At 40.1% G+C, this 143664-nt stretch overlaps 7 protein-coding genes and 2 long non-coding RNA genes across 21 annotated transcripts in view; 4 read left to right on the top strand and 5 right to left on the bottom strand.

Annotated features, from left to right (window-relative positions):
• The window catches only part of WWC2 (WW and C2 domain containing 2), a 90116-nt gene extending 83322 nt beyond the window's left edge, over positions 1-6794 (top strand). For 4 of the 5 annotated variants that reach the window (XM_021397426.1, XM_021397425.1, XM_021397427.1 and 1 more), the window contains 2 exons: positions 2668-2795; positions 4180-6794. In XM_021397426.1, the coding sequence (XP_021253101.1) occupies positions 2668-2795; positions 4180-4246 (195 nt within the window). In that variant the 3' untranslated portion in view covers positions 4247-6794. Of the gene's footprint in view, positions 1-2656; positions 2796-4179 lie in introns of all 5 variants that reach the window. The other variant, XR_002438942.1, reaches the window with a different exon arrangement.
• On the bottom strand, positions 6939-8309 carry LOC110399171 (claudin-22-like). The gene has a single exon (XM_021397429.1). The coding sequence runs from the start codon at positions 8290-8292 to the stop codon at positions 7639-7641; it is 654 nt and encodes a 217-aa protein (XP_021253104.1). The 5' UTR covers positions 8293-8309; the 3' UTR covers positions 6939-7638.
• Positions 9445-11818, bottom strand: LOC110399172 (claudin-22-like). Its single transcript, XM_021397431.1, has one exon. It carries the CDS (start codon positions 10099-10101, stop codon positions 9448-9450), a length of 654 nt encoding a protein of 217 aa, XP_021253106.1. The 5' UTR covers positions 10102-11818; the 3' UTR covers positions 9445-9447.
• Positions 14235-52906, bottom strand: LOC110398413. Its single transcript, XR_002438370.1, has 3 exons — positions 52523-52906; positions 49741-49840; positions 14235-15578 (listed from the first exon to the last, which is right to left on the bottom strand). It is a non-coding gene; the product is annotated as an uncharacterized LOC110398413 (long non-coding RNA).
• CDKN2AIP (CDKN2A interacting protein) lies at positions 52946-56696 on the top strand. The gene is made up of 3 exons (XM_021396040.1): positions 52946-53282; positions 53391-53521; positions 54316-56696. The coding sequence occupies exons 1-3, from the start codon at positions 53062-53064 to the stop codon at positions 55911-55913; spliced, it is 1950 nt and encodes a 649-aa protein (XP_021251715.1). The 5' UTR covers positions 52946-53061; the 3' UTR covers positions 55914-56696.
• On the top strand, positions 64105-68675 carry ING2 (inhibitor of growth family member 2). Of its 2 annotated transcripts, none has more exons than XM_021393833.1 (2): positions 64105-64418; positions 67399-68675. In XM_021393833.1, the coding sequence occupies exons 1-2, from the start codon at positions 64229-64231 to the stop codon at positions 68067-68069; spliced, it is 861 nt and encodes a 286-aa protein (XP_021249508.1). In that variant the 5' UTR covers positions 64105-64228; the 3' UTR covers positions 68070-68675. The 2 variants fall into 2 exon arrangements, with proteins under 2 accessions (XP_021249508.1, XP_021249509.1); XM_021393834.1 differs by lacking the exon at positions 64105-64418 and adding an exon at positions 64883-65102.
• On the bottom strand, positions 67833-81237 carry LOC110397501. The gene is made up of 4 exons (XR_002437816.1): positions 80679-81237; positions 73985-80348; positions 71151-71226; positions 67833-67963 (listed from the first exon to the last, which is right to left on the bottom strand). It is a non-coding gene; the product is annotated as an uncharacterized LOC110397501 (long non-coding RNA).
• Positions 100126-108253, bottom strand: RWDD4 (RWD domain containing 4). Of its 7 annotated transcripts, none has more exons than XR_002437814.1 (9): positions 108094-108253; positions 107856-107936; positions 106473-106582; positions 106218-106362; positions 105314-105428; positions 104323-104372; positions 104168-104170; positions 100904-101399; positions 100126-100575 (listed from the first exon to the last, which is right to left on the bottom strand). XR_002437814.1 is itself a non-coding variant. In XM_021393836.1 (9 exons), exons 1-8 carry the CDS (start codon positions 108217-108219, stop codon positions 101217-101219), a joined length of 813 nt encoding a protein of 270 aa, XP_021249511.1. In that variant the 5' UTR covers positions 108220-108253; the 3' UTR covers positions 100126-100575; positions 101188-101216. The 7 variants fall into 7 exon arrangements, 6 of the variants coding, with proteins under 6 accessions (XP_021249511.1, XP_021249510.1, XP_021249514.1 ...); XM_021393836.1 differs by having other exon boundaries at positions 101188-101399; XM_021393835.1 differs by having other exon boundaries at positions 100126-101399.
• Positions 108346-133226, top strand: TRAPPC11 (trafficking protein particle complex 11). 2 transcript variants are annotated; one of them, XM_021393832.1, is made up of 29 exons: positions 108347-108680; positions 109329-109498; positions 109919-109989; positions 111172-111286; positions 112975-113074; positions 113810-113883; positions 114101-114197; positions 114993-115126; positions 115469-115616; positions 116091-116184; positions 117472-117551; positions 117639-117717; positions 117817-117871; positions 119247-119392; positions 121147-121208; positions 121310-121442; positions 122091-122221; positions 122731-122886; positions 123409-123596; positions 124245-124393; positions 125864-125985; positions 126623-126742; positions 127146-127211; positions 127312-127468; positions 128793-128901; positions 129570-129661; positions 130529-130662; positions 131071-131238; positions 132265-133226. In XM_021393832.1, the coding sequence occupies exons 1-29, from the start codon at positions 108477-108479 to the stop codon at positions 132307-132309; spliced, it is 3399 nt and encodes a 1132-aa protein (XP_021249507.1). In that variant the 5' UTR covers positions 108347-108476; the 3' UTR covers positions 132310-133226. The 2 variants fall into 2 exon arrangements, 1 of the variants encoding a protein (XP_021249507.1); XR_002437813.1 differs by lacking the exons at positions 129570-129661; positions 130529-130662; positions 131071-131238; positions 132265-133226 and having other exon boundaries at positions 108346-108680; positions 127289-127468.

The following is a 143664-nucleotide window of genomic DNA, read 5'->3' as shown; positions in this document are numbered from 1 at the left end:
TACTACATAAGATATCGGAATGCAAAACAACACACTATAATACAATATAATTACAATTTAAGCTGATAAATCCAATACAGAGAGAGAGAATGTCCCAAAATCAAGGTAGGCCTTACTCTACTACCGACGATAAGACGGCTGGAGAGCGAGGTGCTGCCAAGACAAGAGACGGGCGGAAAAAGGGACGAGGTCTCGTGATCTGCAAGTTTTTGTACTGCGAGCTTTTATCTTTTTCCCTCCGGCTGGAAAATGGTAACAGAGGAGCAAAGTACCGTGGGGAATGTAGTAGTCCTTCTCTTCTGAGAACCAGGTATATCCACTACATGATGTTATGATGTGGAATACCAATAACCGAAAATCACAAAACCGTGACAATAGGTTAATTCCATTTTAAAATCTTGGCTATTTTGGAGTTGGGGACTGAAGTTAACAGCAGTATAAGCTGGCTGGAGGTGTTTTAAAATGGCACTCTTTCATACAAACACGAGTTCATTTCAGCAGACGCAGGGTACCGCTATTTGCTGGAAGTGGGTTTCCTTAAATACCGTGAAGCTGATAGCGTGGTGTAACGTTTTTGTATTAGTTGATTGTTGTTTGGGAATCTCCTGGGCTGAATTCAGATCTGGAGACATGAATTCCTAAGTTTCAAACCAAGTTAGAAGATGGCTGTTTCTGGCTTGGGCATGTGTTTTCATTTGAGGTAACAGACTAGCATTTGAGTCTGTGTGCTTAAAGTTAAGCATCAAAAATTAGCCTCCAAGCAACTTTAAGAAATGTTTAAGAACATGAAGTGCTTCTGTTAAATTTTGATGGTTGACAAAACTGAAGATGCAGTAAATGACCTCTGTGTGACAGTCACTACAGACTAGGAGTGAAGGTGAGTGCACACACAAGATGGCATTGCCCAGCCTTGCATCCCACGCAGAATGAGGGTGATAAGGCATGTGTTAAGAAACTTGTCTGCATCTGAACAGTAGCCACTTGCCTAAGTGACCCAGATGGCTACCCACTGAAAAGGAGCTGCTCTTCAAATTGTTGGGTGTTCAGATACCCTTGGAACGTTTAAAAAGCAAAACAAACAAACAAAAAGCAGCACTCAATAGCAATTTGCCACCATAATGGTGGATGGTTCAGCCGTGATGGTGCTATGATGATGTGGCAGAGCTCGCTAAGTAAGTCTGTAATAGAGGCAGCAGTACTGAGGTACGGAAACACTGTAACTTACTGGTGGGCATTCATGTCAAGAAAGATCCTTGATCTCTTGTACCAGACCGTGTTCCTGCCTTAGCTTTCACACTGCTACAGTGCAAAGGAGTTGTAATCCACATGCAAAATCTGTGTATTTTAAGCAGCTTAAATGAACCTCTCTGCTAGGACTATGACTTCACTACCATTAGGACTGAGAGAGCACTGATGGCTATCGCCAGCTCAAGGGAGAAGCAAGTCAGCAAGGACCTCGGAGATGAAAATCAGTGTCCATGCAGCCAAGACACCCCTCGGGAGCTCTCATCTTTCACCCGTTGTTTATTCCAAAGCTCCTGCTCCCTTCAGCTCTTATTGCAGTGTTTACTAAGGGATTCATAGGATAAGAAAAAGGCTATTCCTAATCTGATTTTACAGAAGATACTAAAACGTATCCTTTGTATTTAAAATGCTGTTATCTTGCATCTACCTTTCTACTAGTTTGTTTTTAATCCCTTATTAACATCAGAAAGGAAGATAAGTGACTGTATTTCCCATTCATGCTTGGTTGTATGGTGCTGGAAGTTTGATTTCAGAGGATTTAGCATCAGCTTAACTTGATTTGGGATTATGCCCTCAGTGCCTACAAAGCATTTTAATAGTAGAAGACACTGATGTGAAAAATGCATTTCAGAGACAAACAGTTATTTTATAGCTTTGTTTTCCCCCCAATCCAACATACAGTAAAAATTGTAGCATTTAAAATATTTTCTTGCATATATTTACAAAACACCTCTAAGCTGAAGTGCGTACTAACATTAAACTTTCAGCTGGGTGAAAACAATTGGAAAGGATGCATCTTCAGTCCCTCATGTTTCTTTCAGACTAGTGCATCCTGGCTGGGTTTTTGGTTTTTTTGCATACATTTGAGTAATAGGCTAATATGGTTTCTCTTTAAAAACAGATGCTTAGTCACAATTTGCAAAGAAGGTTATCAAAACTTGAATGTGTATTTTGAGAGAAGTTGTTTTGTTTTGTTTTGTTTTTTAATTTGTCATTTCATATTAGGTATAGACAACTTTCCGAAGAGCTTGCTTTAGGAAGTAAAACTATTTTATGTGGAAATTACTGTCTCCCAGTATTTAAAAGGCACTTTGTTTGTACAAATTTCGGTATAGTCTAACTTTAGTCACAAGAAATACCTCATCAACCTGTACAGCACCTAGTAACCACCTGTGATTGGCATGGTTTGGTTTGGTTTGGTTTGGTTTGGTTTATTTTATTTTATTTTATTTTATTTTATTTTATTTTATTTTATTTTTTAGAAAATGCTGTTATCTTATTTAGTGCCCACTGCTTAGGTTTGTGATATCAGTGTTCTCTCCTTGCGTAGAGAGCTTGCTTGACACAAGAATGTGTCGTTTCTGTGAAATAAGCAGTTGCTAATTACTAGCAAAATATAGTTATTTTACAGTTATTTTACAGGCTGAACAGTCAAAAGAAGAGCAGAAGAGAGGTTTAAGTGCTGAGAAACTGATGAGGAAAGCTTCGAAGGATGTATGCCGGCTACGGGAGCAGAGTCAGAAAGTGCCGCTACAGGTGCAGTCATTCAGGTAGGGCCTGTTAACGCTTTTCAGGCTCTTTTTAGCATAGTTAGGTAACGTGATTTTTTCTAAATGTAATCAAACGTGTCCTGTAATAGTAGTTTAAAAAAAAAAATCCACACACCTTTGAATTTCAAGAAACATCACGCATCTCAGAGGACTGTGTAACTTGCTGACATGACAGGGGGAGCAGTGAGTCACTGAGCAGTGGTGACGGTGAGGACGCAGGGTGAAGAGTTTCAGACCACTGTGGGCTGCACAGGTGTGCTTGTTGCCACGGCTCTGCTGACCCACAGGTCGACAGTGGGCTTTCAGGTTTGAGAGGTGCACACTGGCTTATGCTAAGTGAGAACACCACATGAATTGCCTCATGTACCTGCTGCTGTTTGTATAACCAAAAGGAGGAGGGAAATGCAGATCTCCCATAAATAAAAGAAGTCTTAAGCAAGGCAAAAGTACCGATTAATCAGTTTCCAGAGCAGTTGTATACTGTTCTACTTTTTTTTTTTTTTTTAGAGGAGATTTGTTTCAGGCAACAAGCATCACCAAAAAAGATCCTATCCTTCCCCTGCAAGAAGGATGTAGTAAACCTCCATTCTCCTCTTTCTTCTGATCACCACACCATCAGCCCAGGAATCCAGTTTATGAAGTTGATTTTTACTCTGTGCTACTGTTTGCAAACAGAACTGAAGCTCAGCCAGGGAAAAACATGGTTTAGTCTGTTGGACAAATAGGCATCTCCTGTGGCCAAATTGTACTCAACCTGTTAGCTGGGCTTGGTATAATGATGCGGCCTCAAAGACGCATCACACACAGAAGCATTTTGAAGCTCTCAAGAAGAATGTCTCTTGTGAGTTTTGATCTGTAAGCCCCCAGTATTTATCATCTGCTTCTGGCAGACAGGCACATATGAACTTGTTATGCTTCAGTAATGTCTCAGTTCATAGGAGACAAATGGTAACAGCGCAGTGGAAGCAACTGCAGAATGGGATGACAATCTTGCCTGCTTCTTGCCCAGACCTAATTTTTAAGTTTTCTTTTTCCAAAGTCAGGATCAAATGTTTTGTTTTTGTCTTCTCTCCTCTCCCCCCGCCCCCCCCCACCCCTCCCAAAAGAAATCATGACAGAAAATGCAGCCGTTAGAGCAATATCTCAGTCATGTCATTGCAGTTATTACAGAAACATTCACTTCTGGAGCTGCTTTTTACATGAATGTGCTTAAGAAGGAAATTATATCAGAATGCTCTGGCAACCACAGTTGTAAATAAATTCAGTGTATTTTCCAAGCCTGTATCTTAAAAAACTATGCTGTAACATTAGCAGCTCTACAGTACATGACAGTACTCATGCCATAAATGGTAAAATACTAACTTGTTTTATTTGGTAATTTCAGGGAGAAGATAGCATATTTCACAAGAGCGAAGATCAGTATACCAGCCCTTCCAGCTGATGATGTATAATTATGCATTTTCATTGAAGTGTTTTTTTCCATTGCTCATCTTTTTTTTTTTTAATGAACTTTGTAGTTCTAGTGACCTGCTTTTACAGCTCTTCTATTTTACATTCAATATTGATACGTTTATTTGTAAAATACAGTGAATTGAAATGTTGTATGTCTAAAAAAAAAAAAAAGACAAAAAAAAAAGGAAAACCAAAGTAGATCAATTTTGGTATACTGATGCTGATTTTGTACAGTTTGTATGTATTGCATGTGTTTTTATTTTGTAAAGATGGAACAAAGGAACAAAGGCAGTACTAAGTGTGTATCCTGTTGAACCGCACTGTATTGAGAAATATTACGTTCAACAGAAGATTGTTTATCTTTTCACTATTTTCATGTGAGCAGACTGTGAAGATGGCTGTTTTGCCACGCAATATTTTTGTATAAGAGTGTGACTTTTGTAGTTTGAAGTTAACTACAAGTGTAAGCTTTTTTCCAAAACATCAAGGCTGCCTCACAACAGCTGCTAATTAGATTCATCACCCACATTGGAGTTCTATTTCTGAAAATAAATTTCTTCTGTTCTTTGTAATATTGTGTAGGGAGAGACAAAATTCAGAGTTAAGTTTTGTGAATGTACAGTACTTAAACCTGCACTAAAAGGTTTCTTGCATCTGTGGGAGAGTGGGGAAAGACAAGGCAGACAAGCAACCCTAAAAACCTCCTCTGAGACTACCAAAAGGGCAGCTGCTTTCTGAACTGGAAGCTGAATCAAATTTGTAATACCAACAGTGAAATCAGAATAGTTATATCTACTACTCTTAGAAATGAGGTTCTCTATATTAGTCTTTTGTCCTCAAGGCTGCCTTATTGCCATCTAGGAGAATATAAACGTGTTCATTAGGTTTACAACTATGAAGCGGATTTTATGAACGTATTTGTACCAGGAGAAAAGTTTGACCTACAGTAACTCAGATATCAGAAGTTTGTTGGTGAAGTAAACTCTCCCTGAAAAAGTAAAGATCCTGACCAGAAGGCTTCATCTATTTCAGTGCAATCACATTTTTGAAAATACACAGGTGACTGTGTGCAGATGAGGGTGCACAGGATTAAGAAATAAATGTGGACAGCACACATCAGATAAGTTTTACTAGAGCCAGCCTCCTAGGAAGAAGCATCAACTGGAATTATTCTAAGTCCAGAATGTTAGATGTGTGTGTTTACACAGCCCTGTCTTGGTAAAGCAGTTGGGTTTCTTCTTCTGTGTGGACTCTGCAAGTAGGCAGACAGTGTAGAGAGCAACATTATTTCATTTTCTTCATCGTATGTTGCACTCAGATGCATTTAATTCAGTGTCTAAAGTTTTCTTCCCCAAGCAGCAACCCATACATGCATGGTCATATCTCTCAAAGGGGTTATAATTGGTGAGAAAATGGAAGTGAATATAACTAACATTATGGTAGCAGCTGTCTGAAATTCACAGTGACAATTCTGTGATGAGAGGTCGGTGTAAGCCTTACCCAAGGGCTTTCTTATGCACAAACACGTCAGTTCACTTAAATGTATAGCCAGACGTGCTATTTTGGGCAAGACGACTGGTTAAACATCATTTATGAATGCCCCATTTATTTTTTCTTGGTTGAGTTTGAGATAACATGTTTGAAAGGTCAATTAAAAAAAAAAATCTGGAATTATTTAATATAGAGGTGAAATGAAGGTTGACAGTTTCAACTTCTCAATTTGATTATATGTTTGTAGAATGATGTTTAGAGGTGTACTTTGTGATTTTTCTTTTATTTATTTACAGTCTTATTTATGTTGTGTTTAATATAGTTCAGTTCTGGCCATAAAAATATTTGACATACAATGCTATTGTGAAAAGTATTTGGAGCTGTCTGAATTCTTGCCAGATTAGCTGGTTTTCTTCACATGTTGAATAATTTTCAAAAAAGTATTATATATTTGTAAGCATAGAGTAAGGCCAAAATTTAAGGATTGCTAGCCTTAGCTCACAAAACTCATTGCAAAATGCACCTCATTTTGCAAATTGGTAAAGTTGAACATATTTATAGGCAGCTTTTAACAATTCTGCTTTTTTTAAAATTAAATTTAAATTATCCGACCTCAAAACACTCAATAGAATAAGCTAACACAAATAATCCTGTCGGTTTACAATTACAGATATTACTCAAAGCAGAATTTACTCTGCACAGCAGGGTATAACAAATGCAGTTAGCTCTGTTTCCAGGTACCACTATCACTGCAGTTGCAGATATCAAAAATCTAAATATTACTGGTACAAGAATATTTAACCAAATGAACAAAGGTAGGAAAAAAATTGTAATAGAACACAAATCAAATACAGTTTTTTAAAAAATATTGCTATGTTTATACTGTATTAAATATCAAATGCTCAGGACTGAACTAAATATTTAATCAGGTTATATTCTGAATGTGGTTCTGTTCTAATTTTGTCTGTAAAAGTATGCAAATACATCACATAGATTAACTTGTCTCTGCACTTTCCATGTGTTTCAGTGATTGGAAAATACATTTTTTTTAACAAAGTTCTTTTCCAGACCAGTGTTTTATTCAATTTTTTATTGCTGTTCTATGTCCTTGTAGCAGCCATCTGTTTCTACAAAGAGCATATATATTTGTCAATGTAAAATCCTTGCGTTTTATAGAAAGTTCACATGAATCACTGACAAGTCTTAGGATAAGTTATAAAGAAAATGATGCATACACTTGAAGTTAGTTCTTTACATTCATTAAATAAAAGCTGCAGTAGCAATGAGCACTCTCCACCAGACAGCATCTTGTTACTGCTAAAAATGCTGGCTTTCCAGAGAGTGTGTATGGTTGTGCTGGGATATATTCAGTTGTATATTCACACACACATACACACCCTGGATGGAGAATATTGCATTACATGACATTGAGGGAACAGTTAGTTTAGACTAGTGTAAGTGAATAAAGGTCTGTGGAATTTCATTTAAGGTTATATCTTGTATTAGACTTTTGTAATGTACGTTGAACTGGCACAGCAAACTGTTTCAGAACTGTAAGGCTTCTGTTATTTAAAAGTGTTAAGTCTCCCTGCATGCCTAGAGATCCAAAGTTTTTTACTCATTTCACATGAAAAAACAACAATCAAGCAAACAAACATAAAAAGCACCACACAAAGAACACTGCAATTGATCAGATTTTGGACAAAAACAGTGGTGACTTACATTAATTGATGAGCTATGACAATCTCTAATTAAAATTGAAAGTAAGTAGAAATTAAAGGAACCATATTCTAAGTAATAATCCCTCCCCCAATCTTGTAAACAGTAGCCAGTCTGTTCAGCAGCCTTTTCTTACTGTAACGCAAGAGTAAGAAATCCAAAAACTTAGTATGTACCCTTCTTAAAGTCTATTTCCAATTTCCACCTGTTGACGGTTGTCTTGCATATCTGCCATTGTATACCGTTCTGGTAATTGATGGTCAGATGATAAGAAGATTGTCGAGAGGAGCAGAGAGCCTCCTAGAATTATAAAAAACCCACCAAACCAACCACTGAACAGTGCATCCCCTATTTCCCATTTGGGTACAATCTCTGGGATAACTTCATCCCAGAATTCCTGGATTATCGTATGGGCAACCCAGGAAACAGGAACTAAAACCAGAACTCCAGATATCCACATGAGTATTCCTCCAAGTAGTAACAGCTGTTTCTTTAGCTTCTGCTCTGTATCCTCTATCTTTAGGCAGTCCAAACCAAGGCTAGAGATGACGAGGCTCAGAAGTCCTAGTCCATTTGATGTAGATACTAAAATCCTGGAAATCCTGAATTCTATGGGTAAAGCTAGGAAAGAATCAAAGTCTTTACACTGCGTTCCTCCTACGTCTTGGACTACACAGGTTTGCCAGAGTCCCATAGTCCAAAGCTCCAGTTCATTTAAGTCTAATCCGAGGTTTTTCCAGTCTGGTAAATAGTTACAGGTACCAGTTAAAATCAATCCTATTACAGACAACAGCAATCCAAATAACTGTAGCCTGTTCCTGTGGATTAAGTCCATTTTTAGCAGTCAAAGCAGCACTGATTGCTTTTGAAGACAATATTCTGCACATACTGAACACTGGCAAACATTAAAACAAAGCTTTATAAAGCATGAAATACTCCTCCCCCTCCAGCTTTATGTTACGTGGTTCCATGTGCAGCATTGAGGGGATAAGGAAATAATGTGGTAAACCACTAATTGAAGGGTGTGCCCACAGCTAGGCTCACCTTTCATTAGTCTGAGAGTCTGAGTTTTCTGCAAATTTTGGCATTTCTTAGTTTCTTATTAAAATAAGAACCACAAATACAGAGTACTTTAATATCACATCGATATATTCCTACTTAAATAAGGCTGTCCTCATTGTGGCCAGTTAAATATCATCTGCCTAAAGGTTCTATGTTGAGAATGTGTTTCTATAGGTGAATGGAGCCTAAGAAGCCTTTGATAGGATGCATAAAACCTCAGTATCTGCGTCAGAACAAAACAGCATAAGTATTTTTTTTTTGTCTCTGAGCGTACTTTTGGTGCAAGTATGCAGACGCCAAAATGCTCAGAATAACTTCCGTGAACAGTTTTATGTGCTAGGCTGGGATCACAAACACAACTTCTTGGGTACAAAGCACCACACTGTAATATCCCATGCACAAAAAGACATCTGCAAATCATGGTAGTATTTCAGAAATCTGCAGTTTGCTTAGCACAATTTGCTGGTCCACAAAAAACAATTTCAGGCAATGCATGCATGTGGAGCATTAAGGATGTGGAAAAAAGTTCCAATGTCACTGCATTAGGCAAGTGGAAAATTGCGACAAGGAATCAAGCCTTGAGGCTCAGTTAATTGGTTTTATAGGAAAAGGAAGCTTATTTTGGTTAAAAGTCAAAATGCCATGGAAGATGCATATTCATTTTCAGAATTTTACTGCGCAGTTGAGAAAACAAAAACACCTTTTCTACATAGTCTGTGAAAAATACAATTCTCTTGTGAAACATATTAAATAGTTCTGCAGGTGAGAAAATACACCATTTTCAGGTACCAGTTATGGAGAAGATAACTTTAAGAAATCAGCTAAGTAACAAAGAGTCCTCTGAATCACTACTGGAACAAGTTTCTGGCTTGCACTAGAGTTTGGAAAAGATAGGGCAGTCTTTCTGTCCTACTTAAAACCTTTGGTTTTAAGGCCTTGATTCAGTTTCCAAGCATTGACACTGATCTTGCTGTTCTGTTACTGCGTAATGGACCGAAGATGGATGGAGTTCAGTTGAACAGATTGTGCAATTAAGTAGAGATCCTCCTAGTATAAGACAAAATCCAGCAAGCCAGCCAACAAATAACGCTTCCCCAAAATCCCACCTGGGAACAATATCTGGTATATTCTCATCCCAAAATTCCTGGACTGTGGAGTGGGCAACCCAAGAAACCGGGACAATAGCTGTAATCCCCGAGATCCAGAAGAGCATTCCTCCAAACAGCAACAGCCGTTTCTTGTGATCCTGTTGTCTTTCACCAATTTTCAAACAGTCCAACCCAAATCCTGAGAACAAGAGGCCCAAAAGCCCCAATCCATTGGAAAAAAACATCAAAATTCTAGAAATCCTGAGTTCTGGAGGCAAAGCTAAGAAAGAATCAAAGTCCTTGCATTGCATTCCCCCTTCTTCCTGGACAACACAAGCTTGCCAGAGTCCCATGGTCCAGATCTCCAGTTCGTTCAGTTCCAAGTTAAGATTTTTCCACTGAGGTAAATAGGTAGTGAGACAGGATAGGACCCATCCCAACAGAGATAATAATATGCCACTTAATTGCACCACTGGTCGATAAACCAAGGCCATTGTAAGAATAGTCCTAAAAGCTTGAGGAAGAAGGTCGCCCCAGCGGTTCTGTAACAACTACTGTCTTGAGTGGTGGTGGAAGCTATGATGATTTTAGTTGTCTGCTGCCCCAAATATAAGCCCTTGCTATTAACCCTTTGTAAGCTCTCAAACACTTGTTTGTTCTTCACGAATATAATGTTTCACATAAGGGACGAAGGACTTCACTAAACCATGAGTTAGGCTTTCCGATAAGGATTTGATCTGTTACCTTCCAATTTGCTTGGTAAAATTATATCCCAATGCCTGATGATTACAAGCCTGAGGATGAACAAAGAAGGCTCTATGACCCCTCACCCTAAAATACAACAGAAATCTTTGTGCTTCGATACAGATTAATTAGATTTTAAGTGGTGATAAAAAGTCAGCTCTGTGTGCAACAGGACTTCATTGTAATAGCTAAATTTGAGATTTCAGGGATGTAAATCAAGGCCTTGTAAAGAAAGGTAGACTGTTTGCCTATAATCTTTATTCTTAGACTTCCTCAACATACATAACGGCTTATCTTCCACTGCCCCGTTTTATGTCCCCAGCACTGTAAAAGACACTCTGTAAAAGATCCTTACGTTTCACATTTTCTACATTCATTTCTTTTAAAATGGGCTTTGTTTTGACTGACTCTTAAGGGGAAAAGGAGACGGGTATGGTCAAAGCACCGTAGAGAATGAAATCCTAGACATCCCTCTACCATAATGAACTCCGGCAGATCACCAGATGGTGTAAGCTGTACCTGCATCAGGACTTCAGCAACACCACAGTAGCAGCTTACACCAGCCCAGTGTCTCCTTTCCTAGAACCCATGTCCCAGATGGCACAGAGCGTACACTCCGTGCCTGACAGCTTTTGGCACTCAGTGCTCCTAGGGCCAGGGGATGTCTAGTGCCTTTCTGATCAAAGCAAGATATCACTATGCCATTACCCCGCCAGCAAACCCTGCTTCTTCCTGTGGTCATGTTAGCTATACTTGTGCTTGTCTACTTGGTCAGCAGCGATAATATCTGTCCGCCATTCCCCCTGCACATGTCACGGCACAGCCTGTGTGAGGGAAAGCTGAGCAGTGTAAACACATGCACATGTGTACGACCCAGAGATTCTATCCAGTCTGTCACATCCAGCAACTGAAGGCAAATGTACCAAATCAGACAAATTTGTGTATTTTAATTTGCAGTTCTTCAAAATAGGTTTGATGATGGAAGAGCATAACACTGCTTTTGAAGGTTTCCAAAATCCTGAAAGGTGTCATTAAGAGACTTAACTATGAGGAAAATTCCCTTCCTCATTTCTGCATTATTCTGAGTCAATTTCTAACCTTTGGATTTTTACTGCCACAAGCTGTGAAGAACCAACACAAAGATAGATTATGTATTTCCCCTTAGCTTGAGTACCAGCCCAGCCATACAGCTTACACCTGGTCAAAAAATTACCACACACAAGAGTAGGAATCACCGAGAATATTACTGACAACACAGGGAACAAATCGATGCAAGTGAGGCTCTACTTTTGGCCACCCACTAGGCATAAGAAATAAAAAAACAAAACCTTGCATTCATTCAGAATCCAGATTGCACTTTTAGATTTGGCAGTGTGGTTTCCCTCCCCCCTTTTTGTGTTCAGAGCAAAAAAACTAGTTCTGGAAACCATCACAACATTCAGTGAGAAACTCCATAATGCCATTTGAATAATTTTTCAGGTAAACAGCTACTCTTCAGGAGAGCTTATGCTCATTCAGGAGCTACATGCTTATTTGACTTTTAAATCACAGTTACTGCCAATTACTGGCAGCCAGTCGCACCTCCCTTGTCTGTGAATCTTTAACATTTTCTTCCCTGCTGTTAATTCCAACTGTCAATACAGTGTAAAAGCACAAGATCAGGTACGTGACGTCCATTCATTCTGCTAATGTTGACCATAGCAGCAGCAGTATGCCAGCCTTCATGTTTTAGTGGTCAGAAGCACTGAGACTGCGGCATCAGTAAGATTTGCCAATTCAGCTCTGCAACTTACTGTTAACCACACAGCAACTTAGAGCAAGCAAAAGCTTCCTTAGACTACTCTCTGCAAGATTATAAAAGAATCCCTGTTTTTCCAGTGTAAAAAAAGATAGGTAAGACTTGCTTTGTTGCCAGGGTAGTAACAAGGTCTGAAATGCCTTAACTTGGAACTTGCTCAGTAAGCCCATAAACAAACAGAAGAACTTGTAGCTGAAACAAGATTACGTAAATTCTCCTATCTTCTTTTACACTTTTCCTCTCCATTACTTACTTATTTCTCTCACATTTAGAAGATGTCACATCCTCAGAAGGATTTTATTTTGGTCAACTTGTGCCTGCACAGGAGGTAACATCCTGGAGCTACTGCAAATCCTAGAGGTTAGAACTGGGGCGTGCACAGCAGCCACACCACAAGCACCACGTGGATCTGTGACCCAGCTCCGCTCAGCACCAGCTGAATGACCTTCTCTGTCACTGAGTCCAGAACTCCCATCAGTGTCTGCCCTACAATTCAGGGTAACAAACTCTGCAGACTGCGATGTAGGAATGACAGTAACGCACAGCCCAGAACACCGGTGGCTGCAGTGGCCCATTCAACACAGTGGAGACAGTCACTGCCGCCAGCCAGCAGGGCAGGGCCACCTACTGGGCACCCGTAGCTGGTGCCATGGGGTGAGCGCAGGAGGACTGCTCCCGGACAGGCCTGCCCCTCTTCCTGCCCCTGCTCGCCTTGTCAGCCTCTGCAGCAGGACCCTGTGTGTCTGACACAACCTTGCCAAGATGGAAAGTACAAGTAGGTAGAGCTACCGGTGAACAACGTGCTTTCAGAAAGGAGAGGATGAATTTAGAGGGGCTTTTGATTGTTTGGTTTTAGAGCATCCTCCTTTATCTATGGACTTTAAATAAAGTCTGATGTATTCAACCTTCAGGGATATCACCCTACAATATCTTATGTAGCTGAAATAATCTCTGTGTGGAAATCTGATCTGCAGAGAGCAGATCAGAGAGAGACTTCTGGTCCCCTCAACATTGCCTTCCTTGCACAGGAGGCAGCAGCCTCTCTGTAGCATCACACCCCCCACAGCCAGGCATTTGCCATAGACACCCAGACTGAGTGCTTCAGGTGTGCTCCTGTTGCTACTTGACTGTTTCAGCAGTCAGTTCTGTGAGACATTAAACTTTCCTAACTCTCATTACAGTCAATGTCTATGAACACATAGCACAGAACCCAGCTGTATCCCTGCAATTTCTGTAATGCTGTTTTAAGTGCTGGAGATTAAACCATTCCTACTAACCAACTCCAAACATAGACTAGACTAAATTTCCACTAATCTAAAGCAGAATGGGGATGATCAGCTTGCATATCATTTTATGCAGGTGAGTGCATTACATTATTTTTCCCCCATTACACATTTTCAGGCTGAAGACAAGGATTCTAAATCATATTGCAAATACATGTTTTCTTTAAAAGCTTTAGCACTACCCTAACTCTTCTGGGAACCTCATGGCCAGGAACAGATACCCTAATACTTTAACCTCTGCAAAGAGCATTAGGAAGTTGTTGACTTTATAGAGCTCTGTAGCCCACACAGTTAACCAAATATTTTATGTTCAGCATAAGTGGAAAGAAATATCAGGTGCAGTACTTCAGGAGCAGATTAGAAATTTAATCCCACAAAAGCTATCCGTGTACTAGTGTAAGAGAGTGACTCTTTCCTACACTTTCAGTTCCTATGTAAGACATACGCATGTTCATGTTGAGGGTTTGTTCAGCAAACCTCCAGCAGTTCAAAAGCATGCTCATCCCTGAAGGATAGGTGTCTCCAATCGTGTTCTGCAGACACTGCCATCATTTGTGCTAATTCTGAAGATTGAACTGAAGATAGGAAATCAGGTTCCCTAAATATTTTTTGCGGCTTATTTAAATATCGAGTATTTTCATGAATCATTTATTGGTGTCTCTTATCTTTGGATTTCCATCCTATAGATTCAACCCTAGTGAACCTTAGTGTATTCCACAGCAGCAGCACTTAATTTTGAACACTTAAAAGCCATCGCAAAAGCACTAAAAAGAAGCGAAGCAGAGAGGGGATAGTTTCCATTTTGGAAGAGGAAGAGAAGTTAAACTTTTAAACATACAATTAGTTTGTAGCATCATTTCACTTTCATAAAACATCTAACTCAATATTAAGAAGTGTTGATTTATGAGATTACATTATTTCTTTCAACATTACATCTGAAGAGTGCCCCTTAGCAAGTGTTAGGATGCTGCTGGAGCAAAGATGGTTTTACACCACTTGCTGCACAGGGGTTGGCACACAAAGCACAAGACTGGGGTCAGGGCAGCAATGGAGGGTGAGTTCACAGCAAAAGCGTGCCACCTCAGCATCTTTGGAAGAGCCAGGAAGGAGCTGCAGAACCTTCTGTCCTGGAGAAAAGGCACAGCCACTGCAGGCCTTTCTGACCCAGACCTCCCAACTCCAATAGGCATATTCCCAGCTTTTCAGTACTGCATGGGCAGCCCAGCCCTGCAAATCTTCCCTCTTCAAACACTGGATGTAATTAAGCAACTTTAACAAGAGCCTATGACATATGCAAAAGCGTCAGAAAGAGTTTCACTGTTGTAATTTAGTCAAAATCTTGAAATAAGATATCATGTAGGATTAATGGCAGTTGGACAAGATCTAGAAGAGAAAGGAACTGAAAGAGTTAAGCACAGTAAGGTGAAACTGCCTTTCTCTGCTTTAGGAACTTATTCAAAGGGTTGAAATGAGAGAGGGTAGATTTGCCATCATTATACTGGAAGAATAAAGAATGCTTTAAGGCTCTGTACTTCAACCTTTGCAGAAACTTTTCCATCACCATCCCAATTCAGACTTCAAAGTGAGGGCTGACTGAGTTAGAAAATTAGCCTTATTCTTCAGGGAACTATTTTTGATGTACTGTCAATACAGGAGATTACTGTAAGTATGAAAACTCCTGTCACTTGAACAGTGATTTGAATGTGATTTCCTTGAATAATGGAAGTCTAAGAAATTAACTTCTGAGCTGTGAAATATATAGGCTTCTTTATCATTATCCATCTCTTATTATGAGACTCCAGTTTAATAGGCTGTTACATACATGTATTTCAAATATGCTCCTCATTTAACACCTGCAAACATTTATTATAATAAGCTTTCTCTCATTCCTCAAGAACTGTTTCTTATTATCAGTAAACTTTCAAAAAATTATTTGTAGCACTCAGTAGAACCTGCACTGGAAATTGCTATTGCATGGCAACAGGGATTACAAAGATAATATGGACTTGTTAACCGTAAATTAGAAGACTGCACATACCTTGTAACATCAAGCTAGCCTGGGTGTGAAATGAGCCGTGAGAATGTCTGACAAGTGAAGGAACTGAGGGGCACCTGTGGCATTTTTCTCATCTGTCATAATTGAGATCTGGGGGGATGGGAGAGAAGAAGCTGAACAAATTTACTGTAGCAGTTTGAAATATGGTTATTTTTCATCAGATTGTCATGAGTTAAACTGTTTAAGTTTTTTTATTTTTAAAAGTGCAGGGAGCTAGAAGATGCAGAAAGGGAATGCATTTCCTAGCAAGCGACTACTCTCTCTAATGCTGCAGTGTATTTTGCTACAAAAACAAGCTTTTCCTCTTCCACAAATGAAACCTTAATAAGTTTACATTTTAAAGAGTTCATGACATCCTGCCATTAACAAACTAAACCACTGATGTTTGTAAGTATTATTGAAAACTTAACTATCCACCTCTTATTGGTATCTTCTGATATCTTCATCCCTGTCCCTTCCCTCTGTTCCCTCTCACCTTCCATTCTTGACACACAAAAAAAGCGTCAAAGTCTCTGTCTACTCAGGTTCCTTCAGGACGACAGTGAGAAGGGAATCAGTGGGACACACTTCAGTGGCTACAAGACAGAATGATCTCACTGAAGAAGAGATGAGTGCAGGGAGGGAAGGAGCAAGAGCAATTTTCTCCCTTCGCTTTTTCCTGGCCTCCCACCAACTGCTGCTACCCAACAGCATCCTTAGATGACAAACACTGACTGCAAAAGTGAAAAGGATGATGCAGAGAAACCACTAACACATATAACAGATGGTATATTGCAAAATATGGTATCGCTGAGACAGGTGAGACTGCAGAAGTTCTGATTAATTCTGCCTCAGTAGATTCAGATAATGCCTAACTATGTTCCATAGAAACCCAGAGAGAGAACTGCTGAAGACCTCTAATATCATGCCTCTGAGATAGCTGTTTTCATTTCAACAAACTGATGATCACTACATGTCCTGTAAAGTATCACACACTTTCTAAATGTCACTTGCATAGAGGTGAGGTCTACCTCTGTACCATAGATTCAAACTTTTAAACGGAGACCACTCTACCAGAAATTAAAGACATTGAAGAAGCTTAGGTTCTGACTGCAAAAAAGCAACTGTGATGATGATTACAACTAGTATTTCCCAACATAACGACAACTTGTAGAGTAGACATCTGCTTTGAATTCTTCGGTCAGTTACACAGAAGAACCTACTTTTTCTTTAACAGTATCTCTTGCAGCGTACTATGCAAAAGTAGCTATTCTGTAATACACTCATATCTTTGTATTATTTTGTACAAAATCACACATAGACAAAGGTTAGCAACTGCATGAGTTAAAGAAACAAAGAAAATACAGTCAATCATGTTACTGAGCTTAGAAAACATTTGCAAAGCTACATTCACTAATACAAGAATGGCTGTAGGACACCAGGCCAAGCCAAAGGCCTGTCTAGCCCAGTAGAATTTGCCTGACAAGAAGATATTTACTGCATCCAAAGCATCTTACAATAACTTTCACAGTTAAATTTCACCTTGTATCATTTCCCCCCCTTTTAATTATAAACATGCTGCTAGATCATTTTATTTGCTTGTCTCCAGTTCTTATGTTAGGAAGAAAAGTGAACAACCTTTTGTAAGTCATTACCTCCAAACAATTCATTTTTGTACATATATTTTTAACACCCTTACACTGAGGCCTTCCCTGGGCTGAAGAGTCCCAGCTTATTAAATATGTAATCACCTCAAAACAGATAAAGAGTGGCAATCTCTCTTGTGGCAAGCCCACCTGCCCACTGTCAGAGTTCTATACAGCATGCACACTGCCAGCTACCATGCTGTAAGTGGAATTAATATGGGAAAGAAAACCTCTCTTCTTTCCCACCATTACCATTATGGTTGTCACAGTCATTTTTCTGTTGACATTACACTTTAGGACAAGAAAAAAGGGTTGTGCTGAAATCTCTCTTGAGGATGAAAATATTGTATACAGCACCATCTTGTTAGTAGATTGATACATTGGTAACTGCATTTTGCCATTTTGAGAAAACAACTCCTCCAGCCCAATAAATACAATGGAAAATAATAATCCTCTCAACAGCATTCTGCTTGAAATCTAGTATTGTTCACTGTATAATATGATCTAAAAATTGTGGGGTTTTAGGGAGGTGTTGTGGTAGGGTTTTTTTTGTTTGGTTTTGTTTTTAAAGGAAGGGTACGCTCCCAAGTGGATGTACAAATGAATTTCCTGCAGTATTCTGCCAGGTGCACAGATGGCATGAGATTAGGAAAGCGCTCCTGGCACCAAATGCATGATGATTTTTATAAAGTATAGGTTCAACGGTTGGGAGCAATGCATCTGTATTCATGTGAAAACCCTTTATGCTCCATCATGTTCTTATGCTTTCTCTTTACCTTATTATTGCTTCTCTGCAAGACAATGATCACAGAACTTGCTGCTGTTGTACTAGAGAGAAAAATGGGACATCACATCCCTCAAGGAATGAGAGTGAATTTCTCCATCTGATCCACGTCTGATTACCAGAACCACAACTCACATGTACACCACTGAGAGCAGGGCATAGAAGTTTGCTTAACCTGGAGAGTTTCCCCACCAAGAAAGTATAAAGTTACGTTCAGTTTTGACATAAATTGAAAGAACCATTAACAGTTATTTTTATCCATCTTTTCCTTACAAGACAAAGTAAAGCAAACCTAGACCAACAGATGCTTATTTATCTTTTCTTTAAAAGCCTCCCCAACAGGAAAAAAAAAAAACATTACAGAGTTCTTAAGTAACCTATTCTAATGAAGCACTGAAATACAGATCATATCTCCTAGAAGCCATCATTCTTGTTCTCCCCCTTTGTTCTCCTTTCTTAAGCAACAGCATCTAATGGTTAATGGCACTGTCTTGTGTATGTCATTCCTGCTGGCACAGTCCCCAGACAAAAATAGTTTTTGTTGTTGTTGACACCATTATGAAATTTCATCCTGTTTATGATTTGCTACCATTTTTAATTCTGGTATGATGTTCATGCTCCTTGCAGTACCTATCCATGCACACACATTCACTCTTCTAACAACACCAAGAGGATAGGGACTTTTCTTATCTCCCAGCACAGGTGTGGAAGAAGTTGGAGACTGGCAAGCGTTCCTCTTCCTCTACTCCCTGCTAGACATGATGGAGTACATGCAGGTACCCCTCCTTGAACCTATGACAGAGAAGCCTTTGTCTCTCACCTCTGCATGTGGTTTGCTTTCAGAGATGTTTGATTGCTGAGCTCCCTGCTGGACTTCTTTACATCTCCACAAATGCAAAACAGAAGCAGCCTTTACCAGATTTCTGCGATGAGTCAAAAATCAAACCACTACCAAACTGTGAAAAGCTGGAAGTGGGATGGCTTGAGAAAAGGAAAGGGAAAGGATATAGAAAGAGAGCATCTTGTTAGGGATCTGAAGTACAGTTCTTATACTGTGTCCATGGGAGGCGTAGCGACTATCAGAAAATAATGTGAGTCAGTGAGCAGCTTTGGCATTTTCTCCCCCTTAATTACAGAAAAGTAGCATCTCTTGGATAATTTTTGAGGCCTCAGAAGACAGCTACCACACTGAACATTTACCTTTCTTATCTTCAGAGCACGTTCCACAAAATGTAACAAATAAACCTGGCTTCTCAGACTGGTACAGCAAAGCACAGTTCAGTCTTCAAATCTGGGGGAACCCAAATTGCAAAGTCTGTGACTTCCATGAGTCTGAGGAGATCAGCTGCAACTGAAGTAGGAGGAAACAGCTTCCACTAGCAAAGGGCTATACTACCTCACTGAACTTCCAACACAACAGCATCTTCTGACCCACTGCTAAGTGTGGAGTTACATTATTTGAGCTAGACCAGTTGGCCAGGGAAAAGTTTAGGAACACATGGAAGAAAAAAAGCCACAAAAATCCTGTCTCCTTTATCTTCTATGTGATTTAGCATTTGGATCAGAGAACAGCAGGAGTGAAAATACACTACTGGAGCCTAGTAAGCAACCTAAACAACCAATAACGGATAAAAAGACCTTGGAGTGTGATGGAAAACACTCAAGTTTCAGTAGAAGGATCTACAGTGTCAAGCATTGCAGAACTGTCTGGGACTGCCACAATCCCCAATGCCAGCTGGAACACAAATTAAGGGCAAAAATAAATGATTCTTGCAAATGAAACATGAGCTACAGATGTATAATTTGGGAGTTTCCAACAGCTCAGAGAAGAAACAGCAGCAGACAGAAAGCTGAAAGCTGCCTGAGAGCTGCCTGCTAGCATTTGAGCAGCAAAGGCAAGAAAGATTTACAGTTAGCTGGGGAAACTGGGACAAGAAGCTTTCTTTGAGACTGTGTCTCACAGAAATGCTGCAAACTAAAGAATAGGAATATGTTTGAAATGCAATATACATTGGTTGGTCCAAAAGTAATACCTCCTCTTTATTTCCATGGAAACTACAACAGCTACTAAGAGCACAATAACACTATTTGATAGACCAAATTCTCAGCTGCAAAACATTACTTTTTAGCGTAGTCACCACCATCAGCTGTGCATTTTTGTCAGCAAAGAACAAGAGCCTGCATGCCACATTCGGAGCAGTCTGCACCAGTGGAGGTGACCTACTGTCACCGCTGCTGAAACGCACCACCCACTGCCTCACTGTGCTCACACCCACTGTTTGGTCTCCAGAAACGCTCAGCAAGCGTCAAGGAACATCAATAGGTGCTGTTTTTTCCACATGGAGGAATTAAAAGACACCCCTTTGCTTCACACGTACTTCCATGTCAGACACCATTTTGTCAGAGAGCCCCTCTGCTGCCACCAGTCACATGGCAACAACATGGAACGGAATATTGGTGGGAAGGTTCAGCCTCTACTGCCGTACCACCAACACCTGCCTCTGACGTTGTGGGCCAACAGAAAATCGGAGGCATTGCTTCCGGAGCAGCCCTTATGTGTCCGTGTGTGTGTGTATACACACAGATCTGATATATAGATATATATAACTAATAAAGACAATGGTAGGGCGCTGAAGGAAAAGGGAAAATACTCCAGATCATAAAGCAAAGAAACTCCATTGTTAGGATTTGATACGAGAAGCTGTCAAGGAGGAGGGTTGTCGTAGATATAAAATTGCCTTTTGAATCCTAAATACATATTTGAACCATCTATGACTATCTTGCTTTGCTTTGCTTTTAAATTGTGGTGGGAATCAGTCTTTTAGGAGAGGCTCAAAGAGCTCCAACTGAAAACATACTAATGGTCCCAAACAATACAAAAAAATCCTCTATTGCCCAGACTCACACAGATCATGCTAAATTCACGAAAGCAAGCACAGATCACATCAATATCGTGTGGCGTGTACCTAAGCACTGCTCAGCCCATATATAATTTCTGTCAGTGTCTGGTAATAAAAGCTGGAGAACTGTAGAATAACAGGATGACAGTCAGAGGCTTCCTGAGCCTGGGGGTGGTGTCTTCACATTCAGAGCCCTACACTGGCTGTTCTTTCACCATGTTGCCCAACCACTGACCAAAATTTTGCTCAGCTACAAAAAAAAAAAAAAAAATCCACACACCTGATCTTGGGCTAAGGCTACAGAAAACTCTTGCCAGTGAAGCAATATTAGCTTTGTTCCTTTACCTCCTTTATTAAAATCAGAACCAAAGTAAGCTATTTTCTTTGTACAGTCTATTCCCCTTTGGTGGAGTACAACATAATAGACTACAAGATACAATAGAAGGGTTTTCCAGTTCAGGTGCCTTAGCTAGCTATTTCTATACTTTAAAAAAATATCCAGATGTCAGAAATATCTTTTCAGTAATGCCCACACAAATTAAACATTTAAGTATAAACATAAATCAATAATGTATTCCTTTTGGTATTTCATTAAAAATACAAAATAAAAAAATGATGCCAAGCTGTTTCAAGCCTCATTTTTTTGTGAATCGAAGCTTATGCTTTACTTTCAAAATTTGAACATTGTTCCCAGAAGCCTCGTCTCATCCATCCTTAAAGTATAATACTTACAGAGCAAACTATTTCTTGGGGTTTTGGGAAAATTGAACAGCGCTGTACTTCCTCCCTCAGTTTTTGTTTTGTTTTTTTTTTACTTGCAAACTAAACATTAATCCCCTCCAGGCACAAACCAGACTTACTGGCTCTATGGAAGTGACGAGCCTCAAAGGTAGCATAAAGTTATTGTACAACACCACTGAATCAAGCAGTCCAACCTCAATAAAGTATTAACAAGTAGGGCTTACATGAGTGGCCACAAGAAGACCTGAACTCAAATTTTGATGTCCACACAAACTGTATTGCTAACAAATGATCACAATTCACAGTTTCACAATATAGTCTGGATTCACTGTGGCTCTCTAGTCCAAGCAAAGCAGTACCCAAAGCAACAAGTAACACGTGGAACAAGGAAGAGGACCATGGTCTGGAAGTCAGTTTCTACTCTTTTCCTAAACTGTGATTATGGACTTACTTTTAAGAACCAATTTACATACATTTTCTGTAAGTACTTTGTTTTCCCTCACCTGTAAAATAGTATTGAGAGCAGAAAAAGCTGTTGGCTCTTACTGGCCATCTCAGATGGACAAATAGATATTTGTCTAAAAAGCAATCTATTTTTGCGTATTTACAAGGCAAAAGAAAAAAAAAGGCTATATTGGATGAACATTTTAGTGCACAGCACATTTAGGAATAAGTCTAGCAGCGTTAGTATTCTGATGAGGAAAGTGGTCCTAAGGGTTGATGCATCTTATGACTGTAGGAGAATTGATAGCAGAAGAGCATTCTTTGATGTTTTATTTAAAAGCTTTGCTCAATAATTCAATAAAGAGATCCATTATAAATCAGGAAAGAGTACAAACGTGCCACGAGTACAACCCAGTAATGAATAAAAAACAAACACAAGGATAGCAAGTATTTGTAATCTAGGAAGCAGACAATTCACTATTTAACTCCACCAAATTAAGTTACCTGGGGTGTAAATCAGCATGGAGTCTTGGATTTAATAGCGACCCCATTATAACCTTCCATCCTGCAAGGGTGAGCAGATGAAAATTACATAGCAGCTCCAGTGTTTTTACAAACAGACATGCACTGCTCTAGCTTTTTGATCACCTATTGATGCCAGATTTTTCTCAGAATTCCAGGTGAGGCAAACATAAAAAGAAAAAAAGTAAGATTGATGGTATGTGTTTTGTTTCTTAGATCTTTCCCTGTCATTCCTGAACAAGTACTGTCAGATCAGTTAGATACTCCAATGCCTTTTATTCACTCAAAACTCTGTTTGTGCACAAATCCAGAAGAACTTCATCCCAAGAACAGGATTTACCTTTTCTGCAGAGAAAGATGCATTGCTCAGTATTCCAAAGTGTTAGAAAGAATACGTGGAACAGGAGTAGATTTTCACAATTTGTGATGGACACGGCTTAATGGACACCTCATTTCCCCTTCAAGCCGCCTTTATTTAATCTCAGATACAAAAGGCTGGAAATACTAATTTCTTATCCTTCCATGACTACAGCTCATCCTATCATTCTGTATTTCCTAACGAGAAGTACAAATTATTTTAGATAACCTCACAAGGCATCTGCTGGCAGCAAGGAAGCCAAACCAAATTAGGAAACATTTCCACAAAGAGTCTTCCATCAAACACAGCAAATATGGAAATTTCCAACAACTCAGCATGTTGCTACGTCGCCATTTGCCCATAAATTCCAATAATACATAGCTTTGGGATCCCATTAGCATCCTAGAGAGTGAATAACAAGTGGGCTATAAATCTCAGATCCTATAATCACAGTCAAGAATACCTATCTCCCATCTTTGAATTCAAAAATATATATTTTTAATTGCATTAGCCAGTTTTTAATGTTATTTTCTCCAAAATAAGCAATTCTAAACTGAGTGATACCTTTTATCAACTTCAGCTGTAACTCAGTCATTTATCACCACTTCCCTAAATAAAACATCCAGGTAGAAGATATTAAAAAAAAACAAAACCAAAAAAACCTAGCTTCAGGAGCTGTTACTACAGCAGCAATGATACAACCAGAGGTAGAAAGCCAAGTACCTTGTGTTTCATTCCTTCCCAGAAAGTAATACTTCTACCTCCTGCTATTCCCACCCCACCCTACAATATCTATTATTATTACCAATGGCCCTAATAGTACCCTCAGAATACACCACAATTCGCCCAAGATGTTCCTTGGCAGGAATTGATTCAAAAATAATAGATTGCCACATTTCAGTAAGGCACTCAAAGTCAATATCAAACCAAGCCAGAACTTAGCAGGACATAACAGTGGTAACATTTGCAAGGAAACAAGATCTTGCTTTAATCAATCTCCTGCTGCTTTATATTCCTAATCTGAAGGCAAATGCCACTAGGCTGATATGCCTTCAGGTGAAGAATAGCATCCTTAATTTTATTATTTTAACAGGATTGTGAAAAAATCAATTTAAGAAAATCCACGATCTCTAAGAGATTACTTAGGAGCAAAATCTGAGAATTATATGAGCCTTCCTTATGCTCTGATCTCAGGCATGACTGGAAAGCCAGAAGAAATGGGAAACATAAGCCTGAAGAACTAAATGGAAGTGAAGCAGAACTAAACCTACTCCCCTAAGCCTCTAATTCTATTTCTCTTCCTCAAACTGTAGTTGAGCTCCTCCTTTGTGGTATTCAAATGTAAAAACTCTCCGATTCTAACAAGTCTTCAACCTGAGGCATGGGCTTGCATATGGCAAGTATAGCAAATTCTAATTTCCCTTGCTATATTATTTACATTTTTAAAAGTCAGACCTGACAGTCATAAGATTACATTAGGAGCTCAGTAACAAAAAGGTGTATGTTGAATAGGGTTGTAGTGGCACTTTTAAACTTACTTTATCTGTACAATACAGGGTTGTTGTTTCTTTGTCCTTAAACTGCTATTGTATCCAAATACTCAATTTCTAGAAGGCTAGAATAATTTACTGTAACATAAACTAGCCCTGACTTGCCATGAGTTACCTCTATTTAAATAAGGCTTTGTTCTTTTAAATAGATCGCATAAGAAGTTATTCACATACACAATGTTTTCTGCTATGTATACTAATATCATTTAATATGAATACAATTTTTAAACAAGCCAAATGTAAAAGTTTATTTCTACTTGATCACAGTTTTGCATAAAGTGATGAACAACAGTTTCAGACGCTTTTCCCGTGGACATGTTTCCTCTCCACTTAAACATGAGACATTCAGGGTGATATTTCCAGACTATTTATGTGTATTCATAAACCAAATTGATTGGTTACATACCTCAGAGAAAGTTGCACAAACTACTGATAAACGTTATACTTAACTCTCTTCTGTTACAACTTATCTTGTGGTATGACCTGATCCGACTGTGTTTTCAAAGATTAAGTTTTCAATTAAATGCAGCTTGAGCTCCTCACCCTCCAAGAGACTTACCGCTAAACATCCTTATTACACAGCTTACAAACATTTTAACTCTGGTGCAATAATGTACTACAAGTTGATTGTTATTGCTTTAACATAAGAAATGGCATATGGTTCCTGTCAGACTATTCTCTTTATTTCATTCTTACAGCTGTTGTGGAAGCAAATAGAAATTTTAGGTAGACCTCTCAAAACCTTAATTGGTTTCCGTATGCATAGCTATTTATGCTAAAAGCTTTCATTTAAACAAATACCTTAGTGCAGTTAGCACAACACAAAAGCAATTGAGAGTCATTCGCCATTTGTTTTTCCTTCCATTATACAGCTACTCAGTGATCCTCGACACAAATGGAGCATTGCTGGGAGATACACTGTGACAGTGAGTAAGATGCTAGTGTCTGGTCCTGGAGGACTTTCAGTCCCCCTCTCCCACCCCACCCCCCCAAAAAAGATTAAATCTTCAGTAATAGTTACCCTGCAGGCCTGATGAAATAGCTGAATTTATTATTGCAAAAGTTCACTGAGATTCCAACCATCACACAATAAAACTAGATGCTGTACTGAGTAACAGCAGTTGCCTCAACTTACTTTCTCTACTCCTAAGTTGGGTCCCTATCCTGTCCAGGAGCACAGCCAATGACCAGATGGGCAGCCTGGGGCTAGTTAAAAAAAGCATTTATTCTCCTCGGCTTTATGACAGCTTTTAAAACAAACAGCTCTTTAAAACTGCTTTCAGTTTTGGAACATTAGAAATGGCCTTAGTGAAAACTGATCCGTGAGCTAGGAACTGAAGACTGCCAGCAGTGAGAAACAAGTTGTCAATGAAATTTACTACCTCCTCCTCTGATGGAAGCTGACGTGTCTCTTCAGCCTATAGCAAATACATGATAACATGTTCTAGTGCAACATCTGGAAAGAATCTAGCATTGTCCCTTTCCCTATCTGCAAATAAAGGAGGAAGCCTGGTTGTATAAGTAGATTAAATTCATGGCTGAAGTACCAGCTTCTGGTGTCCAGGAATTGAATCCAAATCTAAGGTTTCAGTTTTCTACCATCAAAGACATCAATGCATGATTGAATTTGTAGAAAGTCTAATTCAGTCACTCTGGCAAACACAAATCACTTCTTGACTGTGCACGAGTTGTAGCCTCCTGATCCATTGCTAGACCTGTACAGTACACATGCCTCCCAAATCTGAGCTGTACATACACAATAGGCTCAGCCAAAATTGTTGCTACGCAGTTTGTGTATCTTGCTTATCTACCATAAAGCCTACTTGCTATTGCTTCTAGCAGCACTTTGAGGGAGCATCTGGAAACACAAGGGGGGACTCAATGTTTAGTATGTAATCGAGTTTTTAGGACAGCAAAGTCTTTTGAATTTCAACAGTTCCAGCAAAGATTCTGAGTGTGCCTGATATTTGCACATGTCTATCAAGCAAATAATCCTTATGAACACACAGTGTGTGCCTAGACAGTAATATTAATAACCAGGAAGAGTAAGTGTGCATCGTATTTCTATTAGTAATGTATTATCTTGCTGTAAATATTAACTTTGCTGCAGTTTAGAGCTCTAAATGCAAATAAATGGAAAGCTTATGGGAGCATAAAGAGACCATGCTCTTAATGATCTTAATACTACCTTTCAGCACACCAATGGGAATTACGGAGAGATGCATTGTGAGGTATTATTTCTAGTGCCATTAGAGCCTTAGGATACACAGATAAAAGCATAAGATGGCATAAGTATGTGTAAGGAGGATTTTAGTGACTTTTTTAGTAACTTCTTAATCACAGAAATGCTTCCAATGCAGTTGTTTCCAGCACGTAATTCAAACTGAAAGTTAGTGTTTAACAGCAATAGTGCAATGAAAGAGTTTTAGTAGGATTTCTTGTTAGAATATCTGTTTTGCTAATTAGCAGAAGCTAATGTTTTAACGTTACACACTGCCACTGTAGAAGATAAGTAACACTGTTTCTTCCTTCAGCCTATTTTGTGATAGAAACAAAATACACTTTCTAATATGTACCACTTAAAAGTGATCAGGATGACAAAAATTAAAACATTTATGAGTTACTAGGGGGAAGAGCAGCTAAGAACATTTTTATGTTGAGACAAGATATGTATCATAACAACAGAAAGACTATTCTGGTTTTGCCAAAGAGACCATCACTGAAGACAAGCTTGGGATAGATCTTCTCTAGATCAATTAAACACTTTCCTTTAAGCAGAAAAACTTCTAATTGGAAACAGGAAATCTAGTAAAGCTCTGCAGGATCACGTACAAGTTCAAAACAGTAGTCCCTGAAATAACCTCAGCAGATTTCCTGAATTTAGATGTGTCCTGTTCAAGAGCTCTGCAGTAAGATTCAACTCTTATCACCACACCGATATAATTTGAGCCTGCAAGACACGTTCCGTGTCATTATCAGAAAACGCCACTGATACAGAAAAAGCCACTGATACTAAAAGGCCTCTGGTAAACCATAGATTTCCTCCCAATTCCAGTAGAGATACAACTAATTGGATTACGAAAAAATATTGCATCACTTGGGCCTCTTTTTGAGGAGCAAAGCCAGCTGGAACCATGCAAGAAATAACAAGTCTTCTTTGCTTACATGTAATGATGGTCTATATACCACTAACCATTTAGTGTCCCACATTCCAGACTCAGGAAGGCCTACAGAGCAAGCAGGTTCTAGTCAAGCACTCCCAGTGGTACAATCAGCTTCTCAACTACAGAGCTTACAGTGCTACCTGTAACCCTTCCAGAAAGCAGTTTTGAGGGGCTTCACTGCAGCCTTTAGAAAGAAGAAAGGAATCCATCAGCATTCATTCAATACACTTGGGTACCATCAGTCACTCACACAAAGGGGACAGGCAGGACACCATTTATGAAAGCTGGGAAACAACTAGAAAAGCACTGTCTCAGAAATATAAATACCAAAGCCATACAGCACCAACTGCTCTGCCACAGGCATACACAGACTTCATTACATCTTCCTTTAGGGAAGGAAACAGTTAATTTGTGGGGAAAGCCAGCAGAAGTATCAGCCAAGGAACCACTCAACACTTGCCTTTGTTCATTCTAATCTCTGTCTGCAAACAGCAACTTTCCACACCAGTACTGCCCTACAAACTCTGCTGGACTGTGCAAACTGGAGCCTCATTTTGGAGTAAGTGTAGGCCTCACAAACTACACAGCCTTCTTCAAGGCCTTGCTGCAGCACTTCTCACTCTGGACCACAACCCCATCAGCTCTTGCAACCCTTGCTCAACTCCACTGCAGAGTAAATAGGACTTTCCCTCGCACAGAACAATTCCCTGCAGAGCTACTTAACCTCAGCCTTCATCCTTTCAAGCCACAGACCGGAAACATCAGTTTCTGCTCTTACCTGGGTTATTCCAGCTTCCCCCCTTCTTCTCAGAACACCATTCACAAGCATCCTGTTACTTTCCTACAGCCAAGCACTAACTATCCCTACAGCGAAATAGATTTACCCCTCCTAGCTGTCCTGCCACAGCACCCATCTGCAATCACTCCTCAACACCAGGCATAGATGAGGGCTAATTAAGTACTTGGGCTCTTTTCTGCTAATTCAGAAATTCATGGCATTAATCCCCCCACAACTCTCTATCCCTGTAGGGAAAGCAGGGCAGATTTAAATCTCTGTTGCATACTGAAGACATTCAAGAGCTTTTGGGTTGTTTTTTACTTGGAACAAGGCAGAAGACAGACTGCTTTCTGCCATCGCAGAGATTTGCAGCAGCTTAAGAAAAACATTTTGTTTTGCTTTAAGATGGATCCATATGCTTTAAAAACCTTCAGGGATATACTGAAATAGATCTGCTTGTTCCAGAAGAGCAAATAGGTTGTTTTGCTGAGATCAAAGATATTCAAATTAAACTATAGTCTCTGTCCTAGTCACCTGGGTACATTCGGACATGTGTTCTTGGTTTTAAGTAGGAATTCCACTCACACTGGAGAAGTTTTCAGTGAGCATATATGTTCTTGCAGAAACTGCTGAGTTCCCCTCCTCACAAAACTTGCAGGTTCTTGCCTTCATTGCAGCAAAATTGAACAGGAAGTGCTCTCACCACCACACTTCAGCAGATTCACGAACAGAAGTGAGGTGTAACTCCTTAACCCAATGTGAAAATATTCAATGGAATAGTCCAATTTTCAATTTTTGCATGTAAAGAAAGTAACCTTTACAGTCTGGTGCTTAGGTCTCTGCACAAGGGAGGAACGTGGATTTCAGTCTCTCTCTTGGCAAATATCCTATACTAATTTTTCATAAGAACTAGTATCCCCATCTTGCCTTTTCTTTGGAATGGCTCTCACTAGAAAGTGACATACTTCTTGATCCAAAGCATATTTAATTATTCTATGCATTACTTCACTAAAGGAAACTCAGTGAGCAGGAAACTGGAACGTTTTATAGGCTGGCAAGCAGGGCATTTCCTTTCAAATTCCTGCAAGTAGTGAATAGATGGACTTGTGCATCTAGTGCCTGCATGAATGTTCTAACAATGAAGCTCTCGGGTAAATGAGGGGACAATACAGGCCACTCTTGCCTTTTTACCAGTCTAAGATAAATAAAAGTTCTCTATTTCCATGTTGTTTAAAATATAAACAAAAAATATCCATAGCACACCAACCCACCCAGCAGCAAATCATTTTCTCCCTGCAGGCCAGACTGTGGAATGGGCCACCGCTGGCGTCAGAACTAGGTGATCTTTAAGGTCCTTTCCAAGCTAAGCCATTCTATGACTTTGTGACTGTTGTGCAGGGTCCCTGGACACCAGCATCTGCTGAAGAACTATCCTTTACAGAGACCTTCAGCTTTAGACTACTCGGTTCCCTTCCAGGGCTAGTATCCAATGTAAAACGAGCTCTCCATCACCATCAAATCTAAGATTCTCCTGGGCATGCCACACACCATCTGGGAACTTTATTACCAGAGAAATAGGTACCTTTGGATTACAGACCCTTTCAGGCAAAAAATGCAGCAGAGTGTAAATTTTAACCTTACAAACACAATAAAATCCAACCAAAAAGCTCGATACTAACCTTTAGCCCTTTAAAAAATAAAATTAACAACAGAACCTATTTTTCCTCTTAGCTACCTTTCTCTTTCCCACCTAACCTGGGAATTAAAAGAGGCAAAAAGCTTGCAGCAAGGCCAGAAACCAGTTTGGAAACAAAAAAGACAGTCAATTTGCTCATCATCCATCCTAATCAAATGAACTCCAAGTCTGTTGGGCGTTTATCTTTGAAGTACTCTTGACAATGGGGCAAAACAATGCTGAAATGCTCTAAGGCAAAACTGTTCTGGGATAATCAGTTTATTCAAAAGCACAGAGTGTGTCATTCATTGTATTCCCAGTACAAACCCCCTTTCTGTGCTCGAAGACAGAAGGGCTCTGGAGATTTATTGGTTATGAAAGAGAAGTCTTGCTCTATGTCACGGCATAAGCTACCAAATGTACCATGAAGTCATAACCTTACATTATAGTGTAGGATAAAATAAAAAACGTACCAAGATATATCTTTAAAACAATGTAATCTATATATGGCATAGCTCCTTCTCAGACACTGAAAATACGGGCTAAATACTAATTTCAAATCTGCGCAGATCCTTGAGTAACATTTGGTTGTTAATACAGAGATTACTGTAGAATTAAGCCTTACCTTGGGAAGTAGAGAAGAAACAAATCTCTAATTATCTCTATTCTTGCACTCTGGCCATGATTTCTGTTTCTCTGGGGAAAAATAAGCTTTGTATTGTGCTAAGTTTAATGTGTGTGTTCTTTCAGTTAGTTTTAATATATTTTAAAGTATTACTAAGGTAATTTCTAATTTTTATTTTCTAGTTTCTACATGTAGTTTTTAATAGGAGTATTTTTGTAATTGTTCTTGTAGCAGATATACTTGTTTATACTAAAAAACCCACTTCTATATCTTTTACTCTTTATCCTGACCTTCCCTTTCACGTATGACCTAAATCACTTGAACGACCACAGGAGAAGGAATTTTTGGATTTGTAATCCAAATATCTTTAGTTACTATTTAACTAAATTATGGACAAATATTTGCAAAGTAAACTCTCTTTATTAATGACTAAACACCAACAGGAACAGAAGTAACCTTCGTCATTTAGAGAGGAATGCCATCCCATTATTCTTTCTCCTATGGACAAAGTTGAAGCTGAAAGAAAAATAACTGATGACAAAAAAAACCCCAAAAATTAGCCTTGATCTAGAAAAACAAACTCATGGTTCTGCTGAGAGGAGTGAAGAGGGTAGGAAAAGGAAGGATATGCTTTCCAACAATGTGAGAGAAAACATAACGCAGTATGCAATTATGAGGGAAAGAAGTTAATGGCAATGGAAAACTTAGTCTAAAATAACTTCAAAGAAGCATGGGGCAGTGCTTTTGGTGAATTTGGTGAAGAGGAATGAGAACGATGAATGGATAAAATGTAGTAGAATGAAGACAAGAAAAAGTGTATAGAAATAGTAGAATAGTGTTAGGGAAAGTAGAACAAAATGTGTTATTCTGAGTTAAACTGAATCAGTGTTAAGTTTGCCTAACCAATAAAAAAAAACAAACTCATTTTGGGTTAATCTATAACTAAACTTTTCCTTTGTGAATTGTTGTAGGGTTTCTGGGAAGTTATTGTTCAACTACCACATTCTTTTCAAGGGATTAACCTTCCGGAACAGGATTGCAGCCTCCCATCTGCCAAAACTGTTACATTATACACTACTTGTAGGAAAAACAATGTCACTGGAGATGTGGCCTAAACAGGCACAGGTAAAAATGGGAATGAGGCACAGAATTGTTTCTTGTGTAGAGCTCTCTCTTCCCACTTGTATTCATTATCTGTTCCAGTTTGCGTCCTCACATTGTTTTTCAATTTCCAGACCTCACCTTCACTCACATCCAAAGACACTTCTAAAATCCATGCTATCTCTTATCACTATTTCCACATCTCTTTTCACATTACTCCCTTCTCTTCTTCCTTGCTAATCTTTATTTACTAGACACTTTGTCTGCTATGAAGAACAGTATGTCTACTATGAAAGGTAATATGCTCTCCTTGTTATTTTGGGCACATATGCCTGTCCAGGAATCTTCACTCTCAAACGGCTGTCACTCAGACATAACCCCAGAAAATAAGCCTCTTAGCCAGTGCTAGTTAAGGGGTCAGTTGAGAATCTGAGACTGCTTATAAAACATACAGCTCCTGGTGTGTGCTGGCACAAATAATGCATATTTATATGTCACAAAACAAACAAACAAACAGACTCAGTAACAACAAAGAATTTCAAGAACAAGAAAGAAAGAAAGAGAATATTTTTCAATTATGTATCATGATGTGTATGTCCAGGGGTTTAACATGTATGTGCGCATGATAAGTGTGCTGATGATAAGAAACGTTTTCACTTCTTGCTGATCTTTTCCTCATCCCTAGGATTTGTTACAGAAGAAAACATATTTCCAAAAAGATGTTACAAAAAAGTACAGCAAGCTAGTTGTTTTGATAACAGACATTTAAAACATACAATAAGATTCACTCTTATATCACAGTTCAGTTGTAACTACTGTTCTGGCTTTTTTAAAGACAGCAACTTTATGTATTTTACACAGTAGATAAGCTTATTTGCAAAATTAATTGCTATGTATTGCAAATCTATAAGACACTTTATCCTTTCCTTCTGGAATCAACTAACTTCATTGACTAGTTACGCAACAGAAACACCTTTTCATAGTTTCCCTCCAAAGAACATTCACGTCTCAGTTATGACAGACCTACAAGACGAACTAGTCAAACATTCTCCAAATCCTGAGTCAGTCAGCTTTGAGTTGAGACAAGTTGCCTTCCTCCCCCACAAAGGAATTTCAAAGGTGTGAGCTACTGAATGTACTTGAATTTTTCAACAGAAATAACAGATGTTCTCAAGTTCCTCCAAGCTGTGACTCCAACTGTTCTGCTGAAAAAAGTCATGACCCAGCTCCTACAAACATATTAAAACTGATTTTATTTCGTCTTATATTTTATTAGCCAGTTGCTCTGTCTATTTATACCATTAAACACGATGCTTTCAACAACAAAGGGACTCATCACACACTAATTGAAACTGATGTCAGCACTCCAACTGGATGCCAGAGTCCTTTACAAACTTTGGCAAGTATGCTCAATGAACTCATATTTTTAAAAGTCCAATCTTTGCATAATCTCAAATGCCTTGATGCATTCAGAATACCAAAATAATAGGCACGGGAACTAAAGCAGTATGTCAGGGATCTATCCCTTCACAGTTGTATACAAAAAAACTCTAAATTAGACCTGCCTTCTCTCTATTCTGTAAAGGAGGTATTATTAGATGTCTGCTTGTATAAAACACACATGAATCAGTGATGCAACCTTAAGATGATGCTCATGAACCATTAATTGAGAATAAGCCCAATGCAGGGTATGATTCGATCCAGTTCACGGTAGATAAGTGTACCTGTAAAAATACACAATTATTTGCACATACTCCTTAGTCCATCTTGTCCCATACCTGTGAGCATGAAAAGAGGTGGCATATGATGTGCAACTTCTCTGTTCGGCACGTATCAATTGGAAATCTGCCATTTACCTTACAGAAATGGTAACAGCAGAATTTGTTTTAAAAACCTTTTCACCGTAGGAGCACACGTGTATTTCTCTCTGCACACCTAAAAATACTCACAAAACTTGCAGCTTTTATTATGTCTGTGATATTTAAAAACAATTTTTCTCTCAAGCTTGGCTGAAATTGGTCCATAGATTCAAAGCGTGTTATGAACAGATTCATAGACCAAGAATATAAAACTAAGTAAAATAGCGTTACACAAAACTATGTGGTCCATGTAGAATACATTAAAATTGCTTAACTGATAGGCCTTAGAATGTAATTAACATGGTGAAATCATTAACTTGTCCAGTGTTAACCCTGTAAAGATTCTGTTCTAGTTTGTCAGTGACTTATGACAATAGTAGCTTTCTCTTCAAGATGTATGGACTGAGATACTAAAGAATTTGTTATCCAAGTCATACAAGTCTGTCACAGTAGAACCTGTTGATAACATTAGTCATTTGTTGGAGCCATACACATAATCCCAATAAACTTTTTAAGAACAATACAAGTTGGATTTTGTTACTTTATGAGAGATCAGATGACTAAAAGCAAGATTTTTTTTAATTTTCTCTGTTTCATAGCAAATCACAATAATAAAGCCAAATAAAGAATCAGTATCTTCTTACTGCACTTTCTCAGTTGAAATATACTTTTGAAGAATACAAAAATTTTTGACTGCTGAGAACTGATTTTATACAAAATAATTTCTGTACTGCCTTGTTTCCTATACAAAACAGACAGTTATTCAGGGCCCCAGCTCAGTCATGACTTTGAATCTTTTTCACATAAAGAGGCAGGAAGCCTTTCTTACGTTTAGTCAGAGGTTTTGTCCATGTATGGTTTATTCATATACTGTGTATGTTAATTGAATGGTTTAAGACAAAAACATTTTCACTGTGTACCTGCTAGAAATCCAGATGATTAATAGGGTTTGCAGCTAGCAAATCAAGTTATCCTGAACATTAAAGACAAAATATAGAGCGGTATTCCTTGGGTGTATAATCCACTATTTAAGTCATATATATCCTGAAACTTCGTGGACTGCCACAATAATTAGCCAAATTCATTAGACAGTTAAAGAGACATTTTATTATCAGTGCTTCTGTGCTTGAACTCTAAAAAAAGACAATCTTGCCTTTCATTACGTGCATGGAGATATCATTTAGAATTGTACTAACAATTGTACTGAAATTACTGAGAATCACCTTGGCTTCACAAAAGCTTTCAACACTGTATCCCATGACACCCTCACAGAGAAGCTGATGACGTATGGGCTGGATGAGCAGACAGTGAAGTGGATTGAAAACTGGCTGAATGGATGGGACCACAGAATGGCCACCAGTAGTGCAAAGTCTAGCTGGAGACCACTAATTAGCAGTGTACTCCAGTCATGTTTAACATGTTCATTAACGATCTGGATGATGGGACAGATCATACCCTCAGTAAGTTTGCAGATGACACAATACTGGGACAAGCGGCTGATAGGGTCAACAAGAGGGTCTTGTTGCCATCCAGAGGGACTTGGACAGACTGGAGAACTGGGGTGACAAGAATTTCATGGAGTTCCACAAAGAGAAGTGCAAAGTCCTGCACCTGGGGAGGAACAACTCCAGGCACAAATATATGCTAGGTGAAGACTGGCAGGAAATCAGCTTTTGCAGAAAAGGATCTGGGAGTCTCAGTGGACACTAAGTTGAACATGAGCCAGTGATGTGCACTTGTCACAAAAAAGGCTGACAGTATTCTTGGCTGAGTTAGGAGGAGTGCTGCCCACAATTTGACGGTGATGATCCTTGCCCTCTACTCAACACTTGTGAGGCCACCCCTAGAGTGTTGGGTCCAGTTCTGGGCTCCCCAGTACAAGAGAGATATAAGGCTAATGGAGAGAGGAGCTTTATATAGCAGAGTTGTTATACCTTTTTAGCTGAGGTTATCATCTTTTACTTCTTCTTTCCAAACCCTTGTGTAACTTAGTAACAGTGAAAAGCACCAGGGATTGATCTTCATCACAGAGGAACTGAAGACCTACACTTTGAATTGGCATGCACGTTCACACTGCTGGGGTTCCAGATATTCTTGCAGAGGACTTTGAGAATAGTTTTGTCTATGCATTACATAGGCTATCTTGAGGTTAGTCTAACAGCATGCTAATGATAGCTGTGTATTTTTACAGATGCACTTGCTCACTGTGAACTGGATTGAGTCCTGCTCTGCACTGTGTTCATTCTCAATTAAAAGATCATGAGTTTATTCCTGAGGTTGCATCACTGATCTATGTGTGTTATTCAAGTAGGAATCTGACAATACTTATTTTATAAAATAGATAAAAGTCAGGTCTAAGTTATAATTATGAGGTATAAATAGAAAAGGACATATCCTTGACCAACTGCTTTGGTTCACATACCCATTATTTGGTGTTATGAATGTCTCAATCAGTTGGACATCTTCAAACTAAAGGCATTAGGAGGGAATAAAGTCATGGAAGACATGGAAAGGACAAAAGTTTACCACAAGGAGTTGCGTCATAGTAAACAGCTATACAGACAACCAGATTACATTTGCTTGTTTCCCACACAACACCTCTTTTACGTAGGCTGCCACACAGAGTAAAACAAATGCCCTACATAAACTCTAGCATATTACATTAATGGAGTCATCTTTATCAACTGTACTCATAATCTTGCCAAAGAAAATTTTCAAAGTTGTTTGACAAGACCTGCTTTTCCTGAATAAAACAGGCACTTCATGGTCATGAATGAAAATGTGGTATTCTGGCTGCTAAATATTGAAAGCATGTAGATCTCCCAGTTTTCTAGCTCTGTTCACCTCTCAGTGATGTTGTAAATCTCTAAAAATCCTAACTGCATACTCCTGTTATTGGTCTATATTCTGCTCCAGTCTCATCACTTCCAGCTGCTTTCCTGAAGGTATAACTTACAGCAGAATGTTCTCTTTACCTACACTTGAGATGATAAAATCACAACATTTCTAAAATGAACAGAAACAAATAACCAGTTCATATTAGTTCTTCATAAAATGAAATTATGAAGAAACATGTGCAACCTCATTCTAAATGCAAAAACTAAAACAGAAAAACAGATGTGGCCACTGTTTGTCCAGTCAGCATTGTGGACGAGTACGACCGTGACGCTGGTGAGGAACCTGTAAAAAATACCAGTGTGCTCCCATCATACCATCCTGTGCATGGTCTTCAGTGAGTGAGACAAGCAGGGTGACTGCAAGCCCTTGTGTGCCGTCCGGTAGTACTGCTAAGCCAGCAACAGTCATCTGCCATGAAATACACAGTTCTAGTCTCCCTTTTTCTCTTACTCTCTACAGAAAAAGTTCCTAGGATCAACAGATATTAAGAAACTTCACTTTGGAGAATTAAACATCCTGAGCTATTTCTGGAAGTTAGTTCTGAACTTACAAACAAGAAAAATAATTTGGTTTACTCTGCTTTTATTATTAATACTGCTCTTTAAATTGCCGCACCTAAAACCTTCCTACATTTTAGCTTGCACTGCACAGAAACAAAGAGGCTGTTTTGACTTGCAAGTGCTTATTATTTAATATTTGGATCACAGGGAGAAGATGAGCGAGAATGTGATACTGATTTGTATGAAAGTGTGTAGCAAAACTGTTGCGTAGCTATGCTCACACTGACAAACCTAGAGGCAGAGAAGAGTCTGACAAAGCACAGGGAGGTGGGCTTGTGGGTATTCACAGAAATTTTGTGCTGTGCATGAGCAAAAGCCTGAAACTGTATGTACAACATACACGCAGTCTTTAAAAGGCTGACATGATTTATATAATGGCAGGGACAGACTACTTCTTGATATTGTATGAGAGACAGCTTGAAAAGTAAAGAGAAATAATCTGTATATCATACAGTGAAGAAAACAGAGCCAATAGCATTGTGCAAAAAAAAAGAGGACTGACAGGACTGGGACAATGAGCTGAGAAAACAACCTTTGCAAATGGACTGAAAGATAATGACAGTGTTGTTAAGTGCCGTTATGCACATAACTTATCACAGAATCACGGAGTCACAGATTTGGCTTAGGTTGGAAGGGACCTTAAAGATCATCTAGTTTCAATCCCCTGCCATTGGCAGGGTTGCTAACCTCTAGATCAGGCTGCCCAGGATCCCATCCAACTTGGCCTTGAATGCCTCCAGAGATGGGGCATCCACACTCTCCCAGGGCAACCTGTTCCAGTGCCTCACCACTCTGAGTAAAATATTTCTTTCTAACATCTAACCTAAATCTCCCCTCTTTTAGTTTAAAGCCATTCCTCCTTGTCCTGTCACAATCAGACCATGTAAAAAGTGTCCCGTAACTAAAGGTTAGAAATATTTTGTAAGAAATTCAAAGAAATCTGAGACTGCAGTCCGGAAAGCAGCAGTAATAAAGACCGTCACTCAGAAACAGTCCTGACACACTTACTTTCTAGCTGGACAGTTCATGGTGTTTGCTTTCTTAAAACAGATGTGAACCCCAAATAAGGTTAAAGTAATCTCATTATAGTTACTATTTTTCTCCCCGTGTCTCTGTAGTCTCCCCATTGTGACGCAACAACTGTGAGCAGGCAAAGAAGACAACTTTAAGAAAATGTCTATCTCCTGCAAGAACTCTTCAAAACTGATCTGGGGATACAAAGAAGTATTTTTGGATTAGCATGCTACCTGTGGATTCTCCCAGCACAGTGAATTTTCCTGGATGATAATGGTCTGGGTATAGTATAAACACATGACATTCCTACTTTGTCCAGTAAACAAACTGTCTTTTCTCGTTCTGTCCAGACATTGTTCTGCCAAGAAAAGATGGATTTGCTATAAGCCTTTAAGAGTAATTCACTGACCTATTTTATATTAGAGAGTTCTGTGTGGGCAAACCAGACTACAACACGCATTTAAGGAGACTCAGGAGAGTCTAAAGGAATACTTTCATGCGTTGATAGCAAGGAATATTCTGGCAGCTAGGCGATTTCCGCTGTGAGCTGCTAATTATCATGTGCTCCAAACCTTTTTTTTTCACAGGCTAAAACCCTCAGCAGTTTAAACTCTGCAGTCTCTGAAAAGCTTATCCTCCAGAGGCTGTGATGAAAAGGGGAGTGACCCTTCCCTGGCTAATTACATAGCCTTCTCAGATGGATACTTCTGGGGAGAAAAGTGAAAGAAATTTCAGTTTTGAAGGCTGCTAAATAGTCTTGTTGTACTTTTTGCAGCTTTAGAAAAATAGTTACCCCATTTTGCACTTATCTAAACAAATGCTGTTTGAGATATATGCCTCCAAGTCTATCACCCTTTTCCTAGGGGGAGAAAAAGCTGCCCTGATATAAATCTTTGCCTCTTTCTGTGCTTGCTTACAGCCTGGTGGTTTGAGCCCAAGCTGTACACAGCCTGGGGAGAAATGGCACCTCCCCAAGGTTGCTTTACAGTAGGGAAATGTGCACCTTTACAGCATGACCTGCAAGGAATCAAAGAGGTGATTTCACTGCAGTAGTAGCTCACAGCATTAGCAAGATGAAATAATCCTGTAAATCTTTAATATTCTTCACCTTGTGCCTTGTTAGGTCTTTCCCCCTTTCCTCTCCTAGGACTGGAACCAATTTCTGTTTTGTTCTGATCTAAAGTCTGTGAACTTCTAAACACATAGCCATCAGGTCTTGCAATTAGACAGTTCTTTATGACAGACCGTCTGGGTTGTCTGGCAGGCTTTCACATGACACTGTCTTCTCAGCGTAGTAATGTTTCATCTGCACTTTGGTGGAACATAGACAGTTTTTGTATTTTTGTACATTATCTGCTAAGTGCATTTGAACAACGCTTCATACCTAAATTGAAAGAATAGCACTATATATTCAATTCTTACCAATAGATTCCCTCTTATTCAATCGTGGAGTGGCTATATTGCCTTAATTCTCTCTGTACTATTTTAAGCTGTAGTGGTGTTCTTTAAGGAAGGGGTTTTGTTTCCTCACCTTGGCAAAACGAAATCTGATCACTTTTAAGCTGCTGTTCTGCAGTTAAGCATAAGGGGAAGAAAACAGAAAGTATCCTTCTACAACTCATCAGAAGTTTGCATTTTGAAGATCATTTATCTTACTGTTCTACTGCATTCAGCAAATAGAAAACCATAAGCTTGTGCTTATGGTATGAGCAGGAAAGGCTCTAGCCTTTAAATAAAATGAGTAACATGGTAGCCATAAGTTCAATATTTTGCTTGTGCTGTTGCCAGTCCTCCTGCTTGTGTAAAAGATCTCTGCGCAGTCACTGCCGAAACAAACCTCTAGCGCTAGTGCAGAATAAGAATGCATTTGACTTCTGCCCCAGTGTTGCATTTTGAGTTCCTGTCTGCAGTAATTAATTAAAAGCCATTGCTCCCAGACCTTCTTCTCTATTACTGTTTTCTAAACAGCAGTGCCTGATTTTGTATATGTAATGATTATTTTTTCTTCCCAGGTGTATTACCTTACATTTATCTATATTAAATCTCATTTCCCTTTCCTCTGTCCACCTCAAAAAAGTTACCTCTAACCTTATTCTCCAGTGAGGAGAGATCCTTACTCAGAGCAGCTTTATTTACAGGATGCAATGCTGGAAGGGCATAATATGTAAAAGAATTATGTAGCTCTTCTAGATTTTTCATTTCCTCTTTCCTGCGTTCCAATTCTGCTCCCTCTGATGTAGTCACTGACTTCAATTCAATCAAGAACAAGCACTTGAAGAGATGACCCATTGCATGGATAGTGGCAGCAGTCCAGTTATTGAAATTTCCTAATCCTTTGTTTGGATTAAATTTCTTGTTCTCTTCTGAAACAGGCACAAGGGATGAGAAAAGAGATTAAACTATATTACACTGCATCTCAAGTCTGCAAAAATTATTTCATAAAGGCATCTTGTAAATACTCTCAGTGTCTGCTGTTTTTCTGCACATGAAGAAAGTTGTTTAATTTCATGCCAAGACCTTCCTTGGATTCAGCTGCCTCTCTGCTGGACTCAAGTTTGATTTTTAGCTGACAGACTTTTGTCAGAAGCTAGCCCAGAACCACTGCAACCCCAGTACTGTGCATCTTCTTCAATTTGAAGTCTGATGTCTCTCAAGTATTCTCTATTCATATTGGCAAAATGAAGATGAACCAGCTGATAGCAACCCCTTGGGTTTTAGATAGCCTTTGACAAAACCTTGCACAGAAAGTGGATTTGCCTGATCTCAGCCAGCAGCCCAACTGAATCTGGGCAAGCCTCTCGTACAGATAAGAAAGTGAACCTTTTCCACCAGTGTCACTTGAAATGTTATCTCAGCCAGCGGCCTAACTGAATCTGGGCAAGCCTCTCACACAGATAAGAAAGTGAACCTTTTCCACCAGTGTCACTTGAAATGTTCTTGAAATGCTCTATAGATGCCAACATTGCTTCAGCAGCCTACTCAGGGGTTTGAGAGTTTCTGTTCCCTTCCTGGCATTGGCAGTAAAGATCATACAGTCCTGTGGGGAGTCAGCTCAACAATGATACTAATTAATTACCGCAGACAGGAGCTCAAAATGTAACATTGTTGAAAACATCAAATGTCTGAGCTGTTTCGTTTGCAGCTAGTCTCTAATGGCTCACATTTGAGGAAAATCTTTCGCATAGCTAAGAATAACATTTCATTCTCTCTCGCTCTGCTATGAAGGAAATATAAAACTGAATGGTAGCAAATGCTACAAATTAGAAGGTGGCTAAAGTAAAATACAGGGTAAATAAAAATTATATTTCAATAGTTTCAGCAATAGGGTGCTTTTAGGAAGGGTAGTGCTGGAAACAGACTAAAAGACTAAAGCTGGGTCACTGAGTCAGTCCCTGCAAACACAAGCTGCCATTCAATAATCACTGAGTCCAGAATGATCCACAGAATACTGACTCCGCATGCTTCCATACACAACAGGCCTCTTTCAACATCTTACAATAATCTTAAGACCTACTGTGAACACAAAATGTCACATTAATACACATTAATGGTATGCTTCAGGAAACGACTGGTGAAATCATGGACATTGTCAGTGCCCAAGGACATAAATTCATCATTCAAGCCTTTCTCCCCTATTTGCACCACATGCTGCAGAATACCGCAGCTGATCGGGTCACAGGTTTAGCTGAAAACTTCCAGTATAAAATAGAGATTGATTTTCAGCCACATTAGTTACCTGAAACCAGTTAAGAACAAGCAGGCTTTTTTTGATTGGTTGTTTTTTGGGTGGTTTTTTTTTTTTTTTTTTCCCAAGCTTAGTTCTTGGCTGCTAAGCTTCCTCGACCAACCCACTGCTCAACTGCACAAATACCAGGAGGGATCATGGTAGCTCTGACTTAGATAAGGATAAACTGCTATGCAACTGTACTCTGGAGAGGAAATTACTCTTAGCAGCAAAGCTGTCCAAATGGCCAGCTGCCTCTGAAAGGAGCATTTCCATGCAATTCTGCCCCAATTGGCAAGTGCTGCTCACTAAACCATTCAAAAATTATTCGCTTTTTATGGTGGACTTTGTTTTCTTCTATTTCAGCTCACCACTGTAACTAGAGTAGAGAGAATGCGTGGCCAAGGAGGAGGAGAAGAAAGAGTACCCACTTTGGACTGGCAAACTGCTAGAGTTGCGTGGCTGTATTGCAAAGCTGCACTGCATAAGCAGTTCTCTTTAAATGCTCATAATACTATAATAATAACAATTACAAAAATACCATTTGTGTGCCAGCCCACATGGTCATATGTGGGCTGCCTTGTAATGGACAGGATCAAGGACCCAGTCAAACTGAAGAAGTCTGAAGGAAAGCATCATTGTTTCTCAGCCAGGGGTGTTCCTTGATTATGTTCCTTTGCTTCTCTTCCTAATATAGGACCCTTCATACAGGAAGGAGAGAATTCACTCTATGCAGCCTAGCCTTTTCCTCTTAGAAAATTTGGGATTGCAGTTTAATTTGTAGGATTCACGGATAATCTGAGTAATGAAAAGGGACTTAACATGGCAAAAGATACAATGTTATTCCTTTAATTCACAGCACAAGTTAGGAATAACGTGAACGTGCACTCAGAGTGCAAGTGGCACACCTCCACAGTTCTCAGGACTATATGCACCAATCTACCAATACATGCAACACATCCATCAAATGACAGCTGCAATACATAATTCTTGTTTATTGGCAGTATGAAAAAAGGAAATAACTATTAGGATGTGACCTGGCTTGACACACAGCATCAGAGAAGCCAGTGCCCATGATCCAAGGATATGTAAACCCTGGAGAAAATTCAGGCAGGGGGCAGCAAAACAATCCAGAGGTTGAAAAACAAATGCAGAGCGTATAAAGTTTAAGACATCTATTAAATCCGTCAGAGTGGTGACTGTATCACTATGCACAAATATATACATATGGAAAAGATATATGATACTGGTTTGGTTTTTTTTCAGTCTTGCAAACAAAAACGTAACAAGATCTAATGACTGGAAACTGGAGTTAAACAAATTCAGGACTGAAGTCAGATGAAATTTCTTAGCAGTGGGAGTAACTAAACACTGGAACAGCTTACCAGGGGAGCAGTGGTAGAGTCACCGTTGCTTGCAGTCATTAAGACAAAATTAGATATTTTTCCAGGAGACATAATTCAGTTCACCCTCTAGTAAAACTTTTGAAGATTAAGCAAAACTAGCACTAAGGTTGCTGATAGCTTTCCAGACAGACAGCCTTTTCAAACAAACCTATGAAAACACCCCAAAAGAGTGCCAGCTGTCCAGTTTGAGTTGGGGAATTGGTGATGGACCTTCAGTATCAAATTTATAATGTCTCTTCTGGAAAAAAATAGTGCCTCCATATCCCAGGCACAAATTTGATCTAAATATTAATCATCTGCTAGCAGCAGATGGATTTTTAAAATTTAGAACAAAACAAAATAAAACAACAGAAATTAAACATACACTGACTATAAATATTTATGAAATGTTCACAGTTAATGTTGGCTTTTGTCTGTCTCTCTTTAATAGCGTTTTGCTAAGTGCCATGACTTTAAAATTCAGAGAAATCTAGCTGTGCATGCATAAATTTTCCTGGCAGAGAGAGTGGAAAAAAAAAAAAAAAAAACCAAAAAACAAACAAACAAAACAACTAATTGGAGATAGCATAAAAAAAGAATTAAAAAAAAAAGACAAAAATACCCAACTTCATTTTCATGACTACTTATTCTGTGCCCATCTTTCTTTCTGCAACATTATTTTTAAAAATTCTATATTCCTGCTATTGTATGTTCACTATAACTGTCATACCTTGGATAAAAAAAAAATATGGGTTGATGGCATTATAAAGTTTGTGATGATTGCTCAGATCTTCAGGGAACCAGATCCCTCCCTGTGACATTAAACAATTTACAAAGCACCAGGAACAACCATTCAAATAGCAAGAAGCTATTAATTTTCATCATTTTCATAATTTCACAGGTGTCAAATCTTAATCCATTATGCCCAAATATATTGTGTGGCATAGTTCCTTGCTGACTTGCCATGGACTAATTACTGATGGCTCACTACATTCTAATAAAACCTCTATTTCGTCCGTCTGTCAAATGGAAATGAAATAGCAGAGAGAAGTTGCCAAAATGACTACTTGAAGCCATTTAGAAAAATAAGAGAAAGCTGTTATATTCCCTCCATCCCATGGGTCATTCTGAATGCTGCCTCTTGACTAATGCTTCCGTTTTGCTTCTTCGGTTTAATTTTTTCTTACTCATAAGCAAGAGCTTTCATGCAAACAACAACTGGAACCCTAAAACTATTCTGAAACACTGTTACATTTACGGATGTATTTATCAGTCATTTGCCAATACAGCAATTCTGCAGGCAGTGCTTTGGGAACATACTTGCCACCCGGTTACATAGACACTGAATTTATGCTTTAGTCATGATTGTATCTCTAACCTGAAACATCGCTTTGTCTCACTGAAGGTGAAAGGTAGGCCTCCTGATAAATGTACTGGAGGAGACCGTGCTTTGCTCTTTGCCACTGTGCTGTACATCTCTATGACCTTGCAGTAGAATCATAATTTCTATAAAATTATGGCGGCTGAAAAAATCACCATCATCCTGGTGTCTTTCCTGCTTCTCCATCAGTACTTGCTGCTTAACTTACTAATTAAGAAGTAAAACAGACCTGTTTCAAGAAGCAGCTTGGCTGGATGTCCATTATTTCACAGCAACAATTCACAGCCTGAAATATCATTTAAGAGGGCATCTTCTATTTTTACCAAGAGGGAGGTAAACCTTGGCACAAAGCCACATCTGACACCTGTATGTAAAAAATGCATCTGTTACTGCAGCTAAACCCTGCAGGGGTAATGAAAGAAAGGCCATGGGCCAACAACTTATCTCCCTGAATGTGCACATATGGTTTGATGCAGCCTTATGTGTGGAATCCTCCAGCCAGGTCTGAGTCAGAGTCATAGGCACTGCATATTTGCAGTGTTGTGTCCAACCTAATTAGCACAGTGTCCAGCCGAATTAGCACCACCACCTACCAACAGGGTTAAGTGCTTTGGGTGCAGCAACGCTTATATGCAAGTCTACAGCTGCTGCTTCCTGTGCTCTGCTAAGTCCTGTGCCCTGTTGCATGGTGTAGAGGTGCCCTCTGTCACATGTGTGGTTTTCTCCATACCAAACACAGGTCATTTTATTGTTTCCAAGGCAACGTTAAACTTTACTTGCTATTTTCCCTTATGTTTTCTATATAAATGAATAGAAAAAAAATCCTTAGCATACCAAAACACTAAGATAAAATAAGTTTGGAATATGCTTATAACATTTCTAAAAAGAACCCAGACAACAAGAATGCGTAGGTGAAAAGAAATCCCTAGGTCTCCATGCTCAGCTGCCCATGTAAGTGCTGACTCTCTGCTATCTTGTCTCTGGGGTAGCAATTTACAATTCTGTAAGATGTTATTGTAAACTGCTTAGTAGCAATGCTATGTCCATTTGCACAAGCATGAATGATGATCCAAGGTGTGAAGCAACAGCATATCAGCCTCTGCTATTTATATATGACCTTAGGGAAGTACATCTGCTTCAGGGTATAGCTTTGAGAATTTCTGTTTTCCAAAAATGATTCTTTTAGCTTCCCTAATAAACTGTATGCTCACCTCAAACTAATACATGGACACATTCATGCAGTAATGAAATCCGTAATTCCTACAAGCAATTAAACTGTGCATTATCAACTTGCAGTTTATTGTGTTGCGGTAGAAGAAATCTTGTGAGAATTGAAGGACACAGAGATTGTTTCAGGGAGGGTATTCCATATGTTGAGGGTGACCAAAAGGACTTCATTAACACAATTACAAGAAAAGCAGATGGACTAGATAAGGAGACGGAGAGGACAGCAGATGACAGAAAAAGACCAAGGTTGTGAAGTGTTTTGGTGCAATTGAGAACACAGCTGATCTGACAGAGCAGCCAGCTGCTGCTGAGAGTAGGCTCCGTGGGCACCCAGGCAACAAGTGATTAAGATATTCATAAATGTAACATTATTTCAAACACATACTTCTGTCATAGCTTGGCTCCCACATCTGGCTCACTGCAGAGTGAGATAAGCATCAGTGCTGGCACAAGAAAAGTCACAGGAACCCAGGGTGATGGAAGAGGAAGGACAGACGGAATTACCCCTTCAGCAGAAGCTAGCTATTAGCCTGGCTTATCTCTATTATCAAGATCAGGTCATGGCTCAACAGCTAGCAACAGTACCAGCTGAATCAGCGTTAGCCATTACTGCCCCACAACCACACATCTCACCACTTCTATCTGCCCCTGAATTACCCCCCTCAATGGCACCAGCAAAAGCGCTGTTTGATAGACCAGACTGGAGAAATAAGCAGCTGAAAAAGGTGCCTCTCCTCCCTCCCCAGCATTGCTTTTCAGCCAAATCAAGTTCCTAGTCTGGATTACCACACAACTGAGCTAAACAATTGTGCTAGCACACTAGCAAGGATATCAAAGAGACAGGAGTGAATGGCTGGGAGCAGAGACTGTCTTAGGCCAGAACCAGAACAGCTGCCCCCGAAATTGTCAAACTACGCTCTCAAAGGGCTAGAGGGCTTTGCAGAGTCAGGGAAATCTATGGAGGTATGCTAGAGAAGGAAATACAAAAAGGAGCCACAGAAATAGGCCAGGAAGATAAGTGTAACAACGCTGTTGCAAATGACCTTTTTGATAGGCCAGGTCTGGTGTAGGGAAAAAAAAAAAAAAAACTGCCACAAGCAGGATGAGAGCCAACAAAAGCCTAAAAAAATCCTATCTGTGATCTGCAGTGAATCTATGAGATAAGAAGAGACTTTGCAGAACAAAAGGAAGCAAAATTCATATGCATCAAGATAAACAGGTTAAAAAAAAGAAAAAAGAGTGGAGTCAAAGGTTATAGATATGAATGACAGTAAGTGATTGTGTGCCTTCCTGGCAGGATCAAAGTCCCTACCCAGGAAAAAACAGGGGTCCTTGTACAGCGACTTGCAGATGGAGTTTCAATTGAGATGGCCTCTGAAACACTATACAACAGTTCCTCAACAGGTGAAAGCTTATAATATTGTATTAATTCCTACACGGTTTTTAAAATAAGCTTAAAACCTAACATACTTAAAAGTGTACCTGCCCATAATTTTAGAAGTGGCAAGTATTGACAGCATTGCCACGGAGGATAAGGACCAAAAATTCTTCACATATTTTGCAAATAAGCACATAAGAATGCAGAATAAGTGAAAGCTGCATCTTTTAGTTTTCACATTTTTGATGGTAGAAGAGGTATTTAAACTCAGAAAACTACACCGCTTCCACTGTAATTTTGCCACTGACAAAAACTAGAACTAGAGCTAAGAGTGTTTAAGAGCCGGGTTTGATGAAAAACTATTACATCAGGCTGTAAAATGAGATCACATTCGTCTATTTCAGTAATGAAATGAAAAAGTAAGTCATTCTCATTTTTTGAAGTTATATTGAACTTCTAGAGGTATTTCCATGCAATCTTGTCTCCTTCAGTGCCATCTAGTGGAATTAATGTGAAATATCACGGCCATGCACAGAAGATATACAAAAGTACCACAGCTCACTAAACAGCTCTATATTTTCAGGAGGTGCTGTTCATACCAGGTAAATTGTAGGTTGTCAGGGATATTGCTATAACAATAATGAAAAACAGAGCCATGATTTTCAATAGCAATAATTCAAATTAGATTTGACATTGGTGCCTGAAGTTTCAGGAAAGCTCCCTATATCATTTCTAAAATAGTTATTTGTGGCTGCAAAATATGTAGTACATACCAAATTTATACTGGTACTGCATGGTATAAAGATTTAATAGCATCCATTTGTGTAATGCAGCTATCCACTGCCCAAGCCAATAAAGTATTAGTTGTAATTTTTCTCCAAGGCATGAATAGTTCGACTGAAGGAGCAAGGGTAACCAGATTTACAGGTGCTTACACTCTCAATAATGCAGGTATTTTTAAAACATAATCACATATAACTATATTGCATTAGGGGTGAATGTGTGGGTGTGGTTGTTTATATGGATGTGCACACGTGTATGTATGCAAATGGAGATGCACACATAAATAAAAGTTTAGTGTAAATGTTATCAGCTCATTATAAATTCTTTTTTTCAGATGAAGTCTTCTTGCGCATTTAGATTCTTCTTGAATCACAATGAACTCCCACCAATATTTGCATTATGATTCTTTATGCTGTTTTCTGGCTTTTTCCAACTCGAGGGCAGAGCGGTCTGCCAAAGGCCTAAGGCTTACTATCTAAAAACTCATTACAGTGGTTTCACAAGATGGATTTCTGCAAACAAACGGGTTCTATTTCTTTTGGTTCTTTATAGCACACAGAAAAGACAAGAAAACACCAAAACACCTTATACAATGTTAGAAAGGGAGAGTATTTTCTTCCTGTTACTCCAGTAGATGCTTACTGCAATGGAAAAAAAAATCAATTGAAATGCTAATGTCTCTGTGCACACAGAGTTTTCCCTTTCCCTTCTCTAGGTCTCTGTTCAAATCTCAATGGTTCCTCTCTCAATGCTCTGCTTCCCATCACTGCTTGTCCCTAGGCCCAGAGTCGAGAGTTGATTCTGTCTTTTTCTGCTCTACCATACCTTCTGGTTTCCTCACTGGCCTCTACATCTATTCACTCATTCCTCTCAGTTCTAGGCTGCTGGCATACAGTCCCCCTCATCTATATGTACTTGTCCCACTGCCTTTAACTCATCTTCATTCATTTCTCCTTGAGAATTCAGTTCCTCCCTCACCTAGTTCCAGCGCCTGGTTCCTATTTCTCACAGGTTAACCTTTTCTCCCTCCTAGCAATTTCAATCTCACCATATCCTGCACATCAATACTTAGTACTTCTCTCCCCTCAGACAGGCCTTGTTCTCTCACCACTCCCATCTGACACACTCAAGCACCAGTGAAGAAACAGCAGCTTTTTGGGAGCACAGGCATATTCTCTGTAGCCCCACATCCAGTCCCAGTTACATACCAGTCCACTGTGGCAAACAGAGGACTCTTTCGTGCCCCTGCAAGCTCGTAAGTTGAGTACGCTCAACTGCAGTAGCAAGAGTGATGAGGGTCCATTCTAAGTCAGGAATGTAGAAAATTATTTTCCCCAAAGGCTTATAAATTTTGCCAAGCGTATTCAGAAGATCAGACACTCTCCACATCAACCCCCCCAAATTCAGGTTTTCATGACAAATTCCAAATCTGTTCCAGAGCACAAAGACATTTAAGCTCTTCAAAGATCACCACAATATTTTAACCTAGACAAAGCAATTTTTTTTCCTCTACCTTTGTTCTTAGATCATGTTTTCTATCTGGAAAGTCATCCTAAGCTTCCACTCATAGCATGGAAATTTTCATGGCAAGCAGTGGATGTTTTGCAAGTTGTATGCTTTAATTTAACAAACTCACATAATGGGAAATAACTGACAACCCTATGGTAGGCATTGCTATAATTTCAAGTGTAACATACTACTAAATGCAAAATAGTACTTTAAGCTAGTAGTAAAAGCACAGGTGTAAATGAAAATGATTCAGCTCTTCGTTTTTACCTTTAGTTTTATCCACTGTAACTTCAGTAAGTTTTCCTCAGCAGAGAGGTCCCAGGAGAGTGGGTGGCTTTGTAATCCAGAGATGCTTACAGTAGTACAACTGCAGTGAAATAAAAACACAGATTTACTCTACCTTTCCTCACAATTGCAGGCTTACATAGTCATTAATGCTCTTTTACCATTAAAAGGGCTGTTTTGAATGGTTGTATCTAACACACTTCCACAACCTCAGGTAATTAGATCAGAAGGCAAATGTGCAGTGCTACATCCCCTGCCTCACCAAACAGTAATGACAGGTTACCTTTGCACACGCAGACATGCCGCTGTGGAAGTGCTGTCCCTGGCCAGTCTAAGAGACCTTCAACACTCTGCTCCAGCAGAACAAGCTGCATTCCTAATGAACACAAGCCAGGGTTTGCAAGTGCTTACTTATTACAAGGAACAACCTACAGATGGTCTTCAGAGGATTTACTGGCCTGGCCAGCAAGGTCCCATTGACATTACCCTTCTATGGCAATAACTCGGAGTTTTATCTTTAGCGTTGCTGTGATGTTAAGGGTACGCTTCTCATATTAAGCTGAATAACGAGTGTCACTATATATTAACCTTAACTGCACCGAACATAATTGAACTCACTGGGGCTGCTGCCCTCTGTGTTTCAGCAGGACTCAACTCTGGAAAAATAATAATTCACTAGTTTACAAAGGCAGAAATAAACTTTATTATACAGCAAGTGCAGGTGCAATACTGTGATTATAGATGCTGGCATGACTCACCTTGAGATTTTAGTTGTATCTTGCCAAAAGAAGCTATTATCAAGCCCCAAATGACTCTAACAACACTACTATCAATGTGGTATTTAGAAGATCCTTCCCCAGTGGGAACAAAAACATCTCTTTTCTTCCAATCTTAAAATTAAATGCACAGTATTAGCACCATCAATGAGGTGTTTAACTTCAAAATTGCCTTTCCTGGTGAGAGCAAAAACACTACTTGTTTCCTTTTTTAAAATTAACAGCAGTGTTTTTCTCTCTTTGCTACTAAACGCACTTTTTTTAATCAACCCGCGACACAGTATGTGTCTAGTTCTCAGAGAGCACCACAGGTAGACAACTATGTGTCTGCATGGGCACGTGCATGACATTCCATGCTCTGGGGCTGGGATCTGGCCTGTTTCCAGCATGACACCAGTACTTGGTTGCCTTTGTCCCAAGAAAAAGGCTATGTTGATTCATAAGGAGTGTTAATTGACTACAAATTAAGAGCACAACGTGCCAGAAAGGCACCAGACCCTGGAAGATGCTCGCTACAGCCAAAAACTTTTTGTGGCACAGAAGTGTGTAGGATTCTGACTTCTCTAGCTACCATCTGTGGTTGTGTTCACCCATATCATCAGAGGGCAAAGAAGCATCTTCACAAGTTGGGCAAGAAAATGTTGTTCTAATCAGTTCTTGAGTCACTCTAGTACCAGATAATGTGTCAGGCCTTGTAGCTGTACTGGGTCTTCAATACTCCCCAGAAGGATGCCTTTGGAAGGGCCCAGGTCTCACAGGTGAGACAATATTACCTTACATGCATGGTGTGACCAAGAGCAGACACAAAACTCTAAGCCATGGAGGGCTATCTCTGATGTTTGGCACCAGGAGGCATCATTTTGCCAGCAACCCTGGAAATACCATTTCTGGGATCCCTCTGAGCGTGTGGCATTGCCCCTTATCACTGTCTAGAGTCCAATTCACCCAAACCGCTACTCTTAAGCAGTAAGTTACCAACTTGGCATGGGCTGGCCCTCAGTAGTTTCACTTGGCAGCCGAGTTGGCTGTGGAGCGTTCAAGGTTGCGCTGCGTGCTCTGCTACTGTCAGAAGATGACCAGTAATTCAGCTGCATCTGCCCAGGCCTGTTTGAATTCCTGCCATCCCTGAAGGGCAGCCCTCAAGCCTGGGCCGAGCCCTAGCTGTGTTTGTTAGAAAGAGGACTGGTTCCTTTGAGAGTGTGACCAGAAAGGCCAGCAGCACAGATCATCTCAGCTGGAGCGTGCTCTCAGACCTGTTTGCCAGGGATTCCATTCACCTTTGCCTTTCAGTGGCTATATCAACCTTGAAGTCAAGAATCATGGTAGCATGGAGTCAGAGGCGTAGGAGACAGGCCCACCCCATCTCTAGATGGAAACCCCTGTGTGACAGACTGCATCCTTCAGCTATTTCAGGCTATACTGCCAGACAACCCACACACGGGACTGATTATCATTGGGATACAGATGAGTGGCACCACACCGGTGATGACCACAGTGCTGTTTCTGAACATCCTGACATTGTTTCTGAACAAACCCATGGCAGTGAGTCACCCACACCAGAAAGAACATAACTCGCTGCCCTTTTCTTGCTCTTTTTGTCAGGTCCTTGCATGCTCATGACCATTTGTTTGCTCTTGGCCGCCAATTATGCACAAGAGAACACTGGGTGGGCTAACCAAAAGAACGAAGGAAATGCACTTCCCCTCAGACAATGGGTACTGAGAAAAAATTCATTAATTTTTCTGGCACTAGTCCTAAAGGCACCACCTCAGCAGGCTGAAGCTCAGAGTACCGCTGCAAGACACTCGTTGCTTTGCCACACAGAATTCTCCAATTATTTCTGAATAAATTCTGGGCTAAGCTTTTCCCATGTAAAGAAAGCGTACAGAATTGCACAAGAAGTTGTGTGAACTCTTCACAAACAGAAGCCTCCACACTTCGCACATTTCATTTATTGAGGGTTTCTCCAAAATGCTGCAACAACTCACCTCGCCACTACCTCCCAAAGAAGGGAAAAACACCAGCTGATGCTTGGCACTCATGCCAATGACGCCTCTTCTCCCCCGAAAAGCTGAAAGAAGAGGGAGAAACGCCACTCTGACAAACTCAAGAGCGGAGGGCTGCGGACAAAGAGCTCTTCAGAAGCAAAAGTTCCTGGAAGCAGGAACCTGCTCGAATGCATCCACCCTTTTTATTAAAAAGCACACGTTTCAGCCGCAGCACAACGAAAGGAAACGAAAGTAAAACTCGCCGCCACAGCGCCCTCAAGAGGACGGAGGAGGCAGGAGCCCCGCCCCTCACTGCTCCCCTCGCAGCCCCGCCCACGCGGCGCCGCGGCCGTTAGAGCCGTTGGGGCGGGGCTGCCCCTCGCGCCGCAACGCAGCCTGGGGCGGGCCGCGCGCCGGCTGTGAGGTCATCGCGCGCGGCCGGAAGGGGCGAGCGGCAGCCGAGCCGTTGTTCCGCTGCGGGGCCTGGCGAGGCGAGCGGGCGGGGCGGAGCGGGCCCCGCGCGGGCGGAAGGAGCGGCCATGGTGGGCAAGACGGCGGCCGAGCCCCTGGGGCGGACGGCGGAAGAGGTGGCTTGGGCGGAGGCGCTGCGCGGGGCCTGCGAGCCCGAGCACCACTGGCGGTACCGGCGCGAGTTCCTGCTGCGCAATGTGGGCGAGCCGCCGGCGGCGGGCAGCGCCGAGCTGCGGCGCCTCGTCTCTCTCTCCATGGTGTGGGCCAATCACGTCTTCCTGGGCTGTCGGTGAGTGCGCGGCGGGCGTGCGGGAGGGGGCGGCCGGCTGGCTGGCGGCTGACGGCGCTCCTCCCCCTGCTCTCCGCCCCCCCTCCCGTCCTGCTCTCGCCCCTGCAGGTACCCGCCTCAGGTAACGGAGAAGGTGCTAGAAATGGCCGAAGGCATCCAAGTGACCGGCGCGCCCATCCGCACCACGAGAGATGAACTGGTTGCCAAGGTGAAGAAAAGAGGCATATCAAGTAGCAATGGTTAGCAGATCATAGCTGTGACAATACATAGGAGTCTAGATCATGCTTGTGTTGAATGTGCTAGCTTTGCCTCGGGTCAAGAAAGTAACGGAACAACTGACTTTTAAAACTCCTTAATTTTTTCCCCTATTTTTTTTTTTTTTGCTCGTCGATGCCTTTAAAATAGATGTAATGCATATATATTCTGCTGGCAATATCAAGCTCTTTTGATGGCAGTAATGTTCTTGAACTTCTACAGCTGTTGCCGACTCTTAACGTAACGTAGGTGGTTGTGCTGTAGCTTAAATGTATTCTTGTCTGCCTGGTGCTAACAGCAAAGTAACACTGCGGCTTGTGAGAAAATTAAGTCTTTTGTTTCTCAAAAGAAATCCTAAAGTGGTATTTTAAATATGCGTTCATGATGTTACTAGACAAACTAGATTTATTTTTAAGGTCAGATAATCTGTTAAATCTACTTTAGTCATTTTTGCTTTGGCCTGCAAGAGTACAAATACATATGGCCCTTCAGATCTCAAACCAACAACTGAAGTCTAGTATACGGGCGCTTTTTTATTTTTGCTAAACAAATGTTAAAATGTTTTGAAATAGTAGGTTGCACTTCCAGATTTTTGTGTCAAAAAATACTAAAATATTCTGAAACAATATATTAATATTTGAAATTGCAGTTCAAGGTGTATTCCTAATATATAATTTGAATATTCAGGGGGATAACTGCTGGAGTTTTTAGAAAATAAGATAAATCGCTTCACAGTGCAGAAACCCAAAGAGGATAACATACCTACCTTGTTTTGCAGAAGGGATAGAGGAGCCTGCCAAGAAGCGAGCTGTTGAGAAGTGCAAAGATTCTAAGGACACTGGACAAAATGTGAAAACAACCAAGGCAGAAGCCCCTATGGAAACACAAAGCACGTTGCCCAAAAAGGAGGAAAAAGATACTAGCAAAGGTTCAGAAAGCTCCCTGTCGACTTGCAGTTCAAATAAAGAAGCATTCACCGCATCAATCACAAAAACAGAAGAAAAGCCTACTAATGCTGAACATACTGTCGAGCAAAGCCCAGCTCCATCTTCATCTGAAAAAGAGGCAGGAGAGAATCCATCTAAAGAAGGCAAGTGTGAAAATGTGCCATCACCTGAAAAAACTACATTAAGTTCAGGGCCCCCAGCTGCTGCCCCGCAGGCGGCAGCGGTGCCACCGGCTGCCACCAACAGCACCCCTCAGGCAGCGGTGCCACCGGCTGCCACTGACAGCTCCCCGCAGGCAGCAGAGGTGCCACCAGCTGCCACCAACAGCACCCCGCAGGCAGCAGCGGTGCCACTGACTGCTGCCAGCAGTGCTCCACAGGCGACAGTGGTGCCAGTGACCCTTACCAAGAGCGCCCCACAGGTGGCATCAGCGCCACCAGCTGCTGCCAAGAGCGCCGCGCAGGTAGCAGCGGTGCCAGTGACCGTTACCAAGAGCACGACACAAACAAGTGCTGTGTTGCTGTCCTCCAAAGCCCAAGTGAGTGGTCTATCATCCGTGTCCAAGAGCGGCGCCCAGGCGGGCACCTCACTGCTGCTGGCCCCCAAGGGCAGTGCTCAGGCAGGCACCTCTCTGCTGCTGGCACCGAAGAGCAGCACCCAGGTGGGCACCTCGCTGCTGCTGGCTTCTAAGGGCAGTGCCAAAGCAGGCTCCTCGCTCCTGGCCTCCAAGAGCAGCGCAGAGGTGGCTGCCTCGTTGCTGGCTGCACGGAGCGGCACGCAGCAGGGTGCCTCACTGCTGACATCCAAGAGCAGCGCTCAGGCGGCGGCATCGCTGCTGGCTGCTCGGAGTGGTGCGCAGCAAGGTCCCTCCCGCAGTGGGGCTCAGGCCACCAAGAGTTCATCGCAGCTTGCTTCCAAGAGTGGTTCACAGGCCAATGAAGGCCCTGCTAAGGCCTTGTGCAAACCGTTAACCAGTGAAGACGCAAAGGAAAGACAGCCTTTTTTCAACAGACTGTATAAGGCTGTAGCCTGGAAACTGGTCGCTGTGGGAGGCTTCAGTCCTAATGTAAATCACGCGGAACTTCTTAACTCATCTATTCAGTCTGTAAAAGCTACGTTAGATGTTGCTTTCGTTCCCCTGAAGGAACTTGCAGACTTACCTCAAAATAAGAGCTCTCTGGAAAATATAGTTTGTGAACTGAGGTGCAAGTCTGTGTATTTGGGTACTGGCTGTGGTAAAAGTATGGAAAACGCCAAAGCAGTTGCTTCAAGAGAAGCTTTGAAATTATTCCTCAAGAAGAAAGTTATTGTGAAGATATGTAAAAGGAAGTATAAAGGTAGTGAAATTGAAGATCTGGTACTTCTGGATGAAGAATCAAAACCTTCAAATTTACCTCCAGCTTTATTAAATCCTCGAGAGATCATATAAGGGGAGAATCACTGTACTGTGTATAGTATTTCAACACAAGGACTGAAGGTTAATTTTGTACTTTAAAAATGTAGGCTTCCAGATATTTTGTATTTCTTTCTCAGTTTTGCAAGATGACTCTATTTCTTTCACATGGTAGCAATTGTATGAAACTTGTTAGAGATGACAAGTGTGGATTTAAAAGGTATGCCTTAATACATGGCACACTAGTGTGCTGTTTTATTTGCAAAATAGTCTACCTAATTCTTCTATTTTTAATTAACTGGTTAAGGTACAACTTGCTGTTTAAAACCTGACAGTTTTGTAATTACTATGATACGGTGGCAGTGTGCTCAGTTGTCTGCCATGTCTTTTTTAGCCACATAGGAGTGTGTACGTAGGGACCATAATACTTGAATGATTGAAAGTTGTTTAGAAACTTCAGTCAAGAAGTTGAGTCATCCATTTCAGATGTATTGTTCATAGTGTTCACTGTTGCTGTTATTAGGAGAGAAAAGGGTTGGTTGACTATTTCTGTGAGACCTTGTAAAATTTGCAATGTAAATGACACCCTGATCTGATTTAGTGTTACACTAGCAGTTTAGATCCCATTTAACGTTACACTAGCAAATAACCAATTAGCAGTCAAGTCACAGCTACTTCAGCCACTATAATTCTGTAAGTAGATCTAATTTATATTGTGAAAAATCCTTTGCAGTTTTTTCAAATAAACATGGATTTCTATACTAAGCATATTTGACTGCTACTAAAACAATAAAATCTCTGGGATGTGCGTTTATAGTACTTTCTTATAGCTATTAATTACTCTAGCCATTTCAATAACTGTGTGACACCTTCAGAGAAGCTTTACTTTGGGCAGTGTCAAGGTGTAATCCTGCTAGGCTGAGTTGTTTTCTTGGGATGAGTAATTTCAATACTGTAAAACTGAGTGGACCTATACAATAATCGATGGTGCTTTTCTAAGACTTACTAAAAAGTAGATGGGCAAAAACAAGCTGCTGCTGTCTTCTAGAACAACGGTGCCAAATATTCGCTCTGAGCCCCTTGCTACTTCTTTTTAAGTGGTGTTCACAATGGTTTGAAGCAAAGCAGGAGATTTACTTTGTTTTCGGTGTTCTGGAAATACCTGCACAAATCACATGTTCTAATTTATTGGTTAATGATGTGTAATTGTAAAAGCATTATGTCTTCAGTGTTGTTTTGGACTAATCTTGTCTAATTACAGTAGTTAGTACCATTTAGTGGTGACGTGGCACTTGATTGACAGATTTACTGATTGAGTACTGCGGGAGCAAGTAGGGATTCCTGGGATCTCAGCAGTAAACGTGTCCACTTAGATACTTTGAGTTCTTTTATGATGTTGGGACTAAAACACTACAGCTTGTGCTGTGCTGGATGTGACGCTGAGCAGCAGTGGCTGCCCAGCTTCCAGAACCAGATGTTGTGCTCTGGGTGGCCAGTTCAGCCCTGCTTCCAGCTGGGCCTGGTGCTGCTGGGCCCTTGGCCGGCCTTACCTTGAGGCGGTTTTCTCAGGAGTTCCCCACGCGTTTCTGGACTGTGACCCACAGTTTGGGTCACAGCCTGTTACATTGTTTCCTGCATGGTGCCAGATTGACTTGGTGCTTGCTTCTGGCGCTGGGACTTCAGGGGCTGCAATAGCAGTGTCAAGAAGCCTTGCTAGGGTGGAGATACCGAGTGGCTGTGAGGGGAGTCCTGCACCCTCATCTTCGGTGAGCTCCGGCTGCAAATGGCAGCGTGTCGCAATGGGATGGTCCACATTGCTCGTATAGAGTGAAGCCGACCTCGAGGGGTGACTGTGGAGGGCTGAGGTTCTTGATGAGTCTGAGCAAAAACTTAGTACTTTAATTTTTGAGTGTTGTTCCTCTTAGGTGTTTGGTTGTGATTCATTAAAAGAGGAGCCTGGGGCTACTCTTAGAGAAACTCTGCAAGTCCAAGTGTGGTATTTTTATTTTACATTCTGCGGGGGACGTAGCTAAACGCGTAGGTTATAACACGAGCAAACAAGCGTTAGGGTTGAGAATTTACCAACGCGACATTTGGCGCTGAACCACCAACACTACACAAACGCCTGAGGGGAGGCTGCGCAGCCGCACTGTGCGGCCACAGCCGGCTGCGCGTGCGCTGTCCGCCTCGGGGCGGGGCGGCGGCGAGCTGATCTGCATGAAGTACCCACGGGGCGCTGCGCGGCACGGCCGTGCCCGTACTGTCCTGCTGCGGCCGATACCGCGGCTGAGTCGCGGCCGGGAGGCTTTTCTATCAGTGCACTGTTTTCTGGGGCCGGAAAACGGGACAAAGTGGGTAGCGAACACGTCTCACTCTAACCTAGGAAGGTCGCCTGTATCCGGAGTGATAAAATATACTGGTGGTGACGGTTTTAGCGGGATGTTCTGAAGACCTGCTCTCTAGGCCACGCACGGAGGACGCCTGTTCCTCGAGGGCCGCGCGCCCGCCTAGGGGAAAGTCCCCGGACCGCCGGCAGAGAGTGCCGCGCGCCGCCGGCGCCCGCCCCGCCCCGCAGCCCACGCACGCCGCCGAGACGCCCCCGGGCCGAGCGGGTGAGCGCGGGGCGGGCCCTCGTCACGGCCACAGACACGCAGGTAGTGCGCAGGCGAGCCCCGCGCGTCGGGGCCGCAGCACCAACAGAACGGGGCTCACTCTCAGGCCATCCCCTTTTGCTAAGCCGTCGCTGCCTGGCGTCAGGCGCTCCTCCGCGAAAAGCCGACAGCGCCTGCCCAGCCGAGCGGGGCGGGTGCTGGAGCCGAGAGCTGCTCCGTGCGCAAACACCTGCGGCGGCACCGGGGCCTCTCGCGGCTTGGGAGCAAGGCGGCCGAGCCGTCCTGCCGCTCAAAATACTCGCGTGTCCTGCTCTCTGTTCTGCTGAAATTCTCCACGTGATCGAGTAGAAAAACAGATATTTAAAATCCTGTCTGTATCACCTATCTGTATCTTTCAAAAACGCTATCCAAAAGCCCGTCCCCGAAGAAACAACTGATCTGGGGCGCAGCTGTGTATAACTGTTTTGTTGCTGAGAAACTGTAACGAAATCCCAGCGTCCTAGTTCTGCTTTCCAAAAAAGATGTCTCCAAAGCTCTGCGAAGCCGGCACCGGGGCAGCTGTCAGCCCTCTGCAGCAGGAGGAAGCTGAAGCTGTGCAGCGACTTGTGGGTGCATTTCGTCTGGGCACCCTAGAGGTTGCGCTCCAGGATCATAACAACTTGGGCTGCTTTTCTCTGTGTGGAAGCAAAATCCTATCACTTGTAAATGGCGGGAAATGCTGCTCTTCAGATTTCTTAAGAGGAGATAATGCATCGGAGATGAAACTTGACTTGAGGTGGCAGTGGCAGAGATGGCCTAGTGGTCCCGAGACGTAGGGAGAAAGTGTACGTTTCAAGAGTTTGGTACCATCTCCCCATTCGACTCAACAGATCCATGCCCCAGCTTTCTAAGTTGCAAACAGAAGAGAAAACAACAGCAGTAACTGCTCTGCAGAAGACGTTTTTTAGCTTTTCTGCTTAAATGTGCATTTTTGGAATGTTGTGCATTACACAGCATGCCGCTCTTCATCCACTTAACGACAGTTAACTTGTATTTGTGTGCCTTCCAGGTGGTTCCCCTACCGCCACAAAGGTACCTCCACTATAAGTCAGATATCCTCGTTACTCCTGGACCCAGCCCTGCCCCCATCCTAAATCTGGAGCCAGAAAGGATCAGTGTTTAGGCTACGAATAACTTCATTTCTCGCACACACCTAAAATCATGATTTGGCCAGACCTGATTACGGGAGGACAGTTGTCCGTGTCACATTGCTAATGTAAACTTTTGTCAGTTCTTGAAAAAATTGTCTATCAATCACACGTTACTTGCACAGAACAATACCCACTTTTAGTAATTTGAAGTAAATGGTGGCACTGAAAATCTGCATAGCAGTAGCACCTCTAAGAAACACGCAGCACTTGCGCCTTGGTGCAACAAAGTTATTCTGAGTATATGACATTACTCTTGGGTACTATTTGTTTGCAGTGACTTTTCAGATGCACAAGAGATAAATCATTTGTACTAGCTTTGGTTAAGTAGAATTCAAAGAGAAAACAAATCCACAATGGGAAGGAAATGAAATGAAACTTCCTCCTGGTTGGCACGGAGTTTTAATGAAGTATGACAGAACTCTTTACAATTCTTCAGGGGAATTCTGTAGCATCTGAAATTCGTAACTGGTAACTATGGGCACGTAATTACCCAATTTCAGCATACAGAATGGAATTCATTTTGCTGACATCTGTGACAGTAGACCTGCACTCCCCTTATAGTCAGTGGAGACATTTTTAGGGCAAGACATGTTTACAGTGGATTACTCCCACTTTTATTTCCCGATGTGGAAAGGAAAACATCCACATACACAACAGCATTACAAATGCCTTAAGCCAGGCTTTCAGCAGGTGACTGGTGGTGATTCAAGCGCATAAACTCTATTATTTTATAGTTTTATTCACTATCTTTTAAAATGTTTTTCCTAGCATAGTATTAATTAACCATGGTACTAAGCGATACATCAGCAGAGTAACATTGTATGTTGAGAAATCCTTGAATGCATCCTGGTAATCAACTCTTAACAGTCTTAATTAATAGTCTACAGTCTAAATGGAACTACCTGATCAACTACTGAAACTTCCTGCAGGTGTGCTGGGGGCTCTCATTTCACAAACTTGATGGTAGAGGCGTGATTTGTGCATTTGATCCTCACAAGAGAAAGAAATAAGAATGGTTCTCACATGACCTATGCTGTGTAGCAGAATCACAGAAATACAGTATGGCATCAGCACGTAGCTTATGTAAGAACACATGAAAAATCCTTTGCTTATCCTTGGCAGTAAGGGCTCTGCTCTTTTCCATCAGTCAGCCAGACCCTTCTGTTGACTTGAACGGAGGAGGATCAAGCTTCAGGCCTCAAGTAATACAATAAAATGATTGTGACGTCTTTGCATGAGACTAACTCATTACCACTCCTCACCTGGCTTCCCTGAACTACACCTGGATACTTTCCAAGACTTTTGGCATAGTCACACTGGAGCAAAAAAGTAAATCCATCAACTGTATATGCTTTAAAACAGTAAATAAGGTGGAAGAGTCATGTGAAAGCTGTTTCTATGGGAGGAAAAAAGAGACATGTTAGTTCAGCTATGGCTGGACGTGTCTACGTTCTATATGATGGGGGAAGTACCCCTCTCAGAGAAGCAAAAGCTCCTGTTTCACGTGGATTTAGCTGTCAGCCAGAACAATCTCTCAGGCAGGACTCCAGAAGCTGAGGTCAGAGTCCTGCCCTTGCAGACCATTTCCTGACTCCTGACCCTCCTGAGCTCCAAGTGTTTTTAAGAGATGTACTGGTTTAGTTTATCACCTTATCCAAATGATCTGATGTTTAGTCAATGTCTAAATTTAGATGTCTTACACTTGTGTAAGTGAAAGAGAAAAATAAGAATGGTTGCTTCAGCATGATTTGTATTCCACCAGACAAATGAAGCCTAATTATTAAGGAAGATCAAAAATGACAAACCTGACATTACAGGGAAGTGTATTTTTTGGATGAGCCGATGTCAGAGAACTTGTTCAAGAATAAGTTACCTGGACAAACACACTATCTCTGTAGCCCCGGAAAGAGCAGCCTCTTCCTCAATTATCCACTATACAGAGGCCACCTTTGGCCTTTCCATATGAACTTTCTATGGCCTATTGCTTTTTGCAGCTGATTTTTCAAATAGCCCATCTGGCTTGCACTCATTCTTTCTTTTCTTTTGCGTTTCTTTCCTTAGTATCTTGGACAGTTATTCTTCCCCTGGAAACCAGATAAGTGTTCCTACTATCACATACAATCAAAATCAATTCTGATCCTTCTGCTTAGAAGCACCCTGCCATCACCTTTTGAGCATTTCCACTAAATGCTAGGTGTGTCCTTCACAACTGCAATCCCTCATTAGACTTGTCTTCATCAATAATGCTGCTTTTTCTTATTATTTTTCATAGGCTGAAATGCTTCCTAGGCTTTTCAGTGGAAAAGTGAAAAAAATGTAACCAACTTGTGCACTATTAGGTGACAGGAACCAGCTGTGATTTGAGGACATAAAGTCAGGATGACAAAAGATGGAATAGAGGCAAAACTGCAAATGGGGAAAATAATGTTTAGATTAAATACCTGAAAATATTTTATCATAGTAAATCTATAACGTGATGAAATAATCTTTCACAAGAGGAATACTCAGACAAGGACTCTTAAAAATAGACTGGGAAATGACAAAGGAACAAAGCTGTCATTTTCTCTATGAAAAGTGGGGATAGTTTAGAGACATACAAACAAACTGAATATATTATTATTTTGTGTTATTTAGTCTTGGAAGACAACCATTTGAGCAGGCTTTTTCAAGATAACTTAATGACATCTCTGATACCATTGTGAATGCTGACAGTTCTCCACTTAGTGGAGAGGGTTAGGGTACACTTACATGATCTTTCTGCTTGACCATCTCTTCAAGTAGCAAAGTTTTCCTAGAACCTACCATCCTCTACCATGCCCGTTCTTATCTCCAGATTATCCTCACAGTCATCAAAAGAACAGATGAAGTCAGGTCATAGGGGCTATCAAGCTGCAACACAGAATCTGGTATTAAAATTCTCAAGCGCTTGCTACTAGCCACTTCATGGCATTATCAAACCAGAGAATTCAGCCTGCTCTTCTGGATTTCCTGTCCCGCTCCAGGCTTCAAGCATGCGGCAAGCTGAGGCTTCTTTTTCCTGGGGAGAGCTGGTCTACCGTAACTGATGCATTCTTAGACTGCTCAAAATTAAATCTTTACTTTAGCGTTCAAATAGCAGCAAACAACATTTTCATTCAGGAAATGCTAGCTGATCTCCACTGTACCTTAGATACGGCTTCCCACATAGTGACAAACAGCCACTTTTTAGCACAGAAACCACCAGCAGCGTATTTTACAAGTTACTCTAAAATTACTTTCTCAGGCTTTTTTTTCCTTTTTACCAATGCTGCTTACATAATTTGTCAGAAAAAAAGCAGTCAAAAGTGAAGCCAAAATGTTGTTTTTAATTAACATGTAATTGTAATTAACATTGAATTTTAAATAACACTTTTTAATTAGCATTTTTGCTTTACTTCTCTGCTGTGTAGCAGAAATCTGTTTCTCAGTTTTATTTCCTCATAACACAGCAGAACGCGACAACCATTCAAACTTACTGCTGCCCTTAAAAGAGGCAACATCCTTCTAAAGCCTTTTGTGTCACTGATATTAATCCAGCTGCTTCTGCTCTGGTACGTAAGTCACGCCCTCTGCCTGGGCAGTGTTATTGGTTGGTACTACAGGGAAGGATTCGGTCACTCAGCTTTCAGGTACTCGGAAGCGACAGCAATGAACACCACGCGGTACAGTGTCAGCACTGTGCACTTAATGGGAGGGAAGGCACCTAGGGTACTTTCATTTCCTGAATTTATTGGTGCAAAAATGAGACAAAGAGCATAAAACGATGCAGAGCTTCCTCCTGACCAGTTGAAAGCAGAGAGGTTCAACACACTCACTGTCGTAGGGCTAAGTGGGGGCCCTCTCGCACGGGCCGCGTCCTCCCAGCACCGCCGCGCCCGTTGAGGATCCCGCGCCTCAACGCCCCCACAACGGCCGCCCGCCCACACGCGGCGATGCCAGGGCGCCTGGGGAGGGGCGGGGCGAGCCGCCGCCTCACAGCCGTCCGGCCGCGCGCCGCCATGGGGCCGCGGGGTGCCGAGAGCCAGCCGGCAGGTACCTCCGTCCGGCAGCGATCCCGCGCTGCTCCCAGCGGAGTCGGCGCTCGGCCCGCGGCGGAGCGGGCGGAGAAAAGGAGAGCGCATTGGCCTTTAAGGGAGGCCCCGCCCCTGCAGTATGTCCCGCCCCCTCCCGCCCGCCGGACCAATAGGAGCGCGCGAGAGAGGAAGGCGGGAGAATGCGAACCCCTCGCAGCGCCTCTAGCCGCGCCTTATAAGGGCAGGGCCTCGCGCATGCGCGTAGCTAGGCGATCAGGGGCGGGGGCTCCAAGTGGGTTTTGCTTCGGCGGCGGCGGCCGTTCCGCAGGGGTGGGAAGGGGCGCGGGACCCCGCGGCGGGGCGGGCCAGCCCGGCCCAGAAGCGCACTCACTTCGCGTCCCGGACCAGCCCAGCCGCTCGCGGGCAGAGGGGCGGCGGCGGCAGAAGGTGCCGGAGCGGGGACCGGAGACCGGAGCGGGCCGGGCGGGGGCTGCCCCGTGAGCCGGTGCCGGCGGTGGATGTGCGGCTGGCGCGGGGGGATGATGCTGGCGGGGCCGCAGCTGGTGGCGGGGCCGGCGGCGCCGGGCGGGGAGCGGGCCCGGCTGCTCTCGCTCTACGTGCAAGACTACTTGGAGTGCGTGGAGTCGCTGCCGCTGGACATCCAGCGCAACGTGTCGCTGCTGCGGGAGGTGGACACCCGGTGCCAAGGTGGGCTCCGGGACGCGGCCTCCGCCGTGGGGCAGCGGGAGGGAAGGGAGGGACCGGAGGGGAGGGCGGCGCTGGCGGGGGGCGGCCGCCCGCCGCACATGCGCCCGGCGCGGGGAGCGGGGCTCCGGGCTGCGGCCCCTCGCCGGGCCCGGTCGGGGAGCGGCGGCGTTGCCGGGGCGCCGCGCTCGTTGTCCGCCGGGAGGGGCCCCGCCCCTGGCAGACCGGGGAGCGGGAGCCGCGGAGCCTCCGCGTCCGGCGTTAGGCCCCGGCCTCCCTTCTCAGCTTAAAATCAGGCGGGGAGTGGAAGGGGAAGCGTTGAGCGCAGCCCCGCGGAGGCGGGGGTGCAGGTTGCGAGCACGAGGTGCGGGGCTGCGGCGCAGTCCCCCGCTCGCAGCCCGCCTCGGCACCCTGCGCTGGTTCAACTGCTCTGACCGCAGCGCTCAGCGTTAGCGCGGCCTCTGCTCTCCGCTGATGCGTCCGCGGCCCGGGGGTGCGGGGCCGCTGCGAGCCCTTGTCCTCTGCCCGGCACTGGGAGCGCTGGGCACCGTGCCCGTCGGGGGCGCGCGGGGCCGTCAGGAGGCGGTCAGCCCCAACTGTGGTCAGAGAGCCCGCTGCTTCCGAAACGCCTGTCGTGCAGGGGCTGGGCTCCCTCCACCTCGTGCTGTCGGGCTGCACAGCTGTGGGGTTTGTATTTCTAGTTACTGCCATGCTACTCCGCTGACAGCGCGGGTGGGAGCCTGTTCCCTTGGGACAAGCATGGGCTGCAGCACCCAGGCCCAGAGATCTCCGAAAAGTACCCGTGCTGTGGTTTGGCTAGTGTAAAAGGTAGCGATGCTGCTTGCGGGAGGGGCAAAGCTGCTCCCATGGAACCCTTTTAGTTTTTTCTCAGCCCCACCAAACTTAAGCAGATTAACTGCAATGGACACTTGGTCCTGGTTTATTATTTTTAGCCTTTTTTTTTTAAGCAGAGGTTTTAAAGCTGCCTAGCTGGACATAGGGGTACCTCCTCCAGTCGTAGGGATTAATAAGGAAGTACTTCAGTGAACTTGTGTCTCTGTCGCTACAAAAATTCTTTCCCTCCTTCCACTAGTTAGAAACTTGGTTACCCTTTAGAGAATGGGAGGGCATTTGTCCTGATGGTGATGCATTTAAGGCGTATAGCCACCAGCTGCATCCAGGGAGTGACTGATTCAAAAGGTGTCAGTAATGCAGAGGGAATTTTTTTCTCAGTCACTACGAAAAAGCCTGTGGGTTCTCCCAGGGAGGGCATTCCCTGTGTGGGACATCTGCTGCTACACTTGCAGCACTTCTATTTTTTTTGCCTCGCAGGGGGCTGGACAGGAGAGAATGTGGCAGCAGAATACTGTCCTCTGATAATGTCTTTCTACTTCTTCAGACTCTACAGAGTGCCTTACTCTGCACTTTTCAGGAGCTTATTTTTTTTTCCCTGTCAAGGCAACAGATGCAGCTGAAGCTGTAGGAAAACAAAGCCTGTGTTTTCAATGACAGCCGGAGTACTGGCATTGAGAAAAAATAGGCTGTGTGAGTTATTAGATGGGCAGAGCACTGACTTTATCTTCCCCTGGTGAAGGTCTGGAGTAGAACAAAGCACTGTTAGTTTCTGTTTCCATACAGGTTTCAGAATTTATAGTAAAAAGTGGCTGTTCGCACTTAAGCTGCTGTTTCAAGATGTCAGCAGGAAAAAAATCACTGTGAACAACATTGAGATAATAACTGTGGCTTCCATTTAGTGCGAACTTGAATCATTCCAGAACTGTACAAAGCAGACAATTATTTAAAAATGAAAGACAGTTTGTAAAACAGAGGTCTGCAGAAAGAGAAATTGTTCTGCGTACGTTCTGGTCTTGGAAGTAGTTGAGTATCGTTCATAAATTCACTTGTTCAAAATCTGTAAGTTATTTCTGAAAGAATCAGTACAGCATCTAGCACCCCATCAGATCTCGCTGTCAGCTCTACTGATTTAGTTCCTTCTGCTTCAGCAGTTCCTCTGTCTTGTATAGATCCAGTGTCACTTTTGGTCTGGAAAATATTCTTTTAAAATACATTAAAATGGAAAACGTAGAGAACAGACAAAGGCAGTCTCATGCGGTATTTGTTAGCCTCATATTTGGGTTCATTAAACTTGCTTTGAAGGCCTAAGTTTTGTGATTCGCAGCAACTCAGTTATTTTGCGTGATGTGCAAGAAAAAGCAGAAAGCCTAGGAGTGAAACTGTGAACCACTTGCTACTAGCAGCTTGAAAACATCCCGTGATGCATTAAGCTGCAGGTCCCCTATTCTGAAAAGTTCTGCCTCAATGTAAAACACAATTTGCTGTAACTTCTTGGTACAATGAACACCGCTTTGAGTGGTTTGAAGTTGTCTTAAATCCTGATTGTACATTTGCTAACGTGTAACCTCCGTAGTCATACTTAGTTACAACAAAGTGCAGTTGAAAATGTAATGCTAAACCTTGTGTTTAAGAAGAGGGAGACAGAGGATCTGCATATCCTAATTCTGGAGCGTTACATGATGGTTACGTGAATTACGCATGATTATAGTGATTTCTAAGTTTCTTCCTATGGTATGACAAGCTCCTGCTTTGGTTTGTAGGCCAGGGCTTTGTAACTAACAAGCAATCTCAACAAAAAATCCTGCTTTGTCAGATGCTGAGTCAGTATTTGGACTAACCTCACATTGGCAGCAGTGGTCACCTTTCTTGTCTTACCCTTTCCTTTCTGCAGTGGTCGAAGTTGTCTTGCTTTGTCTTAGAACTTAAGAAACTTTTCATGCGACAGATTACCATCTTAAACACTGATTTGATGCTCACGTGTAACTTGAATTAAATACCTGATCTAGCCCACTAGGGTATACTATAATTAAAACTCGTACTATTTCACATCGCTTTGAACATGCTCAAGAAAAATACAGAAATGTATCTTCTACCTTGTGTAATTATTCCTATTATCTTCATTTTGTAGAAGCTTTGAAAGAAATAGACGATGTCTATGAAAAATACAAGTCAGAAAACGATCCTGTTCAGAAGAAACGCTTGCAGCAGCATCTCCAGCGCGCTTTAATCAACAGTCAAGAACTCGGAGATGAAAAAATTCAAATAGTTACTCAGATGCTAGAACTGGTAGAGAATAGAGCCCGACAGATGGAAACACACTCTCAGTGTTTTCAAGATCTGTCTGAAAACGAAAAGCCTCTAGAAAAGGCAAAGATGGAGTCCTGCCAGCCAGAGAGATCTTCGCGTAGACCTCGTCGGCAGCGAACCAGTGAAAGCCGCGATCTGTGCCATATAGCAAATGGGATCGATGACTGCGACGATCAGCCGCCTAAAGAGAAAAGATCCAAATCTTCCAAGAAGAAAAAACGCTCCAAAGCCAAACAAGAGAGAGAGGTTTCACCTGTGGAATTTGCAATCGATCCCAATGAACCAACTTACTGCTTATGTAACCAAGTGTCTTACGGCGAAATGATAGGATGTGATAACGAACAGTGTCCTATTGAGTGGTTCCACTTCTCGTGCGTTGGACTCACCTATAAACCAAAGGGGAAATGGTATTGCCCCAAGTGCAGAGGCGATAACGAGAAAACTATGGACAAATGTACTGACAAATCAAAAAAGGATAGAAGATCGAGGTAGTGAACGCAATTCGTGTTTTAAAGAGTTGCTCCTTTTATATTGAAATGTTTAATTTCCAGAGAACGCTGTTTTAGGAGATGCATAAGACTATGCAATAATTTTTAATCTATAATATTAATGGAGTATTAAAAGCTGTTATACCTTCTGTGATCTTTAACTTTCTGCACTGAATAACCAAATAGTTGAAACAGGGTGGCTTCAGACCTTCACAGAAGACGTTACAAGCATATGGCGCTCAATTTCAATTTAACCCCATTAGTATTTTAAAAATGACAGCTTGTGAATCTTGAAATAATGGTGGTGGGAAAGATACTGGATAACTTCTTTCATGTTAGGGAGAAGGCAGCGAAATGCCTCACCTAACTGCTGTCATCTTAACAACTGAATTTGTTCTTCATCCCAGGTCTTAAGTTTCCAGGTTTTGTGTTAACATCACGCATTTAGGAATAGGGTTTTTAAATTCAGCTGTAACTGTAAAAGTCTTCCGAGCTAAAAGCAGACCTCTTCAGTGACTCTCATATGACCAGTATGTTATTTCAAGGAAGAAAATACCACTAACTTAAGCTTTTTTTTTGTCAATATTAAACTATTGTCTTTGTGACTTTACACTTGGGAGTCAATTTTTGGATTTGACGGACTTGTGGTTTATAAGCAGTATTGGGTGTTCATAGTGGGTTTTGTTTGGGTTGTGCTGAGCATCTTGATGTGGTCTTCAAGGCTATATAAGCCTTGAAGTGGTAGAAAGATGGAGGGGATGTAGATATCTCAGGGAACAGCAATTGCAAACGTGATGAAATTTTCATCATCATCTCTAAAGAGCTGAAATACGATGCGTTTTTTCTGGGACATTGATTTTGCATTTCCTTCAGTGGTATTTTTTTGATGTGGCCACAGCCAGGGTTAAGCACAGCACCACAGTTCTTGGACTTGAGCAACTATCTAAAAGGCCTGAAAGCAAAAGCTTTTGCTTAAGGCTTTGATAAATACTAAAAATAATTAAAAGAACAAATTTAAGCATGATGGAAATAGAGCCAGTAAACAAATCCCAGCAGGCTTCTGACAGGCTAAGTAATAGTATTGTCCTGAGGTATAATGGTAGCGTCTGAGCTTGGCTGGTAGTAAAAAGATGTATTACTTTTTTCACCTCTACCCCATAGCAGAACTGGAAAAATAAAAATGATGGAAGCAGCTGCTTCTGTTCCTTTGCAATAGGAAACACTAATAGAGGAGACAGAGAAATAAATGGTGTACTGAAGCTTGCACTTAGTTACTGCTCAGCAGTGTTCTTCCTCGGGAGACTGCCTGTGCCCAGGTGGTCTTGGCAAGGCAATCAGAGAGCACCTGCACTCCTGCTCCAGGTGGGCTGCAAGTGCTCTTAAGTCTGCACGGGTCTCTGTTCCTTGCTGCTAAGGTCATCTGTGAGGGCACAGGGGAAGAAGAGAGATCACCTCTGGCCAAGCCTGACTGGAAAGCAGTTAGGCTGAGTTGAGAGCGGTCTGGAAGGTGGGGGACCAGAAGCAAGCCACAGTGGAATCCCATCAGAACTTGCTCCTGCATCTCCACTAGAGGGCTGTGCTGGCTGGGGCTGGAGGGCCAGGTGTGCTGCACTTAGTGCTACTCGGTCGCATGGTATCAATCGATACACAGCTCTCTATGTAAGCTACACAAAATCCGAGTATATTTCCACAATTAGAATCTGATTCCTTAACAGGACTTAGCATTTGCAAGTAATATTAGGTAACATATGGCAGGGGAGCGTGAAGTGAATGTTTTTGAGTCGTCGCTCTAAAATTTTAGTTTTATTATGTAGACCAGCTTCGCAGGGGAGCGCCGTACTGCAGTAAGCAGTGCATATAAGATGGTGATGCTTGCTAGCATTAAAACAAAAACAGACAAAAGACACACCCATTCAAGTAAACGCTGGAATTACAGTAACAAAGTAACAGTGAAATTGTGACTATTAACATTACTAATTTATCTTGAAAACTATGCTTGAATTTCTACTGGGTATATCAAGAATACAGTCTTGAATACAGAAGAAGAGAGTTCAGGAGCCTTATATAAGCATCTGGAGTAATTGGTGAGGTATGAACAGCATATGCTGTGGTGTTACAGAAAGAAAAGTTTATATTCTCAGAGTGGTTCAAATAAAGCATCCCTGCATTAGAGATACTTTACGCTGACAGCCCTCCTGGTAGGGCGTATGAATTCTTCAGGTTCCCAGTGAAGATATGCTGGGGAAACAGCATTTGCTTTCCTAATACCTGAGCTCACTCAATAGCAGCAGTAATTCAGTACTAGTTTATAAGCAGGTTAGCAAGGTACCTCAGCTATCCGCAGGTGCATCTAAAATTACCACTTTAAATACTCCCAAGTCATTGCTAAAACCTGCATGAGAAAAGACCTGATGCTATCTGGCATTTAGCGTTTCACTGCCTTTTTTTTACCCAAGTCCAGATTTCGTGGGTTTACATCTGTTATTGTGCAAGTTCAATGGTAATTACTGAAGACACACAAGATGCTACTACGAAATCAAAGGTAAGTGGAGAAAATGAGTGCATGAGTTTCACTAGTGAAACTGAAGTAAATGCTGTTAAATCGGTTAAGCTTGAAAACGTGTATTAGCTATCATAAAGCAAAATGAGCTTCTTACAAGACAAATCCGGGCAACAAACTGCGGGTTGATAGAAGTGTATAAAGATAGAAAAGGAAACTGCTTCCTGTGTGAAAATTAATACTTCATCTTAATTCAGTGTGGATCAGATGTCAGGCTTAGCTTTTGAGTATATGAAAATATGGTGCACTTGTACGTTCTTGATTTTTGCCTTTCAGAAGTAACATGAGTTCATCAGCAGTAAAACGTCCTCGTAACTATTTATAGGGAATGGCACTAGATCAAGAGTGTTTCTTGATCACTGTCCTATCACTCAGTTTAATTCTGACAAAACAGTCATTTAATCGAATTGTAAACCAAACAAAAATAAAACTAATAGGAAGCGTAGTGTTTTGAAAACAAGATGAGCTATTTAATAGTATTTACTGCCTATATTGTGAGGCCATTTTGGTATCTCCAGCACTTACTGCATTTTTCTAGGCTGGTCTTGAGCACTATGCAAGATCCGTAGACAACTCCTCCAGTTGCTGTTGTGTAAGGTACCTGAATTCAAATATGGTTGACTATCAGATACAATAGGTACAAATACCTTAAATGTAGTCTTCTGCATGCCATTATGTGTTTGTACCTATTAATTGCTAAAAAGCACTATAATTCATCTACTTAAGCTACTTTTAACCATTTCCCTGCCAAACATGTTGCCTACAAATTCCAAAATGGTAAATGTGCTACTGCCAAGTTTTGAAGCTTGTACGAAGATTGCTAAGTGAAATGCCCAATTTGCCCTGAATTTATCTAAGGATGAGACCTTTGTAAAGATGGCGTTTGCTAATTTTGAAGATCTCTCCATTTAAAGGTCACTAGTTTTAGCTCGGAAGAAGATACTACATTTCACCTGAACTCATAAAAATGAGCAGTTTGGCACTGCTATAACTTGTACCACTGCTGACATAACAGATCCAATTTTTGAAGTCTTAATCTGGGATTTTGTTCTTTAGACTCAGTGGGACTGAACTGTACCCTGTTCAGTTCCCCTGAAGTCCAACCAGTGTGTTTGGGACGAAAATATAGCGACTGCCACATTAGCAAAGTTAAGGGCCTCAAGTTCTTTCTCCCTCTCATCTGCATACGTATCTCTTATCTCTAGTAGCTTAGTAAGTTTTTGATACTGGCACCTCAGGTTGAAGACAATTCCATAGGTTTCATATAAAAGCTCTTCTTGCTTTAAATGCTGCAATTTAAGGTAGACTTTTTCTCCCTCTGTGCTATCTGACACACCTGTATCTAACAGAACAATGATAAAAGCTTCTCCAGATCCTGAAGACACTTCATCATGTCAGGCAGTATATCTGAAATTCTTCTGTTGCATATGTCAAAGCTAATACTATCTTGGTAGCTCTTGCTGAATCTTGTTTTCAACTCAAGTGACAGATGTATTAGTCCCAAAAGGCACCCTATCTAGTCATTGGCTCTCAGAGAAAAAAAAAATGTGCAAAGAAAAAGCAACTCATCTGTTATAGCTTAGAAATAGGATACCTAGATCTTCATCTCCTTCCATTCTTTCTGTTTGCTAAGTAGGGAACATTTAAAGTTTTAACTGCTGAAGTTAGACTGTACTGCTTCTCTGTTCTGCTGCAGACAGCAAGGAGTGAGACAGCACTGCACTCTAGCAGAATGTCACTGACTGTAGCATGGCCAATTTTGTATTTCTCAGAGAGGTACTTCACCCATTGCACACTTCTGTTTTTCTTAAATATACATCAAGGAAGTTATAAATAGCACATATACAGATTCAAATGTAATTACTTCTCCTTTACTGACGGCCTATTTTACAGTGTAGGGATTAGCACTTACTGGGCACATAAAAAATAAATTTCTCCCAAATGTTTTATTGCTAGAGAGCATCTCCACTGAAAATGGTAAAACTAGTAAGTGAATTCACTCCAGTGATTAGCCACGTGTATATAACTAGTAGAAAGTTATTGCTTATAGTTGGAGGCGAGGGGAAGCAACAGGGTACTTCTGTGTTTGAATGTAACGTGATTTAAGAAGCCTAAAAGGAAACTCCCATCTCCTGCTGAGAAAAAGACTAGACTAAAATGAATTTGAGAACTTTTGAGAATAACTTCCACTAGAAAAATTAGGGTAAAATCCTGTCCCAATTTAAATAAAATTCTGATGAGCAGGGTTCTACTCACCATGCAGACTTCCAGCTTCCTTTGACTAAAGCCTAAAAAAAGATTAAAGCTCCATGGCAACTGCTATCTTAACTCCTGACAGCCATAGTATAAATTACATCTTGGAAAAACCTAATACTGAAAGTTTTATTTAGGTCACCAGTCAAGCGAAGAAATGGTAAGGATTACAGATACCACCCCAAATTTCATTCTGCCTCTGCAGGGTCTCAGTGAGGCAAAGATTTTTGTGGGAGGCAAACAGGGTGCTATGTAATTAGATGCCGAATTAATTTTAAACTGACAAGTTTTACGTGCGTTTATTCGTTCCGTACTTTTGAGGAAAAGACAAGATTTTACTTGCTGCTGTAGTCTTCCAGTGAAGGATACAACAAGGTTCATCTGGAAGGCAGCAGCTCAGAGGGGTACTGTGTGAGATTACCACAATAACTACATTTGCTGGTGGTGGGGGAAGAGTATTGCTTTGTTGTTGTTGACATGGAGAGGGGAGGGAGATGGACAGATTGCATGGAAATGCCATTTACTTGCTGCTCAAGATATTTATAAATACAAATAGGTTATTAGTTTGAGTGGTGAAAAAAAGGACTTCAAAAGTCTAGAGTAGAGAGAATTTATGTTAAACAACAGCAAAACCAATTTTCTGCTGTTCACGTGGAGATTACCTGGTATTGTTATTTATTAAGCCTGGCCTTCTTGCTCTTTGACTACTTGAGACCCTGTCCTTTCTGCACTAGGTGCTTTTCAGGCCTTCAAGAGTCCCTTTAATTGCTGTCTGTGGACCATTGGCTGCGTGCCCCCTGCTCTGTCACCTGCTGCACTTTTTCAGTGCAATCACAAAATTATTCTAAGGCTTCTTTTGGCCTCATCAGATAAGCAAAGTGTAAGTCCCCAATATCCCATTTAAAATGAGAAAGTACCCATCATTTTTCAAAACTAGAAGATAATAAAACCATACTAAAGCTGCAGCCTGCTGTGTAGTTACATTATTGCCTTCTCAAAGAGAGAACCTTGTAAATGTTTAACAGGCCATCTATTTTCGTGTTCTGTAGAGGGATGAGAAATAGAGTTGTAGAAGTGTTACCGGTACAACAATCAGTTTTACAGACCTGCAGACGGGGCTGCTTTTGCTCCTCCTTCCAGTAGTTGGAGTTGGCAGATCACAGTGATCATAGCCTTCATAACCCGGAATAACTTTATCCCAGCACTCAAATGAATCCAAAACTTAAATCCTAAGAACAAAAAAAATTCAAATACACATATATGGTAAATTCCATCAGAAAAGCAAACAAAGTAAAATTAGGTTCCTTCCCCTCCCCCCCAGGATGTAATAGTGAGATGCTAACTGCAATGTCAGCTGAACACGGTGAGCTCTACAGTTATCCAGTAGAGCTGAGACACTGGCTGCAGACAATCTTGTTATCAAACGGCTTTTGGGAGACTTTTCAAGAAGTTTAGAAATGGTGACTAGGATTTCTGACTCACATTTAGATCACCAGAATTTCCACTTCTGCGAAGAACCGTTGATATTAATTTCATAGAACTTGGAAGTGTTGAGTAGTGGTAATTGAAATCATACAGAAAAAGACCACTGGAATTTTTCTACGTAAAAACGCCTACTTTTCTTGGCTATGATTTTTAATGCTGCAATCTAATGACAGAGTACACCAGAGTGGCAAATTCATCTATCTCATGATTTTATTTAGTATTGTTATGTATTAAAATATTTGTGGTGGACTGTGAAGGTACTTCAGGGTGACTTTGTAGAAAGAACATTAGAATGAAATTGTGGCCTAAGCCATTGTGATTACCACATTGGAGCTACTCTAAAGTTGACTTCAGAAGAAATACCTACCTGTGAGCACGTTAATTCTCATGGCTGTGCAGCAGCAGGCCCTGCTTGTCGTGAGGAGTGGACTTTGATGCATTAGCTGATGACGCTTTACTGAACTGAAAGGCGTGTCTTCATAGCAGCACGCTATGCACTTTTGAAAACTGTTTGAGTATAAAATAGGATGCTTCCTTGAAAAGTGACATTTTAAGTATTTTAATTTTTCTGTAGAGAAGTCTTGACTATTTTGTCACACACTTGTGACTGTTGCCAGGGAGACATAATTGGTTTGGGGGAAGCAGGTCAGACACAAGTCTTTTATTAAATAACTTTTTTTTTGCTAACAACTCTCTTATATTTAATGACTTGTCACCTGCACTTGCTGGCAGGAGGTACAGCAGTGGAAAAGAAAGCACCCACAGATTTGAAAGGCTGATTTCGTGGAGTGCGCTAGAGAAAATGAGCTGCAGCTTCAGTAACTGCCAACTGTAAAAAGCTACTAAAACTTACCAGAATTAAATGAACCTAAAGGAAACTTAAAACTTTTCCTAGTATTTCAAACTCTGGAAATGCATTGCAGGAAGAACATGATGACTGTAACCAGAAATATTCCTCTATCTATTCCATCTCTACATGAAGGCTTAAAAAAAAATCTTGATATTTTGGAATACAGCCTCGAGGCAGAAGCTTACTTGAAAAACTAAACATGAGAAAAGTTATTAATTTTAAGATTATGTTTGTGTACTTGCCAAAACAACAGATCTTTTGGTAAGGCTCTTTCTCAAGCCTTATGGCCAAAGTAAATCCACACAGAGATATGCAGAGTGTGCCCAGATTCTCGTCCTGTTTTCCCTTCTCACTAAATTAAGCACAGCTTCCAAATGCAATTATCTGATGAGCATAAAAATGACAGACATGCTTTCATTCAAGTCTTTATCACTGAAGCAAGTTCTGCCAGGCTGGCTGCTTTCAGCCACCTTTCCTTTTCTAACTGACACAAACTGCTGACATTTTCTAGCGCTTGCACCTTTCCTTCTCAGCCATTGCTCCAGAAGTGTTGCGCACATACACACTTTCAGCAGCCTGTGCCCCTGTCCAACAGCCTGAATAACTGGCTGAGGTGCACAAAGCAGATTCTGTTCAAAAACTGGCTCAATATATAAAAAAAAGATGAACACATTATGATGTTGAAACTCCTTATTTTTGCCTTGCATAGCAAAAATGAGGAGAGACACTGTGTACAAGCTCTTGAACAAAAGCCAGTAATGCAAACACTGATTAATGAGATGGCACTAAGCTCGCTCCTGTAAGATACTGTTTGTGCTTTCAGCAAAGAGCCCAGGCTTTCACTGAAGGTTTAAATGCATTAACTGAAAGCATTTAACTAATGTGTTCTGGTGAAAATCATCCGCTGCCAGGCTCTATAACAGGGCTGAGCTGATGGGTGAGGATTGTTAAACTCAGTGGGAAGTAATTGAATACTATGGTATTGCAATTTTTGCCATGCTTTTGAACAACAGAGGAAGATAAAATATTTAACAGGGTATTACAAGTTTCAGTAGAGTGTGGTGCTCATATTATCAACTCCGTTAAAATATAAACTGCAAAATTGCTTTGACTTAGTTTTACTTCAGTTCATCATTTCAAGGAGATTTCTGTTTAAACCTTAAAAACCACTGGAGATCACCACGTATGCTGTTATACTTAGATCACAAAAGAGCACAACTATTTAGACTGACCAAAATTCCAAGAGCTCTAAACAACTTGCACGCACAGTTTCACTCAGTTGTCTCTCATTACTACTGTGCAAGCCTTAAAAGATGGTAAGTTTCTTCCAAATCTTACTTTTCTATGAATATAGACATAGGAATCCTGTTGCCTTATGCTGTAATCTCACTGGGTTGTTGGGCATGGAGGAAAGGGCTGGCTGCCATTCTAACCACTTTTTCCCTGAATATCTTTATTTTGGTTGATGCTTGGACTTCTAACTTGTACCTTCTTCAGCTCAGAGTGTCTCTATGATGTTTGTATTGTTGAGACTGGATATGTACTCTGGAATGGAATAATCAGGACCTACTTCAGCTGGAAAAAGAAGAGGCTTTTCACAAGTGAGTTATACGTATGCCATATATACATATAAATACAACATTGCTTAATAGGAGTGTTCACCAACCTTGGAACAGTTTTTCAGGTCAAAATTTGATCTGTAAAGGTGACGCAGAACAAAGCCTAATTAAAAAAAAATCATGTAGCCCTTGAGTAAAGACTGCCCAACTGTCCCGCGCATTTTCAGTATAGAAGAACACAACAGTTTGAAAAAACAGATGTGTAAATATAAACTAATATATGTGCCATTCCAGGCCATCACTTACCTGTTATTTGTCTCACTTTTAAGGTAGCAAAAATCTGGTAAGATACTCAACCACAGTTTTAATGGCCTTAGTGATAGGGTGCAGCAGAGTAGCAGAAAATGATGCAAGAGTCATTTTCATTGAAAAGACACCTCACAGTAATTTGTGCAAAATCTTTTATTCCCCAGAAGAAGCACAAAATCTATTCATTTACTCTTTGTATTTTGTGAAGTAGCTTTATCAGCATTAGCCAGCTTCCTCACTTTTTTCCTGTCTGAGCGAGTCATTCAATAGAGGATTTTGAACTAGTAATTATAGTGTGCCATACACATAATAACAAAACACAAACATATGCAGGAGTTTACCTGTTTTCCATCATGACTCCAAAAATCTGCTAGAATAATCAGTAATCGCCAAGAGGTACAGATTTGGTTAATTTTTCAACCATTTTTAAACCTAAAGCTAAGAAAAAATAGCCATTTTAAGTGTGTCGGATAAAACACCATCCTTAATTTGATATTAGTCTTCAGGAAAAGCTCTTTAATGATTGATTAATATAATGTATTAATTACAATTTTTTAAAAAGTATTTGAAGAGAAGACAACAACTATGTCATTAAATTTGTGACATTGCTAAAGGAGATGAAACAAGGAATGCTGCTTTAAGACATGTTTTAAGACCTTCTATTCAGTTTTGTAAGCCACACTTAATGGTGGATAGAGTTCAAATAAGCAACAAGAAAAAAGGTGTAAAAGACATTAACTTCTAATTAAATTCAGAACAAAGTTTAGAAAAAAGAGGACTGAAGTGAACAGTAGTCCTCAGTTATGAGAAAGTTTACTTGTGAGAGGAAAAGGACAATGTAAGTGAAAAGTACAAAAATGCATGGCCCTTCACACTGACCACTGAAGATTTAAAAAAGACATTAAGGAAAAAAAAAAAAGCATTATCCAATCATAATGACAAATTATTTTGGAAAGTAAAGATCTCCAGTTACAAAGATCCTATAACATAAGCTAGACAAACATGTCAGCATTGGTTTAATTATATCTGATCCTGCCTTTCAGCATGGGAAATGGATTTGATCAGCAGTTCTTGAGTGAGCTATGGGAGGGTACTGGCATATGCTTGGAGGCTCATACAAAGCTCCAGCAGAATATAATCTGATCTTTCCCCTTTTCCTGCCTTCTCTCCTGAAAGTTCCCTCTGAAAGCTGTTTGAAGAATGTATTTAATCTCAGCCAGGACAGGAAGGGAGTGAAGCCACCACGTGTATTCCACATAAGGGCATATTTTGAGCACCACCAATGGCCAGCTGATTGGAGACTTGTTGCACGTTTCTCATATTCCTCATCTGAAACTGAACTGTGTTGGAGATTATGCTACCATAGAGGTACAAAGTCCATGTGGAAGACTGACCTTCCTCTTCCCAAGGAAATAATATAACAATAAACTTGGGAGCTGCTGAAATAAATGACCTCTCAAAGGGACATCCAGCTCTGCTTTCTTCTAGGTGCATAGGTAATTAATTAATCATAAAATAGTAATATTCTTCACACTCACAGAAAATATGACAGATGTTCACGTATTCTAAGCAGCAAACCTGAATTCTGTGCTTTGGTTTCTACTTATTCAAGAATCACAGGAAGAATGTTTCACAGTATTTTTCATAACTGCTAATTTTTGGTGGGAGAGAAAATGAGTGGCAAAATGAGTACGTGAATTTTTAGCAACAGGAGAACACGTTCAGTATGTAATTCTTTCTTTGCTGATCATTTCTGAGCAGTTTCACGCAGATACCTGCAATCCAAACTCTTGGCTGTTTTTACAAATATTACATCTAGCAGTCACTTTTCAACATGAACAGTGCATTTAAGCTTACAAAACATAATGCCTACTGTTCCAATTTCTAGGTTGAACAGTGTGATAGTCAGTTTTCCCTTCTTCACTGTAGCTGGGAAGCACCAGGTACTGGCCTCTGTAAGTCACGACAGAATTGTATTGAAAGGGGATGGATGTGTTACTTTAAAGAATATGGGCTTGTAAACTGAACACAGTGAGACAGCGTATGTGATAGGAGACCTCTGACAAGTCATCCACGAACTCAAGACCTTTTGTGCAGATTCTGCAGAAGTGCATCAACACTGTTTATTGTATATCTAATTAAAAGTATACACCAAGAATTGAAAAAAGGATGTATCTATTTATGTGAGTAGTTAAATGGCTGGTATTGGTCAAGGAACCTTAAAAACATACAGAGCTCTAGGCATAAGCCCTTTCTAATGTATCCACATATGTACGTATGAATTACTGAATGTGTACATGTAACTTCTCCAGCTGATCTGTTGATCCACTGCAGTAACAACTGAGAATATTAGGGTAAATAATGTGAAACGAACACAGGGCTGAGACTGTATACAGTAGATGGGCAACTGTCACAGCAAAGCAATCACAGTCCACTTATATATGCACATATATTTTTGTATATGCAGATGAGAGTAAATAGCAAAGATAATAAGTTTTGCAATCTTTCGAAAAAAAGGCATTCTGGTTACAACACAATGAAGCTGAAAAGTCTTTAATACAAAGTAAAATTTGATCTTTAAGAAAAAAAAAAAAAGAATTTCCACTTAGAAAATCAAGCAATCAAGGTATCGACTTAATTATGACTGTGACCCTAAAACACTTGCCTAATCAAGAACTTCCTGATACCCGATCGTCATGGAAACTGTGGAGGGAGAGCAAGACAGAAAGGGCGACATCAAAACAAAAGAAGAATACCAAGTAGGACGAATCAGTGTCTCAGCATTCTAACAGGTGTTGCATAACCCTCCCATCAGTAAGCAGAGCAATACCTTGGGATTTGAGAGAAACTGTTATGCTGTGAATTTTGTGTCTTGTTATAAAAAAAATTATCTACATCGTACCAAATGCTAAATCAATTTGTTTCATTATGCGATATAATTTTTTTTTTATCATTTTGTCTTAACAACGATATTTTTAGTTATTTGTATTCTAGCACCTACAGTGCAGCAGATTTCAATAAATGTAATTATAAATACAAGGAAATAGAAGACAGAGCGTAATCCCACTTACTTCATCTGATCTAAATTTAGCACACTTGCAAGAAAATGCAAATATAAGTTTTAATAAAAGCAAAATATGACGTATTAGGATGTTCTCACCTTCTCATCTCCACTAAGCTGTCACTGATCAATGGCATTATGTTTTTTACTTGCAAGCTGCACTTCTCCCATTTCTTGTTTTACCTTTTTCTCCGGTCTCCAAAGTTCTGCAAAAAATATTGAGTATTATGAATATTGACACTTGTCATCCGATACAACCTTTTGATTATATAAATTGAAACAGAATTTCATGGAAGGAAGGATGCACAATACACATACTAGCTGGTCACTACAATTTTAAGGCTTCTGGAAAGCCTGTTTATTTCTCATCTTTTGCATATTATAAGCTGGCAATGAAAGCTTGCACCGTCAATAATTACAGCGAACAACAATGGTAGACTCCTTGCACTTAGTCAGAAGTCAAAATAGACAGTCTACAGCTGCAGACTTTAAGAGGTCCATGAAAAAGCTGTGAGGAAAACTATCAGTGTGCTTACCTTCAGTTCCCCCAGGACTGTCTGGCCAATGGAGAAAATTTATGGGTCACAGATGAAAAAGAAAGGTGAAGTCCACTGGCCTTGTGTGATGTCTAGAGAGACAACGATGCTACTTAGTACTACAGTGAGTATAGACAGAATTCCCACTTCTCAGGTAGCTCGGGTCGCTAATTTTTGTAGATGAAGAAATACAGTGGCCTTTGACAGAAGATGGACTTCCGGAACAGACGGCACAGAATCTTTGTCTTTGTATTCTGGCCTTAGTCAACCCTATGCAAATCCAGTGTCCAAATTCCCAATGACAAAAAGGTCCCTAGCAAAACAATAGGATTCTTTGATATCACATGAACCATGTTCTGGGAACAGCACCAAGAGATCTTATCGAAACATTTCTCATAGAAGAGATTGCTGAAATACACTAACACAGAGCATGCAGTAACTTAAGATTTTTTCATTATGATATCAATAATTTGAAATTCCCATCTGCACGAGCCTTTCAGAAATGAATTGATCCACAGGAACAATTATCATTTATTTAACAAGTGGCAACAGAAATGAAATTGCTCACCTCCAAAAGGAACAGAATGTAACTTGGTCACATGCCTATGGTCTTCAGATTTCCAAATATTATCTCAGCGGTATTAGTATTTGGAATACAGCTGAATACAATTAGATGAGAACTCAGATGATTAATGAAGAAGGTGCAAATAAGGTCATTGGTGAAATCTGCTGCCTTCAGATGGAACTTGGCTGGGTAGAAAAGTTAGGGCTAAAAGCAAGAATTTTACAAAGAATTAGGTACCTAAAGTTGCTGGAAGGCTGCCAGTGTGATTTTCAAAAAACTGGTGAAGAATTTAGAAAAATGTTCTTGAAGACAACACAGGCCACTCAAGTATTTTTAAAAACTGGTCGCACATTTCTTTTCTGGAGAAGACAGAATATAGCTTTTAAACCTTCGTTACCTGGAGATCACAAGGAAGTACTCATTAGTTCCCAGCTGCTTGTTTGAACACTGGCCACAGAATCTTGGCATACCAGCTTAGCAAGTACATTGCTTTTGCTAGCACTGAACATTCACAGCTTCTTTTCCATTTCTGTATAAATTAAGAGAATTAATATAGGGAAAAGTTATCTCTGTACCCTTATTTGGTCACATCACCAAATAAAATCTGAAGAATAAGTGCATATACAAGTAAGACTGATTTCTGCTTCCAGATATGTATGCGTAATGCACTGCAAGAGATATGAGACAGCATCAGGTCTATACTGTCAGAATCAACTATATGAGTAAATTAAAGAATGAAACCCAGAAGCTCCGATGCAGCCTGATTGGGCTTTTCTCACCATGTGTAACTTAACTGGGAGTTGGGGCAATCTCGCTATTCTGGCAGTGACAGTTCATGAATAAAAAATGATTGCCAAATATGCTTATTAACCACACATTTTAATGTTATAAAAGATCATGATGAACAGTAGTTGAGATTACTGTGGTTTGATTTTACTTCTTTTGAAATATTTTGCCTTTCTCTACCTGCACTGAATCTTCGCGCAGTATACACTATGATTTGTTGTGCTCCAATGTCATTACTACCTGCAAATCTAGCTTTTAAACCCTTCAGATGTACTACCGACAAAATATGGGACAATAATAAGGACATCAACATGCACTTCAGATTATTCTCTTTATAACTTCTTGTATACATGGCCATCTTTTATTGCTTCCACTCTCTTACATGAACTTTTTCTAACACTTTAGCTTACTCCTCTGCAACTGGATGTGTTTTTGAATACTGCGTCTGTCCTTAATAAAGCATATTGCCAGTGCAATTGGAAAATTAGATGAGGAGTGGCACTTTTCATTCTAATCCTGTCAAATACACTGCATAAGGAATTATGATTGCCTTTTTCTATGTTGTATATTGGAGAAGTGGACTACTCATACTTAGAAACCTATAATTTATTTCAGTGGCTGCAATATTTACCCCAAGCAAAGATGAATCATGGTAGGACACCAACAGAGAGAACATCTCCTTTGGTGCATTAGCACAAATCCTGTTCTCAGAAATTTCAGTTTGACAATCTCAACAAACATTGCATAAAGCTGCATGCTGGACTGTCTTACCAAACCAGGAAAGAATGCTCTTCAGCCTGTGTTTGGAAGAAGTATCTGTATTAGCAGTTTATTAGTGGAAGATGTTAGTAGACTGTTGAGAGATGACATGAGGAGACAAGGGAATTCATACCTACAAAATGCTCTTTTAAGATTATTCCCTTGTAGCATTTGGATTGGGATTATATAATGACAATACAGAAATAAAGATGAGTGGAGTAAGTATAAAGAAATCATGAACAGATCTAACAAAAAATATTAACAAAAATCTGATGATGGAAGGCTCATATTTAGTTGAATTCTGAAAAATGATTTTTTAGGCCTAAATTCTCAGTGGGGGAAAATACTTTCCTCTAACCTGTACACACATAGAATATAACCTTTCACTGAATTCTTTGATATAAGTATGGAACAATTCCTGTGTTTAGGAATATCTGATGAGGAAATGCGTTATTTCATGCAGCTACTGCCCTGAGTCAGTCTGTTCAAAAACCTGAAATAACAAAAAAGTACAGGTTCAAACACAGAGCTGAGTATATTTCCTGCATTGGCATCTGCCATTTATTCCTTTCCCTTCCCTGACCTCAAAATAAAATATGAGGCAATACAGTTCTGAGGTGATTGAAAGTCAAACGTGAAAACAGAGTATACGAAAACACCATCCCACAAAAAAAGGCAAGAGAGAAAAATAAACCCAAGTAAGAGAAAGATTGAAATGACAGTGGGAATTAAGTACAGAAACAAAGGAAAAAAGCTGTCAAAAATAATTAGGAGGAGAGTAAAAAGCAATCCAAGAGAACTAAAAGAAGTCAGGGGTCACTTTACAGCTAGGTAACTGCATCTGAAAGACATTATAATACAACTCATCTAATCTTCCAAAAATGTTTGTAAGATTTTCTCCTATTTTTATTAAGAATGTCTCAAAATGTACATTCATAGTGTCTTATAGCACCATTAGTCAATAGCCACTGGTGCGGAGGTATCACTGGAAACCGCACGACTGAAGATTTGCTTTGTTTTTCAAACTCAGTCTCCTGCTAATCTTTCTGAAATTTTCACATTTCTCTTTCAGTTTACTACATTTGACAGATCAGTTCCCATTGAAATGCTGGGAAACACCTATAAAAAGTCCCAAGAAGCAATGCCACTATTTAACTAAACTGATGACAAAATAAACACAAATTACTCACCCTCTCTGTTATGCTCAAATAGCAATGATAAGCTCTTTGTAAGTTCGATAGTATACAGACAGAATTATACAGAAATTCAAAAACCTACTAAAATCTTGTGCTTCAGTATATAAAGCAATTTCCAGCCGAGAAAGCTGTAAAGCAAACTCTCTTAGACATCAATTTGATATAAACTTTCTCATACCTTCCTCATGAAAAGTTACTACCAAGGAACAGAAACCGGAGCCAAAATTGGGGTTATTTGCGTGTTACCACATTTCTATGACAAGATTTTGAGTTTGAAAAATAATCTCAGAGGAGGTCTCACGGGCTGATTACCCACAATCTGTGGTGTACAAAACACGCAGGTCTGTTAGCTGAGGAAGTTCCAAAGGCTCCCATCAGATTTCTGTAATTCCTATGACTGACATACTAATCGTTTTGGAGAACGCAAATTATGCCACAGCATTTAGAATGACAAATGACTTGAGCATGTAGCAAGCACCTCAGAGATTGAAAGGGCCAGCTTCATATATGATTGCTCAACTGTGAGCTTTCCTGTCTCTTGTAGTACAAAGAAGCCAATTCCACTTTTTGCCAAAGACTACTTATGTTCATACAGACAGCTGCAACTAGGAAATGCTTTAAGAAGTGTTTTCCAGATACAAAGAAATAGGTTATAAATATTGAGTTGCTCAACTCAGTCAAGATGGAACTGTTTCTGGACATTATTGGAAGAAACTGAAACACCTAATATCAAGCAGCAGGTGAATGGGGGAAGTAGGTGGAGGTCATCATTTTAGGCATCTTTCACATCAGTCCTGTTTTCAATGCCTACGTCACTTCCTGAGAGACAAGGAACCAAGTTCTAAGCCCAGCTGTGCTTCCCATTAAAAAAAATGCATGTTTGCTTAGCAGGCAGGTTTACTTGTATATCTGATGCAAATATAAATAATTACTAATCCCAGGAAATTATTACCTAGAAATACAAGAAAATCCATCAGCTCCATTATATCCATAATATAATTATTTATGGATACAACGGGTTCATTTTAAAGGTTTCTATTTTTAGCTTCTATTTTATTTACTCACCCCCGATACTAAAGGGATTAAATACATCACCTCAATGTCTGATGACTAGTAGAGTTAATAATATGTTTGCAAACTTAGAAGAAAATAATATATATATATGAAAACGTGCTAGCTCAGGAGACATTATAGTAGGAGGTGTATGTGACAATCTTTCAGGTTTACTGTAAATAAATTAGCTGTATCTACATTCTCCAGAAAATTGAAAATTTGGAAAGAAATATTTATTGTGGGACTTGTCAGGCTCCTAACCATAGCACCAAAATTTAACCGAAATAATTTTTAGAAGCTTGGGGTCTTTACAAGTAATAATGAAAACAGAGCTTGATGCAATTAAAAAATGACTAACCTGAAGATGGAGGCCTGAATCTAAAGCACTGCGAAGTGGAGGAGATGACTCGCAGAAGGGAATCCTCTGAAAATTGGAAGGCAAAGCAAAATCTGACAGTTCTTGGCTTCGGCTCCCTCTGGTGGGTAATGCACGCTGCAGAGAGCAACAGAATAGTACTGGTACAGGTAACAGCCACAAAACAAAACAACATCCAGGTTGCTACACTTCTCGTAAAATACACAGAAATACATCAACAGAGCAGCGATTATAATTGAGATCAAAGCTTTAAGCAACAACTCAATACATTTATACTGAAAAGAGGAGATTCTTGTTGAACTGAACTCTTCCAATTCAGATAAAGGGTTTGGCCAAGGTGGAAATCTATTTTCAGCACCCAACAGTTATTAAATTAAAATAAGAAAGTATTTAAACATCGCTTTTTTGACAAGAATATTTTCTAGGATCTCGATTCTTGACTGATACTTTGAAGTCTAAAACATTTTGTTCACAGGATTCAGAAAATACTCATTATTTCACAAATTTCCTACCACAAAGATTCTTCATTTGTCACGAAAGGCTTAGATCCAAAAAAGAAAATCATCCTTTTAAATCTGTGATACCTTACCTACAAACCACACAGGTCTACACATTCACAAATCAAATCAAGTGAAAACTAAAGCAAATTTTATCATTTATATTCTTGAGCACATATCTACGTCCTTTGACAAGAATGATGCACACATTGCATTGCAGAGTCTCAAATGCAGGCGTTATGATAATTTGTCATAATTATAATATTAAAATAAGCATGAGTAGTCCCCGTGCTACAAAAGAGTACTGAAATTTTGGTTATCTCAGAAAAATGCATAGAGATTTTGCAGACATCAGTAACTGTACATTTCTGCTCTCACCACAGTCATCACTGAATCAAATCATAACTCTTGCATCCCTGTTTGATTATTGATGATTACTTGTTGATCTAAAACATCTATTTACCATTGTTTTGTTGGGAGAAAAACAACGTTCCCATCAGAAAACAGTAATCAAGTGTGAAAGCACTGAGAATAAGAACGGTCACACGAACTCATGACTGTCAACGTACTGAAGTTCTTCAATTGACCAAGTCCCAGCTGTTCATGCACAGGACCAACTGAATCAACAGTATAGTCTGTTCATTAAATTACTTCATTTGCAATATGAAGTATCATATTTTCATACACATTACATTTTTGAAAAATCCCTAAGTTGCAAACACACATTTTACATCACAACTTCCATTCTGAAAACAAACAAAACCTTTGAAATTTATAAAAGGTAATTCTTTCTAACATCTCAGTTTTAAAAAGAGAAACCTTCCAAGTTTCAGGTCCAAATAAAGAACCTGATCTCAGAAGCTCTTCACTAGATACGTAGTTTTAATTGGAATTCAAAGCAATGGATAGAGTACCATAGTAACCTCTCCAGAATTAACGTAATGACTCCCCTTTTCCCTTACGCTGCTTCATATTTGCCTCTTACATTAAATAACCTAAGGTTCTCATGGAGTGAGTTGTATTCAGTACAGACCGGCTTGTTTATAAGCATGTGGGACTGTATCCTCCTTGTGGTCCCTACTGACTAATTAATCTGTGAATTTACGTGGGTAGACTGGAGATAGAATGGATTTGTTGTCGACCTGCTTATAACACCCACAGTACTGTGATAAGATATATATGTAAGCAAAACCCACACTCTTGGCATTCATCTACAGAGGTCAAGAGAAAGACTGCTCCTCCTTCACATACATAACTGACTCCATCAAGACATTTGTATTAGACAATATTTGTCCATACAGATACCAGATGATATATTTGAAACTAGGTATATTTGGGAGAGGGTTAGGAGACAAGCTAGAGTGAGAAAATAGCTACACTGAGGTGGCACAGAAAACCTTTAATTTTCAAATCCAAAGCTCGAGACCATGTGTATGGTCAGATCATCAGATCTGCTATCAGGAAATCATTCTCCTACGTCAGACTGGCTGTTATTTTGGATTTTCCTTTGTTCCCACAGCACTGAAAACAGCATCCCTTCTTAGGATCATAGTTAATTTCAGGTTGGAAAGGACCTCAGAAAGTCTCTAGTTGTCCTGCTGAAAACAGGGCCAGCTGTGATCAGGCCAGGATTCTCTCTGGATGTCTTGGCCATAAGGCCAATGCTACTGGTGACACTGGATATCCCGTTTCCAGTCTGCAGCACTCAGCTCACTCTCACAAGGATGGAAATGCTCTAATCTTACTAAACTTAACATGCCATTTCCATGTGAATGCAGTCCCCCATGATAAACAGGAGGTCATTCAATCTGATCCATCTCGTGGTCCTTGCTAACCACCCAGAAAGGGAAAATGGGAAACATACACAAGAGAGAAATCTGATGTGCACAGGACTGAGCATTACAAATCTTTGAGGGAAGTCCTTTGCAACTCTGAGGCATGAAGTTGAAAAGAAATCCAAACAAGCTTATTCTCCCATTGTGAGAAACACCATTCCTCTGTCCAAAAAGAACAACAACAAGCCAACAACAAAAAATATCTACAAAGATTAATCTGCAATCACACAGAGATGAACTTGCTCTAAGACAACAGAGCCAAAGTAATACAAGGAGTAATTAGAAAAAGAAGTCCACGTGCACTGAAACAAGGCTTCTTCTTATTTCCCCTTTATAACCTTTCTTCCTCTTAACTTTATTTCGTATATACTGAGGGTTTGCTCCCCATGAAAGACTATGCCAACTGGAATGAACATTTTTCTAGGCTAGCCTAGAAATTACTACGGTAGCCTAGTTAATTGTGGGTTCATGTAACTACCTTTCTACCCTAAGGATTTTGGCTAATTCTTGCTGGATCAGACTAACCAAAATCCTCACTCCTGTGATAATACAGAGCAGCTAGGAAATTGAAGCTCTTCACATTTCAAGTTTCTATGTTTTCCTAGATACATTTTCCTGGTGGATAAGTGCAGCACATTATCTTTGCAACTTTCACCCATTTCTGTCTCGTGAGATCTGAAGTGATTACTCGATTCCTTCAGGTTGGCCACAAGTAAGAACACTGCAGAAAGGATGCTTACAAATTAAAAAGTACACTGGTTTCGTTTGCTTTCCACAAAAAAACCCTTGCTCAACTGACAGAAAAAATAGTGCTTTCCGACAATTCCTACACTCCTGACGCGAGACTGCTTTCAGCACTGATGGCTGTGCATACAATGTGCGAAATATGGCAGACTGAAAATTGCATTTGTGCGGGTTTCTCAGAGGCACAGCACACAATATACAGGAACCAGAGTCCCGACATGAAGAATGTTTCTCAGATACGGTATCTGAAGAAGCTGAAATAATACAAATATTGATTTCCCTTGGTCTCAGAAGTGTAGTTTGGAGTCCCGTCTAGCAGGCAAGAAAACATGAAAATCTACAAGAAGCAATGCCTGCCCCTTCCTTGTCTTGGGAACAACACTAGCATAGTGATCGGTATCACTGTCTGATAAGAGGAGTGCAGCTCATTTGCTCACAACATATTTGAGAATATCAGTTTAATAGGATACCTTATTTACATGTCTTCGTGCCTGGAATGACAACTGGGTTTCAGCTGGGTGCATGGAAAGGAAACTGAATTAGTACGGCTACAGACAGTGAAGGTAAACAAACATCTGTGGTAAAACAAAGCCATGTTAAAGCCTTATTCAGGCTCAGATGTCACATGGTCCCAGAGCTTGTCTGATCATTTTTAATTAAGAGCACACTGGCATAACTATGCCTGATCCAGAAAACCACCTATGATGACAACAGGGGCTGGGTGGGAAGGGAATTTGCACTTACCTAAAACATTACAGGAAACTATTACTTAAAAGGAAGAGGACACAGACAGGTGAGATATTCCAAATTTTCTTTACTGTGCCATGTTCTACGAGCTTTGTGCTGACAAACAAAATGAACAGCGGCTTGCTGCTGAACTCACAAAGCTCAACACTGCCAAAAATGTGCCAGTTTCCTCGTCCCAGTTGTAAACACTTCCCTTCTCCTCCCAGGAAACAAAAACTTGGAAACTATATTTCTGGGTAAACAGAGAGAAAGCAAAATTGCCAGCAGTCTTACAAGTAAACAAGTAACACTTGCTGACCCATGAACAGCAAATCAAACACTATTATTTCATAACAACATTGGAAATACATATGAAAGTTATCTAATATGCAAACTATGTTCTTAAACCAGATGCTAAAGACGCAAATTTCTCATAACATTGCAGTGACAGGCCCTTGCAGACACACATAAAAATGCCATAATCTTCAACTGCATTAGTTAAGACTAAACATTTTCAAAGATAGACTCATATAGATGCAAACCAAAAAAAGTTTTCTTGTATAATGTATCAGGTGAAGACAAAGAAATATCAAAATATCTAATACCTTTGCTTGTGAGATGTGATGTGTGAGACACAGCTGAGTTCGTTAATACAAAGAACGAGTAGCAATGAGCAGATACGGATTTTAATTAAACATAAACAAACAACTGCTTATAATAATTTGATTATTGATTTACATTGCCTTACTTTCACGTTAGTGCCACTGTTTGTGATGGGGTCATCGCTGAAGTAGGACACCCAGGGCAAATTAAGATGAAGTGATCCGAGCCTTCTACATTACTCTATCCCATCATGCCTCCTCAAGGATTTAAAATGACATGACGTCTCCCCTAAAAAGTCTTTTCCGGTCAATTGTTACTGCATTATTAAGCTTATTTGGTAGTAGTAATTTCATTCTCTGCAGTTAAACAGAATTCCACAGCAAGTATTTTATTTTGTTTGGCCAAAGCCCAGGCTCTTTGCTCCCCTAGGAGAACCTAAGTAGAAGCCTGCAGATTGTAGGAGTTGCATATGCTTAATGGACCAAGCAGTACATTGAACAAGAAAAGGCATTTAGTGTTACTGAGAATTAATCTCTCTGAAGTTCTATTTTACATATTTATTACAGCAATAACACACTCACTTAGGTACTGCTTATCCTATCCCAAGATTCTGAGAAGTGCCAAAACCAGCCATGTTGAACTCATTTCATCACCGAAATTAAAGTTTTTCCTTTTAGGAAATAATCTATTCCTAGTCATTCCAGCTGTGACCTTTTGAGTTTCTAGTCTCACCTACCTTAAGAATCTCAGTGTATGCTTCCTGTCTGAAGGCAAGTGGGGCACACTCCTGCAATATCTTATGTAGCTTCAGGAAAGAGCTCAGCCATTTGCTTTAAGCTTGCTGCCTGTATGCAGGATCACTGCTGAAAACGTTCCTGTAGAATGTGCCATGAAGAGGAGGAAACACAGTGAGAACATTCCGGAAAGCTAAGAGCTTGCTGATCGTAAAACATTATTAAGGGACACAATTACTTCAGGTAGGTGCTGCACAATTTGGTACATAGGCAGATACAGTTCAGAGTCCTGTTGACTCTGTTCCAATAAGTGTGTATCTATCTGAGTTACACCATCTCTAAGATGGGGGGTAAAGTTTCATACTGCCATTTGATGACCCTGTTAAGAGCATTATTAGTAAAGATTCAAGAGAAATTTTCAAATGATGCATCTTATAATAGTTCATAACATAAAGAGAGAAGCACTGCTTCTCATTTAAATAAAGATACCATTAATTTGCAGGTAGTAACGTTGAAAGTAACTTTTCAGACTTAGTATTTCTTTCATGCAAGTGCTTAGCAATAAAGCTTCCAATAATTAAAAGAGTGAACCAATTTCAGACTAATGAAGAATAAATTAATCTCCTTAATGGACTGGAAGGAAAAACATTTATTCCTTAACCAAACAACTTCAGAACTGAAGGATCTAAGCACTAACCTGATAGGCTGCAGTTCAAAAATACTTGAAACAAAATTTCATCCAGTCTGTTCCACGGCTTAAGAAGCTGCAGCTCTTTTTCATATTCACCTGCAGGTTAATGCTTGAGGAATGAAGATGACACATTAAACAGATCCTGCTCATCTGAAACGTTCCAGTTGATTCTTTGCTAGATTGCATTCCAGACGTTTTGATTATTTGCCAGTTCCCAAACAGTGTTGAGTAACATCTGCCTGATTGGCCATCCAACTTTTGATTCCCCACGAGATGCAACACATAGCATTTTCTTATGTTTATTTCAGTTAGTTTTATTCTAGCAGTTATACCTTTAATTTTCCTTTTATAATATTCCTGTGAAGACATGATCATCGGGCTTTTGCCCAACAAAGCCTGAAAGTAATGAAGAAAAAGAACACATACATAAAGGAGAAAAGTACAATCCTGATTCACATGTGGCATAAAAGCTAATCCAACAGATTTCTTACAGTGTCAGGAATTTACTTCATTATCTCTTCTCCTTTCACATTCTAGGTTTACAACATGCACTTTCTTTACACAGTAAAACCAGTACATACTGTACCCTCACAAAAAAAAAAAAAGAATCCCCAAATTAAATACAAACAATCTCCAAAACATTACAACAATGTTGGAAGTCTCATCTCTGACACTTCCTCAAAGCTTCCTGATGTTGTAAAACTGCGAGGTCATCACTTCTGATACCATCTAGAAGCTCCCCCTCATGTCGATCAGCTGGAAGTTAGGACTTCTTTCTTAACAGCAGTTGTATATTTGGGGATAGGATTCTTCCATTAATTCATTTCTACCTGCCTTTGAGTCTAGCACAAATAAGCATAGTTTTTTTTTGAACGCAGATGAGAGCATCTCTACTTTGAATTTACATCTACATACTACAACCTAAAACTATTAGACCATTTACTCCATTAGTACGATAAAGGACACATAACCAGCTTTCTGAAAGAACACCACAGCAGCACATGAGTATCAGCTAGAAATAATTCAGTGATGACATCACATAAACGTTTTCTGTTATCTACTGAATTGGCCAAACTTGTTCAATAATTAGACATTTGTTTCATGGCATTCTTCACATTTAGATATAAAGATGCTGCTGGACCATTTTTTCCCCCCGATGCACACATTTCTGACCATGTAAGCAAGACTATGATAGCTCGTTTTTCAGGGTAGACTTTTTTTCCTCTTCTTTCTCTTCCAGTTTCCTGGATGGGAAGCAAACAACAAAAGAAGACAATTCACCTGAAGTTTCAACCAAAAAAACAATGAGAACCCCCAACTTTCCCAGTTGAGCATTTTTTTGTCTGTTTGCTAGCAACATTTGTAGCAATAACAATTAACAGACAGTCCAAGAAGCATATCTCCATAGGATCTGGGACTGGTTTTATAATGACACAACTTGACATCCTCGGAAAATCTAGAAAAATTTTCTCTCTGGACCAACATGGTACATCGGTGTGTCCCCTAATTATTGCTCTGAGTGGATCACTGTCTGGATTTCTGTTGTTCACTTTTTTTCCCAAGAATAGTAAACATATCTGAGCTGCATGGCAATATGCCACTGTGAGAACTGTTTTTTGTTTGTTTTAATGTTTTTTTTTCAGATCTGCTTGGAGGCTGGGGTTTCTTTTGAGCCACTCCCCGAAATGAAGATTAACTTGGAGATAAACTTATCTTTAATGTTATAGTGGACCATGTGTTCATTTCTAATTACAACAGGTTTTTGCTGCTGTATTTTTCCAAGAGTGCGTCAGCACTCTATTTTTTGTCTTACTGTTGACTATAAAGAGTTGCCAAGAAAAGTATTTCCATGGTTTTCAGTACTAGCAGACCCTCTTTATTTACGTGGAACTTTTTCAGTTTCTCTGGTAAGCATCTCTGGAGGAACGACTCCCTTCAGACAGCAGACCAAATGTGCCCCTATTTTTAAAGTTGCCTGAAAGAACACCTGGACCTCTGTCCAAGCTTGCAGCTTTTCCTTTGTATTCTGGACAAATAAAATGCTCACGTAAGTAATCTAAGTATAATACATATCAAAGTACCTACAGAGGAGGGCAAAATTCTGTATCATAAAGACACACAGTTTTCACCCAGGTAACTGGGTGACGTATTATATTATATACTGTCTGCACATTATATTACATACAGTGTGACACAGACCGTGTTAGTTTCAGGTGTGAGTAGTCAGTACCACTCAGTAGTTAATGTAATATTAATTTTTTTTCTTCTTCCTCCCATCAACATATCCTTCTGTATAAAAGCTATGAGGGAAGCACGCAGTGGCGCTAAGTACCATTCTTGCACATGCTGGGAAGAGAAGGAGGGAAGGGTTATTCTCTCTCTAGAGGTACGTACTGAAAAAGGAGCTGGAGTACACTCATCATGCCATGAAATTAGGCTAAAAAAGGTAACAGTAGTTAAAGACCCAATGTAGAACTCTTATAATTAATCCACCTGATAAATGAAAATTAAATGTTAATTTAAAACATCATTTGCAAACCATTTATGGATGGCTTTACTAAATTTGAGCTGCAGGATGGCTTTTCAGGGATGATTTCTTACTTTTGCAGTAGGATTTTATTTCTCAGCACTAACTTATGTTTATCCCCTAGCGATTTTTGCAGTTCAATCAGTTAGTTCAATTTTTGAAAGAGACAGTTTTAACATCTGATGTTTAAAAGCGCACGAGAGATAAATATACAAGTGTTGTTTATCAGAAATACCACAGAAGTGTGGAAAAAATACATTTATGAAATACCTTTAAATACATCTTCACATATGCATCTGTCTCATCACTTACTTCTGTAGGGTACATGCCACTGGCAATGATATCTGTAGAAGTAACAATAATCAACAACAGACAGAAACTTTCTTATTTACACTACTCAAAGAGTACTGGTCGTGCTTTCTGCAAGTAATATTTTAATATCTGAAACCTACAAAAATGCTAAATGGACTAAATTCATCCTAATCGGAACAGTCTCGCTATCAAATAAATTTTGGAAGATATGTGCATTGAATCTCCATGAAGAATGAAGACATTAACTTTGGCAGTTGATCTTGAGATTGTAAAAATAGAGCTGTTCCACAGAAGTCAATTCCTCAAATAGGTGCTCTTACTGTGAATTGTTATTGTTAGCTAAACCCTGACTGTTCTCTGCCACAAATAATCTGATTGGCATAAACAGTCATTAGCATGAATGAACAGAATGTTCCAGCTGTACACAATTCCCTTCACCAATAGGAAATAAAGCAGAGAAATAAAGCAATAAAGAATGGCTCTCACTTCACTTCTGATGGTCGCAGTCCTTAGTTTGAAAGCATGCTATTGTAAATGTAGCATGAAGTGATGACTTTTGAAAAAAGGAATCCTTACATAATGCCTCTGTGCGTTTTGCCATTAAAAAAGTATTTAAGAACTACAGCACTCACTATTCCCATGTAGCAAATAAATCCCCATTTATCTCTGTTAAACTTTCCTCCATCAAAGCAGAATATACTAGTACTACCACACACACAAATTTTTGAGCACTAGAGAATCTCACAAAATTAATTTCAGGTTGACATCTGGATTTCAACCCAAATTTAATTCCAACATGACCAAGCTGTAATGATATAATAACAGTTAAGTTTTACGTACCTGGCCAGTTCCTCCACTTTGTATAATAACTACAAATGCTTATTTCAATCATGTTTGATGTATCATGTTGTATGTGAAAAAAGCTTTTGGGCGTTAGCTAATATGCCATTATACAAAAAGACCAAATCTGTTAGTGATCTGCTCTAGGGAGCAGTAGTTTTAGGCACAACAATGCTGTCTGTATAGCAGTGAGCAAGCAGCTTCCATTCCCCTAAGAAACATGATCTGTAAAATGAGTGTAATAGAAGAACCTTATACTTCCTGGATTTTGCAAAGACACGTTAAAATTTGATGTGCCACCTTGATATTATGCTATGGATTCATCATGCAGACAGCATTGCAGAGAGGATTTCAGCCCACTGAGCTGATCTCTCCAAAATCAATAGGGAACACAACAAAACAGATTTTGAATCAAGAGATCAGTAGATTTCTCTCACTTTACTGCATAGTTTATCCTTAGCTACAAACATACTTAGCAACAAATAGCTTTTGGCAAGACTTGTTAATATGTTGTATGAATACTTGCTATGATTGGATTTTCCAAAAACCTCCTGGCAACTGAAGGCCAAGTTATTCCTCCATATTCCTGAAGGAAAAAGCTACAGTACAGAAATGTCATGATACTCTTAAAATTATACTCACTTCCAGTAAATAACTTTTCTCAGCATGAAGTTTCTAACTCTCTTTGACATCCCTCTACCTACTTAAGAATCATTTGACTGTTTTGTGACTGTGACTTTATACAGTGAGTATGCATACACACACTGTCCCATGACTAATCTACAAGTGGTATTTCCATAATAAAAGTGACAAATATTATCACATGTGACTCAAACTCAGATTAAAAATTCTTACCATGCTTAGAAGTTTCGAGGAAGAACTTCTTTTCCATAAGCTGCCCATGTGTTTTTTTGTAGAAGAGTTTAATGACAATGAAGATAAATTATGTAAAGTTTCAAATGTTTCTTTTCCTTTTAATTGACTTTTTTCCACCATTACACTGCTTTCCCATTTCCATTGGGAAACCAGAAAATTCCAGTTGAGACTCTTTCAGGGATTTCTTACAGCATTTTTCAGGAAAAAATAAAAATCAGCAGAATGACAACAGTAGGGGCTGCTTGCAAACATGCAAGTTACTTCTCAGTGGGTATCAGCAAGTTGCAACCTTCCAAGGTTCTAGATCCCTGAGTTTTGTGCAGAAGACAGAAGAACCATGAGATATAAAGGGACCAAGAGATGAGGGGCTATTTATGCTGACTTCTCAATAATAGTCAAACAGCAAAGAGAAATATCTACCCAACTGCCATTTGGATTACTAGGTTTCTCACTTATCGGTTCTCAAACACCTTCAGATCATTGCAACATTCATTTCCTCTGCTTGCTTAAGTTGCGTAACTTATTTCACTATTCCTCTCTCACCACCACTGGCACACACAGGTTTCCCTGGTAAATATACATCAGATTTCAACACACGAACTTCAAAAGAAAATGTTATTGCTACCAGTACTTGTGTTAAATCATTAGACACACAGAAGTATTTTTTTCCCCAAAAAGAGGGAGCAGGATAGAGAAAAAGTCTTTTGTTTTCCAATACAGCCTCCTTTTCTGGTCCAGTTTTCATGTCTTGCCTTTCTAGAGGGAAGCTATCTTTATTAGCATCATACTGTTATACCAGCTTATTGCATCAGTTTCTCAGCACAAGGTTTCAGCATTTTGGGGAGGGAAGAAAAAAAAAAAGGATAATTGAAACATAGTATCCAAAATAGAGAAAATTTATTTAATTCTTAATGGCATAACTGCTCAGTAAGATGCTGCCTCTGAATTCTACTCAGCAAAGATTTCATTACCTGGAACAAACTTTGTAAACATTAACCTGTACTTTGTAACAGACTGTTCCACAGAGCAGGAAAGCAATTCTTTGGCTTAATGGGTCTTGACACATTTGTTCAGATTAAGCAGAAAAACAGTGGCCTTTTTTCAAAATACACTCTTATGGAATGGTACTGAAAATGTACAATTGCTTCCTGTCCTGGGAGTTTCCTTCAGTATTGCTGTCCACTTCTTAATAGTAGCATCAGACAGTCTTAACAAGGCAACAAGTGCTCCTGAACAGTTGTACAGCCTCTGTTCTTTGAGGACTTCAGCGCAAAGCTAGAAAAAGCCACTGCTGATCCATGGTATCACAAACACCAGTCCTGCTTTGAAAGGGAGGCTGGACCAGCTGACTTCCAGAGGTTCCTTCTAGTTTGCACCTCTGTGATCCAGCATGCATTTACTAGTCACCGTAAAAGAACTTCTAATTCTTACTTAAAATTTCACTCTTACTTTGTTGGTAAACAACTACTAACCAATTATCTTCCTGTATTTTGGAAATGAAGGTATAAAGGATGGTCACTACCACGAAGGCAGCCACCTCACTGCATCTGTTAAAGCTGAAACTTCTGCAAATGCCACAGATACAGCAGCTCTGCTGAGAGACAGTAAAAGCAGCCCGAGATAGGTCGGTTGAACTAGACTGTCCTCACAAGCTGTCAACAGAGTTAAATAACAGCAGTGAGGATATGACCTAAAGGATCCTTTAGGATATAACCTAAAATTATCCAAGAGTGTTTATATGCCACAGATCCACTGCACAGAGACGAGCTGAAGCAGGAGCTAAAGCTACTGAGATCCGGTCAGTTTTATTAAACCAAATTCATCTGCCTCTGCATATTGTTGTCCTGTTTCAAATGCCCACTTTCTTCCAGGGACTGTTTTGTTAATTTTTATTTTTTCTGTAAAGTGAAAACTTACTTTCCCTCTCAGAATTATGAGCATATGGAAACTCAGGCTCTTGTACCACTTTCCTACTAGCAGGAACACTAGGAAGCAAAGCACTAAGCATCTGCTTGGATGCTACTGGCGGTGAGAAGCATGTAGTCACACCACGAAATTTTTCTATCCATTCTTTTTCATGTAAGTATCGCACAGGTAGCTTTAATTTTGGCATGTCCTTACCTCTGATTGAGACCGATTTCCTGATTTGAGTGGATTTTTAACTTTAGCACTATTTTCATCTAGGAAATAAATTTCTATAGCACATCTTGTACTTTTATCATCTAAAGATATATGGAACAAGGGGAAAAATCATAATCATGCTGTATGCCAGTTAACTGAAACTTGGTAATATTCTAGTGTTGATCTTCAGAGAAGAATGTAGAACTGATAATGCTGTAAAAACTTATTATCTATAGAGGCTATGTACTTTCCATCAGATTTTTATCAATGGGATGCTACAATTTCCCCACATAGTTATAAAAATCTCTCTCTTCAAGGTCAACTGAACATAGCTTTTCTATAAGTAGTAATCAAATGGATCCCCTACAGACAGCAGCTCTTTAGATAGTAATGCTTTCATTACATTTGTTTTTCCTGCAGGAAATCATAAAATGCATTACTGACAAAGACACTTACTTGATTTAAAGGAAGATACTGCTCTGAACAGTGACTCCAAACAAGACTGTGTTTATTGCTTCTCAATGATGCTATAACAGATACTTGCTGCAGAAAGAAAATATTATCTGTTCTTGACTATCTTCCAAACTCATCGTAGAATGACTTTTCCCTGTCACTGATCATTACCAGTAATAAACACACTGCAGATGAAACTATGCCCTCAGAGATATCTGTGCAAGCTCATTACTCTCCACTAAGGCTGTGCAGATATAGTTTGGCTGTATCTGTTGTTGCTGTGACATTATCAGATCCCACAACATAAGCAACTTGCAGTATGCAATCACAGTAAGTTATCACATTTCTGCCATATTGTGAAGATGAATACATAAAACACATACTACTGTATCAACAATAATAAGTATGAATGATCAAATACAGCGGCAAGGGATAGCTAAGACTTTAAAACAAATGAGAAACTTTGAGTCTAACATAAGACACTGGTATCTGGATTTAGATTCTCACGTGTCTTACATAATTCAGCCACGTGGAGTCACTGCTCACTTTGCTTTGAATGAAAATGAGAGAAAACAAACAGTTAATTCTTTCACCCTCGTAAAACATTCTAACATCTTTTTTCAGTGCTAGTTGACATGTTTTTGTATAACTCAATGCTAAGAGTACAACAGACTTTCTTTCAGAGGTTCTTCAAAGGGCTCAGAAAGAATGACAGGAAGCATAGCAGTCAAAGGAAGAGAAATTCTTCTCACAGTCATTGAGTAGTCCCATTCTGAAACAAAGCCAAAGCTATGTTGGTGAAAGAATAAAGTGGTGATGATAGAAAGAAAATCTATGATCCTCTTGTCTTTTGCCACATCCCAACCTCGGTCAGAAATTTATAGCTCTGCAGCTGTAAGCTTTGCTTTAGTTATTTTTTATTGCCTCACAGCAATTAAGACTTCTCTCCTGTGGGCTTCCTTCCTCCTCTACTTCTTCCTCTAATCCATCCAGAATTGTCACACCTCTGGTATTTTATCTGTTGAACAAACATTTCCTTCCCCCACATTCTGCTACTAGGCACAAGTGCTGAGGGAGCCATACCATAAACCACACAACGCAGCTGAAGGAAACAATTTCCAGAGGGGGACTATTCTTGGTGCAGACCAGCTCAAATGATTTTCGCTGCACAAAGTTCACAGTACAATCTGAAACCACTTGTGTTGCCTTGGCTAAAAGGAGCTCAGCCTCCCTCTGCACTTCTACCAAAGGTCCTATCCATTTCATGAAATGCTGGCATTTTGCCTATCCTTCTTTTAGTCACCAAAACCTAATTACTCACTGGCCAGGTGTGCTTTAAATGCCCACCCCATATACCACCAGTTGCAGCGGTACTGCAGACAGTCTTGATTTCAGCATCAGCTCTGTAAGCCTACAGGGATGAGCAGCAGATGCCAAGTACATACTAATGATTAATCACAGCTGCCAGCACTCCACCTAACCTTCTTAAAGGCCATCTGCATTATTACCTGGGATTTGATGCACCACAGTGCAGTAGAGCTTCTCTGGTTTTGGTACTAAAAGCACTGAACAAACTTGCACTTAATATCATGCAAATATGACTAAAGATCACCTTTCGGTCTCATCCAAAGAGAGAAAGGTAGAATTCCAGTGCGACAGTGACAGCCCTTGTGCTTCTACCATGCACTTTCTGTTTTTCAGATGTCCATAGTCATATGCAGCAAGAAATGGACAGATTTTGAAAGCCACTGTGTTTGAGGCACCAAATTGTTTAATCACAAAAAACGCATACACCTTCTGCTAACAGCTCCTGTAACTTGAGGCTGCAAAGGACGCTGCCTAGTGATGTGCAACAGGGCGCTGCAAGGACTGAGAAAACAAACAAAAAAGGAGGAGAGGGAGTAGAGATATTCCTCCCTCTTAACAACAAGCAAACCAGCCATAAATGGTGGGGTTCATCCCTCTCCTGCTGAGTGGCAGAAAACTTTTGGAAGAAGAAATTTACATAAATGTTCTGCTTTTCACAGTTGGAGAATTCAGTAAATTTGCTTCTCAACACCTACATGATTTAAAGAAAAATATCAGTATACAGAACAATAGTCAGTACGTTCTTAAAGTGTAATCCCTGCTTCACAGGCAATGGATCGATCACAGAACAACAGCTTTCCAAGGTGCCAGGAATATTAGCCAATTCAAACATGCACTGAAAGACCAAAGAGAGAAAATGATATTTTGAGTTAAATTTCAGTTAAAAAAGATTAAACTTCATTTAACCACTGCCATCTCAATTTTCTGCACCACAAAAAGGTGGAGGAGGTATTTTTCAACAGCTTACTCGGTCATGTTCTCTACATATAGACTTATGTATAGAAAGACACGTAGATCTGCATTTCACGATAAAAATCATTACTTTCCCACCCCTCCATTTCCAGTGCCCAGGCCTCTCCATTACGTTAAGAACTTAGACTTGTAAATGACTTTCTTCCCAAGCATTACGCTACAATATAAAACAGTTAAACTAAATGAATTACCTTTCAAAAATGGCACAGAAATGAAGAACTGATACACATAATCCCAATGCAAAATATTTCCTGTCCAAGTAGACTTCAAAACACATGTTCTAAATTCCAGCTAAAAGAACCAGAAGAGATTGCTAGGACATCTTCCTACAAGCACATGATATATAAGCAACCAAGAAGCTGAATATTTAGGCTTTTCACAAGGCTAGCAAGTTTGCTGTTACACAGAGTAGCTTTATAAAAGCTATAGACGTGGTTCTTATTTTTCCTTCCCCTGTGCTCCCTAAACTACTCACGTAAATTGTCATGGCAACTTGACTTAGACTCAAGGATAGCAAAGGCAAGTCGATTCCCCTTGGAGAGGTTTAGAATAGCAAAAGCTCAATCCATTCTGATGCTGGCGGAGACTAAAGCCCTTCCCCGTTCCATGATCACAGACCATGCTGACTTCTTGCTGAGGCATCGCTCCCAGACAATCTTGCTCAGGTTGCAGCCATAAGCCTCCAGCCTAGGTCAAATATGAGAATGAATCACCTGGAGGAAGTCCTATCTTGGGTACTTAACTAACTCTTACTAAATGTGATTTGAGTTCAGAAAGAAAACAGCCCTTCCAAAATTAAGCGTTACATAAGAAATAATAGTATTTTCCTTATGAGAGCACATATATTTACTCATTGTAACCCTACAGTTTGAGCAAAAGCAATCATTTCTTGCTGGATGACAACAGTACAGACCATATTTCTTTCAGATCTCTTCACAGCCTCTTCTGAAGAGTGAAAACATTGAATTTCTTCTATTTTTTCCCTCCCCGTGCAGTCAAAACACTTCATGCAGCTTTTTTCTTCATATATTTATATTTCCATATATAAAGATGATAAATATAATATTTCCATTATATACAGATTAGCAGTAATTTTAGAATATATACGGTAAAACTGAAATAATTTAACAGCATACGAGAACTGTAGTAATAGTTTGTGTATAAGCTCTCTTGACATAGCAGTAGCACAAAAACTTCCAATCTGACAGCAGAAGTCCTAATTTGACAGCCATGTCAACTATCCTGTATTGGCTGCACAGGCTCTTATCTGACCACCACTGATCAGAGCATCCAGCCTGTGCCTCTGATGTTCACTAAGTGCTTTACATAGCGTGTACAGCAGAATATACTCTAAGAGACACTGGACTTGCTACGATAGCTATTTTCTTGTTTCTCACTGGAATGACTAGTCCTTGTAAAAGTAACAAACACAGCTACACTGAAATGTAAACATATACTGAAAGAGCGAAAGCATCTTTCTGCCAATCATTAGGAATGCTCTCTCGGTAAGAGAAAATCCTTTGCAAATTCAAGTGGAGCCCTGGAAGTACAGCAGGCAATACATGAATTCGAAAAACAAAAACACATACGACAGCAGATAAGTATGTATTTATTAAGGTTCATCTCAAAACACACAAAAATAATAAAAGGACATTAAGGCATCTTGTATTCAATAACCATTCACATGGTAAAGATGACTTCTCTTTCTGATAACAAGAGAGCAGACTAGAAAAGAAAAAAGTCTTCCCAACACATTTGGCAGCGCTGACTCGTCACGCTGTTCCACCATTCAGCCAGCAAACCCCTTCAAAGAACGCTCAGTGAAAGAGCTACAAAATCTAACACCCATTGAGACACATGCTAGATAGCACTCTTTTTTCCCCTCAAACACATGACCTTCTGTAAAGATGCACACTGGAGAAAGACTAACAGATGCATACTTCAGAGAATAAAGAACGCAGATTCATGTTGGAACCACTCATTTTTGAGTAACTAGAGTACTTGTCCTTGCTTTCACTAGTATTTGCTACTTCAGCCCATAACTACTGAAAAGAGAACAACAAGTTCTGCCTCATGATGCAAAAATTTTTACGCTCTCCTTCTACATTTGTATTAGATAAACAAATGACAAAAGTTTTGTTTCTATGGAATAATTTATTTTGATGAATTTATGCTGTCAAGTGACTAATCACTGTTATAGTGCTTTTTTCTTCCATTGGAATAACAACATCAGGAAATGTTTACAGTATCATTGGGTTCACTATAAAAGGATTTTACTACAGAGTAAGATATAAATTAATAAACACTGTATATAGCACTATTCACTTCACCACATTCACCCTCTATATCCTTTGTCACATTTTTACCTTCATTTAAGGCAAGTTTAGTTTTCGAAGAAGACCACGTAGGCCCTAGACAAATTTTTGTGACTAGGTCTATGAGTTAGGAAATTGAGCTTTATAAAACGTTCGCTTCAACAAATAAGAAAGTTGTTAAGAGAAAGATGGTGACCCGAAATTGCACTGTATTAAGAGGTTGAGTTTCCATGTACCAAAGTCCTTTATTCATCATCTTTAGAACCAGTTTTGCTTAACTATAGAAGAAACACAAAAAGAAAGTGTTCAAAGTTTAGACTGCCATTCCATTTATTAGGAAACAAGAACAACATTATTTCCATCTTACATAGACCGCATGTATATTTAATTAATAATATAAACTGAATATGCTACCGTATCAGGAGATTGAAACGCACCAAAAGTTATTTCTTAACGTTAAGCACTAAATAAGCTTATTTCCTGAACCTGAAATTCTATCTCCGTATATTTTGTGAACTACTTTCAAAAATACAAAATGCAATTGATTTTAAGGAAAAGCAAACAAAAAAAACCCCAAACCAACCAACCAAGCAACCAACCTACAAAAAACCTTAGGGTACTAGATCTATTTAATTTGAAGACCTGGTCACCTGCTCTCCAAAATAAAACAGATGCAGCAATTGAGGAAGTATCTCCACGCAGCTCTGGAAGAGTTCCCGTGTAGAGATTTACACAATACAAAACCAAATATTAACTTACTATTTCTCTTTTTTTTTTTTTCCTAAATCTAATTTTATAACTATTAAATATTGTGCACCTGTTGGGAAACTTATCTGGAATCCAAGTCTTCCACTAGAAACAGCTACTTTCAACTCAGGGAAACTGCCTACAACCACTATTATCATTTGCTCACTGTCATTTAACAACAATAAGTAGTTCTGGGCCTTACGCTGTGCAATTACAGTTGTGCAAAATAAAAGTCTGCCATCAAAATTGTCAAGTAGCTACACTGATTTCCACTGAACAAGCAAAGCCAAGAAAGCATTTGAGAACTACATAAATTAGAATTTAAAATGAGCAATAGTGTTACTACTGCTTACAAATCTTTTTGATATTAAAAGATAACTTGAAAATACTTACATGCTGGATGTATACAGATACAAATCAGATGCCATAGTGAAATCCAAACAAAGTTGGAAAAAAAAAATCAGATTAGTTTTCTTCAGATGTACAAATCATTTCAAATGCACAGAGGCAGGATGTTCGTAATACCGCGTATCATATAGTCATACTACCTTAATTACGTCCACCCAGTTCCATCCTCGAGGAAGCTCTCCTTTGTGATCTGCAGAATAAGAAGGTTTTATTTTCAATGCACAAACAAAATGAATTAAAACCAACACACAAAATTCTGAAGAGCCATAAATCTTAATTTGTCCATTACAAAGCAACGCAGACAAAAAACATATTTATGTCCTGAACGCTTCCTGTTCTTCAAAGTAATTCTAATAAAAGTGCCTCAAGCAGTCCACCTGAATTAACAGACAACTCTCAAATGAGTTGAGTGAATCACTAGGGATGCATTCTTTCAACAAAAAATTCACACAGATTTTCCTATCTAAGGTCCACATTTAGAATGCCCATTATGGATTTAAATTAGGTAAATTATACATAGAAATTGCAATAATGGGGTATAATTTTTGCTGTATTGACAAAGCACTACCTAGATCATTATTAAAAACTGAGCCTAAAAATATAAAATTCATCAGCAGAGTTAGTCAAAATACTGAACGCTTTTCTACAAAAAACGTAATGTTTCACTGAAAGCACAAAGTGACTGCAGAAGCACCTCTACCTTGAGGATACAAACTAATTAAAAGGTTTTACTTTGGGTTCCAAGCAAATATTTTATTTCAGAAATTACATTTTTAATAATGTGAATTACTTCTCAGGGCCCACCAACAAAAGATATATATTGAAAGGGACTATTACGATGTGCTTTCCCCAAACGGTAGGTTTGAAAACTTCGTTTTTGTCACAAATTGAAATAAAAAAACTGAAATTACATCAATGACACCTTGAAGTCCCTACTCTACAGGAAGCCTCTTTTGCCAGAACTATCATCTCAGGCATGAATCGTAGATCTTCCATCTCTGCTTGCTTTAGATTAAAAACAGTTAATCTTGTAAGCAAGAGACTACCAATTCCAACTCTACCAAAATGACACTGCTATTAAATTTTGACTCTTGTACAGCAACAACCATAACAATACTACAGCGGACAAACCTGTTTTGTCGGCTAGCTTTCTTTTCTGGGTTTTGGATAATTGTTCCTTTTTGTCTTTTTTCTTATTTGCTGGTACATCAGGAGTTCCAATAGCAATACTATTGCTTACTGAAGTCTGAGAAAGGTGAAAATTGTTGTTAATGTTTTGCATGCTAGTTCACCTATCACACTCCAGAATCCGGTACAAATACAGAGTAAAAACACAAATTCCTCTGTGTGTGATTACTGTGAAAAAGAAGAAAAGCCATCAGCAGTCTGCAGCTTTTAGTTAACACACAATGATCACAATAGTAGCTTTAAGAACCATGAAGAAGAGACTGAAATTATTCCCTTTCAGAGTTGCAAGGGGCACTTCTTACACTGTCAAAATTTGATGGTGAAGTGTGATTTAGTCGGAAGGGATTCAGACTTCCAAAATACAAAAATCACTCCTTTTTTCTCAAAGTAAGTCTGCAGCATGATAACAGCCAATAAACAGGAAGCAATACAAGAAGGCAAACACAGAAGCTGCAAAACTTGCTGAAGATCCTGAAGGTACATTTATGCAATTCACAGCATCCCAGGAAACTTTCAATAATTGGCACCTGAGCAGACACTTTTAATCTATTCCAGCTCTCTTCAGCTTTGTTTCTGTTCCAAGTCTCCATTTCTATGTCGCTTTGTAGGACAAAACTGCAAGCCATACACATTGTGCTATGACAGCAAAATAACAATTAAACATGACAATTATTACCACAGAGCATTATAGCACCATAATCTATGGGCCACTGTTTAACCATGAACATGTATTAGTCAGCATACTGGGTATAAATTTTACATGTAGAACAATGAAGTACTCTGAGTTTTAATAATCACTTTTGTAGTTTTAAAAGTGAGGGATTAAAATGTGAATTTATCTACTTACCACAGTGTTAACAGGCTGATTTTCCATGAACAACTCTTTATTATCTTTGGCATATTCAAAAAGTGTGTATGTCATAGCAGTTCCAAGATTAGCTTCAACTTCTACCATTAATTTATCCAATATACTTCGTTTAATAGCTGAAGATCTGAAAAAAATCATAAAACTCATCTATAATCTAGACAGAAGAAAAAAAGCTCATCGACCAAAAAGCCCCCACATGTAAACCTAGGGAGTGAAGCTATCATACGTACTTACATTGTGTTGTTGAAGAAAGCATCCATCGATATGACTGGTGCTGTTTGTGGATATGTTTCTGGCCAAGAAACTTCTATTAGAAAGGCTTTGGGATCTCCATTTTCACCTATCTGAAAGGAAAGAGAAAAAAAAATCAGAAAGCAACAATTTCCAGTCACTTATCAAAGATTACATTGTCAATACACAAGTCTCTCTTCTCTAAGACTAACCAAATTACTTAAGATAACAACTGTTTATTCATAAAGTTGCTGGTCAGAAATTAAAACTTTTATCTAGACATGAACATTAGTCCCTAACCCACAGTTTTTATCCTAAGAAAAGCAAAATAAGTGTTATATATATATATAAGTATATATAAGTTTATATATATATATAACTTAAGTTTTATGTATGTTCAAGGCCAGGCTGGATGGGGCTTTGAGCAACCTGGTGTAGGGGGAGGTATCCCTGCCTATAGCAAGGGGGGTTTGGAACTAGATGATCTTAAAGGTCCCTTCCAACCCAAACCATGCTATGATTCTATGATATATAAAGTTATTTCATTTCCAATGTCTGTACGAGTACAGTGTAGTAGCTGACATTTGGTAGCATCTGGCATAGAGGTGAAATACATAAAACTTTAAATCAGGTATCTGCAACATTCATCAAGATATCATCTACACCGTAGCTGTCCAGCTTCCACCAGCATCAAGAAGAAAACCAGTAACATGCTTTACATACAAGTTCTCCTTTTCTCAGGAAAGCACTGTGCGCAATGAGTAGATCCATACAGAAAGCTGCACGACCATGTTCCTCCTTGGCAGTGCTTCTAAAAATTGGGTAGCCTTGCTTTAATTGATGCTACGTTTCCTCAGTATCTGTAAAGACTTTTCTCTAGTCTCAGTTTCTTAGCACACTGATTAAAACAAAGATGTTCTGTATGCGTGAGACACATCCGAGACCAGTGAGACAAACTAAATCTTTTGACTTCCTCACACATTTACTGTACCATGCCTTCTTAATCATAAAACTTAGTGTCAGACAAAGGCAATAAAGCACATATTCTTTCTCAGGAATGATGCGTTACTGCCGTTGCCTGACACTAAGTTTTGTGATACTTCAATTGAGTTTTCCTAACTTTATAGACTTTTTAATTAAAAATAGTTGACAATTAAAGCCGGCAGAATACAGAACGATGCACTCCAGGCTCGTCACGACCGCTCTTTTCAAAAAATATAGTTTGCTTGGAACAGTGATACCTGCGTCAAGGAAAGCTCGGGTCGCTCCTGCGGGCAGCCCCAGCCGGGCACCGCAGACCCGCGCCGGCACCGGGTGACGCCGCCGCACCGAATGTCCCGCAACAGCGGCCTACGGGCACAGCCGTGCGGTACCGCGCTGCCTTACCCTGTACTGGAAGGACACCGGGCTGAGCTCCCTGAAGCACCCGTCTCCTTCGTAGATCGAGCGCAGCGCCTCCAGTTCCATCTGCGGGAGGGGCACAGAGCGCGATCAACGACCGCGGTCCCTCCCGGCAGCCTCCCCGGCCCCGCACCTCAGGCTCTTCCCGCCTTCTCCCCGCCACGCGCCCCTCCCGGGCCGGTCTCCCTCAGCCGGGCGGGAGCCAGCCCACCCCTCACCTCACCTCCTGGTCCTCATTGGCCGCCATGGCGCGCGGCAGGCACCACGCGCGCACCCGCTCCGGGCTGCGCGGCCCCGCCGCTGCCACGCATGCGCGAGAGACCAGAGCAGGCCCCGCCGCTATCGGCATTACCTTCCCGGCTTCCTCATCTCTTCCTCCTTTCGCTGACTGGCTCCGGCGCGAGGGCGGGCTCTCCCTGATTGGCCGGGCGGAGAAGCGGGAGCGTCGATTGGTCGCTTCTGCCGTCCGTCTCCCGGCCGGCACCTGCTTCCTGAGGCGGCGGCCCGCCCCGCCTCCCGTGATCGTGGCCGTGCTGGCGCTGCCCGGCGTCCAGCTGCAGCTCCGGCCTCCCGCTTCGGCCGGGGGCCGCGGAGGTGGAGAGCAGGATGACTCCGAGCCAGTGGGACTTGCCGGTGGAGCTGTGCTGCCGGCCCATGGCCTTCGTCACCCTCACCGGCCTGGACGTGGTGTACAACGCCGTGCACCGGGCCGTCTGGGACGCCTTCTGCGCCAACCGGAGGGCAGACCGCGTCCCCATCTCCTTCAAAGTACTGCCCGGCGACCACGAGTACCCCAAGTGCCGGACGAAGGTAGCGAGCGGCTGGGGCTGTTGGGAATGCTGAGCACCTGTCCCGTGGAGGCAGGTTGAGGGATCCGGGCTTGTTCGGCACGGAGAGAGAGGGCTCCGGGCCTTACGGTACCTAACGAGAGCCTACAGAAACGCGGGAAGGGTTCTTCATCAGGGAATGCAATGGCAGCACCAGGGGTTTCAAACTACAAGAGGGGAGATTTAGATTGGATGTGAAGAGGACGTTCGTCACTGGCACTGCTGCCTAGAGCACTGGAGGTGTCCGAGGGCAGGATGGATGGGCCCTGGGCAGCATGAGCTGGTGGAGCACCCAGCCCGTGGCAGAGGTTGGGGCTGGGGGGGCTTCTAGGTCCCTTCCATCCCAAACCATTCTACAGTTCTGCAGTTCTGTGCTTAACTTTTTTTGCCAAGTCTACCTGGTACCTGTTGTTGTTCTTTGTTTGATGCTATCTCAGCACTGGGCCCTGATGCTGGGGAGTGAGGTGTGCCTTACTTGTTAGGAAGAAGCAGCTTGAGAAGAAGGGCCTTAAAGGAAAGATGACAAACGTAGCCTTGAATGCCAAGAACGTGCTGCCAGTTCCTCTTCTTCCCCTATACCAAAAGGGATTGTGAGTAGATTTAGCTGTTCTAATAACCTCAATATTTTCAGAGAACCTCCTATGAGTGGTATATTCCAAAAGGGATCCTAAAGACGGGTTGGATGAACAAACACCTTAATTTAGTTCCTGCACTTGTGGTGGTGTTCTATGAACTGGACTGGGATGAGCCGCAATGGAAGGAAAAGCAGTCGGAATGTGCCACTCGGGTTGAAATTGTCAGGTAGTGTTCTATCTCCTTTGTAAGATGCTACAAGCTATTGATGAAGTGTAAATTGTGGAGTCTTTTCTGTGTCATAAAACACTTAATATGCATCTAAGAAGATCATATATTTAAGGGGCTCTTGAGTTTTGCTTTTCAATGTGCAACTGAAAGGAAAGGTACTTTTTTTGTATGACTTACTTGGAAAAGTAAATAAAAACAGCTTCTGAGGTGTTGTTTGCTAAACTCAATGCAGTTATTATTTCCTATGTTAACGAAGAAGTGAGCACCATGTTCTGTAGATGATGTGACGTATTGTGTTCAGTTTGATTTCTTATGTAGTATGCGTTCATTGCTTTCATCTAGACTGAATGGAACTTGTATCTGATTATTCACAAATACGAAATGAAGCCTTAATGTGCCATGTTATTTTTATTCCAGGCAAAGTTTGCAAGGAAGAAATACAAAAGTTGCTGTGGTTTTGATTCAGAAAAAAACGCCGTTACCTCCAGGTACTAGAAAGCTTTGTATGTAGGTGTGATGATCTCATTTTTCAGAAAGCCTGAATGAGCTGAATGCAGCTTGTTGCATTAACTGCAGTTTGTAATGTCATTTACATACACAAAATGCATTGAGGCTGCAGGGAGGTGGTGCTAAGTGCAGCTGACTAAATATGTGAAACCTTCATCCTTAATTACTTACTCTCAGATCTGGTCTATCTCTTGATGTTATGTATCAAAAATGGTTCATTAGTATAATGCCCATGACAATGTGTTTTCAAAGTAAGTTGTATTTTAAAGCTTACTTGAGATCAAGAAAAACTAAAAGCACTGAGAACTGAGGGTATTTGCAGAAGCCTCCAGTTGAACTCTTTATTAACTAATAAAACTTTGAAGTGAAAGAAAAGACAGCATGTGATTTTCATGCATGCATTCTCAGCTAGTATTGGGAAGTGCTTTTGTGCTTGGTGTGTTGTTGAGTATTCTTGGAGTCCTATTTTTGAGTAGAGTTAAGCAAAATGCACATACCTATTAATAGAGAAATTCCTGAGTCTTCTTTCCAACCATCTGTGATGCTTGCTATGTTTTCCCTCTCTGAGCAAGAACTTTTTTGGAAGTGGTAAATTCTTCAGGAGTCACATCTTGAATGAACCTTTCCTACACCAACTTTGGATGTGGCGGGGAAGTCATTCTGTTTCTCAGATGGCTGTTACTCTTCTCTGGATTTAAAGTAACGCAAATGTTCTTTACATAGGAATGAAGAAGCCTTTTAATGGCAAGATCCAAAATAGGGCATGTTGAGGAGAAACATGTGAGTCAGAGTGGGGCTGTGAAATTTGATGCGTTTTAACCTTATGTTTTTCTAGAACCACTGTTTCAGCTCTAGGTGCCTACTTTACAGTGTCAGGCAAGCCGTTATTTTGAGATAGAGGATATTCAATTCTGAGACAAATCAGAAACTTAAGGAAAGGAGTAGTCGTACTTACACCTTGTTGCTAGTAAACCACTCCTAGAAGTTTTTTGTAATGTGGTCCACTGGATGAAGCATGTAATATTCAGAAAGAACTAGGAAGGAATTTGGCCTTTATTCAGTTTGTTAGGTTTTCCTGTACCTTGCGCTGATAAAGGTTTTAGAGGTCACTTGACATTGCAGCTCCGCATAATGCTTACCTGTGATTTTCTTGCCTTCACTAGGGGAAGATGTTATTGCATCAGAGAGGGCAGCAGCTTTATGTAATGCTTGTGACCTTTCTGGAAAATCCCTCTTTGTGCTTCCACACACCGATCATCTTGTTGGCTATATTATAAGGTAAGTGACTGTAAATTGCTGTTTTGCTCTGTGTGCCAATGGAGATGATGGGAGTTGATAGGTTGAGGTGATGGCTGTCTGGCATGCCCACTGTAGGCCAGCAGTGAATCTTTCATCTGTACTGGAGTTCTTCCCATTATTCTGCAACCTGATGAATCCCACAGATCTCCCCCTTTCTAAGTGAGGTTGAATTATGATGTCAGAGATGTTGCTCTGTGGGCTTCCTAAGAAACATCGTTAAGTATCCCAAGATGTTCCTCTCTTCATGTCAGATAAAGGCAAATTAGACTTTTCTACCTCTATCGTGGCTTTGTCAATGCTGATTCTAAGTATTTTTTTTTCCCCACAAATGTTTTGTTAGGTGTAACTCTACTAGCAAGTACTTGCACTTTTTTTCCTCTCCGCCTCCTGGCAGTCTAGGTATCTATTTCTATTTACTAAGTAGTATTTCTCTGGGTGCAAGTACTGTCTTTGTCATTTTTTACATTCAGCGTGCTTCTTGTTTTAACATATGCAGAGTGTATAGCTTCACATAAATTATCAAGGCTTTTTGAAAAACAGAACAGAAAGGAGGAGAGAGTCTAAAAAGACAAGCTCAAACCAAGGCAATTCATAACTGTCTCCAGCTTTGTGAAGACAGGGCCGTATCATTAAGGATTAACAGCTCTTTATACATGTTATATACTCAACCTTTTTTAATTCACGTACAGAATTTCTGATACTAGTTGTCTTGACATTTTAAATTGATGTTTCGTAGTAGTAAAATATACTTCTTTTTGAAAAAACTCCCAAATTCCTTAAGGGCTGGTTTGTCTTCTACAGCTGCAATATAGTGCTAACATAAGTATGTTAGGCACTTTTAATTTATCATGCTTTCCTTTTTTGTCTGCACTCGTAGTTAACAGTTGTTGTTCAGTGCTCCATTCCTCTGTTTTTATCCCTATCCTCTCTGTTGTATGGCAAATAGAACATGCATTTCTCTCCAGTTCTCTCATCTTCTCTTGCTGTGGTTGATTTTACTCTTTGTCTTGATCAAGTAGCATATACTTTTTAGATCATCTTCCACCTTGCACTGTATTCAGTGCTCTGGGCCTTTTTGTCTCTCTTCTTCCCCTGTGACTTGTCATTAGGCTCTTTATCTTGCGGACACAAGTTTGACCATCGCTTTTATAATCCAGGCAGCTGTTATTGATTGGATAGAATGAGGAAACTTAGTCTGTGCCTTCATAATCTTATATGTTACGACCTTTTGCTTTCCATTCCTCCCTTCCCAGTCTTGCCCAGACAAAAAAAAAAGTTTTGACCTGTTAAGACTTATCCCAGGAGCCTCTGCAAGGTTCACTTGCTTTGACTGAGGGTTCTCCATTTTCAGTTGCCTTGCGAAATCCTTACAGCTTATTGTTGGACTTTCTCACCTCAAATATTAGAGGTTGCTGTACTAGAAATCAGTACATGAGGCTTTCAAAGGTACATACTTTATTTTCTGCTACCTCTCCATGAGGTTTTGTGTGAAGAGTTTTCATCTGCATGCACTTACTGTGTGTGGTAACTTAGAGAAGATTTTAGTAATATTTCAAGCTATTTTTGCCAACCTTAACATAAGCATGATTTAAAGTAACTTATTCTGAAGTTACTCAGATTCCTTGTATGTGAGAGAAACTTAATGAAACTTATGGACAACTTTGCAGGTTGGAAAACGCATTCTATGAGCATGCACAGACTTACTATTATACAGAAATACGAAGAGTCAAATCTCATAAGGAATTCTTGAACAAAACCACTCACCAGGTAATGTTACTCCATTTTTGCAGTATTATGCAAGTTGAATTGCATGTTGAAACAGGAAAATAAGAGCTGTCAGTTGCTTAAACATTTTTATTCCACTCCTTGCCCCCAAACAACTTAGAGTCCTTCTGTATTGGTGCAGAAAGTTAATTAGCTTTTATTTTCTGCAAGATTAACTTTGATATTGATTGATTTTGCTCCAGTTCTTATCTTCTTCACATCTGAAGGGAAGAACCATAGCCCAAAACTGAAGTTCTTTGATTTCTTAAAAACAATTATCTGTATGATTTAACCAATTTGAATGTAGTATCTTAACAGGCTGTGGGAAGTTCTACCATTTCCAGCTTCAAACTTGAACTTGATTTGACTTCTAGCTTTTGCTTTTTAATTTAAGTATTTACTTAAATACACTTCTGTTGTGGTTGCCAGCCTCAATCTCTCTCAACTTTGGAAGCTGGGGTCTAACAGGCACGCTCGGAACCAACATGCAGAAATTCTTTGGTGTTAGAAAGCTTCTCCCCTGTTCCAGGGTGAGAAGCTTAGAGTAGATTCAGTCTGTTGGAAGACTGTTCACCTCTGTGTCATGGTGGCACAGAGAACTAGGAAATAATTGCACAGTCAGTCTTTGAAGTCACTGCTCTGTTCTGTAAACCTCTGAAACTATCAACAATATCTGCTTTGTAATTAAGAGACATGTTCGGATGATTGTGAGTGACGTATACTGGTTGTGTTTTGCAGCTTCTATTTGTTAGACACCAGTTCAAAATAGCATTCTTCAGTGAGCTGAAACAGGATACGCAAAATGCTCTCAAGTAAGACTTGTGTAATCTTCCCCCATCCTCTCGACCTCAAATTAATGCTAAGCTATAGACTGATAAATATTTTCTCAAATGCAAAATTAGTTAAATATTTAAGTAAGGGATGTGTTCTTAATTAGAAGGACACTCCAATTAGATAGTTTTCTAATATAAATAATCATGTTCTTGAATTGTATTATTTTCTTAATTAACTCTAAGTATTTATACCTAGAAATTACAGGACTGCATATAATCTTGTACATGAATTAAGGGCTCATGAAACAAACATGCTGGAAATCAAGACCATGGCAGGATTTATAAACTACAAGGTAACAAGTGTTCTTCTTATGTTTGACAGCCTGTACTTAAAATAACTAAATAATTTAAAGATGAATAAACTAATTAATATGTAAACCTTTAAGTGTTCTGTTTTGTGGGGTTTTTTTGTTTAAGGAGGTAGTTTAGAAACAACCATCAATGGGATACAAGTTACACTCGAACTTGCAAAGACTAAATTCCACACAAAAAGATCTTTAGCTGAAGATAAGGAGCATCTGGAAGATTTACAGTTAATTTAAGATGCAGTCATCTTGAAGACTAAACACCTTTAACTCTGTGCAGGGGGAATGAAAATGAGAGTTACTTGTTTCTTGAGTATTTTAGTTATAAACTTAAAGCATGGTAGTTTAGATACTCCTTGTTTGGAGGAGGAAGACAACCCTTTAAAGTAAACCTTTAAGAATCAGATCATACTTCCATCCCATTCTAGGATGGGGAACATCCCAACAACATGGGGATGTTAGGTGAGGCAATACTACTGTGCTACTTAAAATGATCCTGGGGTTGGACTCCATCAAATTCCATGATCCTTCTTGAAGTGATTGCAGCCTTCGAAGTTAATGTTCTTTCTAGTGGTGCCACAGCTCCATCCTGAATTGGCTGAATTTTCTTTCACTGATTATTTAAGGGAGAAGGGAACAAAAATAACATTAGGTGTAATGGAGATCCACATGGCTTCAGGTTTCATTTTACATCTATTTTTCTTCCTCTATTTCCTATGCTATTTGAACTCTTCAGAAGTATGTTAAGTTAGTATAGTTTGTGTTCTTTTTGATTTTTTCTAGATCTGTCGCCTCTGTTTTCAACATAATACTCCACTGGATGCAATTGCTCAGTTTAGGAAACATATAGACTTATGCAAGAAAAAAATAGGAAGTGCTGAACTGGCTTTTGAGCATGCTGCCTGGATGTCTAAACAGTATGTTTTTGCTTAGTAATGCTTGTTTTACCTCCTGTATGTAACTTTCTGAAGCTCACTGTTTTGTCTGGATAAGATAAATTCTGAACTCCTTATGTAAGAAAGAGAGGTGCACTTTTTCATAAAAGCTGTGTGCTGTGATTTTTGTTTTGGATTGATTATCATAATCTTTTTGCAGGGAAAGAACAGGTTATGACAGAAATGCAGCTTTAGAACTTAAATGCCAAAGTTGGGAGAAGCATTGTCTTTAAGAGTAACCAAAACTTTTAGCTGAAATGCCCCTTCTGGTTCCTATTGCTGTTCTGTACCTAAACTTAATTACGAAAAAAAATCTTTTTATAGGTTTCAGGCTTTTGGTGACTTGTTTGATGAAGCGATTAAGCTGGGCTTGACAGCAATTCAAACTCAGAATCCAGGTTTCTACTATCAGCAAGCTGCCTACTATGCTCAGGAGCGGAAACAACTAGCAAGTATGCTTTGTAACCATGATGTAAGTTGGGAGGGAAAAAATTCCTTTGCAGGTAGTCAGGTAGTGAATTAACTAATGTTATATTCTCAAATTGTAGCAGAATAATCTGTAGTACATGTTTACAAAAAAAACCAACAACTTTGTTTCTTCCTGGTGTTTATCTGCTTTCTGATGCTTACTAGCAATTACTTGTAACATGTTATACTGGAGAGATTAGTCATGAACAAATGAATTAGTCTTAATCTTACTACAAATTATTTTAACATATTTCCAAAATAGTTAAAATACCTTTGGTATTTAAAACCTTACTGTTTTATTTTTCCAGTATATTTTTGTATGCTTACATTGTAGTATTCTTATACAAGTGGCCTGCCAGGTTGTAAGTTTTAAAGCAGACTCCTTTTGTGTGCCTGCGTACTGAAACATCAAATCATGTTTAATGCTTTAAAATAAAATATAAAGCCATTTTTATGACCATATTTGCTTAATTTACAGTCCTCTGTGGTATATCCCAACCCGGATCCCTTGGAAACACAGACTGGAGTGCTTGACTTCTATGGGCAAAGACCATGGCGGCAGGGAACGTTAAGTACGTTGTGGTGTCTTGTATTTGTTGAGTTCAGGCTAACACTTTGACTCACTGACCCTACCGACTAACTTACTGCACATAATCCCTTCTCCACAGAGCAAGATGTAGGGCCGAGAACTCACTGGTTATGTTAGTTGGTGATATGACATTGAATGTCACACCAGATGTCAATTGGAAGCTCAGGAAATATTTGATCTCTCAAACAGATATAAAAAGGAATGTCAGGCTTATGTAGAGTCAGGCGTTCAGCAAAACTGCCCGGGTCATACTGGAGCTCTGCTGCTGTTTTGTTTCTATTGCTGCCTAAGCTACCTGTAATCAGAGTGCTGCAGTGAATGCATTCCTAGGAAGAGACATTGAAGAACTGGATACAGCAAAAGTAACAGTGTTCCTGAATACAACTGCTATAAATATCATTCCATCTGTTCTTGTCAACTGTAGATTTGTTTTCTGGAAAATCTTATTTGTTTTTTTTTTTAAATGGTTTGAGAGGATGTCATGATTAGGTTTTCCTTGAAGAAGGGAATTTGTGTTTTTCCTGCTAAGGGGGAAGTTTTATCTGGAATTCAAACTTATATTCATACATATTTATGTATGTATATATATACCCAAACATACAGATCTAAGATGCTTATGGTTGACTAATTTCTTAGCTGCCTTTCCTTTCTCCCTGTCTGTATTGTCTTCTACTCTTTATTCCTCTATGTCTTTGGGGCATTGTAACTTTTTCACTGTCCTCTTCTAAAGATTTTTCATGTCAAGTAAGTACTTGAGTGACCTGTTCTAACTTCAAGTGTTACTGTTTAAAAATGTTAAAATCTACTGCCAAGGTTAAATAGTTTAAGATGAAGAGAAACTTTACCTGCAAAGGTGTTTCTGATTCTCCATTCAGTCAAGGGTGTGCAGTCTTTTGAAATATTAGCTTGAATTCTTTCTTGAGATAATATAGGAAAGAAGCTATACACTTAACATTATGTGTTAAATATTATTAAAAACAGTCTAAAGACTTGGTCATCTTACTGTGTTTTCCTGTTTTTTTTTTTGATTAACATCATGTCACTTCTTTTGAACAAAAAGCAAAATGTTTCTTCCAGAACTTGCCTTCTAGAACAACAAAGATGAGTTCTTAAGTCCTTAGTGTTGTATCCATCTCCTAGGAAACAGAATGTTTAAGGATTTGAGTGTGTTTGTGCTGGATCTTGTGTTAGATATATCTCACCACAAAAGTAGTTCCCTTTGGGCTCGAACAAAACTCCAGTGTCATGGATTTTTCACTGTCTTATGCAGGCTTTGATCTTTCTGATCCTGAAAAGGAGAAGATGGGGATTTTATCCCTCCAGCTGAAAGAGAGAAATGTCCTTCACTCAGTAAGTCTTATTCTTTTAAAAAAAAAAAAGTCTTTTCTGACATAACTCTAACACTGCATATATAACAATACCAATTTTATCTGTTAGGAGCTAATAATTACCCTGTTGAGTAATGCTGTTGCGCAGTTCAAGAAATACAAATGTCCAAGAATGAAAAGTCATTTGAGTGAGTATAAGTAATCAGATCCATCTCTTAAATTCACTTTGCAAAGGCTTTTGGCATTAATCTGATACATCTTTCTTGTTCATTTCTTTTTTTAAACAGTGGTTCAAATGGGTGAAGAATATTACTTTGCTAAAGATTACGCCAAAGCTTTGAAGTGAGTACCTTCCCTGATTGCTTCTTTTACATGTTACTTTTCTCCCTGAGATGTCATGTCTTACTGATGTGGCATAATGTTGGAAGCTTATCTGAGATGCTGTGAGTACCTGGGTTTAATCAAAGCATGAGCTTTGAAGTGTATCAACTCAATTTCTACTGAACAAAGCAGAGCAGATGTGGTAAGTCAGTTGCTAGAATAGGACAGCTTCCAATGTAAATCGTGGGTGGAAATTACATTCTTGTCCAGGTCTTTATTGCTTTACTTCTAGCTTACTGATGGAGTTCTGTCTCACTCCCCCAGGAATGATTTCTGAATTGAATTGATACAGAGTAGACTTTGAAATTACAGAATGAAAAAAAAAAATTGAAAAAACATAGCTGGACTTAATTTTTGTTTTATATAACAAGAGAATTAGCAGAAGGATTTCCTTCTGTTGGTGTCATTTTTTTTATATTAATGACTGCAGAGCTGGGAAAGCTTAGCACTGAGGTGTACAGCTACTGTTTTTTCCGAAGGTGTCTTGTTTAGTTCCTTAACTTTGTGGTTTTAAGGGGAAACAGAGTCAAGATCAGATTAAGTTGGAGTTCCTCAGTGCTTCTTCAATTACGTTTTGAAGATCACATGTTTTAAAGGGAGTATGTTTGAGCTAGAAGAAATGCTTAGTGTTCTTACTAGCTAATTGGAAGCTACAAAAAGGAGAAAATAGGGTAGGATAAACAGATCAATTTGTATCAAGCCAGTTTTTTGTATGAACAAGGATGAGTTTTAAACGAGCACTTCTTTGTGGTTTGGTGGGTAGAAACTGTTTTTAAATACAATCACTTCTCTGCATTGTGAGAATTGCTTAGTGTTAAAGCCGTAGTAAGATGTACAGGTTTGCCTGATTAAAGATTTAAGCATATGTTGGCTATAGATCCTTGAAACCTTTGAAGGGAGCAGGGCATAAAAGGAAGAATAAACATCTCAGCATGAGGAATGTTAAGATTCCTCAGTTTGGGAAGGGGCTTTTCTATGTCTTTGGTTTGTTTTCCTGGAAGCTTGCAGCGTACCCAACACTGAAGCGTGTTTCTAATACAATGCTGGACCATGATTTTTTTCTGTTCAGTTGTTTTATTTCTTCTTGGTGTAAAGAGGGATGAGTCTTCCCATTTTCTTGTGGAAATTATTCTAGCCTGAAATAGAAAATACACTGAATGTATTTACAGTAATTTCATGCTTACTGGAATATATGCTTCCATAAACAAGTAGTTGACTTGGATTTAATCTAGTGTTTGTTTTAGTAAAGGTAATGTTTGTGCTCACATTAACAAATAAGTGTCATAAAATACTGGAGTGTATAACTTGTTTTTCTCTCAATTTTGATACTTTGCAGGCTGTTAGACTATGTTATGTGTGAATATCGCAGTGAAGGATGGTGGACTCTTCTCACTTCCATACTGACAACAGCTCTCAAGTGTTCATATCTGATGGCCCAGATAAAGGATTATATAACGTACTCTTTAGAACTATTGGGTAGAGGTACTGTCTTAAGAAATCTACTCAGTTTGCCTGTGTAGAAAAATTAAAGTACCTATGTGTGGAAGTCTGACAAATCACTGTCAGATACGGTGCTTACATTACTTAGTATTGGACTGCAAAAGTGTGTGTGTGTATAGATAGATAGAAGCCTGTACTGATTTCTGATCTACTTGTATGCAGAAAACTGCTTGTCTATTATAGCGGCCTTCCAGTACATAAAGGGGGCCTACAGGAAAGATGGGGAAGTACTCATTTTCAGGGAATGTAGTGATAGGGCAGGAGGCAAAGGTTTTAAACTAATAGAGGCTAGACTGAGATTAGATACTTGAAGGAAATTCTTTACTCAGAGGGTGGTGAGGCACTGGAACAGGCTGCCCAGAGTAGCTGTGGCTGCCCCATCCCTGGTGGTGTTCAAGGCCGGGTTGGATGGGGCCCTGGGCAGCCTGATCTAGAGGGTGGTAACCCTGCTCACAGCATGATGTTAGAACTAGATATTGCAACTTGTCTTTAAGGTCCCTTCCAAACAATTCAGTGAAATCAAATAGACCACATTAGAATATCTGAGGCACAGGGCTTTGCTTCGGACTGGAAGTTGTACTGCTAATATTGTTATTAATAACAGAAAATCCCTGAGTTTTGGGGATGAGGATATGAAATTTAATATAGCTAAAAGGAAAAATATGTTTTCTACTAAGCAACAAAGGTAGGGCTTTTTTTCCCTAGACTTCAAAATCACAAATATGCTCATCAAATCTTTTACTGGAACTCTGCTGATAAAATATGCATATAGTATCTGTGTGGGAACTGCTGAGTCATGGCATGAACCACTGGTTGAGTACCTGGCGACAAGACCTGGTCAACCCTGGGAGCACAGGTGAAGGCAATTCACCTGTGTGACCGGAAGGGATGGAGCCTGGCTCCATACTTCTTAAGCCTCATTTAAGGGCTGACTGCAACGGAGGAAGGATCTCCAGAAAGGGATCTCTGAAGTTTCTTCAGTGAGCCTAAATCCTCAGAGACCGGTGAACATTTCTCTTAGTTCTTTTGTAACGTCTCTCCATCACACTGGTCCTTCTGCTGTTACACTATCTTTTAATGAAGGAGTGTGACTTGTGGTAACTACGAGGTAGCTGGTTTCTATAATAGCTGCTACTTGACATTGCAGAGTTAACCCTTGCAGGCCCTAATTTGCTAACTAATACCAATTTTAGGTTAGGTGTGGTAGAAATGGTTTCTCATCTTCTGTTAGCTGGGCGCGCTATCCTGCTTTATACTAAGGAATAATCATTAAAACAAAACTACCTTTATTTGTTTTTCAGGAGTATATCACTTATTTTTTATTGGTCTATTTTTTTCTTCCTGTCACCACCTTGAGCTGTTGTTTCTAAACTTATCCAAGTTTCTGTTTGCATTTTTCAGACTTGTTTGTTCTGTTTCATCTGTTTTTAAATGACACTAACAAGATGCTGTAGATGTTCTTACTGGGGGAAAATTCCAAGAAAAATTATCAAATGCTGGTCTAACCAAACAATATTTTACTTCATTCTAATGAAAATAAGAGGAAACACTTGAAATGGAGGAACTTATGAAAATTGAAGTACTTTGTGGATGCAGGTTAAAGCTGGGGGCAGGATTTATTTTTCAGAGTTTATTTTTTCTAAAATTCAAGCAAAAAGTTTATTTTTAAATTTTAAAATCAATAGTAAAATAGCATGTTTCTGTGTTGTAATCCTTGGTTTTGTTCTGTTTGCTAGCATCTACTCTTAAAGATGATCAGAAATCTCGAATAGAGAAAAATCTGATAAAAGTTCTAATGGTAAGTGGCAAGTCTCCTATTACCCTTTCACATCTTCTTAAGAAGGAGTCAGTGTTTGGTAACCTATTTTTTTTTGTTTATAACCTTCTGTCTGGATACAGAATGAGAGCCCTGATCCTGAACCTGATTGTGATGCTGCTGCTGTGAAAGCATCACAAAAATTGTGGTCTGATCGTGTTTCTTTGGCAGGCAGTAATGTTTTTACAATAGAAGTCCAAGATTTCATACCGTTTGGTAAGTAATAAGTCTTCCAGCAAATTTACAGAAAGTAAAAATGTGAATCTAGTTGTATCTTTGAAATAACTGATTAGGAGAAAATATACGCTGTATACTAAAGTCAGCAAAAATGTAACCCTTGTCAGCACTACTGTTCTTCTAAATAATGAAGAAACAATGGGAGGACCAGTGATCTCTTATTCTCAATGTAGACTACTTGAATTGATTTGAGCTTCATGCATGACGAGGGGGAAAAAGTCCTCTTGGTTTCCAACTGTGGCCATCTGTGCCTTTATACGTGATAGAAGTAGTAAACTTTTGGTTTTTGACAGACTTCTATTTCAAAGCACACAAGAGTAGAACTCTAAGGAAAGAGCAGAATGTGTTCAAAGTACTACTTTCTGGGGGAAGCGTGCATGAGAGAGCATTACCTGCAGAAGTGTAGTTACGTGCCCAGGTTTTATTTTTCTGCTTAATATCTGCTTCTCTTCCCCTCTGCTGAGGTTTCAACCAAGTGCTGAAAAGTAGTTTTCTGTGACAGAGCCAGTCGCCGCATCTGCCTCACATCTTCATAAACACAGAAAAATCCTTCTCTATAACTGTTAGGGGAAAAAGTGCTTCTGGAACTTAGTGGTGTAGTTTAACAACTTTTTTCTTGTATTCTAGTGCAATGCAAAGCAAAATTCCTTGCTCCAAGTTTTCATGTTGATGTCCCTGTGCAGTTTGATATTTACTTAAGAGCTGATTGTCCTCATCCTATCAGGTTTTCTAAGCTCTGCATCAGTTTCAATAACCAGGTAATCATATTTTATTTCTTAGTGACAGAAGCTTACAGTAAGAGTAGAATACTATCTATTAGCCTTGTCAGACAAAAAAAAAAATCAGAAGTGCCTTTCTAAAACCTATGTTAAAAGTTCAGTTGGAAAGATGCCTTTTTGTTTTGCGTTACCTATCATTTTTGACTGCTATACTGACATTATGTTAACATCCCAAATCCGGTTTGATTAGTTATAGTATCTCTTTTCTTCTATGAAACTGTTAAGATATTAAAGTTCCAGAAGGATAATTTTTATTTCTCCTGACGTTTTTGCATAAAGTTATATTAGTGAATACAATGGATTTTTTTCACAAGAAATTGCATTGTGATGTACCTGCTAAGTCTAGCTTCAGTAGTGTGAAAGACATTAAGAACCATTATAGCTTTATTCACTAACACAGAGTGTTAACATCTGCTATGTTATCATTTTTCTCTACGAATGTCTCAAGTCAGTAACTACCAATGGTATTCCCTATGCTTCCCCTGTAGGATTACAACCAATACTGTGTGGTAGAAGAAGCCTATCAAAAAAGCGATATTCTAGAACAGTCATCACAAGGAACAATGTGCTTAGTCCCTGGTAAAACAAGGAAGTTCATGTTCAAATTTGTTGCAAAAACTGAAGATGTAGGAAAGAAGATTGAGGTTTGTCAATATTTGTTTTACACCTTTCATACTGATGTTTATGAAGAACTCAAAACTTCAAAGCTATCTCTAATCTCGCTCCAGTTACAACTGATGCTGCAGTTCCAAATGATTTATCTTATTTATTGAAACCAAATATCAAAAGCAAATGTAAAATTTTTTTGAAAATACCAAAACAAATAGAAAAACTTAAGTATTATTTCAAAATGTGCAATACGTTGTTCTTGCTTTTTTTTAAGAAGAATGTGTGTGTATATATATTCTCACAGCTACAGGAGAGTAGAAAACTGGAAAATACTACATTGCACATACTTGAGCCTGGATCCTTTTTCCATTGCAGTTCTTACTAAATAAAAATTTTGTGGTGGTGAGATACTGTGGCTTCAGTCCGCAAAGCCAGCGGAAGCATTTTGGTGATATACAGGTCCAATAAATATGCTTATGTTGAAAATCTACGTTCTTACAGTGAGTGATCTGAAGTCACTGACGTTAACTGCATGTGTTCAAATTTTTATCTATCAGATCACCTCTGTGGATTTGATCTTGGGTAGTGAATCTGGCCGATGTGTGATTCTGAATTGGCGTGGAGGAGGTGGAGATGCTGCTTCATCTCAAGAGGCACTGCAGGCAGCACGTTCCTTCAGGCGAAGACCTAAGCTTCCAGATAATGAAGTTCATTGGGACAGTTTGGCTATTCAAGCAAGCACTATGTAAGTAAAAACTTGACAATTTATCATTAAGAGTCTTCTGTGAAGTTCTTATCACTCTGTCTAAAAGAAGGTCATGGACTTGTTGGGACTTCTTTAGTGTGAAGTTCTTGATCTATCTTTGAACTGGAATAAGATGGATACTATCTTAATCCTTTATGACTCTGAGCTTCCAGATAGCTAGAGGTACAGATGATCCTTGTTCTGATCTCTGGACATGCCAAATATGCTTTAGTTCTTCCCCTCACCTAACTCCGTTAGGCAGACTTTCTTTGATGTTTATGTGCAAACCAGGAGCCATCATACTCGCAAAAAATACAAGCACAAAGAATCTTTTGTTGGAAAATAATCGTTAATAAACAAGTTAACACGAACTAGACCTATTCAAAAGAATTTAATCAGATTGCTGTTGGTGGGGGCACTTCCTTTATTTCCTGGCAGAAAACCTGAACTGTGTATGTTTTCTAGTGGCCTTTCAGTCTATTTCCAAAGCTGTTACCATCATGCTGCTTCTCAGGAATACTGTCTCCTGGTTGAATAGCCCAGTAGTTGTCAGAACTCTCTGAACAATAGGCTGTTTTAATCTCTTTTAAACTAGGCTTAAACTCATTACTTAAGAAATATACAATAACTGAGTCTTTTCTCTTAAAGGATTATTTCAAGAGTGCCAAACATTTCTGTTCAACTTCGTCATGAACCTCCTGCCCTAACTAATGAAATGTACTGTTTGATTGTGACTATCCAGTCACATGAGGAGACCGTGGCCAAAGATGTTAAGCTTACTGCAGGTTTAAAGCCAGGTATTTGGGTTGTTTTCTTTAATCCAGAAATATCTTAATAGATTCCTTAGTTTTGATGCAATTAGGAGAGCTATAGTAAATGGCTCTCCTGCAGTAATTAAGAGCCAAGCCAAGGTGAAAGTTGGGAATGATGAGATAATAGTGAAAAGAAAAAGTTAAGTCTCATTCAGTTATGGTTATCTCAGCCTCTGCTTGTCAATAGTGTTGCATTCTCAAAAGAGGGGTTTTAAAAGTGTGCAAGAGAGCGTGGAAGCTTTAGTATTCTTTCCTAACCTCTTATTTAATTTGCTCAATATCTAAACTTTTATTTTCCCATGAGATCTTTCATTTATTTATTTCTCTTACAGAGGGGTAAACATAAGACTCACCTTGATAAACGTGTTCTAAGAATAGCTCTATGTGGGTTTTCTTCCCCCACTACCCTCCACCCCCCCCCCCAAGCCAAAGTCTGGGGAGCAGTGAAGACAATATTCCTTTGAGAGGGAAACTATACAAATATTTAATGTTCCAGTTAGCTATTACTGGCAGTTTTCAAGATGTGAAGACTAAATGTGTATTATCAGTATGCCTATTTGTAGCTGTTATCCTAAAAGGCAAAGATATTTTCTTAAGCTACTAGCATATAGGATGCAGTGCGTGCTGTGTGCTCTGACATAGAACCATGTTCCCTTTGAAGTCAGTGGAGCGTTCTTTAAACTTAGTTGATGTTTGGGCTTGGTTCCTAAAGGAGTGGGTAACAGTCTTTTGTTTTTTTTCCCCCTTCCCTCTCCCCCTTGATCTTGAATCCTAACACTTGATACTCAAGGTCATTATGAGCTTGCTATTCTTACAGTAAAAAACAATTGGAATTTGACACTTAATTTATAGTGATGATAATATATTTTCCACAGTTGAAACTTTCTGGCAAGATGTGACTTATTTTGCTTTGAAATTTATCCATTGTGATTTCAGTAATGTTATTATTTTAGTCAACTGCTGACTGAAGAATAGTGTCATTTAACATCTACGCATTTTTTCCCACCTGTTTTCAACACAGGTATGGAAGAACAATTTTAAAAGGATTTAAAACTATTAGGTTGTACTTCTGAAAATGTAAGAATTACAGAACTGTGAAACTTAAATTTTTACTTGACATGAAATACAGAGAAAAGCTTGGGTCATGTAGTCATGTTGTGTTTTGTGTATGGTAGGGAATATATGGATAGGATTTCTTGTTGGTTTTTTTCTGGCCTAAATAGATAAAATGGGAAAAGCTGCAGTATGTGAATCCCTACATATAAAAAAAACTTAAGGTGCTGTCAGATCCCTTCAGTCATTACTTTGGAAAGCTTCTCTCAACCAAATGACAGTGTTAATTCCTAGTGTGTTGCTTTCTGAGCTGAATGTCTTGCTCTTAATTATTGCTTATATGCTTCAATGATTGTAAGCCTGTGGATACATATGGGTATGTAAGCCTATCTTTAATCCTAGGGCAAGATGCCAACTTGACTCAGAAAACTCAAGTGACTCTTCGAGGAACCGACACATGTGATGACTCCTTTCCTGCATTGCTTCCTGATATCCCTGTAGGAGACTTGCAACCGGGGGAAAAGGTGAAAGCTTACAACCTTATTTCTATATCACAGTTAAGAAAACGGGGTCAAAGAACAAGACTTTCATAGTGTATTTAGTTTCTGCTCTCGGAGCTGGTAAATGAATACTCATGGCATAGTTTGTATTATTTTTATTTGTAGTTTGGTATTCCTTCAGCTAGATCACCTTTTTCCTGATTTAGGAATAGGGCATATTCTGGTATTGATGATACAGCTGAGAGAGGACATAAAATAAGGAGGCTAATCTCAGCTAGTAAATTTAATTAACGTTTACTAGGTAATGGATAATAATCAGCGTCTGTGATTAACTTGGATAGAGAGTCAAATATGCAGATGCTGTACCAAATAGAGATTGTGGTTAGTTATTCAGAAGTTGGGTATATCATATTTTATGGCAATTGTTCTTTTCTGCCACTGTTAAATAGCAGATGATCAATAGCAAAGCAACTGGAGCTGTGTTATTGTTACTTATACCGTGATTAACATCATGCAGTTTAAGAGATTGTTAATGATAAAATATCCATTCTGCTATTGCTCTTTTGGTCCAGGTAAGGTGATTATCTAAAATTTTGAACAGTTCTAGGCCTAACTAATGTATTTTAGGTATAGCGTGGTTAATATTTCCTTTATTTTGCAGCTGGAAAAGCCAATATACATTCGTTGTGGAACAGTTGGTGCAAGGATGTTTCTTGTCTATGTTTCTTACTTAATCAACACTACTGTTGAAGGGAAAGAAATCCTCTGCAAATGCCACCGGGTAGGGTATAAAGATGCTCCAGTTGCTGAAGATTCAGTCTTTAGATTGAGAATATTTCTTGCATTTTATCCATGTTAACTCCAAGACACTTAAAAGCATTTAGTAGATTGTGGTGGGGGGAGGGGGAAGGCAAAATCATCAGGATGGGAATCTAATTTAGGGTGAGCAGCTTTGTAATACAATCAGAAGAAACTTTTGATATTTATTCCTTTTAAAAATGAAAACCATAAAAAAACAAACATGGGTGTATTCCACCCTGGAAGAACTCAATTAAAATTATAATGACTAATGTAGAATTGTATTAGTGTTAGAATTAGAACTACCTTTGACATCAGTTGCCAGGTCTGAAACTGAATATAACTTTTTCCCTCTCTTCTTCTCGCTCCTTTTGTTACCTATACAGGATGAAACTGTAACTATAGAAACAGTATTTCCTTTTGACGTTGCTGTCAAATTTGTCTCCACAAAGGTATGTGTTCTGAAAAGTTGTTGGTATTATGGAATTGTGCCACTTTCAGTAGTCACGCCCTGTTTAGTGAGAAATAGCCAGGTCTTGTTTATCTTGACAGCTGGAGCACTTGGACAGAGTTTTTGCAGATATACCATTTTTACTGATGACAGACATCCTGAGTGCCTCTCCTTGGCCCCTCACTATTGTAACCAGCCAGCTACAGCTGTCAGCTTCCATGACCTCAGTAGATCAGCTGGAATCTTATGTGGAAAATGGTAAGTTTTCTTAAGTTGTTTTCTATCATGAGGGTATTTTATTTATGTAAGTTGAAAGTAAGTATGGGTGACTTTTAAAAAGGATTTGCTTATCAAACTCTAGAAGCAGGCTGCTTAACACTTTCTTCACTTACCGGAACACAATTTATAGGGCTTTATTAAGGTTCAGAATGTAGTTCCACTTCACTAGATTGACTAAATAAATTTGATAGGTGGTATGATAATTCTAAATATAACAGATAAAAGGGAAAGTACCTGCGAGTACTTCCAATAAACAACATATATACATTTGAAAAGATAGGCAATATTTCCATTGTTCGTGAACATTGTATACTTAGATTGTTTACAATTTATCACTTCAGACTTAAGTTTTACATGTCTATGGTTTCACATTTGATGAAACTGAAAAGTGTAAAGCTAGACAGTAGGCTAAAAAGAACAGTTAGAAGTAAAAATATTTTTAATTGTGTGTTAACTTGTAAGCCAAATAAATGAAGTACTTACAGTAGAGGTAATTCAAAGTCCTTCAACAAAATGTCTTCAAATTTGCTGAGTTAATAAATAGAAAATGTGTATTTTATTTGAATTTTGAATGCAATTAAGGCAGCCGGGATGGCTGCCTAACTTTAGGGTAGCTGCCTACCTATGTATTCAAGAGCTTGCAAGACTAGTTCTAGAAATCAATGGTTTCCCAGGTCCTTTAGTCATCTGAGTATGATATTTTGCCTTTAGCTCTGGTACCTTGAGCTTCATGTCTTCCAGTTGTTGCTCCTAAAGAGCTAACAGCCAGAAGATACAAACCATTTCAAATTCTAGCTATCCAGCTGCTTATGTGTTTTTTTGTAATATTTTTTTCCCTTGTAAGACTTAAAGATCACTTAAATTACTACTTTGAATGACCGAGCCATTATTTCCATAGTACTATTCTTTAAAAATCAATTCTATTGCAAAAGTGGTGCTTTCTTATTTTAGAACATGCAAATGTCTTGGAATCTTCTGTGGAAGAGAAGTATAGAGTTTGATTTGTTGCGTGCCAAAAAACTTGTAAAACGAACTCTAAATTGGCAATGACTTGTTCTGTATCTACATGGAAAATCCTCACTGTGCAGTTCAGAAAGTAAGCTGTCAGATATATCCCACCCTTTTATGTGTTGGGAGTTGTTTGCAGTCTTTACTGAATTCATGTATGATGTAGGTATAGTTTGCAAAGCAATTTAAGACCTTTCTGTCTGAACACTTGTGTGTCAATAATATTGACTGTTTAGACTTAATGGTGTCTGAAGTACTGATTGTGCTTTGATTTTAAACAAAATCTTGCTGATAGTTGTTTTACAGACAGGTGAGAGTGCCAGTGAGTGCTTTTGCCTGCGATGTCCTCCAGTTACTAATAGTGGTGGAGTAGCAACTGGATGTTATATCATTTCCTGGAAGAGGTAGGCAGCTCTTGGCCTGGATGGGGAGAGGCAATCAGCTGGTTTGGTTTTGAAATTATGGTGTTTTTTGACTTTTTTTGCATTAGGTCTTCCTGTAACAAAGACTGCCTAGACTTTGGATCTTAATAACAACCTGGTTAGGCTCTGGAGCAAATACCTATTTTACTTATTTTTAAAAAAAGAAAAAGCTATGTGGTTACGGCTTTAACATTCCACAAAGCTTTCTTCTTTGTAAGATCTTAGGTCAATTACAAAGCCTTCTGCTCTATTTTCACTAACCATGAAATGTTTCACCTGAAGCCAAGTCAAAGTGGTAGTTTGCAGATAGTAAAATGAACAAACTTTTAAAATGGTAAAACTAAATATTTTCCCACCCTAGACTCTGGGTTTGCATTCGCTCTGTTTTCAAAGATAAATGCTCAGGTATATCTGTCTTCTAGTTGTTTTTTTTAATATAGAGCAGTTTAGTGTTCTTACTTGCCTATTGCATTTTATCTCGATGTAATAGCACTTATGTTCACTTCAAACAATAAATATAAGGGGATTTTTTCCCACCACTGAAATTACTGTAATTTTAGTTTAGTCATGTATAAGTGGTGTTCTTTTGGCATACTCACTTAATACTTCATGTTGCATAACCCTCAATGTGTTCTGTTTGATTTCTGCAGAAGTTCACCTGTGGAAAGTGTCCCTGTTGTTAGTACAATCATCACTCTGCCACATGTGATTGTAGAGAGCATTCCCCTCCATGTTAAAGCAGGTAATGTTAATTTGGCAACATGCGTGTTTTGCCTAAATTTTTTAAATCTTCCCAGGTAAACAACTATTAAACTTTGCAGCATCAAATTTTGTACCTTGCATTTGCTGTAGCAAAAGACAGGAAATTAGTGATGGATTCTGTGGAGCTAGTGAAAGAAATAGCCTTATTTGATGAGCTGCGTTGCCCCTCTTCTCGCTTCTCAGCTCCAAGAAAGAATTGGAAGATAGGTGTGTGAACGTACACTCTCAAAATCTTGTATTGCGCGGCAGCACAGAGGCCACATTACCTCTACTGACACAACCTTCCCAGTAGGGTTTCTCGAGATGCCTATGGCAAGAATTGTTCCATCCACCCACGCCCTGGCCGCTTCCCAGGAAAGAAGCAGCCTGGAGAACTGGAGCTGCTTGTGGGCAGGTGAACAGTTTCTCTTTTGGCACTTGACCCGCACGAGAGCAGAGCAGTAGTGCAGAGCGCATTGCACACACGCAATTCCTGTGATTTCTTCAGTTCATTTTTACTTGTACTGAGATTCTTCTATCGTCCTTTCCTGATGTATTTTGAACATCACAGTATCTAATAGTTTTGGCAAGCTGAAGATACTCAGCAGCAAGGTGACTTATAAGTTAGCATTCCTGCATAGTATGAACAGTCAGGAGGCTTTGTAATTAAGTATTTAGTAAGTGGAGAACTTTAAAAAATATATTTTCTGTTCCTTAATCCTTTTTTTCTTGAAAATCTCCTGAGAAATGCTGTAAATGCCTAGTTACTTTATCTCTTTTTAAACTTTTCACTGCTCTCTGGGCTTGCTTTCTTATATACACAACTTTTAAATGTACTTTTTAACTTGAGATTACTTTCTTTCTAAAGATCTGCCATCATTTGGTCGAGTCCGAGAATCCCTCCCTGTCAGATATCACCTGCAAAATAAGACCAATTTAGTCCAGGATGTGGAGGTGTCAATGGAACCCAGCGATGCCTTCATGTTCTCTGGCCTTAAGCAGGTATGAAAGTGTCACGTTTCCTAATCTTTTTGGTTTCACCAAAAAAATTAGATCAATTGAATATAACATATTGACTATATTGAAAAATATATTGATTAGACTTGTGCTGATGTTCAGTGATGACAAACTCATTTTGCAAATGTTGTTTAGTAAATTGTCTGGAAGGACACATGCAAGAAGACTCCTTTATAAGAAAGGTCAATTGGAAGCCTCGTTAGGAGCTATGCGTCATGTTTGTAGGTAACGTGGTGTTTCAGTGTAAGTTGTTAGTTTTAACCAGAGGAGGAAAGTAGTTGTGTAGTTTACTTTTTCCAACTCAGAAGTTAAGAATAATATAAATAAAGCATAAATAGTAAATTGCTGTTTGCCACAGAACTTACTTGTTTGTGGCTTTTTCTCCTTTCTAAGATCCGATTAAGAATCCTTCCTGGCACGCAGCAGGAAGTATTATACAACTTCTATCCTCTGATGGCTGGATATCAACAGTTACCATCTCTTCATATTAACTTGCTGCGATTCCCAAACTTCACTAATCAGTTGCTCAGAAGATTCATACCTACACACATCTTTGTAAAGGTAAGACTGTGAGAAGTGTTTTGTGTTTAAAGCCTAAAGTCATAGGGGTTGAGCAACCTCTATGACTTGAGGTTCAGAAACACTGCAATATTCTGCACCTCCCTAAATAACTTCCAAAAACATATCCTCTCAGTGAATCACTCTGTCTAGATTTAAGTGTTGCAGATCTGAAGATGGCTCAATCATACAATGACAAATAGATCTTGTGCTTCTAAAATAAAAAAAACAGTGCTTGATTGTTCTCCTGCTGCAGTCTCCAGAATATTATATTCATTTCTTAGTCAGACTCTGAGCAAGCAAGGAACCTGAAGAGTTTGTTTGTGAGTTGAGCTGGACTTGTTCAGGCGTCTATAATCCTGTTTTTCCAGGACACAGGCCTGGCATTCTTTCAGTTTTATTTCAGCCAAAAGAGATAGGCAGAACTTAGTTTTTACATATGCTGTCAATCAGTGGCTTTTCTAGATTGGTTGTTGAGATGTCCTCAAGTCAATGCAAAAGGCTTTTTTTCCTCAAAAGCACAGTGTTCTCACCACTCCTGTTGAATCTTTGAAGGTTCAAAATGCTTTGCTTTTGCTTCAGAGTTGTCAGGGCCTCAAAGCGTTTTGTTGTAAGAATGCATTTTTCCTCCTTTCTTTAAAACTCTTCTCTCTCCGTCTGCTTAAAACTCTTCCAAGAAGCTTTTAGTTTCATTCCTGTTTTATACCTTATCAACTTTTTATACTGCAGTGGTAGTGAAAGCTCTAGTCAGCCAGCCTTGTGTAAAGTTTTTTGAATGTGCATGGAGATGCTCTTGACATTTAACAGGGCAGTTATAGGGAACAAAAAACTGACTAAATACTCACTAGACCAAACTCATTTCAGATGGTTTTCATCCATGTTTGTGCTACTACTGGAAATCATTAGAGATAAGGATAGGCTTAGTGCCACACTTGTGCACCAGAAGCACATGATGTATTGTCGAGTTAGTTTCATAAACTATGCAGAAGGTCAAGGCTGTTAAAACTCTTTATTTTTATTTTCCTAAAGCCTCAGGGTCGTCAAGCAGATGATAACTCAATTGCAGCTGCATAACTTCAAGACTTGCACCTCTGCACTTAAAGAAGATGGGAAGTTGCACAGAAAATGTAATGCTTGCTTTGGAAACATGGCTTTGATCAAACCATAAGAATTATTTGTTCTTAATTACACCTCCTAACAGAACTAATGTTTAAAAAAAAGTCTTTTGTAGACTGTCTTTAAGGAAGAAACATAAGGAAAACTTTATTTAACAGGAACGTTATTTTGAAGTTAACTTTGAATGTCAAACTCTTAAAAGTATTATTTTATAGGCATATTAAATGTCTTGAGTGTTTAAGTGAAGAAATACAAATTTGTTTTACCAAAACCAAAAGACATTTTCATAATTAACAGTAAGTTGAAGTGTTAGGTTTGCACTTACTACAACACTGAATATGATTATCCTTTACAGGAACATGTCTGTGCCACTTGTGTTGAGGGCAAAAAAAGGTTGTGCAGTAGCACAGGAGGCTACAAATGATTAACTTCTGCTGCTGGGATTGAGTGGCTTACTAGTTGTTTAAAAGGGTAAATCTGCAAGGTGCTGCTTCTGGGTGAGCCATACACCTGAATTTGAGTTCAGCAATAGCTGGTCTAATGAACAGAGAGATTCACTCATGGCAGGTGGACTATCCAACCTCAACTTGATGTGTTTTTGGATTATTTTTGCACACACAGCTTCCAGATTGAAGGTGTGTATTGGTAGCCCCTGCTGTGTCAATTAAAAAAAAAGACATCCTACTGTTGTACAGCTGCAGATGAACTGGTGTTTAAAATACAGTAAATCCTGTACATATTTAAAAAAAACAACAAACATTGTGAAAACTTCAGTTGTTTAACTTCCTAAATAATTACATTTTGCTTGGAGAATATCTTATTTATTGTCAAAGTGAAGTTCTAATAAATAGCTTGTTAACAGAGTGCTTCTGAAACCGTTGTTAACTGCATTGTTTTCATAGCTATTGCTTCATAACTTTGTGAGCTGTCTTGTGAGCTGGCACATACATTCCTGGTATTGAAGTCTAAAATAACAGCTCTAATACTCAGCCGAAGGCATTGGAGAAATGTGGAAATTTTCTTTACCAGGGAAAGGACTGTAGGCTCTTTAGCAATCGTGAGAAAATATGTATGAGCATATATAGCTTCTCTGTAGAGTACAGATGCAGCTGTGTTATGAGGTGGTTAAGTAGTAGTATAAAAAAGGAAAAGAAGATGACAGACTAACCATGCTGGGAAGAACGAAAGAAACCTTCCTTATTCATTGCTGAAGTAGCATACAAGAAATAGGTATCTTACCTCATTATTCAAAAGTCAGGAATGGAAAAAGTATTTCATTTCCAAAAGTGTTTTTTCTTTCAATAAACCACTCAGATTACAGTAACTTTGGCACCTATGCTACTGCTTCTTAACAGACATGTTGATGCAAGTGATGCAGGTACAGTGGAGAACCACGGTGCCTTTTTCCCCCACCTTCTGAAGCAGCCTAACAACAAAACAGTAACCTGCATGCTTTTGAGAAAGGGGAGGACATAAGTGCTTTTGTGGTTACAATGATACTAAAGTCTTGAATGAATTACATAAGTAGGTTTTCATTTAAAATTGAGTAATAAAAATAGGCACTGTATAAAGAATTAATACAGAAGTGTGATCTTAGGCCATGGAGGAAAAATTACTATTTACCATAGTTGCAGTTTCTATTTTTCCATTTGTGAAGATATTTTCCTATTTTGTGTGATCTTATTGTAGCTGTGAATGCTACAAAGCAAAGATTCTCATCTTAGTTGTCTGTGAAGTACTAGGCACGCCTTTTATGCTATGTAAATGACTGATGTGAGTGAAAACATGCACAAAGCAGGAACCACCTCGCTAGAACTGCTGGAGAAGTGATTAATGATGGCTATCTTACTGACTCATAAGACTAATGCTGAGGGGGGGATGTTTGTGATTCCCTCTGGAAGGTCTTGGGGAGATAAGAGTGCATTTACTTAAGTGTAAGTGCAGTATTTTATTACTTACTCTATTTTGATGAGCACTATTCAAACTTAAATGTATACTACTTAAATGTAGTTTATTTTAATTGGAACTAATAAAGCATCAAAGAAGCAGCAGCTACTTTTAGACTGGCTTAAAAATAACTTTAAGGAAAAACAATTGAGATCAACATGTTCAGACTGCTACTGAACATGAAACAGCACTGGCATCATCATTTCCTCCCCTTGAATGCTACCAAGTACGTGAGAAGAGGGGAAGAAAATGTCCCATCAGATTTGGCCTACAAGGGATGCCTTGAGCCAGGAAAGGTACTCTGGCCCTTCTTCATTTATTCTGGCCACTAAGCTGTACTTGTAAGAAGTTTAGGAAAGTAAAGGATTAAAACAAGGGTTATTTTGTTGTTTCTAACTTTTATGGTCTTGCACAATCTTCTCAGATCTTTGGTTTGCAGGGAGGTTTTGGAGAACTACCAGTTGCGTGTTGTAATGAATACATGTTTCTCTTTATGCTTTCTTGGCCTCTGCTTGGGAGACTGGGAGTTCTTAGGCAAGAATATTGTCTTGACTCTCCTTCAGGTTTGAAGTTGCCACATATGCAGTAGGAAGAAGAGAGTTGTCAAGGTAAGTAAGTGTAACAGTCAATGGGCTCAATCTTACCCAGCATCCTTTCTGTGTTCCTCCTTCAGGGATGCTTTTGGTAAGAGACTGGTAGGGCCCATAACAAATAGTAATTTGTTATGGGCAAGGATTGTCCCCTGTTGATGGGGACAAAGAGGAAAAAGTGATCACCAGGATTTTTAGGTCTTTAGGTTTGTTTTTCCTTAAGTGAGGGATGAGGAACAAGCCTAGTGAAATTAAATGTAATCTGGTTTTAATTAAGGGCTAGCATGCAAGGCTACACTTCCATGCACTTGCAAAAAAGCACAAAGGTGACTTCAGATAATGTAAGTAGAAGCTGGTCCTAATGCATGCAAACTCGTTAACACTCATCTCAGCTGTTGTACTCTGCTTCTCCAATATCAGAGAGCTCTCCACACCAGTCAGGGCACCATCCATGTGGAACATGAGGATGCTTCCCTTTGCTGGCAGAGGAGGCTCGTTGGGAGCAAGGTCCCTGGGTTCCCAAGAAGGTCGTGTTTCGCTGAGGCTATGAACTCTCAAACTCTGCATTCCTGCTGTGCATCACAGCCTGCTTTACCAGGTTGTTTGCTGAGAATACAACTGTCACAGTTCCTCTGAACAAAGAGGAACTACAACTTCTCTGGGAACCATGTCCTCCTTATAACTGCTGTATCTATAGTCACATCTACCTGTGCAGTTTTTTGTTGCCTTAAGCTCTTAAAGGAGAAGCAGCAAAACAGTTTTAGGTCTTGCTGAAGACAGCTAGGGCACTTCTTCCTTAAAAGAAAAAATAAAATCCATTGAACTGTGGCAATCTGCACTGTGTTTGTAGTAAGACACTCATCCTATTCCCATTCTTCTAAAAAGGTACATCTAACAAGGTCTCTGCCCTTCACCTATCAACAGAAGATCATTTTACTCATGCATTTCTGCCCCCAGAAAGACAGGATGTTGTGACCTGGTTGATCCACCTTTTTTTCTGTTGCATTTTTCTGCAAGTTTCCTCTAGAATGAGCCTTGATTTTTTTTTTTACATTAATTGGGAAATAATCAGGAAATTAAGTTGTCTGCAGCCTTTCCTGGACTCCAGAACTCTCTAGCTGAAATGTCCTTTGCATCTTAGATGTCAGGCTTGCCTAAGCTTTCTACTTGCTCAGAGCAAAGCAATCCTGGGTAAACACTTCCTACTGTAGTGTGCAATGGGATCTGCCCTGAGATTGTGCTAGTTGCTGGATGCAGACTTCTACTACAGGACTCTATTGATCAGCCTCTGGACTTAAAAGAAGTACTGCTTGACATTACCTTGCGTACATGTGCTGTCTTGGTGCAGAAATACCTAGATGTGATGCAGGGCTCAGGAGTTTCCAGTTTCAACACTGCTCTGGAACTTGTCCTCAATTACTCTGTAGAGACATGGAGACAGCTTGGCATCACCTGCAGTGTGATTGACTAGGGAGTAACTAGCAGAAGAAAGGATGGTTGCCTACCAATTAACTGCAGCTTCTTCAGGGGATGTTACTCAAGGATGTTCACACAGACACTTGCTAGATGCTTGCTCATTCCTTCTCAAAGTCCTCCTTCCTTTCAAAGTCTCCCTGGGAAAAAGCATAATGAGTTCTGACTTAGCCTTGGGTAGGTGCAAAGTCAACAATGCGTTGAAGGGCTGTGCTCCTTTACTATGCAGTTTCTGAACCACCTCTTCTTTTGCACCCTACAGGGTGTGCTCTAGAGCTTAGAAAGCCTCCCACCTTAGTGTAAGAATGTTTACTTGGTCTTATATCTGAATGTCACTCAGTTAGGAGTAAGTAGCCTTCTTTGCCTTCTACTGTAGGGGACTTGGTCTCATAGGCAGTGAGATTTCACAAAATGCAAGAATACTTTGCACTGCAGGATGCACAATAAGTAGACTTATCATAGAACGGCTTGGGTTGGAAGGGACCTCAAGGATCATCAAGCTTTGCAGGGCTGTCAACCTCCATATCTAATACTAGACCAGGGCCCCGCCCAATCTGGCCTTGAACACCTCCAGGGACAGGGCATCCTCAACCTCTCTGGGCAGCCTGTTCCAGCACCTCACCACTTTCATAGTAAACAAAACTTCCCCCTGATATCCAACCTAAATCTTCCCTCCTTCATCTTAAAACGATTTCCCTTTGTCCAGCCATTATCTGTCCTTGTAAAGAGTTGACTCCCCTCCTGTTTATAGGCTTCAGGTACTGGAAGGCTGCAATGAGGTCACCCTGCAGCCTTCTCTTCTCCAGACTTGAGTGTGATAAGTTAAATGAAGAACAGGTTTGACTGTCTCCCCTTTTTCACTGCAAGACTTAGGGAGGTGTGCTGTCCTGAAACATTTTCTCCTCTAAAAAATTAAAACTAAGATATGCAAACACAAATGGGCATGGGTCAGATGTTAGGAAAGCAAAGCTCTTAGTTTCCCAGTGTTGCAATTGTTCTTATTTCCAAAGGGATATCAAGTGTTGGTTAATTAAAACCAGACATTTGTGTATTTGAATAGAATGTTAGAATACCCAAAAGATTTGTTCAAGATTGTATGAATTCCATCACCTGAACAGAATGTAGATGTTATTCTAGTATTTTGAAATAAAGTTATGTCTGGTTTCCTCACCGAATCTCTAGGTATTTTGCTAGAAAATGTGATACTGTGCAAAGACAATCAAGTTTGTATAGCTGTGCTCATAGGATGCATTGTATCAATGCAAAACTATGCTAACTATGTATGCAAGTTACCATTGTCTGAACTTGCCATTGGCATGGGGAAACCTGGGAGTCAAACGTTTCTCCCTAGAAAGTAAGTGTGTAGCTGGCATTCTTTTTCCTGCATTTAGGAGTTACTTTAAAGTATCTGATTTGTACCTGATTCCATTGGGACTTTTAAAACTGACCTTCAAGCTGAGATTCCAATTATTCTTTCTGAAAACTTAACAGTTAATCATAGAACACTCTTCGTACTCCAGAGCACGTGCATACTTTCTCCCTGTAAACCATTTTACGTGCAAATGTTTGGCTTTTGTCTAGTCTGCGCTTTTTAGCAACTAGTGTGTTTTTTAATAGTTTCTAAATCTTGGACTTTTAAAAATAACGTTTTTCCATACTTGAATTATTTAAATACTGGGTAGTCAAAATTTTATTCATTTCCCTGACTGTTGTAATAAGTTATGTAATACACTGAACTCAGGTGTTTCTCATTATGGAGCTCTTATTTATATGTGCATGTATATCAGTAAAATAAGGGCAGCTCCTCCTGAAGGGGTTATTAAAAACATCCGCTTCATCTCTAAAATCTCATTGAAGCACCTGCTGTGAAGTATCCTGTTTGTAAGCTGTTTTGGTGAGGAGGTTGCAGAGAGGCCATCTTTCTAAAAAGTCTCTCTCCAGGTCACTGTTCCATGAAGGCTTTTATGTAAGAAACACTGTGATTGCCTATGTTAAATTATGACCTTGGAGGTGCTCATCACTTGGGGTGGATTTGGACCTGAGAGGCTTTTAGTTCAAATGTTTCTATGCCCAGAACCATAAAGGATGCTGATAAGGATGATTAATGAGCCCAGTGAAGGAGTTTTCAGGTAGTGAGACAGGAATGCTCTTGTCCCTCTTAACCCAGCATTTCTGAGCATGCAGTAATGTAACAGAAATGTCTCTGTCTCGCAGGTCAGTGACACGTCCCCAGTGGCTATGCTCCTTGCAGGGGTGAACAGTGCCTGCTTGCACCCAGGGAAGCTTGCAGGATTTCCTTGTGCCAGGTGGCCCTGGGACTTCATTGCTGTAGGGAATGCAAGAGGACTTGCAGGCTCAGTGATGAGCTATCTGTGCTGAGAAGAAGGCATTGTGTTTTCCATATGGAGATGTACAGCTATGGTTAACCTGTGTGTTTGTTACTGTAATGCTAATTGTGGTAAGCTTTGACTTGTGTAGTAATCAGAAAGATCAACATAATGGAAAAGGCATTACAAAAGAGATGGAAGGACTGGCACCATAGAAAGGTGCTCTAAAGGAAGGGAAGAAGATTGCTCACCTGTATCAGAAGATTCTGGGTTCACAGGGAAAAGCTTCCACTAAGGAGAGATCTCCAGAAAGAAATCCTTCCTCCGTGGCAGTCAGCCCTCAAATGAGGCCTAAGAGGGGTGGATTTTGAATTGCCTTCACCTGTGCTCCCGGGGCTGACTGGGTCTTTCCTCCAGGTGCTCAATCAGTGGTTCAGGCTGTGACTCAGCAGTTCCCATACACCTTGCAACTGCTGTATGATTTCTAGGTAAATTAGGCTGATGTTTAATAATGTCTCCATGTGAGGAAATAAGCCAACATTTTTAAATACTGCTGTATGGCTATGATGACAAGTAACTTGCAACCTTTGGTCACAGATCCAATGCATGTGAAGGCTTCAAAGCAGTAGGTAGGCACCCAACTGCAGGAGGAGGTTTCAGGGACAATCTCTGCAGCTCTGAATGAGGTCATTAAGCCTCAGAGAAATTATTTTCTAAGATTTCAGTTTTATCTGTTGGCTCTACTAGATCCCTTGGTTTCCTCTGTTTTCCTCATTTCAATAAACTCATGCTTCCTTCCATCCCGTGCCAGTATGAACAACCTGAAGCTGTAGCACCTCTTGAAAGCAATAGTGGAATGGTCTCAAAAAGGAATGACTACCTCAAGCATGGTTTTAGTATTGTAGATAATCACAGTGTCTCTGGATGTGTTCTTTCAGCTCCAGGAAGAAAAAGAAATACAAAAGCTACCTGATAGGTTCTGTAACTTGCAGGATTTCCTAGAGTACAAAGAAGGAAAAGCCTAAATCTGCCACGTGCTCTGGCACAGCTCCTCCCTTGTATATGATCATGGTAAAAAACTACTCATTCTTGTTTCTTCCTTAGAAATAAATAATCTGGTTCTTGGCTGTTATCGCCCACAAAGATGAAGCAGCAATGATTGTCAAGCAGACAATCTCACTTCTGTGAAAATGAAGAGGAATTTGATGTACAAGGAGTTTCTTGTTTGCCCATGAAGCAGCTGCCGGAATTTGACCAGAAACTAACCCAGGAGAGCTCAGAAATTCCCCAGTACTTCTTACAATGGAGAGAGCTGTGAGCTCTTGGCAGAGTTTCCACTTGAGCCAACACTCTGCATCCTAACAGGGCCAGGTAGGGCATACAGAAAAGGGTGAGAGAGGTGAGGAGCCACTGGCTGGTGCTGGGCAGGGTGGGGAGCAGAAAGGAGGAGCATAGTGGGGAGAAAACAGGAGGGAGAAACTAAGCATTGGGCTGGATGTCCATTAGCATGCCAAGCAGTAGGAGGAGCAGTAGGAAGAGATGATGTTATTAATGTTGCTCACGCTGTGGTGCTGCCATCCGTGCCTGAGATGCATTAAAAAAAAAGCCCATAATGGCTATTGTTCCGGGAAGAACAAAAGCTGAACTTTCTGGTTTAGCGTGGTGCTGGGTCTGTGGATAATCTTCAAAGAGAAACTACAGAATTTAAAAGGCATTAAGCTCTGAGAAATTTGAAATCTGGCACACCTGGTTTACAAAGATTTTATTTATTTATTTTTGCCCTGAATGCTGCTGTGTGTTCATTTTTCTGTCGGAGTGCCAAAGGCGTTTTTCTCTGTTAAATGTAGGCTCTTGACCTTGGAGTGGGATGACAAGGAGTTATCCCAGGGTGTGCCCTCACCTGTCAGGCAATACAAAGCACAAAATAGAGCTGTCCATCTTCTTTAGCTGAAATGGTTTCACAAATACTTCATAAATGCCTGTCTCCACAGAGCAGAGAGTTGTCTGCATTACCTCGGCGCGCTCAATATTGAGATTGATGACAGCCGGGGTCATTGGTTAAGCTATCTCATGCTGACAAGCTGAGGCAAAGGGAGGAGCCAGGAGCGTGGCAGGATGGCTGCAGCAAATACCTGCAAGAGGCAGCGATTCCTAGCGCAGGCGGAGAGCTGCAGGTCTCGGCGTGACCCACAGGCCCCATCCTGCTGTTCACAGACTGTGGTGCTGGAAGGCCCTTGGCTGGCGCTCACTGGGTTCTCCACTGCCCCTCACCAGCAACGAGAGCAGAACGGGATGGCTCACGTGGTACCCTTACCCATTTTCAAGGCCCACAGCCCATTTTAAAAGCAATAATTATCTATTGCAGCTGTGAGGGACCTGTTGCTTTCATATTTGTAAGCCGAGCATGCCCTTGACTGTGCTAGCTCACTGAGGGCAGCAAGGGTAAGGCTTGAAGTGAAAAGGGAAGAGCACTGAAACGAGAGCTTTTCCTTTAAAAAGGGATTGTTCTCAGGGGGATTTTTTTTCTCTTTTGCAGAGCTTTGTTATTATTTCCCAGAGGCACCTATGACAAGCAAAGAAACACCAGATATTAGTGATGTTATCAAGAGAAGATGTTGTTTTGTTAAACACCTGCTGGTAGGGTGTCACTAGTTGGGCTGGGAGCAGCAAATTGAGGTCTGAGATAGGAACTCACACAGGCCTTGACTGCTGCTATGGCTTTATGAGTCCAACATCCTTTGCTATGTGCAGCCTTCGTCTAAGAGGAAAGGTGGTGGGAGTGGCCGACTCCCCTTACCACAGGTATTTTTCCTTGCTCGAGTGCAGAAATCCTCTTCCTGCAAAGCTCAGGGATGTGGGAAAAGACAGGTCTGGTTTTGGGGAGCCCAGAGGAAGGCTGTGAGCAGGGCTTGTGTTTTCTGACGTGAGTCATAGTCAGTGGATCACCACACAGAAAGTAGAACATGTCACCTGCTAGTTAAAGCTAGATCCCGAGGGCCAGCAGGAAAATCAGGAATGTCTCAGCACAGGTATCCTGATGTAATATATTTCACTGTGTAAGAGTGCCTGCCTGCCTGCCTTAAAGGCAAGGCAAATTCTCAAAGGACATATACCCCAAACCAGCACCACCAGTGGTGCTCCCTCTCCCCAGTCCAACAGAATCCAAGTGGAAGTGCTGTCAAGCAAAAAAGGGCATGCCAAGTGACCATGGATCTCCCTTGTCCTCTGATGGGGAAGGTGTCCTCACACATCTAATCAAAGCAGAGCAACCTCAGGTTAAATCGCTTGGATGGGGGGAGGCCCTCTGATCTCCCCTGTGCTGCCTTGGAGCCAGATGCTCAGCAAAGTGTGAGCAGCTGGGTGCAGGCCGCACCTCTGCTGGGCCAGGTTGTAGCCTGGGCAAGGAAATGCAGAAATGGGCAGGTATTTTAGGTGAACAGCTGTGCCATTTTCATAAATGAAATGGCACGTTACCTGCAAATATGGAACCCTGTATGGCCTTGGAGCTGCATAATCTGAAACAAAACACTGTCACTGTCCAATGCCTTATTTCCCTCTCTGCAACTTTACAAATAATGAAATTAAAAGACCTTCCCAACCCTGAGTTTCGGTGCCCCGTACTGACCTGGACTGGATGTGGCAGCCCTGTCCCTTGCGTTATTCTCGCCCCGGGAGCAGTGAGGACCTGTTCTCCCTGTCTGCTAGGAGATGGTTACTTTCCTAACTGTACATGATCTATTGTTAAGCAGACAATAGCTAATTGGACCCTACCTGGTCGCCTACCCAAACGGTACCCACCTTCTTGCCAAAACTCAATCCTGTTGCTAAAGGTTTTCCTGAAGAAGGTGGCACTGCTGCTGCAGCTGGGAATCTCTGCTCTCTTCTCCTTGTATCCCACTGCACACTTGCCCCTGCATCCTTCCCAGTGCCAGCAGGGCTGAGTCAGGCAGAATTGCAGAGCTCAGTAGTCAGCTGATTCCCGTACTGCCTGTAGGTTTGGTGTCTGGGCTGGAAGAGGCTCATCACTCCTCACGCAGGAGACTCCCAGGGATTTCACTGCCTGAGTAAGGGCTTCTGAGCAGCGCTGTTGGTGAAGGATGGCAAAGCAGGGCCCGGCACATTAATTCCTGGCACCTACCAGGGCAGAGATCATCAAAGAGCACTTCCTGGCAGGGATTTGTAAGAGCAGGTCTCAAGGCATTTCACAAATGTGAGCAGTAATACCATCCTCGTGTTACAAAAACGAGCTACCAGAACCAAAGGGTAAAGCTAAACAAAGTGCTGCCTTGTGAACCCTTGGTTGCACACCAGTGGTTTCATGAGATACAAGCTAAGAAAATGACGCATTCTATTCACCTACAAAAGCTGCTGCAGGTTTTGGAAAAGTTTTCAGAAACACATATCAGGATGCCTTGTCCACCGTCTCGCTTTTCTTAGAAGCTGCCATCGCTGTTCACTGCTTTAAGGTATTCATGTGACAGCGCTCCTGTGTTTTCCCAGGTCTCCTGGCCCTTCTATTCCCTGCACAGCCCCTGCAGCAGAGGCAGAAGCCCAAACCAGCTCTCATTGACTGGGCGTACACCAGGACAACACTGGCTGCGCTTTGCTGGGGTGGGAGGACAAGGCTGAAATATCCAGGGGTTTTGCCTCATCAACAAGGCAAACTTCTGCATTTCTAAGCATTTCAGAGGCACTTAGAAGTGCCACTTTGCCCACGGGAGGTTATGGGAAGGGCATCCAGCCCCAAGCAAAGGATCCATTTGGGTCTGTGCTCCATCCAGCACGCTTTGGACAAATTTCAGTGCACCATCTTCCACTGTCTCATTATTACACATTTTTCTTGTGCTCTGTGCTGAGACCAGCTCTACCCACCTTCCTGCCATGCCTGTCACAGTCTTGCGCTCACCTCCAGGTGTCATAGCCCAGCAGAGCAGTGCTACTGGCACTCACACAAGGCCAGCATTGCCCAGCAGCAC

The sequence above is a fragment of the Numida meleagris genome, chromosome 4, assembly GCF_002078875.1.
Source record: "Numida meleagris isolate 19003 breed g44 Domestic line chromosome 4, NumMel1.0, whole genome shotgun sequence".
NCBI lineage: Eukaryota > Metazoa > Chordata > Aves > Galliformes > Numididae > Numida > Numida meleagris.
Note: the sequence above shows the minus strand (reverse complement) of the source record. Positions and strands in the feature narration are given on the sequence as shown.

Coding starts and splice junctions, on each gene's coding strand:
- LOC110399171 (XM_021397429.1), bottom strand. CDS start 8,292: ATGGACTTAATCCACAGGAACAGGCTACAGTTATTTGGATTGCTGTTG.
- LOC110399172 (XM_021397431.1), bottom strand. CDS start 10,101: ATGGCCTTGGTTTATCGACCAGTGGTGCAATTAAGTGGCATATTATTA.
- CDKN2AIP (XM_021396040.1), top strand. CDS start 53,062: ATGGTGGGCAAGACGGCGGCCGAGCCCCTGGGGCGGACGGCGGAAGAG. Junction 53,283..53,390: donor CACGTCTTCCTGGGCTGTCG/GTGAGTGCGCGG, acceptor TCGCCCCTGCAG/GTACCCGCCTCAGGTAACGG. Junction 53,522..54,315: donor AGGCATATCAAGTAGCAATG/GTTAGCAGATCA, acceptor CTTGTTTTGCAG/AAGGGATAGAGGAGCCTGCC.
- ING2 (XM_021393833.1), top strand. CDS start 64,229: ATGTGCGGCTGGCGCGGGGGGATGATGCTGGCGGGGCCGCAGCTGGTG. Junction 64,419..67,398: donor GGTGGACACCCGGTGCCAAG/GTGGGCTCCGGG, acceptor TTCATTTTGTAG/AAGCTTTGAAAGAAATAGAC.
- RWDD4 (XM_021393835.1), bottom strand. CDS start 108,219: ATGCCGATAGCGGCGGGGCCTGCTCTGGTCTCTCGCGCATGCGTGGCA. Junction 107,937..108,093: donor CGGCCAATGAGGACCAGGAG/GTGAGGTGAGGG, acceptor CCCCTCCCGCAG/ATGGAACTGGAGGCGCTGCG. Junction 104,373..105,313: donor AAAGCTAGCCGACAAAACAG/GTTTGTCCGCTG, acceptor CTTATTCTGCAG/ATCACAAAGGAGAGCTTCCT.
- TRAPPC11 (XM_021393832.1), top strand. CDS start 108,477: ATGACTCCGAGCCAGTGGGACTTGCCGGTGGAGCTGTGCTGCCGGCCC. Junction 117,552..117,638: donor AGAGAAATGTCCTTCACTCA/GTAAGTCTTATT, acceptor TTTATCTGTTAG/GAGCTAATAATTACCCTGTT. Junction 123,597..124,244: donor GCTATTCAAGCAAGCACTAT/GTAAGTAAAAAC, acceptor TTTCTCTTAAAG/GATTATTTCAAGAGTGCCAA.